This window comes from Mesoplodon densirostris, chromosome 20 (assembly GCF_025265405.1).
Source record: "Mesoplodon densirostris isolate mMesDen1 chromosome 20, mMesDen1 primary haplotype, whole genome shotgun sequence".
Lineage (NCBI taxonomy): Eukaryota > Metazoa > Chordata > Mammalia > Artiodactyla > Ziphiidae > Mesoplodon > Mesoplodon densirostris.
Genome location: NC_082680.1, coordinates 32,383,277 through 32,527,455, shown reverse-complemented (window position 1 = coordinate 32,527,455; position 144,179 = coordinate 32,383,277). Strand labels below are relative to the sequence as shown.

At 40.2% G+C, this 144,179-nt stretch overlaps 1 protein-coding gene across 1 annotated transcript; it reads left to right on the top strand.

Annotated features, from left to right (window-relative positions):
• The first annotated feature begins 27,810 nt into the window (after positions 1-27,810).
• On the top strand, positions 27,811-137,317 carry KAT6A (lysine acetyltransferase 6A). Its single transcript, XM_060085725.1, has 17 exons — positions 27,811-27,894; positions 30,439-31,355; positions 84,666-84,774; positions 88,723-88,838; positions 89,662-89,743; positions 92,490-92,625; positions 93,958-94,274; positions 96,711-96,829; positions 110,221-110,336; positions 120,679-120,820; positions 122,311-122,472; positions 123,483-123,576; positions 126,278-126,509; positions 127,222-127,477; positions 128,652-129,269; positions 132,172-132,484; positions 134,581-137,317. Exons 2-17 carry the CDS (start codon positions 30,756-30,758, stop codon positions 137,250-137,252), a joined length of 6,084 nt encoding a protein of 2,027 aa, XP_059941708.1. The 5' UTR covers positions 27,811-27,894; positions 30,439-30,755; the 3' UTR covers positions 137,253-137,317.
• The last annotated feature ends 6,862 nt before the right edge of the window (positions 137,318-144,179 follow it).

Sequence of the window (144,179 nt, the reverse complement as noted above, 5' to 3'; positions counted from 1 at the left end):
CTCACAGATCACGGCCCAGGCAGCTTGTACCTGGAAATAACACTGTGGCAGCAGCTTCCTGAGCCCCTGACTGAGGTTAGACTGCCGTGTGCTAGAGCCATGGTTGTCGACAAGGGACCATCCTGCACCCAGGGCAGTTAGCAGTCCGGAGACCTTTTTGATTGTCACGACTGAGGACGTGCTATCAGCATCCAGCGGGCAGAAGCCGGGGATGCTGTGAGACCTTGCTCAAGGCACAGGACAGCCTTGCAACAAAGAATCGTCTTGTTCCAAATGCCAACAGAGCCTGTCCTGAGCCTGGATTTCAGATGGTGGCGTCCTGATTCCTGAAGTTGTCCATCAAGGCAAAAGAGTCACTCCCTCATAGGGTCACTTTTTTTTTTGCTTGTACTTTAATTTTGTTCTGGATTTATTCCTGAGCCGTTAAGTGTTTGTTTCTTCAGTTTCTCCTGGGATATCTTTTTCTTCCGTGCAACAACCTCTTCGGGTTCAGGAACAATTTGTTCTTTCTCAGTAAGGACCACGGCAATGTGGCAGGAGGAGTTGGTACAGGGGCTGGTCCCACCCTGAGCTCTGTAAATCCAGAGGCCTCTTCAGGACTCCTTCACCGGGATGAGCTCAGTGCTCAGAGAATTGACATCTAAATCCTTAAGCATTACTGTCTGCATTTTTAAGTACGTACAACAAAATTTCAGTGCTCTTTGTGGGCCACCAATGTTGGATCCAGGGCCAGGCACCTGCCAGCTCTACCATCATAACCGTGAATGCCGTGCGACGCTTCAGTAAAGGGACATCTTTCTGAGATGCGGGGGCCTTTCGGGTATGCACACCCTTGAAGGCCTGTGCAAGTTCACAGGTGTCCTTGAAGTGAACATGAAGATTTGAACCTCTTGAATTGCACGGTTTTGTGGGGGTTTCTGGGTTAAGTGAGCAGCAAACCACTTTCAGAGATCATCCCGGACTGCTCTGGGAAGAAGACAGGGTCACTTCTGTAGAATCATTCTGAGACTCATTCCTCAAGTTTCAACCTAAAGCCTGCTTTTCTAACCCCTCACACAATTTCGTAAGCACCTAATTCCTTGGATTAAATTCCTTTTCTGTGTAAGGTACCCACAGCAGTTTTTAATCTGCCACTGAACTCTGATACACATACCATTGCCTGAACTGATCCCCAGATGATCTCTCCATTGAAAAACTGCATCAAAGGTAATTTTGTGCTAATAAACCATGAGGAATATTAAGCTCTTGCCTATTTGTTTGTCTCTCTCCTTTTCTTTTACCCACAGAGACGTCTGTTGATCTATCTGCAGAATCACATGTCACATGCTTGCTCCAAGGATTTTTAAGATACAACAAAGTGAAGATATGTAGAAGAAGAGGGTGGAACGGGTCTTTCCTGCTTTATCAGGATATAAAACCAGCAAGACATTCTTAAATATAACCCCCCACCCCCCACAAAAAAAAACAGGAATTCACTATGGGCTGGAGTGGGCATAAAAGGCTTTAATGGAGGCAGCATGGCATGGGGTTGAGAGCATGGACTCTGGTCCAGAGCAGGTGTTTGGGCTCAAATCCTGATACACACTACTGTATATAAAAGAGATAATCAACAAGGACCTACTGTATAGCACAGGAAACTCTACTTAATATCCTGCAATAACCCAAGTGGGAAAAGAATCTGAAAAAGAATGGATATATGTATATGTATAACTGAATCACTTAGCTGTACACCTGAAACTAACACAACATTGTAAATCAACCAGACTCCGATATAAAATAAAAATTAAGTTAAAAAAAAATCCTGGCCACACACCCTCAGGAAAATTGGTGAACTTCATCTGTAATTTGGCGATGGATAATAGTCCCTACGTCACGGGGATGTTGTGCAGACTGAGGTCATTAATATGAGGAAAGCAGTTAACAGTCCTTGCGCATAATGATGCTATTAAAGTGTCTGTCAAATAAAATTTAAATGGAGGTAGAATTTCACTTGGATGGGGTGAGTACTGTTAAGGGAGTGAAGAGCTTTCTGCGGTAGGCACCAGAATAGCCATGCTAGGGAACAGGAAGGAAGTGGTGTGTCTGCTGTACGCGCTGGGCGTCGAAGAGCGGTGACAGAAAATGTTGGCCCGGTAGGGTGAGGCCATGGGTGCAGGGTCTTGATCATCTTCCTAAATAGTCTGGGCTTTCACCTGTCAAACACTAGGAAGCTCTGGAAGGATGGTCAGCCAGCAAGTGACGTGGAGAAACGTGACATTTTAGGGAGAGCACTCTGAGGGCATCCTACACCTTTACACCCACCTGACACACCCATGAGCTACTTGTCAACTGGCCCATCAAAGGACCCTTTCCACACCTACAAGTATTCATGGCAACCAGCTGGCCCTTCTCAACTCTGAGATTTGTCTTGCCCTAGACAGCTTCTGTAGCCTCTGCAGTTGGGGGAGGGAAGCTTGGAAAGTCATTAACTTTAATAAACTTTAATTTTCTGGTCTTAAAAAATAGCATAGGGCTTCCCTGGTGGCGCAGTGGTTGAGAGTCCGCCTGCCGATGCAGGGGACACTGGTTCGTGCCCCGATCCGGGAAGATCCCACATGCCGCGGAGCGGCTGGGCCCGTGAGCGATGGCCGCTGAGCCTGTGCGTCCGGAGCCCGTACTCCGCAAGGGGAGAGGTCACAACCGTGAAGAGGCCCGCGTAACGCAAAAAAAAAAAAAAAAATAGCATAGTTATATGAAATTCTATTTCAGTTAAAAATTATTGGTGTCTCTTGGCTGACTGATTTCTGTTTCTTCCTTCCTTCCTTCTTCCCTTTCTTTCTTTCTTTCTTTCTTTCTTTCTTCCTTCCTTCCTTTCTTTTCTTCCTTCCTTCTTTCCTTCTTTCTTTTTTCTGTCTCAGCTAAATTCTTATAGGTCCTGAGTGCCCTCTGGTCACTGTTGGTCTTTTAGTCGTTCGTAAGTGTTCTTAGACCATACCTCCAATTGTCAACCAGCTGATGTCATTCCCACAAACACAGACACTACAAAGGATGAACTAAGCATAGCTGTTATTTTTTTCTTTCTCCGCTATCTGATGGGGGAAAAGCATCATAGGTAGCTTAATCAAAACCAGGATCATTCCAAATTTCTTTTACTTATCTGCACTAAGTCAGTGACATTTGGAAATGAAGATGCTAGAAATATCTAGAAAATAAACTATAGAGTTCTTTGTGGGGGCATAGGAGAGAGGGAAAAGTCAGGGATCATTCCCAGATTTCTGGCTTGGGAGATTGGAGTGGTGGCATCATTGATTGACATAAGGAAAGAGGAGGTGCAGGCAGGCCTGCTACATAATTTACAGGGTTTACTGGGAAATGAAAATAGAGGTCCCTAGTTCAAAATGCAGGGAGAACTCTTTCCTTTCTTCCATGGTGTCTCTCTCAACTTGTCATGGTGGTCTTTATTTCCTACTTAATGTCACACTCTCTTGGGTACAAGGGACACACGCAGAGCGAGTGCAGACCCTACAGATGAGGAGGCACAGAGCAGCCAGGTTACGCCTCCTGCCAACCAGGGACCAGCACCCGTGGAACTCAAGCCGGGCATCTCCCCTCCCCTAAGGCCGCAGTCCCAACCCAACTGTAGGCGGTGACCCCCAAGAATATCGTTACTTCTGTGCCAGGATGCACTAGGTACCTGGATAGGGGTGGGCAAGAGGCTTACACGACTGCCAAGTTGCCCGCTGAATGGGACCGTGTGCTGCCAGCCGGGACGGCCACTGCTTTGCCCTGTCCCGAGATACACACAGTGAGCATGTCCATCCCCCACCCCCCCTGCACCCGTGCCCAGGATCCCACCACTGGGGACAGAGGTGCAGCAGCATGGGAGATGGGGAGGTGAGGCCCTTGGTGCAAGAGGCCAGGAGCAGCAGGCTGAGAACCTCTCCCACGGGTGCCGGGTGGCGGAGGGAGAGAGGGTGGCGTGTGAACCGACACACGTGTTCCATTGTCTCGTAGGGCTTCACCTACAAAACATAAATTCAAGATAAAGTGATTAAGAATTTCAAGACAGCTAATGCAGAGCGCTAAACGCCAACTATGAGACCCTTCTGAGCTTGGGTCCCTGAGGGACTGCCTGGTTGCAGACCTGTTGTTATGGACTGAATGTCTGTGTCCCCCCAGAACTCACAGATGGACGCTCTCTATCCTCCAATGCGGCTCTATTTGGAGACAAGGCCTTTAGGGGGTGGTTAAAGTTAAATGAGGTCCTAAGGGTGGGGTCCTATCCAAGAGGATTGGTGGCCTTATATGAAGAGGGACACTGCACACACCAAGGAAAAGCCAGCCAGCAGCCAGCCAAGGAGAGGGCTCATACCAGAGCCCAACCAGGCCAGTACCCTGATCGCAGACTTCCAGCCTCCAGAACTGCAAGGAAACAAATTCCTGTTGTCTGAGCCGCCCACTCTGAGGTACTTTGTTAGGGTAGCCTGAGCTGACTAAGACACCCATGAAGCCAGACCTGGGAGCAGGTTTTTTGAGAAAGATCATGAATTCTTTCATGGATCTGTTGAGTTTTGGTTTTTTAAAAATAAATTTATTTTATTTATTTTTGGCTGCGTTGGGTCTTCGTTGCTGTGCGCGGGTTTTTCTCTAGTTGCGGAGAGCAGGGGCTACTCTTCATTGCGGTGTGCGGGGGCTTCTCATTGCGGTGGCTTCTCTTGTTGCGGAGCATGGGCTCCAGGTACGTGGGCTTCAGTAGTTGTGGAACGTGGGCTTCAGTAGTTGAGGCTTGTGGACTCTACAGTGCAGGCTCAGTAGTTGTGGCACACGGGCTTAGTTGCCCCACGGCACGTGGGATCTTCCCGGTCCAGGGGTTGAACCTGTGTCCCCTGCATTGGCAGGCGGATTCTTAACCACTGCGCCACCAGGGAAGCCCGGATCTGTTGAGTTTTAAGGTACCTAGTTATAGTCAACTGGCAATTTCTCACATACAGACTTACAGATCCATCAGCCGAGAGTGAGGCTGAGTGAGGCTGGAAATACCAGTTTGGGAGGAATTAATACATAAACAGCAATTAGATCCAGGGAAGGTGATGAGATCACTCAAGCACAATGTTTGGAGTGAGAAGAGCGTGAGGATAGAAACCAAGGTGAGGGTTGCCAACATTTAGGATGTGTCCAGATCACAGGGAAGACAGTGACAAGGAAGGAGAGGTCAGAAAGGAAGGGAGGAAATCCAAGAGCAGAGTGGTGTTCCAGAAGCTAAAGAAAGAAGTTGGACTCCTGGGCTGTTCATCAGATTATGGCTTGGCAGATCTGAGGTGGGACCCAAGAACTTGTGTTTTTGAATGGTCTTGGCATGATGCTGATGCCCTGCCAAGTTTGGGAACCACTGATAGAAAGCAAATAACATGACTTGTATTCAAATTGACCTGGCTCTAATCCTGATGCTGTCAGTTTAGTCGTTTGAGCTGAAACAGGATACTTAAATCTTTTTGAGCCTCGGGCACCTCATACATTAAAAAATGTGAGTGATGGCCCTACTTAGTGGTATTGATTTAAAGACTGGAGATAATGTATGTAAATCATCCAGGTCACAGTAAATGTTCAGCAAGCAAATAGCAGGCAATGCAATGAATGTAATGAACGTAGACCTTAATAAATAGCTGGACCTGGAGGGGCAGGAGAAAAGGGTCAACAGCTGCAGGTGTACAAGAGTCAAAGAGGGAAGGCGTTTTGTTTTGTCTTAATTTTGTAAGATGGCTGAAATTTGCGCATGTCAGTAAGCTGAGAAGCAAGAGTAGGAGATGCGGTGTGATGAGCTCAGATCCTGAGTTGATGAGAGGAATTGTCTCCACGGGTGTAATGATTAGCTTCAAAAGGGAGGAGAAACCCCCTGGAAAGAAGTTAGTTAGTACAGGAGCAGGACATCTGGAGGTTTTACTCTGAGTAATTCCAATTTTCTCCATGAAGCAGGAGGCAATATCATATGCCAACAGGGGTAGGGTTCTTGAGAAGAGGCACAATTTTGGAAAGAATATGAAAGAAGTTTGAGGAATAGCAGAGCCAGATGACAAAAGATACATAGAACGATTAAGAGGAAGTGCCAAGGTCTTAGCTTGCTTTCATGTCTTGGCTATTGTGAATAGTGCTGCTATGAGCACTGGGGTGCATGTATCTTTTTGAATTAGAGTTCTCTCTGGGTAGATGCCCAGGAGTGGGATCACTAGATCATGTGGTAGCTCCATTTTTAGTTTTTTAAGGAAGCTCCATACTGTTCTCCATAGTGGCTGCACCAATTTACATTCCGACCAACAGTGTAGGAGGGTTCCCTTTTCTCCACACCCTCTCCAGCATTTATTATTTGTAGACTTTTTGATGATGGCCATTCTGACTGGAGTGAGGTGATACCTCTTTGTAGTCTTGATTTGCATTTCTCTAATAATTAGTGATGTTGAGCATCTTTTCATGTGCCTGTTTGCCACCTGTACATCTTCGTCTGCCCATTTTTTGATTGGGTTGTTTTTTTGTTATTGAGTTGTATGTGCTATCTGTATATTTTGGAAATTAAGCCCTTGTCAGTCGCATCATTTGCAAATATTTTTTCCCAGTCCATAGGTTGTCTTTTCGTTTTGTTTAGGGTTTAAGATGCCCCTTCTTGAACAGAACATGGAACAGGGCGAGAACACCTTAACACTTATTGGACCACGCCCCTCTTAAGCTGAGCTCAGTTCCCCCAGCCACACTGCTGCTGGGGGGGAGGGGGTGGAGTGGATATTAGAGCATCAACCATAATGCTGTCTGTACTTTTGTTTTTTTCCAGAACATATAAATCAGAAGACATTTTTGTATTCAAGTTTTTTTTTAAATAAATTTATTTATTTTATTTTTGGCTGCATTTGGTCTTCGCTGCTGTGCGCTGGCTTTCTCCAGTTGCAGTGAGCAGGGGCTACTCTTCATTGTGGTGCATGGGCTTCTCATTGCGGTGGCTTCTACTCGTTGTGGAACATGGGCTCTAGGCATGCAGGCTTCAGTAGTTGCAGCACGTGGGGTCAGTAGTTGTGGCTCGCGGGCTCTAGGCACATGGGCTTCAGTAGTTGTGGTGCACGGGCTTGGTTGCTCTGCAGCACATGGGATTTTCCCGGACCAGGGCTTGAACCCATGTTCCCTGCATTGGCAGGCAGATTCTCAACCACTGCGCCACCAGGGAAGCCCTATATTCGTCTTATTATCACAAAATACAATGTATTACAATGCTTTTGACTAATGGTTGAAAATATTGTTGATTGCTTATGAATGGAATTATCTTGGAAATTTTAAAAATTAAGTTTGTTAAATAAGAAAATTGAAAGAAATGGAGGGAATGGAGCTACATAAATTCATAATTGTACTGTTATTTTGGGTAAGAGTTCCATTTTTTCCTGTATAGAAATATTGATATTTTCTAAGAAAATTTTGTGTAATTAGCTCTTACCCTTTATAGAATTTTGAATATTTTTGAATTCACATCTTACTATATATATATCATCAAAGGTGCAAGCAGTGAAAGAAAAAAATTGATAATTTGGACTACATGAGAATTAAAAACTTTTGTGCTGCAAATTATACCATAAAGAAAGTGAAGACTATTTGGAAGTTGCTAAATGAGAATCTCTTAAATATTCTCAGCGTGTACACACACACACATACACGAAAGATAACTATGTGCAGTGATGGATGTGTTGACTAACCTTATTGTGATGATCATTTCACAGTATGTACATATACCAAATCATCATGTTATACACCTTAAAGTTAAACATTGTTATATTTCATATATCTCAGTAAAGCTGGGGGCAAAATGATGGTGAGAAGACAACCCAAAAAATGAGAGAAAATATTTGCAAATCTTATGTCTGATAATGGGCTGTATCCAGAATACATAAAAATGCTTATAACTTAGTAATAACCCAAATTTTAAATGGGTAAGAGATTTGAATATACATTTCTTTCAAGAAGGTATACAAGTGGCCCTTAAGCACATGAAAAGATGCTCAGCATCATTACTCATTAGGGAAACCAAAACCACAGTAAGATTCTGCTAAAGCACCCAACCTATAGGGTGGTTATAATAAAAAATATGGACAATAACAAGTTTTGGTGAGGATGTGGAGAATTGTAAGCCTCATAGGTTGCCGGTGGGAATGTAAAATGGTATAGCCACTTTGAAAAACAGTTTGGCACTTCCTCAAAAATTTAAACGTAGAGTTACCACATGACTCAGTAATTTCACTCTTAGGTATACACCCAGAAGAAATGAAAGCATATGTCCACATAAGAACTTGTACACAAAAAAATGTTTCTAGAAGAATTATTCATGATAGCCAAAAAGTAGAAGCAATCTAAATGTCCATCAACTCATGAATGGATAAATAAAATGTGACATATTCATACAATGGCATATTACTCAGTCATAAAAAGAAACAAAGTACTGACACATGTTATAGCACAAACCAACCTTGAAAAAATTATGCTGTGTGAAAGAAGCCAGTCACAAAAGACCACATAGTGTATGCTTCCATTTATATGAAATGTCAAGAACAGGCAAATCTACAAAGTCGATTAGTAGTTATTAGGGCTGTTGGTGAAGTGGACGTGGGGTGGGGGGTGGGAAGGAGATGAGAGGTCACAGCTAATGGGTATGTTATTTTTTTTTTTTTTTTTTTTTTGCGGTATGCGGGCCTCTCACTGTTGTGGCCTCCCCCGTTGCGGAGCACAGGCTCCGGACGCGCAGGCTCCGGACGCGCAGGCTCAGCGGCCATGGCTCACGGGCCCAGCCGCTCCGCGGCATATGGGATCCTCCCAGACCGGGGCACGAACCCGTATCCCCTGCATCGGCAGGCGGACTCTCAACCACTTGCGCCACCAGGGAGGCCCTGGGTATGTTATTTTTAAGGGGGATGAAAATGTTCTAAAATTAGACTGTGGTGGAAATCACAAAACCCTGTGGACATAGTAAAAGCCATTGAATTATACACTTTTTAAATTGTGATTTCTGTGGTTATTGAATTGTATACTTTAAATGGGTGAATTTTATAGTATGTGAATTATATCTCAATAAAGTTGTTTTAAAAAATGAACTTCATCAGTGAGGGATAAGTGGAATTCACATACCTCCAGAGATGTTACCCTGAGAAGGATACATCACTTTTGGAGTATTCTGGCTGGGGATTAGTAATCGGAATTTAATCCTGAGCAAAAGAGGCAAGATACAAAATCAAACAGAAAAAAAAAAGTCCAAGTTAGAGAATCAGAGAGCACAGAAGGAGAAAAAACATGGGCAGGGGCTGGGGGGACTATTATTCACATCCTCAGAGAGATAAGATAGTGTCACATTCATGACATAAGAAGAGGATCCTATGACAAGGAACACTAGGAGAAGAAAAACACAGCCCTTAGAAATTAAATACATGTTAGCAGAAATGAGGAGCTCCTTGGAAAAACAGTTTTGGAAATTTCCGCAAAAGTGGAGAAAAAAGACAAAGAGATAGAAGATTAGAGAGAATAGGTGAGAAGGTAAGAGGATCTGTCCAGTGAGTCCAAAACCTAAGTAATAGGAAGTCCAGAAAGAGAGAAAATGGAGAGGCAGAAATCAGCAATTAAAGTAATTTAAGAAAAAAATCTCAGAGCTGAAGAACAAGTTGTTTGATCAAAAGCCCTGTTGAGTGAATTTCACAAATCTAGAAACCTGAATTTTTCTGTCATTGGTAGGTGAGGAGCAATTGCCCAGTGGTATAGAGTTTGGCAGGGGTGTAGAGTCTGGCACAATTGATTAAAAAGACTTACACTAAGGTACCTCACTGTGAAATTTCAGAACACTGGGAACAAAGAGAAGATTCTACAATCTTCTAGAGATGGTGGTGGGAGGGCTGGTTTTTAGAAAAGAGAGGGTAGAATTTGGAATATGAATGTTTTTGACTTTCCTTTAGAAACTCTGGAAGTAAAAAGACTACAGAGCATTGCCTTCAAGATTCTGAAAGAAAATTATTTTCTTGCATAATTTTATTTTATACCCAGCTCATTTATTATGTATGTATGAAGATAGATTTAAAATATTTTTAGACTTTCAAAATCCCTCCAAATTTGCCTCCCATGCACTCTTTCCTCAAGAAGCTCTCAAGCAGGAAAAAAAAAAAAAGATTTAGCTGAGAACCAGATAAGATATGAGGAAAAAGAAGATTCCACATAGGAGAGGGGTAAAGGGAATCCCATGAAGTACCATGAAAGAAGTACTAGGATCACAGCAACACCCTGGATGTGAGGGCAAGCTATCCAATGTACCCAAAAGACCAGTATACTGAAGATCATAATTTCCAAGATCTCTAATGCCATTGTACCATCTTTTTGAGGACAGAGTGAGCCTGGCACTGATTCTTATGTAAACTTGACTTAGCTTAACCATATGGTTATGAATGCCCACTCTTCTCTTTATGCCCAGAATGTTAGTTCACTCCACATAAGTGGTCGCTTTCATTTATTCATGAGCACTAGAGGTGGGTCATAAACATAGAAGCTGAAAATACAGGGCAACCCACTCTCTCTGACAGATTTCTGCTGTGCATCCAATACCTGGTCCATACATACTCCAACCCCGCCTGCTGTCCTGACCGTGGTGTGCCCTGTGATTCTTGGCCTCACTCACCCATGACCTTACCTTACCCACTGACTCCCCGGTCACAGTGGCCCTTCCTTTACACAACTAGGTTTCTATCTGATACTCAGTTTTTCAAAACAATGTATTGTTTGTTTAGGAATACAAACATAGGTGGAAAACTGTAAAAAAAAAAAAAAGCAAGGAAACTATTAACACAGAATAGTGGTTACTTGGAAGTTGGGGAGGGGGAAATGGAGGAAAAATATTAAAGGTACCAGTAAATATTCTATTTATTACCCTGAGTGTGTTTAGGTGTGTGTGTGTCTGTGAGTGAGAAAGAGAGACAGAGGGAGAGATGTGTATGTAGATGTTCACCATATCATTATTCTGTAAATGGTACAAGTGTTTTATATTATTTATCTGTGTATTATAGCTTCATGTTTGTTATATTTCAAAACAAAAATTTCTTTCAAAAGACAGTAAGCAAAATCACTGGCATTTTGCTCAGAACTTCCTTTTCCTTAATCAAGGATTCTTTTTTCAAAGTATGTGATTGTCCTGCCTGATGGAAATTTTTTTTTGATGTTGGGGGTAGGAGTTTATTAATTAATTTATTATTATTTTTGCTGTGTTGGGTCTTCGTTTCTGTGCGAGGGCTTTCTCTAGTTGTGGCAAGCGGAGGCCACTCTTCATCGCAGTGCACGGGCCTCTCACTATTGCGGCCTCTCTTGTTGCGGAGCACAGGCTCCAGATGCACAGGCTCAGTAGCTGTGGCTCACGGGCCCAGCTGCTCCGTGGCATGTGGGATCCTCCCAGACCAGGGCTCGAACCCGTGTCCCCTGCATTAGCAGGCAGATTCTCAACCACTGCGCCACCAGGGAAGCCCTTAATCAAGGATTTATAGACATTGGCAGACTAACTTAAAACAGTTTTTTCCTGAAGGAATTGCAATGGTCCTTCTAAAATCCAGGTTTATTTTATTTTATTTAAAAAAAAATTTTTGGCTACAACGCGAGTGGCATGCGGGATCTTAGTTCCCTGACCAAGGATCAAACCCACCCCCCACGCAGTGGAAGCGCAGAGTCTTAACCACTGGACCGCCAGGGAAGTCCCTAAGATCCGTTTTTAAGTGGTTAAAAGTTGGAGGAAGGATGAATGTAACAGAGTTCAGGAGATGAATTTCTAGAAACAGACAATGCCAGATCATGAAGGACCTTGAATGCTAGAATCATCCCGGCCTGCAGGGAGGTCTCTAACTACACCTGGACGAGGACCAGATATGTGTGGCTGGTGATTTCCCCCACCCTCAGCCTTTTTTCATCAGTGTGTTTGGGGCAGATCAGGAGGTTACAGAGCCCCAGTAACAAGTGATGTGCAAGCTCGCAGGAAATGTCTCAGGTTCTTAGAGGAGGCGAGGTGTTTTTTTGTTTGTTTGTTTTTTTAAGAAAGAGCTCTTGTATTTTTTATTTTATTATTATTATCATAAAATTTTTAAAGATTTTTTTTAAAAGAAAGAAAAAGAAACAGCTTTTGACTTGCAACTGGGCCGTCAGACACCATGTAACCTATGCTGCCTTACGTGGGCCAGGCGTTAGCTGGTCCAATTAGCTGTTATACTACTCTTGCCCAGAGGTGCTACATCAAAAAAAGGAATAAATATGTCCAATTAGGACTATGCCTGAACAGGTCCTGAAAGATAACTGTTTCAAGAGCAGATGGATTGGGACTTCCCTGGTGGTCCAGTGGTTAAGACTCCACGTTCCCAATGCAGGGGGCCTGGGTTCGATTCCCTGGTCTGGGAACTAGATCCCACATGCCGCAACTAAAGATCCCGCATGCCGCAACTAAAGATCCTGCACGCCACGATGAAGATCCCGCATGCCGCAACTAAGATCTGGTGCAGCCAAATTAGTTAATTAATTAATTAGGAAAAAAAAGAGCAGATGGATCATATTTGCTGTGTGTCTGCTCATGCTACACTCTGGCCCCTGTTTGACTGTGGACACTAATGTGTCATTGACTGAGGAGAAACTATCTTGAGCCTGATTTAGAGATGCTGCTTGTGATGTAGCCCCTCTCAGAAGTTGTCCTGAAGGACAGGGAAGCAGAAAAATCCTCCCAGTGGGATGAACATTAAGCAACACATCTCCTTGTCCTCTACATCCAGAAGAAGAGATTAGCCTGAACTAAGAAACTACATCGATTCCTGGGCAAAGGCTAGTGCCTTGACTGGATGACCAGTGACTTGGAATGACCACAATGGGGAGACTGGTAGTGAGGAGCTTTGGGCCAAGAGTGTGCGACTAATTTGTGCACAGGTAACTGTCCACCAAGAGTCCTCCGCTGCGGAGAAGGCTCAGCATAATCAGTTTGGCAAGACAACTCACTTTGCAGATGCCGGTCAACCTCCTTGTCTGACCATTTCAGTGCTTGCCTGTAAATAAAGTGGTAATGGTGTCAAGAAAGAAGCTGTGCAAAACCTCGTCAATCTGGACTTGCCCTCACCAGAGCCAGCCTTGTGAATCATAGGCTAACTGCCATTGCTGAGTGCCCGACATGCCAGCAGCAACAATCCTGTGCCCTTACTATGGTACCACCTCCCAGGGGAAACAGATGTCACATGGTAGTAGGTCGATTACGTACCACGGGACCTCCTCAGTTACAAAGTGGGCAGGAATCCACCCGCACAAGGATGTATACTTTTTCTGAATTTGGATTTGTTTTCTTTGTTGTCCTTCTAGCACCATCATCTGGGGGCTTACAGGACACTATACTGTCATATACACCCAAATAATATTACTTCTAACCTAGAAAATCAATCCACACTGAAAGAAGAAGGGTTTATCTTCTCAGGACTCGCTGATCTTACCATGTATTCAATCACCCAACAGCAGGCAGCTAGCTGCCCACATAGAATGGTAGGATGGCCTGTTAGCAACAGGGGGATCAACAGTGTAATTGCCCGCAGCCTCAGAGAGACAAACAAGAAGAGAACCTTCCAGCCAGAATGGAACTGCATATGTGGACTCATGTAGATAGGAGAAAACACAGCATATCTGATGTGTTACAAGTAATTCAGGAAGGCAGAGGATGGGGAGGACAAGAAAATGAGCTCAGCAGGTGAACTCTGCAGGTCTCACTGAGAAGCATGGCCTTTCTTCCATGGGTGATCGGGAGCCAAGGAAGGTTGCCGTGTGAGAGCGACAGGTACAATTTACAGCACAATTTGCAGTTTGGAGGGGTGCCCTTGCCACCACACATTCCTCCTTTGGAGGGCAAGTCATTGCTTGAATGCTTGGTGGTTCTTCAATCCCTCTCCAGGAGGTGAAGCTTCCCTTCCCGCGATGCAGGCAGGATCGCGGTGACTGGCTTCTAACAACAGGGTAGATAACAGAACAATTGTAACTTTACAGACAAGAAAACCCCTAAACTAAGCCATCAAGGGTAACATCAGCAGAAATGCATCACATTAATATAAGGCAGCCTCTGATGTGATGCCAGGAGAGGAACACACCATCTCTGTGATGTTCTTCCCAAAAGCTGGGTGAAGGTTATGGTGGAACTTTCTGGACTATCATTTCAACTCTTCTGTAAATGAGAATTATTTCAAAATAAAAGTATGGAAATTATTTTAAAGTAAAAAGAAAAAAAGGATAATACCTTGGCCGAAAGATCTTCACTAAAGATAATTTTAGAGAATATATTTCAAGCAGAGTGAAATGATTCTGCACGGAAGGTCTGAGATTCAAGAAGGAGCGATGAGCAGAGAAATTGTAAGTATTTGGTAATTGGAAACAAACGTCAACTATATAAACTATAGGGACTTCCCTGGAGGTCCAGTGGGTAAGCCTCCACGCTCCCAATGCAGGTGGTCCAGGTTCGATCCCTGGTCAGGGAACTAGATCTCGCATGCATGCTGCAGCCAAGAAGCCTGCATGCTGCAACGAAGATCCCGAGTGCCGCAACTAAGACCTGGCGCAGCCAAAAATTAATAAATAAATAATAAATACGGGCTTTCCTGGTGGTGCAGTGGTTAAGAATCTGCCTGCCAATGCAGGTGACACAGGTTCAAGCCTTGGTCCGGGGAGATCCCACATGCCGCGGAGCAGCTAAGGCCGTGAGCCACAACTACTCAGCCTGTGCTCTGGAGCCCACGAGCCACAACTACTGAAGCCCACATGCCTAGAGCCCATGCTCTGCAACAAGAGAAGCCACCACAATGAGAAGCCTGTGCACCACAACGAAGAGTAGACCCTGCTCGCTGAAACTAGAGAAAGCTGGCACGCAGCAACGAAGACCCAATGCAGCCAAAAATAAAATAAATGAAATAAATTTTTTTTAAAAATTAATTAATTAATTAAAATAAATATTAAAAAAACCATGTAAACAATAATATTTTGAGGACTTAAAAAAAGAGACAATACACATGAAAAAAATACCAAGTATACTAAGAACGGGGTATCACAGTTTAACTGTTCTAGGATTCTTGTGCCATTCAACAAGATGATAGAAATAATAACTTTAGACTTTGACAAGTATACGTATTAAAATGTCTGGCATTACAACTAAAAGAAGGATATTTATCATCCACTTCAGTCAATTTTTAAAAGATCTTTAAAAATTCAAAATAAGGCAAGAAAGTAACTACAAATAAATATAGAAAAGATAGGATAACTAAAAACCACAAAATAAAATAGTAGAAGTAAATACAAATAAAAAATAAATAGACAAAGTGCTCTAGTTAAAGAAAAAATATTAAACTATGGTTTTATAAATTTATTTGTTTTTTATTTATTTTTATTTTATTTTTGGCTGTGTTGGGTCTTCGTTGCTGCGTGCAGGCTTTCTCTAGTTGCGGCGAGCAGGGGCTACTCTTCCTTGCGGTGCACGGGCTTCTCATTGCAGTGGCTTCTCTTGTTGCGGACCACAGGCTCTAGGTGTGCGGCCTTCAGTAGTTGTGGCTCGCGGGCTCTAGAGTGCAGGCTCAGCAGTTGTGGCGCACGAGCTTAGTCGCTCCGCGGCATGTGGGATCTCCCCGGACCAGGGCTTGAATCCCTGTCCCCTACACTGGCAGGTGGATTCTTAACCACTGTGCCACCAGGAGAGCCCTAAACTATGTTTTTTAAAGTCAGGATATTAGTTGGCTTACAAGAGACATTTTTAAGACATAAGCATACAGAGAGTTGAAGGAAAAGAGTAGAAAAAGATATATCAGGCAAATACCAACCAAATGAAAGCTAGCATCAGACCAAATAAACTTTAAGGCAAAAAATACTTCTGGAGATTATTTACCACAGTATAATAATAAAAAAGTTCACTTCCCAAGAATGATATCACAATTATGTGTATGTGAACCTAATAACATAGCCTCAAAACACACTTGTATTTTTAAACTTGGAGAGAATTTCAAGGGAAAATAGGCAAATCCATCATCATTGTAGAGAATTTTATGTTACTCTTAATAATGGATAAATCAAGCAGGAGAAAAACAACATAAGGTAATAGAAGATTTAAACAACACAGTTAAGAAGCTTGATCCAATAGCCATATATAGAGTACTGTTTTCCAGTATCACTTTTTTTTTCAAGCACGGTGAAATACTTATGAAATTGATCATATGCACTAGGCCATAAAACAATTCTTAACAAATTTTCAAAGGATTAATATCATGCAAATTATGTTATTTAACCATAGCTTAGAATGAACAATAAAAAGATAACTAGAAAAGTTCCCTATATTTGAAAATTAACAAATACAATATTACGTAACTCAGAAAAATATTTTGATCTTGAAAATGATAAAAATACCACATACCATTGTTTAGCAGTGTTAAATTCTTATATTAGAAAAGAAAAGGTAAATGTGCTAAGTATCCCCTCAAGAAGTTAGATAAAAAACAAAAGAATAAATCTAAAGTAAATAGAAGAAAAGAAATATTGATAAAGATGAAAATTAAGGAAATTAAAAAATAAACACAAATAGAGATCAACAAATCCAGAAGCTGTTTCTTTGAAAAGGTTTATAGCATTTTCTGCCAATAATGTTCAAGGAAAAAAAGATGAGAAGGCAAAAATAAACAATAGTAAGAATAGTAAAGAAAACATAATTACAGATACTACAGAAATTACATGGATATTAAAGGATACTATAAACAACTTCCTGCAAATGAAAATGAAATAGACAAATTCTTAGAAAAATATGTTATCAAAACTGATTAAAGAAGATGGGAAACCATAATTATTTTACAACCATTATAAGAAATTGTATCAGTATGCAAACATTTTCCCACAGGGAAAACACTAGGTCTGGATGGTTTTACTGGTGAATTTTTCCAAATATTTAAAGAACAAATAATTTTACTTTATAAAACTATCAGGAGGGACTTCCCTGGTGGACCAGTGGGTAAGACTCTGTGCTCTCAGTGCAGAAGGCCTGCGTTCGATCCTTGGTCAGGGAACTAGATCCTGCATGCATGTGGCAACTAAGAGTCCGCATGCCACAACGAAGACCCTGCATGCCATAACTAAGACCCGGAGCAGCCAAAATAAATAAATAAATAAATAAATAAATAAAGATCTTAAAAAAACTATCTAGAGAATAGAAAAAGAAAGAACTCTCCTTTCTCATTTCATGAGGCAAGCATAACTCTGATAACAAAATAAGAAAGAATAATTCAAGACAGTAAAATTATAGACAAGATTCACTCAGGGACATAATCACACAAATCCTAAAAAATTTACCTATGCATGTAAATCCTGCTATTTTTAAAATATAATATATCATGACCAGGTTGGATCTGTCCAGGATGCAAAATGGATTTAACATTAGAAAAATAATCATTGCCCCTCATTGCCTTCAGAGGTTAAAGGAGAAAATTAACAATCATGTCATTAGTTGCAGGAAAAGCATTTGACAAAATTCAGTATTTGGTAATGTTAAAAACTCTTAGCAATGTGGAAATAGAAGGTAAGTTCCTCATTCTTATTAAGAGCATCCTCAAAAACTATAGCAAATATCACCCTCAGTTTGAAAGCATTTCTTTTGCAAGATTAGAAGCAAGACAAGGGTACAAACTATCACCACACAAATGATAAAAAGAAAGGATTGACACATTTATGTAAATTAATAATAGGAGCTTTTGTTCACCAAGAGACACCACTAAGAAAAGTGAAATGACAAGCTAAAAACTAGGGGAAATAATATACAACATATATAACTGACATGTATCAGGACCTGGAAAATATAAAGAATTAAGAAAGATGCAAGCAATGCAATAGAAAAATAGGCAAAAGATTAGAACAAGAACTTCACAGAAAAGAAAGCTGAAATGGCCAATAAATGTATAAAAAAAGGTCGATCTCACTAGTAACCAGGGAAATGCACATTAAGCTACCACAATAATAACAGTACTAAAAATTGCGCTTATTATATAATGCAGACTATTTTAGTGCTATACCTATAGCAACTTTAAACTCTCAACAGACCTATGTGACAGTATGGCCGCTATTACTACTGATGTGCCCTGCATGAGAAAACTTAGAAAGTCGTAAAGACAGGCAGTAAAAACTCCTTCAACTTTGTTCATTTTCAAAGTTGCATGGCACTTCTACATCTTTTGTATTTCCAAAAGAATTTTAGGATCTGCTTGTCAGTTTCTAGAAGTGAATCCTGCTGGGATTATGATTGCGAGTGCAATGAATCTATAAATCAATGTGGTGATAATTGACATCTTAACAATATTGAGTTTTCCAATCCAGAAGAAGGTATATCTTTCCATTTTCTTAGGCCTTCTTGAACATTCTCAGCAATATTTTGTACTCAATAAACATATCTTGCACATTATTTGTCAGATTAACCCCTAAATATTTCATATTTTTGATGTGATTATAAAATATATTGTTTTTTTACATTTTCAGCTCCAATTGTTTGTTGCTGGTATATAGAAATACAATTTTTTTTTTTTCCCAGTACGCAGGCCTCTCACTGTTGTGGCCTCTCCCATTGCGGAGCACAGGCTCCGGACGCACAGTCTCAGCGGCCATGGCTCACGGGCCTAGCCACTCCGCAGCATGTGGGATCTTCCCGTACTGGGGCATGAACCCATGTCCCCTGTATTGGCAGGTGGACTCTCAACCACTGTGCCACAGTGGGACATACACAATTTATTTTTTAACTCTGGTAAAATACACATAACATAAAATTCACCAACCTTTTTTTTTTTTCCTTTGGCCATGCTGCACAGCTTGTGAGATATTAGTTCCCTGACAAGGGATCGAACCCGGGCCCCCAGCAATGGAAGCATGGAGTCCTAACCACTGGACCACTAGGGAATTCCCCATCTTAACCATTTTTAATGTACAGTTCAGTGGTGTTAAGTACATCCATTATGTTATTGTGCAACCATCATTACCATCCATCTCCAGCACAAGACTGAAACTCTCCTTATTAAATAATAACTTCCCATTTCCCCTTCCCGCTATCTCCTGGAAACCACCATTCTACTTTATGTCTCTATACGCTTGGCTACTCTAGGACTTCATTATAAGTGGTATCATACAATTTTTGTCTTTTTGTGACTGGCTTATTTTGCTTCACATAATATTCTCAAGGTTCTTCCATGCTGTAGCAGAAGTCAGAATTTCCTTCCTTTTCAAAGGTGAATAATATTCCATTGTAAGTATAGACCATATTTCATTTATCCATTCATCCATCAATGGACATTTGGGTTGCTTCTACCTCTTAGCTACTGTGAATAATGCTGCTATGAACACGAATGTGCAACTATCTCTTCAAGAACTTGCTTTGAATTCTTTTAGATATACACCCAGATGTGAAATTGTTAGATCACATGGTATTTCTATTTCTAATTTCTGGAGGAACAACCATGCTATTTTCCACAGTGGTTGCAACATTTTACATTTTGAACAACACACAAGTGTTCCAATTTCTCCACATCTTCATCGACATTGTTATTTTCTGTTGTTTGTTATTTTTTATAGTAGACACCCTAATGGGTGTGAGGTGGTATTTCATTGTGGTTTTGATTTTGCATTTCCCTAATGATTAGTGATGTTGAGCATCTTTTGATGCACTTATTGACCATTTGTATATCCTCTCTGGAGAAAAGTCACTTCAAATCCTTTGCCCATTTTGAAATCAGATCATTAACACTTGCTTTTTGTATGTTGATCTTACGTGCTGCAACCTTGAAAAACATTAATTTTAGCAGTTGTTTGTAGATTCTGTATGATTTTCTAGATAGACAATCATGTCATCTATGAATAAAAGTTTAATTTCTTTCTTTCCAATCTAAATGCCCTTTCATTTTCCTGTCTTACTGATCTGGCTAGAATCTAGAGCATAATGTTGAATAGATGTGGTGACAGCAGGCATCTTTGCCTTGATCATGTCTCCGAAGGAAAGTATTGGTCTTTTATCATTAAATATCATGCTAGTTTTACATTTTTAAAAATACTCTTCATCGGGGGAGAAAAGATTCCCTTCTATCCCTAATTTGCTGAGAGATTTCTGTGTGGAATAGATGTTGGATTTTGTCAAATGCTTTTTCTGTATCTGTTGTGATGATCATATGATTTTTTGTTTTTTAGTCTTCTAGGATGGTGAATTACCTCAACTGATTTTCAAATGTTAAACCAGCCTTGCATTCCTGGATAAACCCAGTTGGCCATGATATATTATCTGTTTTATATACAGTCATATTCAATTTGCTAAAAATTTTGAAAGAATTTTGCATCTGTGCTTCCACATTCATGAAGGATACTCCTTTTCTAGTAACGCCTTTGTCTGGTGCTGCAATCAGAGTAATGCTGACCTCAGAAAATAAGTTGGGAAATATTCTCTCCCCTTCAATTTTCTGGAAGAATTTATGGAGAATTGGTTTTATTTATTTATTAAATGTTTGGTAGAACTTACCAGTGAGACCATATATCCCTGAAGTATCTTTGTGGAAGGTTTATAAATTCCATCCCTTTAATAGATGTAGGATTATTCAAATTATCTATTTCTTCTGGTATATCCTTTAGTAGATTGTCATTCAAGGAATGACATTAATCTAAGTTGTCAAATGTTTTGGCATAAGGTTGTTCATATTATTCCTTATTCTTTTAATGTGTGTAGTATCTAAGGTTATGTCTCTCTTTTCATTCTTTATATTGTTAATTCATGTTTTCTCTTTTTGTTTTCCTGGTCAGTCTCCTTAGAATTTAATTGATTTTTAAAATCTTTTCAACAAACCATCTTTTAGTTTCATTGATTTTTCTCTTTTGCTTTCCTGCTTTTCATTTCATTGATTGCAACTCTTTATTATTTCCTCCCTCTATTTACTATGGGGTTTTTGTTTGCTTTTCTTTTTTTAATTTCTTAATGTAGATGCTTCATTGATTTGTTCCCACTCTTCTAATATAACTGTTTAGTGCTCTAAATGTCCCTCTAAGCACTGATTTAGCTAGCCTCTACATATTTTGATATGCTTCATTTTCATTCAATAAAACACTTTCTAAGTTCTCTTGTAATTTCTTCTTTGACCCACGTGTTCCTTGCTTTGCAAACATTTCCTGATTTTCCAGATACATTTCTGTAATTAATATCAGCTTAATTTCATTTTTTGTCAGAGATCACAGTGTGTATAATTTCAATCTTCTTGAATATATTAAAATTTGTTTCATGATCCAGAATATAGTCTATTTTGGTGAATATTTTGTGTGCACTAGCAGAAAATGTGGATTCTTCTGTTGTCGGGTACAATGTTTTATAAATCTCAGTGGACAATGTTCTTCACATATTCTATATCATTACTCATTCTCTTTCTACTGATTTTTTAATCAATTATTGATACAGGAGTGTTGAAATTTTAACTGTAATTGTAGATTTGTCTATTTCTCTTCATTTCTATCAGTTTTTGCTTCAGTATTTTGAAGGTCTGTTATTAGTTCTATATACATTTATGATTGTTAAGTCCTTTTGATGAATTGACTCTTTTATCATTCTAAAATATCCACTTTTATTCCCGGTAATATTCCCTGATCTACAATCTACCTTTTTTTTTATATTAATACAGCCATTCCAGCATTCTCTTGATTAGTGTTTGCATGGTGTATCTTTTCTCATTCTTTTAATAGTAACTTATCTGTGTCTTTTCATTTAAAATTTGTTCCTTATAGACACTACATATTTGGCTCATGCTTTTATTCAATCTGATAATCTGTACCTTTTATTTGGATGTTTATACCATATATATTTAATATAATTGCCAATATGGTTGAGTTTAAATCTATCATTTTGCTATAGTTTTCTATTTATCTCATCTGTTCTTTGTTCCTTTTATTCTTCTTTTCCTGTCTTCTGGATTGAGTAATTTTGTGACTCCATTTTATTTCTAGTACTGGCCTATTAGCTATACCTCAGATTTATTATTATTGTTCCTTTCAGTGGTTGCTCTAGAGTTTACAATATGCATCTTTAGCTTACCCCAGTCTACCTGCAAATATTATACCACTGTATGTGCAGTGTAAAACCCTGTGACAGCTACTCCCATTTCCTTAGACAACCCCACCATCCACTTCATTCTACATAAGTTTTAAACTCCATGTGCATTGTCTTTAATTTGCCTTCAAATCAATCATCTTATAAAGGAGATTAATTTAAAAAATTATGCTTATCCACACATTTCTCATTTCCAGTACTCTTAATACCTTTCTACAAACCCACATTTCCATCTAATAAAGGATATATACTTTCCTCTTCTTTCTGAAGAAATGGTTTCCACATTTCTGGCAGTTTAGGTCAGCTAGGGATAAACTGTCTTAGCTTTTTGTGTGTCTGAAAAACTTGTTATTTTGCCCTCATTTCTAAAAGACATTCTTTTTTTTTGCTGACTAAGGAATTTCAGATGGAGTTTTTAATCTTTCAATAATCTAAAGTTATTGTTTCTCATTTTCTTCTTGGTTGTATAGTTTCTAAAGATAAGTCTAATGTAATTCTTACCTTTGTTGCTTTATATGTAATGTGTCTCTTGTAATCTGGCAAATGTTAAGATTTTTCTCTTTATCATTGATTTTCAGTAACTTTACTATCATGTGCCTTGGTGTTAATAAACAAAATTATAATTTTGTTTATTCTTCTTGGTGTTCATTAAACTCCCTTGAATTTGTGGATCTACAGTTTTTATTCAATTTGGGAATATTCCAGCCATTATTCTTCAAATCTCTCTGCTAATCCCCAATAGAGGGTAAATTCATCCTCAGTACTAAGATGATACCCTCCTGAGGACTCTACCCAAGGCCGACAGTGTTGAAAGCTCTTTCCATTCTGGCTTCTGGAAACAGGCACTATTTCCACCCACATGGGAGCTCTGGGAATTGTTTTACCTGTCATTTTTTGGTGGCTCTTTCCCCAATTAGTTTGTTCTCAAACATGTGCAAATTAATACCCATCCCCAGACCCTGCAGATACCTGGGATTCTATATATATATGCATCCTCCCCCTTTCTGGTTCTCTGTCCTGCAAATGTTAGCTATCTTGTTCTCCCTCAGTTGTCATCTTTGTATCCTCAACTCAGCATATTGCTGGGCTCTGGGCTGAGGCCTGGACACTGTCTCAATGCAGTAGGCTGGGGCAATTAGATGGTTCCACTTGTGTACCTCTCTTGTTTCAGTCATCACTGCCCTACACTGTCTATTGTCCAATGTCTAAAAACTGTTGTTTCATACAGCTTTTTTCAGGTTTTCTAGTCATTTAAGAGGGGAGGATAAATCCAGTCCCCATTACTCAATCATGGTTAGAGCAAAAGTTCTTACTTGGAGAGCTTTTTAAAACACAGAGTCAAAATTCATCTCACTCTCAGAAACTCAGATTCAGTAGGTTTGGCCTGGAATCCTGGAATGTTTACTTATTAAAAAGTACTCAGGTGATTCTGATACACAGGAAGTGTTGGAAACTATATCTTGATACATCAGGCAAAGCCTTGTTCAGACATTCTTCTAATCAGAAGGAAGGACAGAACTTTTCATTTTTAAAACTTTTCCTGGTTCTGAGTATGGTGGGGGTACTTCGAGCAGACCAATGATTCAGTGAAAACAATAAGTTAATTCAGTCTCTGATCTATTAAGGTGCTCAGTCCTCCTAAGAGCTCTGCAAAGGAGATAATACTATCTGGATAATATTATCCAGAGCCTCTATAGTGGTTTTTTTTTTTTTTTTTTTTTTTTTTTTTTTTTGCGGTACACGGGCCTCTCCCGTTGCGGAGCACAGGCTGCAGACGCGCAGGCTCGGTGGCCATGGCTCATGGGCCCAGCCGCTCCGCGGCATGTGGGATCTTCCTGGACCGGGGCACAAACCCATGTCCCCTGCATCGGCAGGCAGACTCTCAACCACTGCACCACCAGGGAAGTCCCCTCTATAGTTTTAATGTGTGGCATTCTATTAAAAATTACCAGGCAGGCCAAGAGCTAGTTTAAAAACAACAACAACAACAACAACAAATCCAAAAACCAATGGAAAGAAAATGTAATAGAAATAGACCCACAGAAGATCTAGATATTGTAATGATCAGAAAGAGATTTAAGATAGCTGGGACTGATGTTCAAGAAAGTATTGGCAAAAGTGGAGAAAAATAAAAAGATGGAAAATTTCTCCAAATGAATTAAATTTTATTTTTTTAAAAAATCACATGAACATCCTAGAACTTGAAAATACAATGATCAATATTAAGAACTCAATAAATAGATTTAAGATAAGATTTAAATTGTGCGTACAAAATGTACAGACTCATGCATAAAGAGGCAAAAAGTATAATAGGAAATACAGATGGTAAACAATGAAAAATTCTGACATAGGTGTACATGAAATCCTAAAAGGAAAAGAGAGGTAAGAAGAGATAGTGACCAAGATTTTTCTAAAACAGAGAAAAGATATCAAGCTACCAATTGAAGGGATTATATGAGTGGCACTCATCCCATGACCCAAGCGGGATGAGTACAAAGAAAACCATATTTAGACACATCACAGGAAAATGGCTGAAAACTAAGCAAAAAACAAAAAAAACTAAAAGAAGCCAGAGGAAAAATGATATTACTTTCCAAAGGAGTAACAAAGGAATGATGGAAACCAGAGATCTTCAAAGTGCTGGAAAAAACTTGCTAAATGAGACTGCTATTCCCAGCAAAAATATGAAGGATAAAATGAAGTTTTGAGGCAAACAGAAATGGAGAGAAATTGTCTCCAGCAGACCTGCTCTGAACAGAGGAATTATTCAAACAGAGGGAAAAAAATTCCAGTCATAAGCACATAAATGTATATTGGAACAAGAAGCAACATAAAGGGTAAATATGTAGGCAAATATAATGAGTATTGACTGTACGATGATTATAAAACCTTGTGTGGTTTAAAATATATGCACAATTAAAATCCATGACAATAAACACAAAAGGGGAAGGGGTAAGTGGAGGCACAATATTATTCTAAGCCCTTAGCATTTGGGGGAAAGTGGTAAAAGTAATCATTTATATTAGAGTGTAATAAGTCAATCAGGAATGCTGTAATCTCTAAGACTTCTTTAGAAATGTATAATTAATAAACTGATAGAGGAGGTTAATGGTATACTTAAATATTTAAATTAATTCAAAAGGCAAGAAATAAGAGAATAAGGGATATAAAGTAAATGGGCAAAGGAAATGAGTAATAAGATGGCAGATATAAATCTAAATACAGCAGTAATTATATTAAATGTAAATGGACTAAAAACTCCTGTTGAAACAAGGATAGAGCAGCCTTCCAATTTTACACTTAGCTGGACTCTGCATAAACTGTAGTTTATAACAGATACTACTGAAAGGGCAGGGATTCCTAGAGAGAAATGTGTAAGGGGGAAGAAGTTTTAGCTGCCAGCCCTGCATGGTTGAATTCTGAGTAAGCTTGAACCAAAGAGAAGCTGTCCTCTCAGTACTGTGGATTTTGTTTTTTAACATGCAAAAGATGAAGACCTTAATATGTCTTTGTTGCAAACCTTTTATTTTGAGAAGACCACCTGAATGTGCCATTAAGTTATGCAAATGTAAAGCAAGGAGTCTCTGTGGAAGCTGTTTGAAAAGCTAAACTGTGCTTTGTTGTTGCAAATTGTTTTAAATTCTTGCTACTGAGTGCTTAAACTCCAGTTTGGTCTTTTCACGGGAATGCCTGTGGCTAGTTTTCTAAATTAACCAAAAGCAAACACAACTCATCTCTGTATTATTTTTCTTCTGAAAACCACACACTAGTCTCACACGAAGAACTCATTTTTTCTATTAATATGACTTTATCTGTCCTCTTTGGGAAATAAAAACATTGCTTTATTCTTCGAAAAGAGAATTTCCCCCACTTCTTCCCCCCAGATGTATTTTCATTACAAATATCTCTCATTTTACCTGAGACTGCATCTGTCTGATTCATCTAGGATGGAAAATATTCTTTCTAATTATTTTCTATCCCCAAATTTCTCTCCTAATTTGGGGATGGGGCTTGGCAGTAGGTGATGAAGGGTGATTCAGTAAATCTCACCACATCACACTGACGTTAGCAGTTGTCAGTGGTAGGATAGTGAGTTGAAAATATAAGTTTTTATGTTATTATTGAATGGTCTAGACAGTCTATGGTATAGAAAAATAAAGCTAAGGATTAGAGTGGAGAAAAGCTATAGAGACAGGAAAGTATAGGTTGAGGTATAAACAAGGCAGGGCTTGATTTGGGGGGTGGAAATTCAATCTCTTAGTAACTGAAATAATGTTCATTCACTAGCAACATTTTTTGGAGTCTGTACTGCTTGCACAACTCTAGGCCACTAGAGATGCAAAGAGGCATCCTAGAAGAGAATATACCTGGGAATGCATTCATAAAATGTAGATGAGGCCACACAACCGGTGCCACACGAAAAACAGGGCAAGTGGTCAAACTACAAAAGTTCAGAAAAGGAAGTAGACGATAAGGTAGTAAGCAACAGGGTGCACTTCAAAAGGTAAAGCTGAGATAAAACGAGGAGGTGTTGGGGAGAACACAGTCTAGCAGATAAAAAGGTCCAGTGGCAGGAAAACGCTTCCACACAAGATTATCAATTATTTAGTATGTCTTTTTATTTGTCATTTACTGCCCTTCCAGGGAATGCAGGGTAATAAAAAGTATGACTCAGTCTCTGCCTCAGGAGTTTAAATTGGAAGAGAGACCAGACAAAGAAACATCCATGCAAGCCAGTAGAGGACAGCCAGGCCATAAAAAGTGCCAGTCCGCAGCTCGGCCATAAATTCGGACAAGAGCAGTGCTGCGTAGGGCACAGGTGCAAGACAGGCGTCGGCATTAGACAGATGGAGGCTCCAAACTCAGAAGTGTGCCACCAGACAGCTGTGTGACCTGTGCGGATCTCACCACCGAGCCTTCGCTGGTCCCTACAAAGATGGCTCTGGGGAGGTCCAACAAGTCTCCCGGGGTAGGGAGGATGAAGTCATTGTGGTGAAAGGGCTCGACACGGCGTCCAACTTTCTACCCTTCCCCTCCTCCTCGCACCTACTGATTTTCCCTCAAAGGGGTGGATGTGTGGGGAGAAGATGCACGCAGACAGGGAATGATGAAGCGAGGCGGCCTCCTCCCCGCCCTCCGCCCCAGCTCCCGACCCGGTTCCGGGGAGTCGCCGTGGGAGCTGGGCGCGGGCACCACGGTGAGGAGGGAGGCTCGGTGACGGTAAACACAGGCGCCATCAGAGTTCAGATCCTACCGGATTTCCGCGCCGCACTGATGCCTCCCCACCCCGGCGCGACCCTCCTCTTCCCCAGCTGTGCAATGGGGACACAGCACCTCCGGCCCCGGCTATCCGCCCGGCCCAACCGCACTAGAGGGGCGAGCAGGAGCCCCCGGCCGCCGGCCTCCTCCAGTCCTCCTCCTGCTTTGGCTTTGGCCTTTTGTACCGGCCCCACGTGATCCGCCCGGCCGGCTCTTCCCTCCTGCCCCGCCCCGCCCTCCGGCCTTTCCCGGCTCTCGGCCCAGCTCTTCCCGCTCCTCGGCCGTCCCCCTCCCGCGCTGCCCCTTCCTCCCCCTCCCGCTAGCCTCGCTCTCGGGCTGTTCCCGCGCCCTCCCCCAGGCAGCCGTTCCCTCGCGACGCTTCCCCTCCCCCCGCGGCTGTTCCGCCGCCTCGCCTCCCCTCCCCCCGGCCGGAGCTCACTGTCTCCAAGATGGCGGCCGTGTCAGTTTGGGGCATCTCCGCGGTCCGGCCCGGGGCCCCGCTTACCCGGCGCTCTTCATCCCCGGTAAGTAGTCGAGGGGCCGCCCCCGGCCGCCCCCGGCCGTCAAGCCCGAGGCCGAGCCGCTCCGGGACCCGCCTCGCTGCCTCGCGGGGCCGGTGGCCGCTGCAGGCCCCGCCGCGGCCTGCACCGCCTCCCGCTGCTCTGCGCCAGGCCTCGGGCTGGGGCGCCGCGGCCGCCCCCTCGCGCCCGGCCGGCGCCCGGCTCCCGGCTCCCCCGCCCCGCGGCCCGCGCGCCGCCGCCGGCGCCGCCGCCGCCGCCCCGGGCCGGGCTCGGCTGGGGAGCCGGGGAGCGGGCAGCCGGGAGGGGGCGGCGGCGGTGGCCCAGGCCGCGAAGCCGCGGGCGGGCCGTGCGGTCGGCCGGCTCTCCCTCGGGGCGCGCCCACTGGCCTGGCTCCTGCGCCCGCCGCCCGGCCCGCCCGGCCCCTGCGCCCGCGCTCCCGGCGCTCGCGCTCGGCCCCTGCGGTCGCGCGGCGCGGGGTGACAGGCGGCCGTGTTGTGGTGCGGAGGGCGCACGTGCGGCGGCGTGTGCGCCGGGCTGTCAGCCCCGGCGCCGGGGGCGGCGGGCGCCTGTCAGCGCGGAGCCGCCAGGCCCGTCTGCGCCCCGCCGCACGGGACCGGCCTCCGGGCGGCCGCGGCTTCGGCGAAGCTGGGAGCGCAGATGTGCGGCTCTCAACTCTTTCACGTGATTTCATTGTTAACTTCGTCCTCGGGTTCCGTTCCCGTCCGGTGGGAGCCGCCGACTCCCCGTCGGCAAGCCGCGGGCTGGTGCCGTTGCAAGTTTCTGAAGTTTCTCGCCCTTTAAAAATAGAGCGCGAAGAGGCGTTCGCGGGGAGGGGTGGGGGATGGAGGCCGGGGAAGGAGTGCTGGAGGCGAGCTGCACTTTCTCACCGGCCGCCGGGGTACTTTCCCGGAGTTAAAGCTCAGGTCTGCAGGCGCTTCGCTTGCTGAAGACCTGGAGACCCGTGCGCAGCCCGGCCCGAGAGACCGCGGGTGACTGTCCTTCGTTCTCTCACCTGCGAGGTTAAGCAGCCAGGACGGACCCAGCGTCTGCAACTCGGGCTGAAGCCTCTCATTTCATTGTAGCGTTAATGCCTCCGTAATGCACTGACTCCGAGTAATAATACCATGATTTCTGCCCTCTCGAGAGTCTCACCACGGTGAAGCTGAGTTCTTCTCTCGGGGGGCTGCTTTTCAGTCAGCTAATTTAAAAAGAAGTCTTGGCTCAGGTTTTGCGTGTTTCCTTCAGCCTTTTCTTTCTTATCAGAGTTAGTAGTACTATCAGTTTCTTCATATCTGTTAGTTTTCCTTTTGATTTTAGAGGCACTCGGAAGAACGATTACTGTGGGAGCCATTTTTCTAGGATGTTTATGTTGTAAGTGCTCCTCAGAGTACCAGGAGTTCTAAAAAAACATTTAGGTAAAGGTAAATTTATTTTTGGAAGCAAAGAAGTTATTAGATTCGGAATTCATTATTTTGGTGATTTTCAAAAAGATTTGTATCTGCCAGATTCTTTTGTCTGAAAGAATACTGACTTTGATCCTGGAGAGGCAATGTATGTGTGTGTGTGTGTGTGTGTGTGCATACATAGATGTGTGTGTGCATACGTATATATTGGTGTCTTATTCATTAATGTTCATTTCAGGACAGCAGTCTTGAATCTTTACGAGGTCATCTTCTCTTTAGACTACAAACAGGCAATACATTATTCTCCTGTGCTGTACATTTGATATATAGTGTGTACATTTGAACCCAGTGATTCTGGGCCATTCTCATTTCTAGCTGCTGTGTCTGTAGATTGGTTATGAACATTTTGACAGTTGTTGGACTCTCTCCAGTATATTGAAGGTTACTAGGAGAAGCTTATCAGCATGTGATTCCTAAAGTTTGAATGAAATTGGAATTTTAAAAAATTCTTTGAACACTTTTCGCACTTGACTATTTTCAGTGTTAATTTTGTTTCCACTTGGAATGTTGAAAGTAATATCGTACTTAAAATGTGCACTTGGTTTGTGGAAATTGTATTTGATTCTTTTACTATATGCAATAGTTAAAATGTTCTCAATGGTTTTCTGTCCATCTATGGACTGTTTTCATCCAGTCTGAATGTCTGGAATTTTGAAAGATGAAAGTTTCACTCTTACTTTTATTGCAGGATTCTTTCTGCTAATCTAGATACTTGTTGAAGTGCTGAATAGTTTCTTGGAGAAAGATGTCAAGGAAGAGTTTCAATTCATAGACTGGTGAGCAGAGATTGTGGAGGGCAGAGTAGCCAGCACCCCTCTGGTCAGTTGTAGCCTGAGGTCATTCACAGTGCATCTGTCTTGTTTCCTCATTGTATCCTCATTTTTTTATCTTTGTTTCCTTTTCTTCATTTTCCCAGTGCTTTACATACATGATCGTTTTGGAATGTTGATAGAAACATGATCAAACTCCTACCGGTGCTCAGTGAACACTGTTTGAGTGCTTTAAAGACTAGGATGTTTCAGTTCCAGTGTATTTATAAAATGGGCCTTGATAGGAAACTGACCTTGTTTTAATTGTTTTCCAGGCATAAGATGCACATTTTTCTGCTGGGAATGAGATGTTCTTGAGTTCTTACAACTTTATGAACAGACCCATGTGTGGTGCTATTGAGAAGTTTGTTGAGAAGTTTGAAGATATTTCAGATAACAGGTTGTTTTGGTTTCTAAAGTAAAAGTGGGGAGGCACTCTGTTTTGTGAAAGGAGGAAGGACTCAGGCCAGAAAACTTGTATGCTATGGTTAACTGGTTCCCAGCCTCCGGGAATGTTGTTTTCCATGGTGTAAAACTTACTCAGCATCAGGATAAGGGATAACGACTCTATGGATATACAGAATCCTTCACCATGGTAAAACTCGCCAACCCGCTGTATACGGAGTGGATTTTGGAGGCCATCAAAAAAGTGAAGAAGCAAAAACAGCGTCCTTCCGAAGAAAGGATATGCAATGCAGTGTCTTCATCCCATGGCTTGGATCGCAAAACTGTTTTAGAACAATTGGAGTTGAGCGTCAAAGATGGAACAATTTTGAAAGTCTCAAATAAAGGACTCAATTCCTATAAAGATCCTGATAATCCTGGGCGAATAGCACTTCCTAAACCTCGAAATCATGGAAAAGTGGATAATAAACAAAATGTAGATTGGAATAAACTGATCAAGCGGGCAGTCGAGGGCTTGGCAGAGTCCGGTGGCTCCACCTTGAAAAGCATTGAACGTTTTTTGAAAGGTCAGAAGGATGTGTCTGCCTTGTTTGGAGGCGGTGCTGCGTCTGGCTTTCACCAGCAGTTACGATTGGCTGTTAAACGCGCCGTTGGCCACGGCAGACTCCTGAAGGATGGACCTCTTTATCGGCTCAACACTAAGGCAACCCCTGTGGATGGGAAAGAGAGTTGTGAGTCTCTTTCTTCTTTACCTCCAGTGTCACTCCTTCCACATGAAAAGGATAAGGTAAGAATGGCCCATGCGTCAGTGTTCGCAGAGCTGATGATACAGCATGCTGCAAAGCCACATTGCTAGGAAGCTGAATAGAAGTTACCGTTGGTGTTTGGGGCCTTTTGTTGAATCATCACCTCCTGCTTTTTATTGGTGAATTCTAGGCGTGAGAACTCAGTGGATGCTCATTGTTCTGATACTTTGACATATTTGATGCCTAAGATTCAAAGTGTAGAGTATTGCTCTGCCTAAAAGGACATACCTAGATTAGAATTAAAAAGTAGCACACGACTTTAAACCTGTTACATAGAAGTTCTTCTAATACTTTACTGCTGAGGTTGATGAGCAGCCAAATGCTGGAGACTCTAAGAACCTGTCTTCTCTCTTTTTTCCGTTTTGTTGCCGATTACTAGACAGGAATGAGACCGATTATCCTGCCCATAGTAGTGGCTAAGCAGATTTAGCAATTCTTATTTCTGCTCTTTGTATTCTAAGTTTTGGTCATGCATTATTTTTTGCATATGATGAAGTCCTAAACGTTATTATTTACGACAGGTGTAACTGCATGCGTCAGGAATACAGTAGCCTATGTTCCTAAAGTTCTGGGGAGTCCGGCGTCTTGATACACAAATGGTATACTTTACTGTGCTGTGTGTTTTATGCCGTTATTTTGTACCGTTGAAAGTATGTCTTCTTAACAGCCAATCTTGGCCCTTAAATAGACATTCGAGGATGAGGAGAGTTTTGTTAGGAGCTCTTTTGTACGTTGACCTGGTGTCTTAGCTGTGAATTTATTTCCGGTGTTCTGCATTGTGGTTCTGTGGGGAGTGGCTGTACTTTAAGTTGTTGCACACCTTAGTGTACACCAGTAACATCATCTTCATTTTGCCTAAGATCATGGAGGCTACTTCTAGGGTGTTAAGATTCTAAAGTTAACATTGAATGTATTTTAAAATATTTGAGATTTGATCTAAATTCATTGCAGTTAGTGACCCACCAGTAGATTTTTGTTTAAATAGCAACTGAAAATGAACAGGTTTTTTTTTTGGGGGGGGATGAAGGTTTTAGAGATCTATTTTAAGGTTCAATTTTCCCTGTGAACTTTGAAATAGAAGCATTATCTTACTGTTACTACCCTTAAAATGATTCTGATGGAGTCGTGGATTAGTAGGCAATTCCATTCATAACATGGTTCTGTATCATTGGAGCATTTATTAAAGGTGTAGTATTGAAAATTCAAGGTGGACAGGTAACTGAAATACTTTATTCTGCAGTTCAGTGCTGTAAGGACTTATCTGTAAGAACTGTTTCTTGATCACATAGCTGAAATTAAATATAACGATTCCAACAACTTATCAGGTGTCTACAGGTTTAGTGCATGGAGACAGGAAATAATTTAAAGTTTAGAATGAATTCAGTGTCATATCTGTGAATTGGGTATTATAAATTTTTGTTAGAACACCTGGGTGCTTGTGTTTATTATAATTTTCCTTGCTTGAATAAGATATTTTAATTTTTAAAAATATTAGCCATACATAAAATGTCAGTAGTGCATATTTTTTTAAAGTTAGTCAGTATAGTACAGTGTAGGACTAAACTGAGTCCTGTCACCCTAGGATTTTACTTTTTTTTTTTTTAATTTTATTTATTTATTTTTGGCTGTGTTGGCTCTTCGTTGCTGCACATGGGCTTTCTCTAGTTGCGGCGAGCGGGGGCTACTCTTGGTTGCGGTGCACGGGCTTCTCATTGCGGTGGCTTCTCTTGTTGTGGAGCACTGGCTCTAGGCACGCATGCTTCAGTAATTGTGGCTCACCGGCTCAGTAGTTGTGGTTCGAGGGCTCTAGAGTGCAGGCTCAGTAGTTGTGGCGCACGGGTTTAGTTGCTCCGCGGCATGTGGCATCTTCCCGGACCAGGGCTCGAACCCGTGTCCGGGGAGGTCCCGCTAGGATTTTACTTTTGAAAGGGACCTTTAAGAACCATCTACTCCAGCAATCCTTATTTTGCAGCTGAGCCTGAGACCTTTGCATTAAAAAAATGTTTAATCCAGTAGAGATCTGCTGGTTTGCTTTGGTTAGAAACATCTCTTTGGTTTATATAACTTTAATATACAGTATTGTTAACCAAAGTAACTAAACTTGGAAAAATTGTGTTTCGCTGAGTAGACTTTTGTGTATTTGTACTGGTCTGATTGGGAAACAAACTTATGATAGTATCTACAAAATTAGAGTTGATGAGATCTGTTATATATTTTTGAATGGAGTCTTATTTTCAGTGGTTAAGTTTTGTGCATGACTTTCCCCAAAGATATGAAAAGCTCACATTAAAAATCATAATACAGTAAACTCTAGGGCAAGGAAGTATTCCTCCTATGAACAGATTATGTTTGTTCCTTTTGTTGTATTTAACTACTTTCCTCTTTTTTTAAAAAAAAAACTGTCCCATCATTTCCCATTTGGAATTGATTGATTTGCTGTTATGAAAACCTAGATATTCTTAAAAAAATTATCCAGATTATATTTGACAGGGGTGGAGAAAAGAAAGTGTAGGCTAGAAGTAGTTTCACTTTTAGGGCATTAATTAATTCAGCAAATAGTTACTGAGCACTTACTGTGGGCCAGGCGCTCTGCTTGGAGCTGCGGTGGCCTTACCTGCTCTGGAGTGCATGTGTACCTACTGGTCTGCTCAGCTGTGGGTGAGAGATGAAGTTCAGGGACTATGGAGCGGCCTGAGTACGTTCTTCTTTACTTTCTTCTATACGGTTCTAACTTTTATTGTGATATTAACCTTTGGAAGGAACTGTACGTTAACTTTTCAGCCACTGAGCGGTGTTTGTTTTGCTGTTTTTGGTGAGATAGCTGCACAGAAATATTTTTAAGAGTTTTTGTGAAGACACTTGAACTTAAGTGTGTTTTCACTTGATGGAGAATCTGGAGATACTGTGATATAAAAGTTTTTAACCATGTTATAAGGGAGATTTGCTGTACTAACTTCAGGGTGTTGTAGTTGATGGTGAGTTTCTTTAACTTGATGATGTATTTATACTGTATCAGCCAGGCATATATTAACTCGTTTAATCCTCATACAACTTAATGAGATAGGTACTGTTGTTTTACAGAGGGAGAAACTGAGGCATAAAAGAGGTTCAGTAACTTGTCCGAGTTACAGAGATATTAGGTGACAGCTAGGTTTTGGACTTGGGCATTCTGGCTCCAGAGTCTCTGTGACAGCGATACCTACTGCCTCTTGGGAGTTGTTGGGTATAATGCCTGTCACCGCGTTCAAGTACACAATTGTAAATGTTCTTGGTGTTCACTTCAAGGCACGTTCTCTGATTGTAAAAGGACGTTTCCCCCACCCCCACCCCCGTTCCCAGTTCACTGTCTGCGTCCCTTTTTTCTCTTTCTGTCATAGAATGAATTCTAAAATTGACTTTGAAGCAGGACTAAGAATGTATCAGAAACCAGAGATTATGAATAATCTAGTTTTCTATACCTGAGGTCCATAAATTAAAAAAAGTTTGGTCTACTTGACTTTTTTTTTTTTAAAGATATTTTCTGTGTTTCATTTTCCTTTCAGATGTCACTGAAGTCTTCTGATTAGTAGTTTGGGATTGGTTGCGTGGCTGTAATAGAGTGCTTTCATTTGGGACAAAATGTTGCTTTCCCTTGAATTATGGGATATAGGTGAGGGTGATAGTGTGTAACTAGCTTAAATAATAACGTCCTCCTTGCAAATTTCTTTTATTTTTGAAATACAGATATTACTGTAAGATAATTTGTTCATTTACTTCATTTATTCATTATTTATTCAGTAAGCATTTAGGTGTCTACCATGAACAGTGCATTTAGGGTTTAGGTCCTGTTGGGGATTAAGGCATAGAAATATGAAATAACTTTTTTGCAGTGTTTGTTTAGCTTATGAAATAAAACTTTTAGTTTTTTGCATTCACTATTTTTTTTTTTTGGTAACAATTAGGTATTGTGAATCTCTGAGAAAGAATGAGATGTTTCTTGGGTGAGGCTAATTATTATTTGAGATTCTAATGGTCCATTAAAAGAATTACTTTGGACACTGAGTCTTGGAAGGATCCATTTCCCTTTCAGGAGTAATTTTCACCTTCATTTCAAATTTCTGGGTTCATTTTACACACAATAATTTACTTGAACATCTAAAGCTTATGTTCCATATTACTAGTACAGAAAACTATACGCTTATGGTAATCAGCCACATCAGGAAAGTGTTGTTAGTCTGTGGAGTATTGTGGAACAGAATTATATTTTACTGAAGCATTCCACTTGGGAAAGGAAGAGAAGATATTGTCAGCTAATGTTATTGTTTAGCTTATTACCCATTAGGTTATTAATGTTATTATTTAGGTGACTTGGAGCAGAAAGATCAAGTGATAAATACTAGCCTTCTAATATAAGTTATATCACAATTCAGTAAACTCTTAGTGCAGTCCAGATTATTTTGTGTTACTGGAACTTGGCATTTTAAATTCATAGAATAAAAGGGGCTTTGACAGGAACTTTGGTATTTGATGTAGAGATGCTGATTAGAATGGAAATATGTTTTCAGGTTACGAGAGTTAAGAATGATAGTTTTGATTTAGCTATTTGGAAATGGCCTTTGTTGTAAAATTGTTTCACATATTATGTGTTAGAACAGTGATATGATAAAATTGTTTATAAATGTAAGCTTGGTAATGTCGTTTTCAGATATTTTGTTGCTATCATACTTTATAGTAATTGTCCATGCTATTAAATTCAGGGGTGTGTTGACTGCTTGGCAGAATGATTGTCTATTTAAAAAAAAAAGACACGCACACCAAAAAACTGCAAAGCAAAGGTGCTGCAAAAAAGTTGGGAAGAGATACATCAGTAGTAAAAAGTGGAAGAAGTTCTCAATTTAAAAATCCTTATGAGAGCATGCAAGGAAGTGTATTTCATAGTAAAATTATTGGGAAACTCTTTAAGTTGCAAGTTTTAATTCTTACATCATGGGGGAGGGAATGGAGGATAATGCCAACTGTATCAGTCTTTAAGTGAAGAAGGATTATTTTAGCGAAAATTATCCTAACCTCGCGTAGTTGACTTTATTTTTCAAGTAATGGCAAGGGTACAGCGACATGAATATTGTAGATTTTGTAATGTCACCGAGTTTGCAACTGATTGATCTCAATAGTTATATTTTCTTAAATTATAATTAATTACATTAATTATAATTACAATAATTGTACATTTCTTACATCATTGTTTATACCATTTTTTGGTGACTCTTAAATGTCCTGGTTTCTGAGGAGAAGCTGGCTAGAAATAAAAATTCGTTACTAACAAGTCATTGAGGTGGATTAAATATAAACGTGGTTAATATAAACTGACTTTGTCTCAGCAGACTTGTTCTATTTAAAAAAACCAAAACAAAACAGAAATTTAAAAATAACTCAGGCAGAGATATGTTTGTAATGCAATATTTATTTAAATACAATCAACTGTACAGATATTTTAAATAATTTTATTTTTGTTTGTGTTGGGTTTTCGTTCCTGGGTGCGGGCTCTAGTTGCGGCGAGTGGGGGCTACTCTTCGTTGTGGTGCGTGGGCTTCTCATTGTGGTGGCTTCTCTTGTTGCAGGGCACGGGCTTTAGGCACGCGGGCTCAGTAGTTGCGGTGCGTGGGCTTCAGTAGTTGTGGCGCACGGGCTTAGTTGCCCCGCGGCATGTGCGATCTTCCCGGACCAGGGCTCGAACCCATGTCCCCTGAATTGCAGGTGGATTCTTAACCACTGCGCCACCAGGGAAGTCCCTGTACAGATACTTTTTTGGTCTTCTAGTTAGCCTTTGAGCTTTGTGTGCTTTGGTAGTTTTCAGTCCATGACACACCCTGAAAGAAAACTTGAACTACTAAAGCAACCTTTGATTTAGCCATTGCTGATCAAACTTCTGTACCCAGCCAGTGCACACAACCTGAACATTTTTCTTACAGTTACAGTTGCTAACACTTTACTCATTCTTGGGCTAACGTCTTGTAAATTGATGAAATAAAGGGAAGAAATTAATGAAGGCATCAGATAGTACTACAAATGGCTTCTAACCTCTTTCTTTATCCTGTATCAAGAGGCCAAGGGAATGTAAGCAGTTGCTTGTAGAAACCTATTAATAGCTAACATTTGTTAAGGCCTAACAGTGTGTTGGGCACTGTTCTGAGTGCTTTAACATGTACTTTCTTATTGAAGTCTCAGAAGAACTTTACATGGTTAAGTTTTATAGGCATGATATATTTATATAACAGCTATTTAATAATACAAGCTTTTATTATGGTTTCTTATAAAATGCCAAATGGAAAATAAATATATGCAAAATACATTATTTTCTTATTCTGCCGCCTGTTTTTTATTCAGTTCATTCGGACACATGGGCCAGCACTTTTTTACATTGTACTTACTGTTAATACTATGAAAGCAAATAGATAACAGGAACTGTGCAACGAATCTGGGGAAAAAATATTGTATCATTCCAGGCCTCTTGAGGTTGTAAGAATCTCCTTCACAGATATATCTTCCCTTTCTATTTAGAATACTGGATAAAGTATATTTACACTGACATGTTTCTTAGATATGTGAGAGGACTGAATCTGGGTGCCAAGTTTGCTGGTTAAACTAGAGTTAAAAATTTTGTTTCTAGTGAACTGGGAAATGTTTTTTAAAATTATAATACTGAATACTTTTCATGCTCTGATTTGAAATTTTTTAAAGAACCAAGTAACTGTTACATATAGGGATTAACTAAGAGCCTCAGTCTGGTAAAGTTGTTTACCAGTTGGCTACTCAAGGGTGGAGTCAGTTCATAAAGAATCTGCAGCAGATGAATTAAGCCAGTAGCCACTTCACCCTTCTGCTTTTCCCAGCTGGAGTAGGATTAGGACTCATTCAGCTGCAGCTGGTTCCCAGGAAAATCTAGGCTGTTTCTTCTGGTTTTCTCCTTTTGACAGGAAAGTCAAAGTTCCCAACAGATGGCTTTCATCAGCACTGTACATAACTCTGTAAATTCAAGTCAAAAGAATTACTTTCAACTTTACTAGGGAACAGGTGAAGAAACAGTTCGTAGTGTGGCCCTATTTGGTTTAGGGTCGAAATTAAGCATAGAGATTATAGGAGTGTAGCATTTAGATTTGCAGAATGCCATTCTGGGTCAAAATAGTTTTTAACTGCTAGCAATTAAAGAAAAAGACCTGCTAAGAAAAAATAAGTCTGGCTATAGTGTTGAGTAAGGTATATTTTTTGATTACAGTACATTTTATACATTTATTTATATTTTGTATGTTTTATGTTAATATTTTATATTAAAGTATACATTTTTATTAAGGTATGTAATTTTTATTTTGGATTATGCTTACAAAGCATAGATACATTCTTAGAAAAAATAAAGAGTAGAATCATCTCCATTTTGTAGAACTTGAAGCCAGTAGCAATCTTGCATAAAAATGATTCTAATCTTATTGCACAAATAGAGAAACTGAGGGCCAGAGAGATTTGAGTGTCTTGCTTAATGACCCACAGCAAGTTAATTGCGTCTGGGAGAAGTGGTCGGGCCCTTCTCGGTTCTGTGCTTTTTTCGTTAGGCTGTAGTACTGTCTTACAGTTTTAGAGAGGAATGAGTATAAAATAACATTGTTAGAAATCTCTTCCTTAATGGAAACCATAGGATGAACCCTGGTGTAGAGAATTTTGGTGGTTTTTGTAAACCACAAATATGCAAATCTGCTTGTTTCGGTGTTTGAAGACTCCAGAAAGTCGAAACAGTTTTTTTTTTTTTTTTTTTTTTTTGGAAAAGACTGCTTTCTTATGACCCAAACTAGAGGAATTAGAAAGTTTTCTTCTGTTTTAGCTAAATATTAGGAGAACATGTTAAACTACCCTAATGCTGGGAGATAAAGTACTCCTTGAGTTTTGAAAAAAATGTCCACTTCCAGTTAAGTCTGATTTTCAGAAAGTCTACAACTCAGATGATGTCCGAGTGATTTGGGTAATTGGTTTGAACTTAAAATATTTAAGACGGAGATAGAAAGGTACAAGCCTTTCTATTAATTAATGAAGTAATTCTCATTAAAGGCATTAAATATGGGTGGCCTAGGAGTGTACAGTTTATCACTCATTGTTATGTATACATAGTATCTTGGTTCTGGGTGAGTTTGTAATACCAGTAAACAAACCTTACAGGGAAGGCAACAGACAACAGGTCATGTTTGTCTTTTTTGGTCTTTATGACTAACCGTTCATCTCTGCATTACTTTTTAACTTTTACTTTGTTGTAAAACTTAGCAAATAGACTAGGAAGTGGCAAATAAAGGTTAAGATTGGGGACAGTTACTTATAAAATAATTGGATAGAGTAGTATGGCACTATTTGGTTTAGGGTTAAATTAAACATAGAGATTATAGGAGTGTAGCATTTAGATTTGCAGTAGGTGGTTTTAAGATTATTGGTAAAACTTGTTAAGGAGAAAGTGACTGCTGTAGAAAGACAATCAGGCAGACTAAAAAACTTAAAACCTCTGTATATGTGAAAGAAGACAGCTGATTCCTTTACCTCTTGTGCAGAAGAGGTGGAGTCCATGTACATGAGATTATTATCATGCTTTTACTGTAGGCTGCCTTTTCCTCCAGGGAGTTGTGAACTGTAGTTGACCTAGAGAGCTGTTGTTCAGTGTTGGTTTTCAGTTCTTTCTGCTTAGTACAGTGCAGGTTTGTCTTTTTTCTTAGTCATTGGCTACAGCGAAGCATTTAACTCCTGAGCTTTGTAGAACCTATAGCAGAACTCTGGGAAACATTATTACATTTTTGGGTGTGTGTTGAGTATGATGCTGTGCTTTAATAGTTTCCTAACTTTTCTATTCAGGACATCTTTAAATATCTGACTGTAGGGTTTAGATCCTCTTTCACCATTTTCCTGCTTTAGTTATTTCATTTCTTCTCATGCCAGTCTGTTTTCCTTTAATTCTCTAACATAAAGCTAAAGACCTGTTCTTTCTAAAGCAATGGTTCTTGACACTAAATCCACTTTAGAATTACCTGAAGAGCTTTAAAAAATAACCGCGAAGCCAATTAGACTCCAACAGTGGGGCCCAGATTTCAGTTTGTTTGTTTGTTTGTTGAAGTCTCCACGTGCATCTGATATGCAGCTAGGGTTGAGAACCACTGCTCTAGCGAACCAACATGTCCTGTGGTGGGAACTGGCTGAGGGAGTCAGGGGACAGAATTGCCTAGTGATTGAAATTCAGATACAGGAAACAGCACATTTCACACCTACTCTCATGAGCGCACTTTGAACCCAGGACAGGGTACCTCTGAAAACCTGAATTTTGTTCTACTCCGTGACCATAACTGCCTTAATTTTCCACTTTTCTCTTTTTGCTCGCGCTGCACCTGCTCTTTGATCTCATCAAGGTTTCCCATAGGGAATGTAGTTCAAAGAAGGTTCCCTGTGTGATTCTGATACCCCTCCTATCCCCCCATGAATGCTTTTCTTCTAATTGCTTGGCCCTACGGTTTATCATTGCAGTTACTCACTTTACTCCTGCACCTAATTGGCAAACCCCAACCTTGAAATTAAGCCAGCCATCCTCTCCCTGCTCCTCTATGAGACTCGATCATTTTGAAGAAAATGGCACAAACCCACTGGTAGGGTGCCACTTGCAAGTTTGTGGCCTCTAATCTCAGCTCTGTCCTCTGCTTGGGGATGTACGTCTGTGTCTGTAGTCTGTTTTCTCTGCAGCAGTTCAATATTCCCCCCAACCCTTTTGCCTCTCTCATTTTCAGCAGATACTCCTGGATCCTACTTCATAGAGAGAAGAGAATCTCTCTGACCATATGAGCTCATCCAGCTTTACCCTTCCCACACTACCCTAAATACATCTGTACTTACTTTTACCCCCTTTACTACCCCTTCAGAGGACGTGAAAGAAGCGTCTAGAGGTAATACCTCTGTTTATGTGCAGGATCCTGCTCTTTCCTGCCTTAGGAACCTTGCTCCATCAAGTGTTCCAGTCTTTTCGCTCTTTGCCCCTTAGCGTGGAGGAGTCTCTGCCATCAAGTCAGAACAGAAGGAACACTGCTCCAGATTCTTCTCTCCATCTACACCCTGTCTCCTTCCCTTGGTTTTGAAACTTCTTGGAAAAAAGTCTACAGTTGTTCCAGATCTGTTGCAATCTGGCCTTTGGCCCTAACGCCGTCTGAAACAGCTCTTGTGGACAGTTTTCAGTCTTTATCTTAACCTGACCTCTCAGCAGCACTTAGCATTTGTTTACTCCTCTCTTCCCTTGACCTCTGGGATAATTCTTTTCTAGGTCTTCCCCCACTCCTCCCATCTTTCTGGTGATTCATTTTCCGTTTACTGACTTTTTATCTTTTGCCTGTAGCTTACATGTTGGATTCCCTAAGGTTCTGTTCTTTGTCTGCTTATTGTTTTAACCTTCCTGAGTTATCTCTAGACGTACCTTCTCTATACTGATGACTCTAAATTCATATCTTAAACCAAATCTCTCTTTTGAGCTCTGGACTTACATATCCCACTGTGTAGTGTAGTGTCTTAATCTCAGTCACTTCAAATTCATGATGACCCAGAAAGAGTTTATCACCCTCCTTCAGCTTGCTCTTTTGATTTTTTACTGTGGTGAGAGGCATTGCCATTGACTCTGATTCCTAAAACAGGAACTTTGGTGCCATCTTCTAACGCCTCACTTGCACCTCTTTTGGATTCAGTTCTAGTCCATCCCCAGTCTTTTCTACCGCTTTAACATCTCTATTAATGAGCCCTTTCTCCATTCTAGCTGCTACTCTCTTGGTGAAGGTCCTCATCGTTTCTCTCCTGACTTAGTGTAGTAGCTTCCTTACTGGTTTTCCTTCCTCCAGTATCATCTCCTAGTTCACATTATTGCCAAGAATGATCTTATCAAGAAGCAGTTAAGAACACAGGCTCAAAAACCAGACCATCCGGGTTTGCATCCCTTGTGGGTACTACTTGCCTTATGACCTTGGGTAATTTGCTTAATCTTTCTTTGCCACATTTCTTTTTATAGAATGGGGATAATACAGTACTTCTCTCATAATGAAGTAGTGAAGGTTTAACGAGTTAATGTAATGTACATCAGTGTTGTCTAATAGAGCTTTGTACGATGGTGGACTGTTTTATACCTGTACTCAAAGCAGTAACCACTAGCCGTATGTGGTTCTTGAGCTCATGAAGTATGGCTGGTTGACTGTAGAACTTAAATTAAAGTTTTATTTAATTGTAACAAGTGAAATAGCCACATATGACTAGCAGCTGCTGCATTGAAGTCTAGTGCTCTGTTAATGTTACGTATTACCATCTTTCTAAAATAAACTCTGCTTAAGATCCTTCGGTGCCAAATCCTGTGGCATCATATATATGATTTTTAACCCCCTACGTCACCTCCCATGTTGCTCCAAACTGTCTGCTGCTCCTGCTCCACGTGCCCTCTGTGTCTCACTATACCAGTGGTTCTCAAAGTGTGGTCCTAGGGCCAGGAGTAGCAGTGATGTCACTGGAAAACTTGTTTGAAGTGCATATTTTGGGGCCATATGCCATGCCTACTGAATCACAAACTGGGGGTGGGGTCCAGCAATTTGTATGTTAATAAGCCCCCCATTGATTCTGATGCGTGCTGAGGTTTGCACATTCCAGACTACTTGGAGTTCCTCAGGTCCACCTTGTCTTCTCTTGCTCCTTTGTTTTCGTCCCATCTGGAATCCTTTCTCTCTTCTTTACCAGTTAGCTCTTATTTAACCTTGAAGACTTAGCCTAGGCATATCCTTTATTTCTTCCTTGTCACTCATCCTGCTTCCAGGCTGACTTAGAGAGCTCTCTTCAAGCCCCTGATATCCTGAACACCCCTCCTTCATAGCCGTTTTACACTGTATTGATAGTGAACTCAGGATCTGGTTTTTCATCTTTATACCCTGTCTATCTAACGCGGTGTCTGGTGCTTTGTAAGTATTTATGGGACATCTTCCAGGTGCCAGCACAGTGATTACGTCCTGAGTGAAGAAGATACAGTCCCGTAATTAACACACACAGTGATAAATGCTCTGATGGGCTGAAACAGAGTGCTGTGGAAGCCCAGAAGAGGGGGTGGGGCAAGTTAGGGAAGCCTTCTCAGAGGAAGTCACATGTGAGAGGTTAGAAAATGGGGAAGCAGATGGGTGGGGTGGGAAAGAGAGCGGTTCCTGCAGAAGGAACAGCATGTACAAAGACCTAGAAGCAAAACATTGTGGGCCCATAATAAATGTTGAATTGAATATGAATAAAAAGTCACATGTTTAACTTTTAGGTTTTGGTTTTGAAGTCGCTACTCTCCCTAGGAAACTTTAGTTAGCATTTTATGTTTCTGCATTTTATAAGCAGCTTTTGTATTTGATATCGTGCCTTCTTTGAGCTGATGATTAAAGGTATGATAGGGTAACCTCCAAGCCAGCAGGATACATTTATCTTTTTTCTTTCTTCCTTCCTGGTTTTTATTTTTTGCCTTTTTATGGTAGAAGAAAGAATTTATCTGAAGAATTATCCTACTGGGTGAGTAACACATCAGTGGTAGCAGAGGTAAACAGCATTCCTTTCACTGCATAAGAATAGGCCAAGATTTTAAGCAGGCAACTTCAAATTTAGGGCATTGACAGAGCACATCATGAGGAAGGCTGAAAGGCAGCCAGCGTGACAGTCACCACTGGTCACTTCTGTAGCCCTGCTCTGTGTTGGCCCTTTTTGCCCTCGTTGCTGCCATCCTAGGCTTCTTGTTGCTCTCATTTACCCTCCATTGTAAGCGCGTCAAGGCCTTGGTTAATGTGCTATGTAAGCTCCCTTTTTCATAGCTGTTGAATACCCACTTTATCTATGTACTTTGTAGTAAAAACTCACCTTTTACTCTCTCTGAATGCTCTACAGGTGGGTTGGCTCCATCATCTGCTAACTTTGAAGAAAGTTAAAAATGCACAGTTCTGTTTCTGATAACTTCAGCTACGCGGAGAACTCAACTTCAGCCAAGAAAGCTAGAGAAGGAAAAAGGGAAATAGTCTTTTTCCCCAAAACTTTGTATGAGTGGTAATAACATACTCTGAAGTGTTTCACAGATTAAAAAGAATCTTGCTTTCATACATAGTTTCTTTTGACATAGTACCTGTAGTAACGTAGGCAGTCCAGGTGCTGTGGTGGCCAGGTTTTGCTTATGCAGAATTGTATGGTTAGTTAAGGGAGTAAATAGAACTAGAACCAGGTCCCTTTCCAGCGCAGTACTCTTTCAGCCACATTAGGCTGCCTCTTGTTCATGGAAATGACAAGCATTTAAAAAAGTGGGTGCTTCTTCAGCATTTATTACATACATCTGTGAAACCACTTATCAAGTCATACATGTTATTAATCCTGTATCCAGGCCTTGACAAATTGTAATATGCTCAGAAAATGTTTGTTGAATGGAAACTGTCAGGTTTAAGCTGGAAAGGGGAATGATAGAAATTAGGTTGATTTTTAAATTTTTTTTAAATATTAAGTCTCCTAGTAAACTTAGAAGCCGAACCATTTGTCCTCTCAAAATAATATAGATTGAAAGGAGAGAGAGAGTTCAGACGTTTTCTGCAAATGCTTGACACCTCAACTGAAAAGTACCATTTGCCACTTCCTTTGGGGTAATATTTGTTCTCTGTTACCCCTGTAGTATTTTTAAAAGTGTAAGCAATGGTGTTTTCCCAATAGGTGATACATTTACGGGTACATAACATTTCAAACGTACGGAAGAGTATCCCACGAGAAGTGTTCTTCTGACTCTGGTTCCCTAGCCGACCGGTTCCCTTCCTGGGCAGCGGTCAGTGGCTTTCGTTTCTTTTTTACCTTCCAAGGAGATTCTGTGTGTATGTAAGCAGTCACTTTATATATACATTTTTTTCTCACAGTTGGTAGCATATCTTAACATACTGTTGTGCACCCTCCTTTTTTCCCCCTCTACTTAACGACATATCTTAAGTGTGTTCCACATCAATACGTAAAGTTTGGTGGTATTCCCTTATGTGGGTGTGCCATAATTTATATAACCAGTCCCTTGCTGATGGACATTTGTTTCCAGTTTTTTTGTGACTACAAATAGCACTCAGTAACCTCCTTTGTGCATTATTTTACTTACAAATTCCTAGAAGTGGAATAATTGGGCAAAGAGTGTGTCTTGGTAATTTTGATATTTCTAAACTTCTCTCCATAGAGATTCACCCACAATGTATCAGAATAGTTGTTTCCCTGCACCCTTGGCAGCACAGTTTTATCAAACCTTTTGATCTTTGGCGGTCTGATAAATGATAATCATTATCCATTTTTGACTCTATTGTTTTGCTTTCATTGGAGTTAGCTCTTCCGCCCTAGTGACCAGAGACAACCTCGGATCTGTATTTCTACTGTTAGACTGTCTTAAGCCTGATTACTTGAAAATGTACAATTTTGGGGGTCATTGTAAATTTTTTTTAACTGCTGCTTTGTTGCTTTAAGAAGTGTCTAGGTCTTTTTGCTGGACCTTCCTTGTGAGCAGCAGCTTATACTGATAGGTTTCTGTCCCGTAGAGTCAGCTCCCACAACACCCCCAAGTAGAAATCTTAGCCTGTCGCTTTTCTCCTGATGGCAAGGAACAGATGATTTTTTTTTTTTTTTTTTTTTTGGAACAGATGATTTAGTATGACCTTCTTTGTCGATCTTTGTCAGTGCTTGTATTTGAACACTTATATAATTTTGAATAAATATTATATGCTTGATGTTACATTTAGGTCATAACAACATTTTAAGGAAGACTGTCCATTTTATAGAAGAAACAAAGGCTCATAGAGGTCTAGTGATATGCCCAAGGTTGTATAGTTTTAGTATACGTGCCAGAATGTAGAGGCTAGTGGAGTGTCAAAAGAAAAAAGCACTGTGAATTCAGAGTTGAGATAAACTGAAACTCTGGTAAATTGGTGCAGTGGTTTAAAGTATCCCTGAATTATTACAACATTATTTCTGATTAGTTTAGGGCTTATATTTAGGAGTACATTATCTTGACCTCATCAGTTACTTGTTGTTTGATCTTTAAATTACTTTGCCCTCCATGAGCTTCAGTTCCTTTTCTATAGAAGAGAAGTAACCACCCAGTGCAGGCAGCAGCTGCCTACTGAGGATTGTTTTAAGCCTGAGCAGGTCATGGCTCCAGGGATTTTTTTTTTTTTTTTTTGGCCTTCACTTTCAAAAATAAACAGCAGGAAATAGTGCTGATTTTCCTCTCCTTTCTCCGGTAAAACACCAAACATGAAACCAAACAAATCAATTTATTAACCCACAAAATCTTGCCATCATACTTTAAAGACTGAAGTTTTCATGAACACATGTCAATTTTAACAGGACATAGAAGCAGACTTATAAATAGCTTAAAAAGCATTTTTCACATGTCTGCAATCCATTTAAGTTAGGATGGATGTTCTCTGGTCATGTTCTTTTGGAATAGGCAGAATATTTGACAGTCCCTCATTTGGTCCTGTTTTTAAAATAATAGTAGCTCTCTTCCCTGAGTAAAAACAACAACCAAAACACCAACAACCCTCACCACCCCCTCCCCCCAGAGCACCCCCTTTGTTAAAGTTGTTAATGTAAGTCTGTATTTTGTATCTTGAATTTCAAGATTAGAGTAAGGATGAAGCCTTAGAGCTGTTGTTTCTCCCCATGCAAAGCAACCTGGCCCATATCGGAAATCAAACTAAGGACTTTAATATAATTGAGCACATGTTTTATTTTTATAGCACTGCTTCTCAAATTCTCATCTGGGAATCTTGTTAAAATGCAGTTTTACATCTTTGCTGAAGCCTGAGATTTTGCATTTCTAACAAGCTCCCAACAGTTCCGCTGCTGCACAGAACACATGTTAAGCAGCAAGTTTCTGTAGGACTGAATCTCTCCTTTACTCATTTTTAAAAATAAATAATTAATTTATTTATTTTTGGCAGTGTCGGGTCTTCGTTGCTGCACGCAGGCTTTCTCTAGTTGCGGCAAGCGGGGGCTACTCTTCATTGCGGTGTGCGGGCTTCTCATTGCAGTGGCTTCTCTTGTTGTGGAGCACAGGCTCTAGGTGTGTGGGCTTCAGTAGTTGTGGCATGCGGGCTCAGTAGTTGTGGCTCGCGGGCTCCAGAGCACAGGCTCAGTAGTTGTGGCGCATGGGCTTAGTTGCTCTGCGGCATGTGGGATCTTCCCGGACCAGGGCTTGAACCTGTGTCCCCTGCATTGGCAGGCGGATTCTAAACCAGTGCGCCACCAGGGAAGCCCCTTTACTCTTGACTGATTGTGTCTTAAATCATATGGTTATTTTCAGGTATTCATTTAGATTTCCACTGAACGTCTATGTCCCAGCCACTGTGCTAGGACTGGGATTATAATGGGGATGCTGGATAGATACTCTGCTCTCAGTCAGGGAAATAATAACAACCAAGTATATGAAATCGTGGTGAGTCCAGGGAGCTCTGAAAATCTAAGTACAAAACTACTTTTTTTTTTTTTTTTTTTTTTTAGCGGTACACGGGCCTCTCACTGTTGTGGCCTCTCCCGTTGCGGAGCACAGGCTCCGGACGCGCAGGCTCAGCGGCCATGGCTCACGGGCCCGGCCGCTCCGCGGCATGTGGGATCTTCCCGGACCGGGGCACGAACTCGTGTCCCCTGCATCGGCAGGCGGACTCTCAACCACTGCGCCACCAGGGAAGCCCCAAAACTACTTTTTAAACAGGTTTATGAAGATAGTGAAGCTAGGTTGTCTGGTATATTGACATCTAAGTTCCCAATAGGCATAAAGTGGAACTCTGATCAAAGTGTCAGTCTAAACCAGATGATGGCAAACTTTTTTTAGTAAAGGGCCAGAGAGTACATACTTTAGGCTTTGTAGGCTCTATAGCCTCTGACCTAACTACTCAGCTCTCAGCAAAGTAGCCATGGGCAATACGTAAATGAACACGTGTCTTCCCAAAAGACTTTACCTATGAAACAGATGGTGGGCTGGATTTGGTCTAAAGGCCATAGTTTGCCCACCCTGCTCTAGAACAGCAGTATATTACTCAGTTGTAAGATGTGTTGAAAATAATTGAAAATAAAATAATGATTTATTTAAAAAATTGAGGTGGTTACCTCTATAATAACATTACTGATTTGTTTGCATTCAAATATGCTATCTTGGAACATGAGTTCATATACCTAGGGATACCCCTGAGAATATGTCATGCATGTGATTGTCATTTGTCATGTGTATCATCGGGAAAGGAAGGGTAAAGAATTATAGTTAGTACTCCTAAAGAGTAGCAGAAATACTTATTTCCTCCTTTTCTTATATGGGGAAAGAAGCTGTGACAGGTTAGAGGGGTTAGGGAATTTCAGTACAGCTATATCATGAAACGTTGCCATAAGTTACTTTTTCTGGCCTGTATTGAAAAACATGTAATTTCTGGACCAGAAGAGGGTGACATTCTTGGGCACTCAAATAAGTTATCATTCCGGGTGGTGAATAGAACTTGGGCTTTGGAGTTTGCTTTCTGGTGTCACCACTTAACTAGTTGTGTCATCTTGGGCAAAGAATTTAACCTCTTTGCCCCTCAATTTCTTAATGGGATCTTGATACTGAATACAGTTTTTGGAGATGACAAGAAACACTGTTTGATAGCACTGGTAAATAGTAGGCCCTCAGTAGATGTTGCTTCCCCTCCCTTCTGACCTGCCTGAGGAAAATAAAGAAAAAATGTTTCTGTCATATAAGAACGTTAAAATTTTCTTGGAGGTAAAAAAGTAAAAGAGGAGCATGTTCAAAATAACACGCGAACAAATGTAAGGCCTCTTAATAGAGAGGTAAGTAGGTAAGAAATTATCATTTAATTGTGGCACTAAAAGTCTTAGGAATTCCTTCAGTTCAAATCCATATTTTTACAGATGAGAAGAGATTAAACGACTTCCCCTAAGTGTCTCTATGTTGTCTTTGTAAATAGGTAGAGAAGGACACTCGAACGTTGATGAATGCATGTTACTGGCTCTTGGTTAGGAATTTCTTTATCTCTAAGCTAAATTCATCTTGTTTCATTTTAAGCACCTAATAGCTTTCTTTGCTTATTTTGGAACCTTGGTAAACGTTGACTCAAATAATTTTCTGACTTCAACAGAGATAAAGAGTAACTATAGTCCTGACTATAAATTAAATAATCTTGATTTGTTTAATGTTGCCACTAGGAACAATTTTTAAATGACATTTTTGTAGCTCTTTTAACTTGGATTTTTTTTGCAGACCTAAGAATTTATAATGCTGTGAGTCTTTTTGAATTGCATTAGTAGAAGGGAAAGGAGATATTGAATACTGACAAGCCAGAAAAAATTATACATATATATAAAATAATTGCTGTTTAGCAGCTTTAGTCATCCTCCTATATCTGTCTCCTGTTGCCTTAACTCAGTTCTTTTCTATCTTGGTTTATTGCAGTTGTCTTTCAGCTGGCTTTCCTTCCCTCATTCAGTAAATGATACCTGACAATAAATGCTGCGGATTGAGCAGCGAACCGAATGGATAAAAATCCCTGCTCTCATGGGCTTATATTATCTAGCAGACTCCAGTCTAGACTTTTGGAGCTCACATCTATACTGTCTGATTATTCTCTCTAAAATATCTTGTCTTCTCCTTGTTTAGAATCCTCAAGCCTGTTGGATTTCTGTTAATGTCTGGATAAAATTCAGGCTCCTGAGCCTTTATGCAGCTTCATCTGTTGCCATACTCTTTTAACTTACTGTCTTTCGGCATATTGCAGTTCCCTGTAGGCACCACATTCTCTAGCTAAAAAGCCTCCTTGACCTACCCACTACCATTACTGATTTGGTGAGATGACTTTCTAGCAGACATATTCTCATGGTACGTTAGGCATGCTGATTTTTCTCCCCGTATTATGATAGTCTATTTAGCTGCCTCTGCTACTGGAATTAAAGGCAGAGTTGCTTTTTATTCTTTATTTTTCAGTTCAAGGGGCCTGGCTCATAGTTTGAAATTTTTATTGAACAGTGAATGAAATGCCTGTGAAATGAAACTTATACTATCTCAGCGCTATCAAGATGACTAAAGAGTGTTGGGGGTTCATTCAGTAAACCTTTGAATTTGTGGAGTGATTACTATGTGTCAGATAATAGATAAGTAGATAACCTGCTCTCAGATGAGTCAGTGATAAGACTGACAACTTCCTTTTATAACAGGCTATCTTTTTTATTATGCACGCGCACACACACACACACACACGTGTGTGCACACACATGTAAATAATAAATAGTCTCTACTGTCAAGTATCCAAACAGTGTTGATGTTATCTTTTTAGTAAAGCAGTGTTTTAAACTATTGAATGAGACTGTTGAAAATTTAGGGATCCACAAACCATTTTAGGGTCATATGAGGAAGGAATATGAGTCCTGGTTTGTCAGAAAACCTTCTGTGGACACCTTCTGGTAAGATTAAGAAAGTGTCAGCATCCAAACTTGGAGAATGGGTCAGTAGCTTGGAAGAAAATTCTGGAGACCACAGTGAAATAGTCTTTAAGAATTACTGTATCACTGACACCTGCATGGTTCAAAGAGTGATACTCTAAACAAACAAAAAACCACCACCAAAAAATGAGCACTGACAGCTCTGAATAGAAAAGTGTTCCAAAAGAGATGAACTCTGAATTCAGAGCAAGGTTTAAGGATACTTAATTAATTTTGCTTGCGTTTTTCCTTCTCGATTTCACAAGATTAGTAATGATAAAAATATGTCTAGGGCTTCCCTGGTGGCGCAGTGGTTGAGAGTCCACCTGCCGATGCAGGGGACATGGGTTCGTGCCCTGGTCCAGGAAGATCCCACATGCCGTGGAGCGGCTGGGCCCGTGAGCCATGGCCGCAGAGCCTGCGCGTCCGGAGCCTGTGCTCCGCAACGGGAGAGGCCACAACAGTGAGAGGCCCGCGTACAGCAAAAAAAAAAAAAAAAATGTCTAAATAAGAGCACTTTCAATAAGTTTACATTAAAAATTTAATAAGAGTTTGGAAAAAACTGGGGAAATGGAAGTATAGAAGTATATAAAATGCCAATATTTTTTGCACCCCTCAGCCATTTGCATGGTTTAGTAGCATACAAAATATATTTTAAACAACTGTGTTTGCTCATTAAATCATTGTATTTATTATCTTTAAAAATGTGAAGGCTTGTAAATGTTTTCTTCCACCAAATAAGAATAAAGTTTTGACCTTAAATGACCTTTGTAGTAGAGCTGTCTACTTGTATATCTCATATTTCACCAATATCCCTCCTTTTTTAAATTGTAGATTAGTTATTTTCATATTGCAGTTCTCTTTGACTTTTGTGTTTTGTAACCATTAATCTCTCAATCTGTTGTGTATTTTTAGAGATGTTAAAAGTGTTTGTATGCTCATGCTGGTGTTTTCAATTCAGGGATATGCATATGTAAATCTTCTGTTTTGAAAAGGATTGTTAAAAAGGATTGTTAATGTGCACACACAGTGTGTGTATATTTGTTATAAGGAAAAGGTTTAGTTAATCTTTGATGAGCCTTGATGTTAATTTTTATTGCTCACTTTTAATACTAATTTTAAAACAGTAAGCAGAAGAGAGTTGTGTTTCCCAAATTGCTTCCTTGGTTTACCAGTTCCTGAACTCGTGTTCGGAGAACAGAGGAATCCCGGTCAACAGTAAGTTTAGGAACAGTGCATATTCATAGTTCACATAAGCATATTAAAAGCACTGTGGAATCTCCACCCCTACACCTTTTTCACTTTACTTAACTAAACCTATTTGGATAAGGGGAGGCAACTCCCCCCTTTCCCACCTCTTAACTGCCCTTGAGACCTGTTCAGGAACCACGGCTGTCATGCTTTTTCTGGGGCTCTAATATTCTTTCAGAACCTGGCCTTTTGATTGTTAATGGCAGTTGGAGTCTTTGCTCTTGCCTGCTTTTGCAGTAAAATATCTAGGGGAGTTACTTAAAGGGGGAAAAAGGAGCCAGCCTTTTTCGGTTGGAAAAACCTGTGGCTAGGGCATTTGTGTATGTGCATGAGCAAACTTCTTTGCTGTCTTTTAGTTCTTATATGAACATCAGACTTGTTGGCTGTTTGGATTATTGGAGCAGGAATAAACTGACGTTCAACTCAATTTTTCATGGCATTGGAAGGGACAAAAAGATGTTTAAAACAAAATTGTGATTAAATCAATGCCTTTTTTTTCCTTTTTTTAAAGAAAAACTTTCAAATGAAGAAAAATACCCTTGAACATAACTGTTTGGCTCAGGCTTTTTAATTACCTGTTTCTCTGTTGAGAAGATAGGATAATACATATTCCAGGAATTGAAATGTGTCTAGAAAACTTACAGGAAATTGTGAACTGGCATTGCAGGCTTTTTAGATTTACTAAACTGTAAGCGCCTTGAAGATAAAGTGTTCATCTTTATGTTGCTTACGGGCAAATACTGTTTTATGCGCCACAGTAATTTGTGTCCTCAGTTAAGGCAAGAAGGGCTTTGTGTTCAGTTATCAGGTGCCTCCTGTGTGTCCTGACATTGTTCGTCACCTGGGATGGCCGTTCAATGTGACTGTGGCGTCTGGAAAGTTGTTTGTGTAGTTGCCTCCTGAGTCACCTGCCCTCCTTGCTTCCCAGCTCTGCTTTCCCCCAGCTCACAGGGGCTGAAGGGATCTGGCTGTAGATTGTAGTCCTGCTTACTGTAACACAGGCCTGTCAGCTTGAGTCAGGATTCTCTTTAGTACAGAAGGGACACAGGCATGGCCCTGACCTCAGTGGACAGATGATTTGCGGGTTTTGCTGTCAGTGATATATCAGGAGGTTTTGGTATGTCTTTGGGGATGACATTGGTGGAGCATCTCTCACTGTGACTTGACATTTTCTAGCTTACTCTATTCTCATTGCCTTAGTGTCTCCCCTCATGCAGTGGTTCAGCCATTTGAAAGAGTCTCTTGAGGCTTAAGGATGAGGGGTAGTTGAAGAATTATTAACAGTCTTTCCTCAGCTAATTAAAGAGACCTGAACCTATAATCTAACCTAACCTAATGTAATCCTGAACCTGTAGCTAAAATGAATCATTGCATGTAGCAAAGTTTGTTATTCTGCTTCAGTTTCTGTCTCCCTTGCACGTGAAGTTGCTCGCTCTAATTGAGTAACACATCTCCGAATTTCTTTGTGTGTGGGGGGTTGGCCAAAAAGTTCGTTCGGTTTTAAGTAAAAATAAGACATTTTTCATTTTCACCAAGAACTTTATTGAAAAACGGATTCATTAACCGAACGAACTTTTGGGCCAACCCAATATATATGCATATGGGGATCTGCTGTCCTCCCTGCCTCACTTTATCCTTTTCTTTTTTCTTACTTTGCTTCTCTTTTGTCTTCCTACCTATCCTTGTCTTATTGCTGTGACTTCGGCCCCACCCCAAAATAAAAACAGAAACCAAAACTGATCATGCTATGGATTGAAGGGCTATTTGTTGATTTAATCTTATATATTAAAAAAAAAAACAGACCCTGGTAGCTTGAGACTTCTCTGTGTGTGTCTTAAGAAAGAGTATAGCCCCTAAATCTTAAGCCAAAAATGTGGCTGTTTTTGCTGGTATATTTGCCTTCAGTTGATTTTTCTATGGGATTTGGCCCTGGATAGCTATACCATGGGTACAGTGACTGTGAACGGCCTGTAGTAGCTGATTACAGGAATTAAAAAGTTCTTACAGAAGTGCACTTGCTTTGTATTGTGTATGGGGCAGTGCGGTAGGAGTACTAACTATAGCAGAGAGACTGGTAGTGTGTCTGGCAGCTTTTTCTCACATGTCACCTGCAGTCCATTAGCAAACCCTTCTGGCTCTGCCCTCAAGCAGGGGTTGGTGATTTACGGCCCCAGCCAAATCTGGCCCCCACCTTTTTTTGTACAGCCTGTGAGCTAAGAATGTTTTTTAAAACATTTTTAAATGGTTGAAAAGGTCCAAGGAAGAATAGTATTTCATACGTGTGTAAAGTATATGTAATTCAAATTTCACATCTTTATAAGAGTTTTGTTAGAGCACAGCTACACTTGTTCGTGGCTTCTTTCACGCTTTACAGCAGAGTTGAGTAGTTGCAGCTAATATGGCCTGCAGAGGCTAAAATATTTACTTCCTGGCCCTTTACAGAAAGAGTCTGCCAAGCCCTGCTCTAGAGCAGGGGTCCCCATCATCGCCCCCCACCGCGGTCCATGGAAAAATTGTCTTCCATGAAACTGGTCCCTGGTGCCAAAAGGTTGGGGACCACTGCTCTAGAGTACACAGCAGGATCCATCCAGTTCTCACTTCCTCCTCTGCTACTATCTGGGTCAAACTTTTTTTGTTTTGACGTGGACAATTTTTAAAGTCTATATTCAGTTTTGTTACAGTATTGCTTATGTTTTATGCTTTGGTCTTTTGGTGGTGAGGCATGTGCGATCTCAGCTCCCCGACCAGGGATCAAACCTGCACACCCCCCACCGCGTTGGAAGGCGAAGTCCTAACCACTGGACTGCCAGGGAGGTCCCTGGGTCAAACTTTTTGAATAGACCATTGCTGTTGCTTCCTAATTATCTCCTTGCTTTTGTCCTTGTTCCCCTACTTCTGCATGGCCAGAGGACTTTTTTTTTTTTTAAGTAAACCAGATTTTGTGACTGCTTTGCTTTAAAACCATTTAATAGTTTACTATCTTTCTCAGAGTAAGTGTGAAAAGTGTGTAAAGTTTCTCTGATTGTAATGGAAAAGCAAACATAGCAGTATGAAAAGAGATGGACATGGCTGAGTTCCAATAAAACTTTATTTGCAGAAACAGGTGGTAAGTTAGATTTTCCCTGTGGGTTTTAGTGTTCTGACTTATGCTCTATATACTATGAAATCCTCCCAAACCCTTTCCTTCCACATAACACACACTTCCTGGTTTTACTTCCCGCTATTCTCCTCCCCTGCTGTCTACCAGCCACATGGACTTTCTTTTTGTCCCCAGGTACATCCCTGCCTAAGCACATTTTGCATTTGCTGATCCCTCTTCTTGGAACTCTCTCCGCCCGGTGGGTATTTATTGTGTACCTGCTATGTACCAGGTACTGCCCTCAACTCTTGGGATTTATCTGTGAGCAAAACCTGAAATCTTATCACCTTATGTAGCTCACATTGGGGGGTGTGTGTGTGTGTGTGTGTGTGTGTGTGTGTGTGTGTGTGTGTGTGTAGACAGTAAAAATAATAGCAAATATAAAAAGTAAAGGATACAGTTTGTCATAAGACACATGCAATGGGAAAAAAATAGACTGTGCTAAGAGAGGCCTTGTGGATAAAGTGATGTATGCAAAGATCTCTGGGAGTGGCAGTGCGGGGAGGGGGGAGTGGTCTCCAAAATAAATATTTGTGTACTTCACCTTCTTCCCTGACTGCCCGATAGAAAATTGCAGTCTCTCCACCACACTGGGGATTCATTAGTGCCATTTTTGTGTTGTTTTTGTATATAGTACTTACTGCCATTTGACATACTCTATTTTATTTTTGTTTGTCTCCTCCTCCTAGAATTAGAATGTAAGCTCCAAGAGAGCTTTCTTTTTGATTCCTGCTTTTTCCTTAGTGTCTGGCACATAGTGGGTGTTCAGTAAGTATTTCTGAAATGAATCAGTCTAGGTGAACTGTTAATCCCTAGACTTATTCTTTACCAGTGGTATTTATAGCATGCTTATCACTGCATGTATTTACTGCTTTTTAGTAAGAAATAGGTTATTGGGTGATAAATTTGGAAGCAAAGGAGGAAGTTCAGCACCACTAAGTACTCTTCAAGATGATTTTGTTTCTTTTCAGATCAAATAGCTACATATGTGTAGTGGAAAGATAGCCATTTAAAAAAAGTGATGTTGGATGGTGATGGAAGGGGGGAAAAAAAACAAGACTGTGCTTAGTGATACATCTAGATAGGCAGTGACCTGAATGTCCTACTTCTAAATAGGAAGGCCCGTAAGGAAGTCTACGCAAATGTTCCTCCCCATGTCCATCATTCTTCTCTTTCCTAATTCAAAATAGCCTCAAAACAATTGATATAGAGCAGGGGTCAGCAAACTAGACCCAGCCTGTGGGCCAAATCCTGTCCAAGACCTATTTTTATATGGCCCTTCAGCCAATTTTATATTTTTAAGGGTTATTTAAAAAAGAGAGACTCTAGATGACACAGACTTTGCATGGCCTGCAAAACCTAAATACACTTACTTTCTGATCTATAGAAACAGTTTGCCAACTTTTGACTTACAGGTAGGCACCTTTGTTGCTTCCAGGGTAGAAAGCTACTTCTCTCTGGTGGTCTTCATAAATAATAGAACTTCAGAATTGGAACATGTACTCCATCTCACTGGTTTTAAAGGTTGTGTTGAGATCTAGAAAGCTACGTTAACTTTTTGAGGTAATACAGCTTTCTAGGTATAGATCCTGAGTCTCTAGCCCATTATTTTTTATGTACCTTTTTTTCGTATCAGTAAGGAGTGGTATTCCTGCTTCTGTGATATCTTAGGCAAACTGTCTTCTTCTAAGCCTAATTTTTATCATCTGTAAAACTGAGAAATTGATACTGTAGGCGGACTGTAATAATTAAATGAAATAATGTTATAAGATACTAGTATATAGTTCTCAACAGATTATAGCTATTATATTTTGTCACGTTGTAGTTAACAGATTTCTGGTGCCTAGAAGTCACACCCTCTCCCTCCCCCCACACATTTTTTACGGGATAGGGCCAAGGAGGGAAGGTGTTTCTGTCATCTAGAGCTTTAATTCACACCTCCTTTGTGTATTGAAAAGTAGTTAGAGATCTAACCATTTCAGTAATACTGTATTTCATGAGTTTTGTGGGGCTTAATCAACTTTTAGAACACTGTTAAAAAATGGGACATTTTGTTCCAAGTTGTAAACACTGATTTACAAACAGACTTTTTGAAGTTGAATTGCTGATTGAAGATTACTTTTCTAAAAAGTTTAGGCAGACGGGATTTTGGAGGGAGCTGAAAGGAAAAGAATGAGGGAAGGGAGAGCAAGAAATAGAGCACCTGTGGGAATTCAGGACTGTGGTTTTACAGGCCAGGCTTATTTCTAGTGTGTGGTGATAGAAATGCTGGGAGGCTGTAAAGTGCTCAGAATGTCACTTATGCATGGATTAGTGCTATTCCAGAGTTTACCTCGTCTGTGAGGGGTATGAGATTAGAAGGCCATCACGTTGTTCGCCTATCTCCTCTCCTACTATACCCTCTGTCTAGATGAAATAGGGTTAGTAAATTAATATCAAGGACAGCTTTGAAAGAAAGTCATAAATGGACAAGCAACCTTGGTTAAGATAGGAGCAGGGAATCACATATTTGGTGTTTAAATGTTTATTGAATAAAAAGTGATTTTACATGTGTGCCTGTGAACTTTCTTTTAAAGTAGTAAATGGCAGAGTTCTTGTAACTCCTTCCTTCCTCCCTCCCTCCCTCCCTCCCTTTATGTACAGTAATGTATTCTTTTTGGTGTATAGTTCTTACAAGTGTTGACAAGTGCGTAGGGTTGTGTAACCACCACCACAATTAAGATACAGAAAAATTCCATCATCTTCTCCAAAAAACTTTCTCTGTGCTACCCTTTTGCAGTCAAACCCTGCTACCCTCTGACCAGGCACACTACTGAGCTGCCATTCTCCCTATAGTTTTGCATTTTCCAGACTATCATATAAATGAAATCATAGCCTTTTGAGTCTGGTTTCTTTCATTTAACATAATGCATTTGAGACTCATCCATGTTGTTTATGTCAGTATTTTGTTCCTTTTTATTGCTGAGTAGCATTCCATTGTATGGATGTACCGTAGTTTATCTTTTCCTTTATTGAGGGTTATTTGGGTTGGTTTCAGTGTTTATCAGTTATGAATAAGGCTGCTATAAACGTTCATATTCAGGTTTTTGTGTGGACATAGGTGGCTTGGTTTCCTGTGGCTACTGTAACACATTGCCAAGCTGGGTGCCTTAAAGACCATGGAAGTTTATTCCTGCACAGTCCTGGAGGCCAGAGTCTGAAATGGTATTTCCAGGCCAAAATCAAGGTGTTGGCAGGAGCACACTCCCTCTACGGGCTGTTCCAGCTCCTGGTGCTCCTGACGTTCCTGGGCTTGTGGCCGCATCGCTTCAGGCTCTGCCTCCACCTTGACATCAGCGTCCGCCCTGTGTGTCCAGTCTGCCTCTGTCCCTCTCTTATAAGGATAAATATGACGGCTCACATGGTAATCCGGGGTAGTTTCCAAGATCAAGATCCTTAATTTAATCACATCTGCAGAGATCCTTTTCCAAATAAATGAGCATTTACAGGTTCCTAGGTTTAAGACCTGATATCTTCCGGGACAGTCATTCAGCTTACTGTAGCAGGTTTTCATTTCAGTTAAGGAAACACCTAGGAGGGGGACTGTGGGGTTGAATGGTAAAGGTATGTTTAACTTTATAACACACTGCCAGGCTGTTTCCACAGTGGCTCTACTGTTTCGCAATTTTTTTTTCTTTTTTTTTTTGTCTGCATTGGATCTTCGTTGCTGCTCACAGGCCTTGTCTAGTTGCGGCGAGCAGGGGCTACTCTTTGTTGCGGTGCACAGGCTTCTCATGGCGGTGGCTTCTGTTGTTGTGGAGCACTGGCTTGGCGCGCGAGCTTCAGTAGTTGCAGCGCATGGGCTCAGTTGCTCTGCAGCATGTGGGATCTTCCCGGCATGTGGGATCTTCCTGGACCAGGGATCGAACCCGTGTCCCCGGCACTGGCAGGCGGATTCTTAACCACTGCACCTCCAGGGGAGTCCCTGTTTCACATTTTTACCAGCAATGTTTGAGTTTCATTTGCTCTGCATTCTCACTAGCACTTGGTATTGTCATTTAAAAAACTTATTCTAATAGGTTTATCATTGTGATTTAATTTACATTTCCATATTGTTTAGTCATGTTGAACATCTTTTCATGTGCTTATTTGTTTATTTATATCTTCTTTGGTGAAGTGTTCATATATTTTACCATTTTAAAAATTGGGTTATTTTCTCAGTTGAGTTTGTTCGTTTTTTGTTTGTTTTGTTTTGTTTGCGTGCTGTACGAGGGCCTCTCACTGTTGTGGCCTCTCCCGTTGTCGAGCACAGGCTCCCGACGTGCAGGCTCAGCGGCCATGGCTCACGGGCCCAGCCACTCCGCGGCATGTGGGATCTTCCCGGACCAGGGCACAAACCCGTGTCCCCTGCATCAGCAGGCGGACTCGCAACCACTGCGCCAGCAGGGAAGCCCGAGTTTGTTCGTTTTTTAACAACTCTGTTCTCCCCAAGTTAGTCCTGGGTCCCAGGGAATTAGGAAGCTGTTGGTGCTTTTGTAATCCTTGATGTTTCTTACATTTCCTTGCTGCAAACTTTCCTTTTTGAGTTTCTAAAGCTAAATAAATTAGACTTGAGTCCTTTACTAGCTCCTAATAGATCTACTATGTAAAAGAAATGAAGCTATATCAGCATGTGGTGGGTGTGTTAGTCAGGTCTGGGGTTGTAAAGAGAGTGATTTATTAGTGCATATGAACAAACTGCAAGGAAAGGTAGAGATGGAGCTGGCTTTAGGGACCGCTGGTCTAAGGACTGGATGATTGCGCATTCTCTCTTTCCTACTCTGCTTCTCTCTTTGAATTGGTTACATTGTCCCCTACCTCAGACGGGTTTTCTCTCACTGGTCTCACTTCTCTTAGGACTCAGACCCTAGAGGGAAAAAAAGATCTTCTTTGCAGAGTTTGTTCAGAAAACCCCTGGGGTTTTCAGCATGAAGGCACATGCAGATGAGTAAAAAGCAGTCACTGTGACCTACTTGAACATCTTAACTCAGATTTAATGGGAATAAAATAAACTCTTGTTTTCTTCTCTCTCTTTTCCCCCCCATAGTTTTCTTTCTGTCAGTAAATCCACCCCTATCAAAGCCAGAGAATAAGGAGTCCTACTCGATGTCCTTTAAGGAACAGCCCTCTTCTTCCATATGCAGACCATCACCCTTGCTTGCTGCTCTGTAACCACACTGCTATTTCCGCAGTTTCTCCATGTGCCAAGCTCCTTCTCTTCTCGAGACCTTGGCACATGTAGTTCGTTCCTTCTGCACGCACTGACTTACCCTCTAGGGTTATACTTTCTTCTCTACCATTAGACCTCTGCTGAACTGTCACCACCTCACAGGGGTTCTCTTTCTGAGGAGTTTAGCTCCTTCTTCATTCCCGTCTCTTTCCAAACTCCTTATTTATTTGCTTCATAGTACTACTTATAACAGCTGAGAGTCATCTGATCCATCTCTTTGCTTGGATTTTGTCTTTTTACCACTAGACTCTAAATTGCTTGCATTTAGGGACTATCTTGTTTACCTTTGTATTGCCAATTCTAGTGTAGTGAGGGGCATATGGTAGGATGTAAAGGTTTTTGAATGAATGAATCAGAATGCCTTTTTACAGTTGGCCCAACCTGGGTTTAGTACCCGTTTAGGCTGGGGGGTTGGTGGATAGACAGAAACACGGTAGCCACCACAGTAGGCTCCAAGTTAACCTATGATGAGATGCCACACTTCTTTTAGTTTTTTTTAGAAAAATAATAGTGATTAATTCTGGTATTAGTCATTGTATTTACTAGTATAATTATTTGAATAGACATAATCTCTAAGAGTTATCTGCAGGCATTGGTCTAAACTAAGTTTAAAATCTTGATTTAAAACAATAGCCAATAGAGTGATTAGCACTCTTTTTCTAGTACTTAGTGTGGTGTGGCCATGTTATGGGCCAACCAGATGTTTTAAAGCATCAGTAATGACATTCACCTTCATGTTGCTCCATTGTGCTTACCCTAGGAGGCTTCTGTTCAGCTGCTTGTATTGTCCCTTCCTGTCACTTTCCTTTTGACTGTCCATTTATTTGCTGCTCTCTTAACCAGTGCTGGGAAGTTCAAGACAGAGAAGGATCTGGTCAAGAATGTTTGGACATGCACTAGAGCACAAAAAGTTTATCCTGTCTGGGAATGACTGTTGAGTTACTGAGGGTTAAGGTGATTATACAGTTTGTCATTCAAATTAGGTGGTTTCTGAGCTGAAAGGGAGTGCTGGGAAAACAGGTGTAAACCTGGACTGTCTCGAAAATCCCAGTGATGGGGAGGTGATAATCAGTTGTTGCAGGATAGGGTGCTCTGAGCCTGAGAGCTTTGAATGGGAAAGCAGCTTGCCTAAAAGTGTGTTAGAGGAACCCAGGCGGAGCTCTGGGCTTTGTTGAATCTTTTTGAGGACTGAATGTAAACAGGGAGCCAAGGGTTCTGTCCCATTTAGTAGATGTAATTGCCTTATGGATAAGGTTGAAATCCTAGAATCTGAACCAAATTCTTTTTGTTTCCCATAGGAAACTAGTATTGTGTTTTGCTGAAATACTCAGAGAATACATGGGTTGTCTTGATCTGCAAGCGTCTGGCCCACTGTCAGTAGATTATTGTGTGTCTTTTGCACTAGTGTTTGAAGGATTTTCCCTTCACAGCCTCTTGCCAGTTTGTCCTATTGATAGTTGTAGTGCACATTTGAGAGTAGGTTGGAAAGATGGGCTTTAAGAGTAGTTTTTAAGTCTTATTTATATGAAGCAAACTTGAACTCTTAAATTAGAGGGAGGGCAGAATTTTATAGCCAAGTACATACCATAGAATTTTGTCTTTGCTTTTTAGATTCCAATCTGGGGATTGTTAATAGGAGCATGGTAATTGAGATTAATAGCTATGACAGTATGTAGCATGATGGATTCTATAAAGGTAAACTTATCACTCAAGAATTGGGTTTATCTTCTTAAATTAGGTAAAGGAGTGCTTTTTCTTTAATAAGATTTTTGTGCTTTTGACAGAGGATGCTAATATCGAATGTTTTGTGGGAAAACAGAAAAACACATTAAAAGTTTTGTGAGGAACGTAAAATACATACACACAGACAGTTGACTTAGGGCCACCTCATATGTAACTTTTTCAATGAAGACACTTTTGTTATGCCTTTTCTTATAGCTTTAAAAAAAAAACTCCCTTGTTAAGTTATATGTACCTAGATAGAATAAATAGTACTGTATATGGTTTTTCAGTGAGAATCACAGTTACTGTGAAGTTTCTTGAGATAACAGCATTAAAAATAGTATTTAAAATTTTATTCCTGTATAAAGTAGTGATAATGCCTTTTTATGTTTTAGTTCAGAGTACTTAATGGTTTCCATTTTATTTCATTTACTCAAGTCAGACAGAGCTGGTTACTGTTATCTCCATTTTATGGGGGATGAAAGAGAACCAGTATAGGTAGCTAGCTATATTTTCAGCAGCCGACTAAACCGAACCCTCAGAGCATTATATTAAAGGTGAGGGATGACACATGATGTGAAGCACTTGGTATTAAGAAGTGGCCTTGCACAGGGTGCTGTGCATGTAGTCATACACTGGTGAGTGTGTCAAAAATTGTTTTTCAGGGTAAAATATTGCTGTGTAGACATTGCTGTATTCACTTTTTATAATTGTTTTATGCATCAACTTTAAAACTTTTTATCAGTTTAAAAATGTGATTTCCCTCTATATGGATTTTCTAGAATGGTACCCATACAGATGCCATTAGCCACATGTAGCTATTTCAATTTAAATTAATTAAAGTTAAAAAAATTAATGTAGCCACATTTCAGGTACCTACTAGCCCACACGTGGGTACATCTAGAACATTTTCATCTTCACAGAAAGTTCAGTTAAGAACAGTATTAAAGAAAGTATCATGGGAGGACAGGGTTTGCTTCTGTTTATTAAGCTTTAGGGTTTTTTGGAGTTAAAAATCTGAGCTTTGAATTATTTATCCTAATGAGACAAGCTTTGTGATTTACTGTCTGTGGATCAAGCTTGTCATGTTCACACTCACTCTAATCTTTTTTTAGTCTCTCTGGCTCTGTATAAATCAGTCATACTAGGCTGAGGGTATTTTGGGCTAAGTAATATAAAATTTGCAAATGTGTTTTACGTTGAAAATGTTTAATATCTTTTAAGCCTTAACGCTTAATATCTTTTTCCTTATCGATAGAAGTAATGAGATAATGGCTACATGGAATTTGAATTAATTGATTGGGGTTATGAAGTTAACAATTCGAATCCCGATGAACCTCCTGGTCCCAGCAGAACTCTTTGCTCTATTTTGAAGTTATCTCAGCCTCAGCTTTCCTTCAGCCTCTAAAACCCTTACTTAAGGTCAGGACTCTCAGCTCAGTGCCTCGCTGAATGGTCTCACACTTGTGTCACTCCTCTGGACCACTCACTGTCTTACATTATTTGCTAATTCATTTATGATTACCCAATACGATTACCCTTAACTAGATTATGAGCTCCTTGAAAGTAGGAAACCCTATTTTGTATTTAACCTGTAATTTTAGAAATTAAGAACTGAAAGAGGCTTTAGAGATAATCGTGTCAAATATTTTCATTTTACAAATGAAGAACATGACAGGCTAAGTTGCCCATTATTGGAGAACTAGGACTAGAGAACTTGGATAGCTTCCTGTCAAGCTGTTTCCTTAATTAGCTGATTTTAAAATTTAAACTGAAGCAAGTCCTAAGCACAACTGTTGGTTGAATCTATTTTGTGTATAAACTATGTCAGTGTACAACAAAGTTATTTATAACTACTGATTTCAACACACGATATTTCCTGTTTGTTTCTTATGACACATTCTTAGGGGCAGATTGTATTCTATTTTTGGAGATACAGCATTTGATCTTGAAAAGGCATTTTTGGTTTTAGACTGAAATAGATTGGTTTCTCAGGTTAAATAAATACTCAGGGTTTTTATTTTCATGTACTGCGTTTGGTGGTAGTGACTCATGTATTGTGTCACGGGGTTGGAGTATCCATTTATTGAAACTAATAGTGTTGAGTTTCTATGAGCTATGAATTCTGATCTCTACTTTCATATTCCAGTTCCAATTTCAATATTATTATTGTGTACACACACATGCATGCCGGCACATACACACACACACACACACACACACACACACAGGAATACTAAGAACAGCAAACTTCCCTACATACAGACAAGACTTCCTAGGGTATCTGAATTGTTCCTTGAAATTCATTTTTATTCTCTGTAGTCATTGGCAAAGTGTACATTAGGTATTTATAAGGTAATTGTTATTAGACAGGATACTTTTGCTTCTCAGAAGTATTACTGGTTTATTTTGTGGTAGCATATGCTCATAGTGGGCATGGACCAGACCAGCTGAGGCTTTTTTGCGGACTGCGTTGTTTCCCCATGGGGTCAGAATACCTCCCCTCCTCCTTCCTTCTTCCAAGAACTGACATCAGTTTCAGAAGGGAGTCATTGCTTGTGAATCAAGACTTTTAAGTGTAGGCTTTCTTCTTTCCACAGGCAGCTCTGTCCTCTGCAGATGCTCTTGGGTGGAGCGCGCGTGTGTGCGTGCGCTCGTGCGTGTGCGTGTGCACGGTGTGTTTGCTTGCAGCGCTTGGATCTGTGCAGCGGCGGCACACTGGCTTTCTACACATCCTTTGTAGAGTGACAGCACGTGTGGAGGGGCTGGCAGCCTGTGAAACAGCTTTTTTCGTCTTCCTCCTCCTCTCAACCTCACTCCCTCCCTAGATCTGGTGACATTACAGAGATAAATGTGCTGGCTAGGAAAACAGCAGAAGGAATTGACTGTCTGCCAAAAATGTGCAGCATGAAGCCAAGCTGGCTGCTCAGGCTTGCTTCCCTGATCTCTTATTGTGTGTGCAGTCTGTGAGCCCAGGGCTTTCCTTGTGGAGCATTACGTCACTGTGTTCTCCACCCTCAGGACACTGCCTTTTCTTTTGACAAGCTACTGTCCTCAGGCTTCAAACTTGTTAAACACTTAAGGCTTTATTTATACCGTTACGGAGGTAATATTGGAGATGAAATATATTAGTGTCTGAAAGAGATTTTATTTTTTTAACATCTTTATTGGAGTATAATTGCTTTACAATTGTGTGTCAGTTTCTGCTTTATAACAAAGTGAATCAGCTGTACATATACATATATCCCGATATCTCCTCCCTCTTGTGTCTCCATCCCACCCGCCCTATCCCACCCCTCTAGGTGGTCACAAAGCACTGAGCTGATCTCCCTGTGCTATGCAGCTGCTTCCCACTAGCTATCTGTTTTACATTTGGTAGTGTATATATGTCCATGCCACTTGCTCACTTTGTCTCAGCTTACCCTTCCCCCTCCCCGTGTCCTCAAGTCCGTTCTCTACATCTGCGTCTTTATTCCTGTCCTGCCCCTAGGTTCTTCAGAACCTTTTTTTTTTTTAGATTCCATATATACGTGTTAGCATACGGTATTTGTTTTTCTCTTTCTGACTAACTTCACTCTGTATGACAGACTCTGGGTCCATCAACCTCACTACAAATAACTCAGTTTCGCTTCTTTTTATGGCTGAGTAATATTCCATTGTATATATGTGCCACATCTTCTTTATCCATTCATCTTTCAGTGGACACTTAGGTTGCTTTCATGTCCTGGCTATTGTAAATAGAGCTGCAGTGAACATTGTGGTACGTGACTCTTCTTGAATTATGGTTGAAAGAGAGATTTTAATTTGATGTAATATCCTCTTGGGCATGTGTGGGCATGTGCTCATGTGTTCTGACAACCTTAGGGTGATGTAGAGAAGTAAGGTCCTGGTAACTACCTGAAATTATTACATCGCTTTAAAAAATCTATTCTTCAGGGCTTCCCTTGGTGGCGCAGTGGTTGAGAATCCACCAGCCGATTCAGGGGACACGGGTTCGTGCCCCGGTCCAGGAGGATCCCACATGCTGCGAAGCGGCTGGGCCCGTGAGCCATGGTCGCTGAGCCAGCGTGTCCGGAGCCTGTGCTCCGCAACGGGAGAGGCCACAACAGTGAGATGCCCGCGTACCGCAAAAAAAAAAAAAATCTATTTTTCAGGAAGAGCGATATCATCTCAAATGACTTTGAAGACAGTTCAGAGATGTACTCATTTTAAACTGTTGATCTTCATTGCAGATAGACATTTCTAGGACAAGTGATTTCATTTACTTACTGTGTTGAATTAAAGAAGATAATATGAGATCTGGAAGTTTGGGGTTCTTATTTTCAAGACTGCTTATGAACTTGAGTATCTAGACTGTGTAAAATGTGTCAGTGATTTTAGAGAAAAAAATTAGCTTTTTGTTCTTTTCCATAGTTTGGTGAGACTGTTTAAATCAATGTCTAAAGAAAATGGTTTTAGCTATTAATTAAAGATTTATATAGTCCTTTAAAATAATAAGATGAGGTCCTACTTTTTTTTTTTTATCATTTTAGGAAAGCATTATTTTAAATAGGTTCATGGGCCTCCCTGGTGGCGCAAGTGGTTGAGAGTCCGCCTGCCGATGCAGGGGATACGGGTTCGTGCCCCGGTCTGGGAGGATCCCATGTGCCGCGGAGCGGCTGGGCCCGTGAGCCATGGCCGCTGAGCCTGCGCGTCCGGAGCCTGCGCGTCCGGAGCCTGTGCTCCGCAACGGGGGAGGCCACAGCAGTGAGAGGCCCGCATACAGCAAAAAAAAAAAAAAAAAAAAAAAAAAAAAAAAAATAAATAGGTTCATTTGGCTGCCTTTAACCATAGTATTTTCATTGTATTTGTTCCTTATCATGTGTTACCCTGTATTGTAATGTATTTTTAATGTGTATGTTCTGGTTTTACAACTAGATTGTGAGACCCAGAAGCAGGGAACTAGTTTTGTTACACCTTGTTTCTCCAGCATCGAATTTGGTGTCCTTATGCATAATAGATGGTACGGACAATAGTATGTAGAGGTAACATTGAAGATGAGAATTGTGTGAGGTGATTTTACTAGCTGACTGTCTAAGTCAGCTAAGGCTTCCGTTGTAGAATACCGTAGACTGGGTGGCTTAAAAAATAGAAATTTCTTTTCTCACAGTTCTGGAGGCTGAAGTCTGAGATCAAGGTGCCAGCAGGGTTGGTTTCACCTGAGGCCTCTCTCCCTGGCTTGCAGATGGCCACCTTCTTGCTGTGTCTCACATGGCCTTTCCTCTGGGCACACCCCCCTGGTGTCTCTTCCTGCTCTTACAACACACCAGACCTCTAAGATTAGGGACCTCTTGTAACCTCACTTAATTAACTTTACCTCCTTAAGAGTCCTATCTCCAGATACAGGTGTCCCATTGAGGGTTAGGGTTTAACATATGAATCCTGGAGGGATACAGTTCAGTCCAGAACACTGGCCTGAAGATAGATATGCCAAGTTATTAAGGTATGAGATAACACATTTTGCTGTACGCCTGTAACTAACACATCATTGTTAGTCAACTATACTCCAATATAAAATGAAAAACTAAAAAAAAAAGGTATGAGATAACATACCAGTCAAGATGTAGTCGGAAAAACAGAAACCCTGAGAGAATGCAGGATAGGGCATTGATGAAGCAGATGTTGGAGAACTGAAAAGCACAGTGGGAACACTGAAGATGATAACTTCCATAAGCAGCTACCACTCCTGGGGCTGGGACAACAAAAGGAGGAGATTTGGATTATTAGAACCTAGAAGCTTGGAGGAGGGGCCCCATGGAGCTGGAGTTCAGACCTATGAGGAGGGCCCACTGCCTGGTTTCTTTTAAAAGCTTGGACAGGGCTTCCTTGGTGGTGCAGTGGTTAAGAATCTGCCTGCCAATTCAGGGGACATGGGTTCGAGCCCTGGTCTGGGAAGATCCCACATGCCTCGGAGCAGCTAAGCCTGTGCGCCACAACTACTGAGCCTGCGCTCTAGACCTCGCGAGCCACAGCTCCTGAAGCCTGCATGCCTAGACCCCTGCAACAAAAGAAGCCACCACAATGAGAAGCCTGCACACCACAAGAAAGAGTAGCCCCTACTCGCCCCAACTAGAGAAAGCCCTCGCAGAGCAACGAAGACCCAACACAGCCAAAAATAAATAAATAAAATAAATTTATAAAAAATAAAAGCTTGGAGAGGTGCCCCACAGAGTTGGGGTGCGGACCTCCCAAGAGGATAGAGGGTACATTGTCCTGCTGCTGATGAGGCTGATTCTGAGAGGGCTGGAAGAAGCTGAAGACGGCAGATGACTGTTGCTGCTGGGAAAGGACCACTTCTACGATGGCACTGGCAGGAACAGGAGACAGACCAGAAGGAGCATGTCCACTCTTTTATCTTTACCTTCTGGTCTCCCTCTAGCACCCTGACTGGTGGATCCAAATGGGAAGGCAGCTGAGCAAGGAGCAACGAAGTGTGCGTTCTGAGCCCAGCATCACGAAGCAGCCTGAGGGTGAGATTGGACTTGAGAGACAGCAGCTGTCTAGCTGGCACAGGTACTTCTGGTGGGAGTCAGCCTCTCCCAGATTGCGTGGGCGACACGTGTCAGAAAGCTGAGAAATGCGCACCCCTGTGACCCGGCAATTCCAGTTCAGGAGATGTATCCTAAGGAAGTGATCCCCAAAGTGAGCCAAGATGTATGTACAAGGATATTCGATTACAGCATTGGATGTAATAAAACATGAGCAGCATTAAATGTTCATCGATATGGGATTGGTTAGATTATCTTGAAACGTAACGGATGTTACATAGGCATTAGAAAGATGATGTTGAGTTAGATTATCGTGGAGATGAATTGAACAGAAAGCAGATGGTACGTCGTGTAGTATGAGCCTATTTATGTCTTTTGTTTTAAAAACAAAACACTGTATATATAGGGAAAGCGGAGAACAATGTACATGAGAAGACGCAGCACAGTGCCAGGTTGCAGAGTGTGGCCCCTGAAGCCCGTACGCCTGGGGTTTGTGTAATACCTGGCTCTGCCCCTGTGTACGACCGAGGCTACAGTAATCTTTCTAGCGACCTGTTTTCTCATCTGGAGAATGGCGATAATAGTACCTACCCCATAGGGTGGTGGTTAGGTCTAACAGTGTTAATACCTGTAAAGTATATGTGACAGTGTTTCGGATGCTCAGTAAATGGCAGGTATTGTAGGGGAGGAAGAGAAAGACTAGGGAGAATTTAACTGTCTCTTCTCTCTTTCTTATCTAATTTTTTACACGAGAATATAATGATTTTATTATTAGGGCAAACACTAAAGTTTTCTATTAAAACTAAAAACGAGGCAGCTGACAAAGATATAATAAGTATTCTTGTTGACTTCTGGAAGTCCTAGAACCCCAGGGTGCTTTGTAGGTAGGAGAGCATTTCCCACTGCAGCCTCGATGCTGAGGCTGGTCTTCTAACAGCCTCCTTCCCCCTGAGGGGCAGGTTTACTCAGATACCCAGGGACAAGCTTCTGACTGGGCTCCTTGAGTGGGCTCTCTTACCTCTGCCCTGCTCTGTGAAGAACCAAACTGAAGTTCCCTCACTTTTTTTTTTTAAATTACTGAAAAATCGCTCACTTCTGTTTTTCACGTGGAGTGCAAGTTTCAACATCTTTATTGTAGCATGGAAACAGTCTTAGAACTGAGTGTTATACAGTTCTTCAAAGTACTTTTACCGGCCACCTCTTTATCCACATTCCAGCCTTCCTCCACATTTCTTTCTTTTTCTTTTTTTTTGCCGTACGCGGGCCTCTCACTCTTGTGGCCTCTCCCGTTGCGGAGCACAGGCTCCGGATGCGCAGGCTCAGCGGCCATGGCTCACGGGCCCAGCCGCTCCGCGGCATGTGGGATCTTCCCGGACGGGGGTACGAACCCGTGTCCCCTGCATCGCAGGCGGACTCTCAACCACTGCGCCACCAGGGAAGCCCCCTCCACATTTCTTGACCCTCTCTCAGTACCCTCTCTTGGTTTCTTAGGCAGACAGTTTGCCTTCCTTGTTTATCAAGACCCTAATGTGCTGTGCTGAAACAGAAGGGCTCTTTACCCTTTTAGTTACATTTAGGAACCTGCTGTGGCTTCTACATTTTTGTTTTCCTTACCCCCTCCTTAATCATCCCCTCAGAGTAGGAAAATGGGGTAAAAGATTGATTTTTTTTTTAAACTTAGTTATTTTTGGCCGCACCAGGTGGTTTGCGGGATCTTAGTTCCCTGACCAGGGATTGAACGCAGGCCCATGTCAGTGAAAGCGCCGTGTCTTAACCACTGGACTGCCAGGGAATTCCCAAAGATTGATTTCTTATTGCTGCGAATAATGCTTCTCTTTGAAGAAGGCAGGAGAGGATGACTGGTCAGCTTTAGTTTTAAGTGTGTAAGTGTAAATCCTGCCACACCGTATTAGTGGATGGTATCACTGTTTACCAATAATGGAAGCTCAGCCTTTCCCATCTGTAAGGTCTTTCTTTCTTTTAAAAAATTATTTTATCTTTAGGTTGTTTACTTGAGTGACTGAGTTGAAGCTGTTGACTAGAGTTAATACTCTAATTAATAGATTCGGACTATCTACTATCTACCTGACTGAATAACTTTAATTACTTTACTAGTCATGTATAGCCTTTGACAGTGTTTTTTATCTTTGGTAAAATTAGTATATAATGTTTTTTGAAGATCCCTTCCAATTCCGAACACCGTGATTCTGGTAGTAGCAGAACACTACCTGTTCTGCCAGATATGTGTCAGTTATTATTTTTGGTAGGACTTGAGGAAATGATGCTTTTTGCCAATTTGTTTAAGTGCTACTTGTTTTAGACTTTAGTTTGGCCAGAATAAATGCCTATAATTGCAGTCTCTTAAAAATGTAAGGGAACGCAAAGTCTTGTTGAACATCTTGCTTCGTGTAAACCATCACTTTTGTATGTTTTTAGCATAGAAAATATTCTTTTGCTAATACTGTTATACTCAGGTACCACTAAAGTTTTTTTTTTTAAGTGGTAAATGTGTGTGTGCAGAAAGACTTAAAAACTTAATGCAGTCTTGCAAATAAATAGCATATATAGAAAATCTATAAGTCCATGGAAAATTTTAATCACCATGCCTTTTTGGGGGTGTCAAAACAAAACAAACATTTGCCCTGACTTAAAAAGTGGTGGTCATTTAACAAAGGTAAACTTTGAAGGATAGATACAGTTTTGAAAAGGAATATAAGAAGTCAGAGTTTTTAGGTGCTTCTTATGTTTGAGTTACACACCCAATAACTTTATCTCATTTAATCTTCATGATAACTTGAAAGGTAGGTATGTTGTACCGTTTTACACCAAAATGTTAAGTAGCTTGGCCAAAGTGATGCCGTAGTAGGAGCCCAGTCTGTCCCTAAGCTCTACTGAGTTGATTCTTAGAGGCAGGGATACAAAGGACTTTGAGGGATGGGGTAAAATAACCTGGAGAAAGAGCATTAAGTATGATCTTTGAAGACAAGTGAGTAATTGGAAGTAGAGGAAGATAGTGTGAGAAAGGTAGTCTGGTGTATGGTGGAGGGAATGGAATACCAGCCAGCAGGAGTTGGTATGTGGGGATGTGTTGTGTAAGTTTTGAGCCAGGCGAGTAACTGGGTTAAAAAAAAAAGTATTTTAGGGGGATTAATCTGGTAGTAGTGTGCAGAAACAGAGTAGAGAGAATCAGTCCGTGTAGAAGATTGTATATGGTGATATGACTGTGAATTAGGGGAGAGCCATAGGTATAGAAAAGAAGCTGAAATAGGAAGGAAAGGCCCACAAAGGAAGGGAGAGGCAGTAATAACTTGGCAGTATCATATTTGGATGAATGAGGAAATTGATACATAGTGATGTATCTGACAAACTGAAAGTGGAGCTTTCAAATAACTGATGAATATGTGAAAGAAAGACAACTCTTTACAGTTTCTTAGCATAGAATTTAAATCCAGCAAATAAGCATATTATCATTTTTGATGTCACCTCTGATTAAGAAATAGAAAATTGTTATAGTATCTTGACAGATGATTGCTTTCTTATCTAAATGTACAGTAATCTGTATACATAGTAAAAGTGTAAATTGAAATCGATCGTTACTGATCTAATTATATCAGTAACATATTTTCTTTCACCAATGATCTTGTTATTGTATCTAATTGTAGAAGTTATTGAATGAACTCATCATAACAAAATAACTCAATTTAGTACCCCTATTAAAGCTTTGTAATAGCTAATGGGTTATGTTGGAACTGACTAAAATTATGCAAGGTTACCTTATTGTAGACTGTAAATAGTAGAAAATGGACTCTTTTCCAGGCCATTCATGTTGTTTTATTATTATATATCTTTTACAACTGTATGCTTTTGAGGAAAAGATTATCCTAAAAGAATGTTAATAAGCAGCCACAGAGTACTTAATAGCATATGTGGTGCTGAAGAATCAAAGAGATTAAATCCTACCCAAGTTATGTCTCCCCTGAAGGTTATTGATTCTTGGAGGAAAGGCTTTGAGGAAGTAGCTAATAAACCTATTTGGAGCTAAGCATGATTTTGTTGTTGTTGTTGTTTTCTGGTACACGGGCCCTCTCACTGTTGTGGCCTCTCCCGTTGCAGAGCACAGGCTCCGGACACGCAGGCTCAGCGGCCATGGCTCATGGTCCCAGCCGCTCTGCGGCATGTGGGATCTTCCCGGACTGGGGCACGAACCCGTGTCCCCTGCATCGGCAGGCAGACTCTCAACCACCGCGCCACCAGGGAAGCCCGATTTTGTTGTATTTTAATTTCAGCGAGTGCTTAGTACATACTGTGTACAGGCACTTAACGAGATGAATTAAGAGGTCTAGGGTGATTTCTGCTTACCTAGGGTTGTCTTTCTGGAAAAGATGAAGGCAGATTGGATTCTAAGCTGTTGGAAAGGATTTGGAAGGAGCATGAGTTCACCCAAGGCCGTTGGTAGTGAAGGAATGAAGAACTGGGTGAAACCGAGAGGAGGACTTGCCTGACTGGAAGAGGGACAGTGTATGTTAGAATGTCCAGCTTTTTCAACAGAGTATAAACGCCTTCCAAGAACGCATTCATTTCTTAAAGTGAATGTTATGGGCCAGTTTGCTTCTCTTCTAATATTGGAAAAAACGAATTGCGCAAACATCCTCTCAAAAGGCTTGCTTTTGAATTTTTATGTGTGTGTGTGTAAGTGGTTAATGTGAAAAGTGAAACCAGTTTAGTTGGTTTCTAATTATTTTGTGTGGATTTTGTTTTGTATTTACTGACATTTATAAGTGCTTTAAAAATGTGAGTCCTGATTCTTTTTTTGTCTTCTCAAATATTTATGTTACATTACAGTGCTTACCAAACAGTAATATTTACCAGACTTCTTATGCTTTGGATAGTATTTTGAAAAGGTAGCAATATATGCTTTCCGTGTGCTCTCAGTCACTGAGCAACATTCTGGTTTCCTTCACTATGCCATACCTAAGAATAGTTCAGTTTTCATCTTTTCTAAGCTAAGACTTACCTCCTCTTTATCCTTTGGGTACTTATTATATATAATAGAGCCATTCTTTTAGCTTTATTATACATAACAGTACTTCAGCAGTAGATATTATCAACTAATAAATGATATCTCTGCTGAAAATTATTTAAATTTCAAGTTGTGGGAAATAAATATCCATTGAAGAAAGTTAATTTGCAGTTAAATTTACTTTACTTGATTATAATTGCAGTAGAAGAAACAGGATAAACAAATAGATCTGAACCACTAGAAGAATTCAAAGAGGTAGGTGAGGCCGGTGGTTTCAGGAAAAGTTAAATGTAGAAAGAGAAGTTCATTGGGTAGATCTGAGAGGAGCTTATGGTGGTTCAGAAACTGGCTGGATCACACAGTGGTCAGAAAGAGGTTTCAGCTTGAGACTGGTGATTGATTGATAGACTTTTATTCTTAGACTTGTTTTACAAGAAAATTGTTAAGGCATAAGGGTGAACTATTTTTATGTAATTGGATTAAAAGGTAACCAACTTCGGTGTAGGTACAGTGAGAATAAAATGCCTAATGGTTAAATTTAATAACCATAATCTGTAATTAAAAACGTTTTCATTTTGGGGAGAGTTAAAACTATATTTCTAAGTCTTAACTACTGCACTCAAAGTTAACATAATAAGGGGTTCCACAGGAACAGTTAAAAGATACAGGTTTTCAAGATAAGGACAAATTATAGTAGTTGCTTCTCACCTTTATCGGTTTTGACCTTATTACTTCAATCATCTGACTTGTGAGAATATGAAAAATCATAGCACTTAATTTTTTTGTTCTTTTTTTATTGTAAAATTTACATAAAATTTATTTTAAACAGTACAATTGAGTATATTAAGTGTTTTATTTTAAAAATATTTATTTATTTGTTTATTTATTTATGGCTGCGTTGGGTCTTTGTTGCTGCGCTCGGGCTTTCTGTAGTTGCAGCAAGCGGGGGCTGCTCTTTGTTGCGTTGCGTGGGCTTCTCATTGCGGTGGCTTCTCTTGTGGAGCATGGGCTCTAGGCGTGTGGGCTTCAGTAGTTGTGGCATGCGGGCTCAGTAGTTGTGGCTCACGGGCTCTAGAGTGCAGGCTCAGTAGTTGTGGCGCATGGGCTTAGTTGCTGTGTGGCATGTGGGATCTTCCCGGACCGGGGATTGAACCTGTGTCCCCTGAATTGGCAGGCAGATTCTTAACCACTGCGCCACCAGTGAATTCCCTTCACAGTGTTTTAAAGCCATCACTACTATCCATTTCCAGAACTTTTTCATCATCTTAAGTATGTGCTCATTAAACAGTGACTCCCCATTCTCCCCTTCTTCCCAGCTTCTGGTAACCTCTATTCTACTTTCTGTCTGTATGAATTTAACCACTCTAGGTACCCCATATAAGTAGAATCATACAATATTTTTCCTTTTTGTGGTTTTCCACTTGATTTTTTAAAAAATAAGTTGCAACAATTATAGTTGAACATAAAGTTTTTTTTAAAGTTTTTTATATAATGTTTTTATAGTGCTTTATAGGTATTTCGTATTTAAGTCTAAGAACGATATGACCATTATTATTGCTTAGTGCATGTTTGAGTATTATAGGGCGTCTTATATGAATTATGTACTTCTTTCATACTCTTAACATTGGCTCTGCTAACTTGTCTCAGTCATTTCTAGTGGTCATAAAACGAGAATTTGTAACTTTTAAGAAGTCACAAATCTTTATTGCCTGATAGCCTGTGACAGGATCTCTTAGAGGTTTCTGAAATCATAAGTCTAAGTGCAGGGTTTTTTTTCTTGAAAATTCTGGTGGTCACAATTCCAGAATTTATCATTTAGGTCAGTCTTGAAAGAAATAATTGCAACAAAACAGATTCTTGATTATCTTTTATGTCAGTGTTCAAGAACAGAGACAACATAAAGGTGGATTTGAGGTCCTCAGAAGATATTAGAAAATGAAGACAGTGACAGGTATATAGTGGATTAAAAAATTAACATCAAGTCTGGGAAGAATTAAAATTGGACTTTAATAAAGATGGGAATATCTCAGATGATGTATCTCAGTATTTAGAAAATGTCATTATATTTAAGATTATCTAAATGATTGTGTCCAAAATTTATTTTCTTTCATGGTGTAACCTCGTGTAATAGAGATCATTGGGCAAAATTTTTGCTGTTCTTAATCAAAGTTATTTCCAAAAACTCAAGTCAGAATGCTACTCAATCATCTGTCTACTAATGGGAGCATCTACTGTGTATTTGGCTCCGTGCTGCCATCCAGTGATTATTGTGGAGATCTCAACGTGGTGCTTAAGGCAGCCTAGGGCAACCCATGACACAGGGTACAATTTAAGTGCCTCCTGCCACAAATCTCCCCCTACTTTTGAGAAATTGAATGGCAGTAGGTTGCTGTGACAGAAATCTTACTTAGTTATTGAGGCCGTGAAATCACTTGATGAGATTCCTTTGAAACAGTAGAGCATTTTTATATTATTAAGATTATTATTGAGCTGTGCGTAGCTTTATCAGGCTCATAACCAACTCTTAGTTCTTTCTAAGATACTGTTTTTCTTATTATTACAGTTTTTCAAGGTACTTTGATTAATGTATTGAACAGCACTTCTCAAATGCATATTACATGCTGGGCACTGTTCTTAGTACTAGGAATACAGTCCTCAACAAACAGAAATCAGAGCCTTCATGGAGTTTATATTTAGTGGGGGACAAATGATAAGATACACATACACACACAATATTTTTAATTAGTGAAAAGGGTTAAGGAGAAAAAATAAAGCAAGGCAGGGGATTATGAATTATTGTAGCTGGTGAGTTGCTTTGAAGTGTTGGAGTGGCCACAGAAAGCCTTACTGAGAAGGTGACTTTTGCGTAGAGATCCGAAGGATCTAGGGAAGAGCATTCCAGATAGAAGGAAAGCAAATGCAAAGGCCTGGAACAGTTGACTTGTAAAGAAAGAGCAAGCAAGGAGGCTGGAGTAGAAAGTGAGAGGGAGAGAGCAATAGGAGATTAGGTCAGAGAGGCCACTGTGGGCTTGTGTGCCCGGGTACAGGTCACATGGGGCCTTTAAGCTGGAAGTGCTTGGGCTGGATGGAGAGTTTGGTGCACCAAGCGACTGCTCTGATTTACCTTCTAACAGGCTCACTCTGGCTTCTGTGTTTAACGGTGTGTAAAGTCATTTGCTACAATTTTTTTTCTTGTTTTATTAGTTGTAGGAGTAGGTTTACTTTATATAGATATGAGAACAATCAGATATAAGGACTACGTTTGGACAGTTCTGGGAACAGTGATTATATTGCGTATCGTGTATCTCTGTGCATATTTTAAAAGACTTTACTTGTGGATTATCAGTTGTTCTTATTCTATCTTTGTGATACAGGATAATTGAAATCAGCTGGTAGAGTTTTACTTGGAAAATGTTATGAATATCACTACCCCAGTACATTTCAGGTTCAAATCTTACAGTTAACACAATGTAGTGTTAGCTTTTCTCACTGATTTTCATGCTCAGTGATATTTTGGGAATGAGAATGATCTGGAGTTGTAATTTTTTACGCACTTCACGATATGGTTAGGCATATGCTAAAACAGATCACACAGTTAACTGATAAGCAGTTCTGTTTGATCAACACAGAAAACCTCAGATTTATTTTGTAACCTAGATGATTTATTTAAACCACTTTTTTGCTTCTAGTTCATCAGCTAAAATGACTCATCCTCAGAGTACTGTTACTCTTTCCCAAATTGCACTTAAAAAATGCCCTGAAAATAATTTTTTTAAAAACCCCTGAAATTATCACTTAGTTAAAATATCACGATCACTGTTGGTAATAGTATTTCTTTATGGATTCAGTTTTGTTTTGGTAGCTGAAATATTTATTATTTTTATGCTTGGTCCTATGATGTCAAAGAATAAAATCTTCAGTATACAGTGTTTAGTTCAAGGAAATTATGGCTGTACTGCCATGTGTTACTGAAAAGTATCTGTCTGTATAAAATTTGAGTCTGTTTGGACCAATGTCTTTAATTGACTTAACAAATTGCTTTCCAGCCTGTCTTATTTTCACACTGTAAATACCAATACTGTTTACACTTTTTATTGCTGATAATAATCAAATTGTTTTGTGTAGGGAGTAGGCAAGGTCTAAGACTGTGGTCGTTTGATAAGTACCAGAATAACTGAGTAACACTGCCTGCACAGCTCCAGGTTAACCATGCAGCCAGTATGTCTAAATCACTGCTCACCCCTTTCCCCCGACTTTAATGAAAGACTTGAATGAACTCAGTTATTTTGTTTGAGGTAGACAAAATCTAGTAATATGGAGCAGTGATCATATATTAAAAATATTAACGGCAGAAATATTACAGGGAACATACAGGAAGATATGGGGATAGTTTTGGTAAAAATTTCTTAGGTATGATTTTAAGTAACATTTCTGCAATTAAGAACTGTTTATTGTCTGGTTCTAGATGACAAAGATATATGCTTGAAGACACAGATTACTGCATAGTTTTACTTTTTTAAGACTATATTTCCTATACTGAAGAATAACAATTTGTTTTTCAGACTTCCTCTTTTCTTCATCCTTGCAAGTTTGCTTCCTTAAGTATGATCTAATCTATCCCTCAGAAGTAGCAGCAGATTAACTTAATATCTGTTAATTAAGTTAACTAAATTTGAATTATGATACAGTTCCTGCTCTGCCCTGTAGCTTCTTATTGTAACATAGGTTTCTCCAGCTCCAAGATTGCAGGTTGATATACAGGATTCTTTATCTGAACCCAGCTTTGTTTCTTTTTTAGCCAGACTGCTGAAGTGATACACTGCACTTTATGTGAAAGTGGAACCACCAGTCTACCAGTGGCAGATCCTTACATTGGACTGTGTCCATATCTTCCTAGTGGAGCTACTTTTCCATACTCTTATCCCTATTTTAAAAAGAGGGTGGGTAGGGAGAGACCCAAGAAGACAAGTTGATACACAGTCCTTGATCTTTACCACTTCTCAGATGATTGTTGTTCTCTTATTGAACAAGTTCTGACATGAAGTTCTTCCCACCATGAGCTCTGATTGTGTGTGTGTGTGCGGGCAGGTGGTGGGGAGAGCTGTCATTTACCAATATTCTTTTCTCTAAAACTTAAAAAAGTTTTTGCAAAACTTTCCTGTCTAGGGCCTCCCTGGTGGCGCAGTGGTTAAGAGTCCGCCTGCCGATGCAGGGGATACGGGTTCGTGCCCCGGTCTGGGAGGATCCCATATGCCGCGGAGCGGCTGGGCCCGTGAGCCATGGCCGCTGGGCCTGCGCGTCCGGAGCCTGTGCTCCGCAACGGGAGAGGCCACAACAGTGAGAGGCCCGCATACCGCAAAAAGAAAAAAATAAAATAAAATAAAATAAAACTTTCCTGTCTTGGGCACAGCCATCATTTTTGCTGAGTTGAACACATGTATATGATTCTTCTAAGATCATGCTTTCCCAGCTTTTTGACTTCTTTTATTGTCTTCAATTTTACTTTCTTCTGCTTTCAACTGGAATGTAAAACTCTTTGAAAGTGGGAGCTTTGTCTTTCTCACCATTGTACCCTCAACTGTCTAGAATAGTGTTTACTAAATGTTAAAGAATTCATGCACATTTGCCATTTGGGGTTTTCTTTATTAGCAAGAACTTCATACGTAGGAAATCAGAAACTCTAACACTCTTCTGCTAACCACAATCTTTAGTCTTTCTACTTTTCTGTTTCTTTTACTTTCTACTGGACCTTTATTTCCATTTGATCAGGATTCCTATGGGTCCTTAACTCAGACTTTCAGTTTGTCAGGCCCTGTTCTGCTTATGATGTCCAGCCTTAACTTTGTGGCCCACTATTGTAGAAATATTTATATTTGCATTCTGGGGAATTCCCACCCTTTAGCTTATCTTGTCAATCTACAGTTCTCTGATTTTGTGAGTCCAAGGCTTCAGAGGTGTTAAGGAAAGTTGTACAACTGTCTTGATCGGAAATAACTACAAATTGATTCTCTCCTACCTTAGCTTTGTGGTTAGGGCCGATTGACAGTTTTATTTTCCATCACGAAGTGATTCCCTGTCACTTTCCACACAGATTTTCAGACTTTTCTGCTCTCTGTAAATGCCCAAACCCATACCTATCTACTTCTCTTTAAGCAAAAACATAGCCTCTATTTTAGTGAAAATATAGAGGCCACTTTGCAGGGATTCCATCAGCTTTTCTCTTCTGTATTTCAAGTTTATTCTATGTTAATACATACTTTGCTGATTCTGTCTTGCCTGAGGAATGTGTGTCCATTTCCATTTTTTTTTTTTTTTTTTCTTTTTGCGGTATGCGGGCCTCTCACTGTTGTGGCCTCTCCCGTTGCGTAGCACAGGCTCCGGATGCGCAGGCCCAGCGGCCATGGCTCACGGGCCCAGCCGCTCCGCGGCATATGGGATCCTCCCAGACCGGGGCACGAACCCGTATCCCCTGGATCGGCAGGCGGACTCTTAACCACTGCGCCACCAGGGAGGCCCTCCATTTCCATTTTATAGGAGGTTTTTCTGTTGTTATCTCTGTTCTTAAACCCAGCCAGTCTCACCTCTCAGTTTTCTCTGTCAGTTATCACTTTCTCATGGTCTGTCTAGCCAATCCCTGTCCCACTTGTAGCAGGTGATTTTATTTCCTATTTTCCAGAAATAATGAGGCTATTGAAAGTGAGCATCCTGGACTTTTCCCTGTTCCCACCATCCCACCTACAAGCAGTATGCATCTACACCATTCTGTCTGCGAAGGCCAGTCCCTTTACCTATGCTTCCAAATCCATCCTCTTTTCTAAGCCAGTGTTTTCCAGTAGAACTTTGTGTAATGATGAAATAGTTCTATATTTTTGCTGTCCAGAACTGTAGTCAGTAGCCACATGTGACTCTTGGGCAACTTAAATGTAGCTAGTATGACTGAGGGATTAAATTAGTTTAATTTTACGTTTAAATAGCCACATGTTGTAGTGCCTGCCATGTTGAACAGGGTAGCTCTAATCCTTACTACATAATATGTTCCTGTTATTTCTTGTTTCTTGAATCTCTTGGACCATGTGTGTCTTCTCTTCCACATTTAAATAGGTTTAGTCTTTCTCATTTGAAATAACTAGAACACACCAAAACCCTTTGTCATTTCCTTTTAGCTGTCTCCTGTCTACTCTCTGTCCCTGCATGGCAGCTTGTTGGTTCCGAGGACTTCAGTTCTTATCCTGTCTTAGTGAGGTCTCCAGCTATTTCTCAGTTGTAGAATGCAGTAGTTACTTTATCTTCCCAACACTGATTTTTGATTGCTCTCTGCTTCTTGAAATTCTTGTGTCATCACTTCTCTTGGTTCTGTTTTGTCTTGGTCCTTTCTGGCCTGCTTTTCCTCTGATGCTTCTAAATGTTGCTGCTCTTCTATCCCGACTTTGTCTCACTTACTGTCTACCCCTCCAACCCACTCCACTTACCTCCACCCTCTCACTGGGCATTGTCAGTTATCACCTGCACGCTCATGTCTTTTGAATCTATCTCTAGCCTCTTTTCTAAGTTCCAAACTTCACTGTCTAAATCACCATCGGTATTTCTTTCAGAATATTCCAGAGGTACCACGGTCCTCCTTAATAGATGTTCATAATTAAATTTTACTTTCTAATTAAAATATATATTCAGAAAAGTACACAGATTGTAAGTGTATGCCTTAATTCCTAATTAAGATCCATGAAACCATCATCCAGGTCAAGAAAAGTAACATTATTTATACCTCAGAAGTCCCTCTCCAATTCATTACCTCTTTCTTTCTCCCTAAAGGTAACCACAGTCACTATCCTGACTTATAATAATATAGAACTATTTTTGAACTTTATATAAACAAAATGATATATTATGTCTTCTTCTGAGTCTGTTCTTTCGTTCGCTGTTGTTTGTGATATGTTGTTGACTGTAATTTATTTTCATTACTGTCTAATGTTCTACTGTATGGATATAGCATAATTTATTTGCGTAACCATTCATTGATAGTCATTTGGGTAGTTTTTATTTGAGTAGATTTTGGTGTTATGAGTAATGGTGCCCTGCTCGCTTTTGTGTATGCTTTATTATATATGGTGTGTATGTACTTCGTTCGGGTATATAGCCAGGGGTGGAAGTGCAGGATCATATGGTGTGCTGTGTTTATTTTTAGTAGTTTTCAGAGTGGTTTTGTCAGTTTATATTCCTATCAGCAGTGTAAGAGAGTTTCTTTTGTTCCACTTTCTTACCAATACTTACTATTGCCAGTCTTCATAATTTTAGCCATCCTTGAAGATCTGCTTCCTTGATGGCTAGTGAGATTGAGCATCTTTTCTTATGTTTATTGGCCACTTGTATATTACATATGTATTTGCTGTTGTAAAGTACCTGTTGAAGTCTTCTGTCTGTCTTTTCCTTATTGACATGTAAGAGTTCTTTGTATATACAGTACTGGATATAAACATTTGTTGGTTAAATGTGAGTTAATATCTTCCATTCTGTGGCTTGCCTGTTCACTTCTTCAATGGTGTCTTTCTAGTCTTGCGTCCTTCTTACTGTGTTCCCTACCCCAAATCAATTAGCCAGCAGTTCCTGCCAGTTATACCTTTAAGTACCTCTTTTGTCTCTTCTCCAGTCCTTTCATCAGTGCCTTAATGCAGGCCCTTGTTACTCAGGGCCTGGATCATAGATCATATCCCTTCCCATCCACTTCCAATCACGTACAGAGTGACTTTTCTAAACTTCAAATCTTACTCATATCACTCCTCTGTTAAAATCTTCTTGTGGCACTTAGAGGCTACAGCATAAAGCTTAAGCCTCATGACCTTGCTTCTGCCTTCTTTAGAGGTTACTTCAAGTTTCTACTCCTGGATGAAGTCTTTCCCGACTTTAGTCCCTGGTTCCTTTTCATATTTCTTTTTAAAGAAAGGATGTGGTTGTCTTTACCACAGGCACAGTTGTTAAGACAGCTTCCTGCTGTTCATCTCTCATTTCATCTCTTGGCTGAGCAGTACTGTTAGTTTTGCTTGTGTTGGACATTTTTACGTTGATGTACCATCCAACTCTCTGACTAGTCTGTTTCCTTTTCAGGCTTTTTCCTCTGCCAGTCCCTTAAATTTTGATGTTCTGACCTTGGCTTTCTTCTTTCCACCTGTTCTCCATGGGAGAACTCATCAACTCTGATGGCCTTACTGCCATTTTGTATGTGCAGTCAGCCCTCAAGGTATCTGCAGGGTCCGGGTTCCAGATTCAACTGATTAGGATCCACAGTTGGTTGAATTCAAGGATGTGGAACCTGCAGATATGGAGGGCTGACTGTCTATGACTTCCAGATTTTTATTTCCAGACCACCTTTTCTCTTGAAGTCCAGATCCATGGGCATTGCCCCTTTGATGTTTCTTAGGCATTTTAACCTCATTATGTCCCAAACTAAGCTCATACCTCCCAACTCCCAACTCCCATATCCAATTCTGTATGATTCTATATTTTCTTTGAACATCCCCCTTCAGGTATGCCTGACTGTCAAATACCTCTGTGAAGCCTTTCCCTGATACCACTTTTCCCTACTTGATCACTTCTTCCCTTGTTTCCCTATCATGGTACCTGCAAACATCTGTTCTCCCCTGTAGCCTAAAAGCATCTTGAGGGGTTTGTATCACTGTCCTGCACAGTGCTTAGCGTAAGTAGTTGAGAGGTGAATGAGAGAGAGAACCTGCAACTAAACACACCTGAAAGCAGATTCATCATCCCTTTGCTTTCCTCCTGGTTTTCTTCTTTAAAATGACTCACCTTTCACAGTTGATGACATCACCATCTTTTCAGTTAAGTTAGTCATGTTTAATTCCTTTTCTATCACTTCCACAACTAGCTGGTTTCTGAGTCCATAGCTGTGTTTTCCTATTCCTTTCCCTTAGCTTTGGTTCAGGTTCTTATCCTGTCTTCACCAGACCATTGCAATCACTATTTAAATGTTCTACCTATCTTTAGGTTTTCCCCAGTTTGTCTTTGTTACTGCTACTGGAATTATTTTTGTCAAATACAGTTGATCATCTCTTGGTTCAGTAACCTGTTCGTCTTTTCTTCAGGATCAAGTCCAACTTCTTTATAAGACATTCAGTGGCAACCTTAAAGAACCGGCCTAGTCTTCCTCCCTCCGCTCATCACGGAAGCCATACCCTTTAAGCACTAGCCTTGGCGGACTGCAAACCGAAGTTCACCTTGTTTATACTACCTGTACTGCCTTTCTCTGCATCCAGCGTTGTGGAGGAACCTAGAGACCTAGGTTTAAACCTGCTTTTAACAATTACTATCTGTCGTCCTTGGACAAGCTTCTTAAGATGCCATAACACACATGTATTAAGTACTGGCACTTAATATGTGTCATCTTCCTCGTTCAGCCCTTCTCCTCCAAGCCACAGTCGGAATTTATCTTTCCCATTTGTACAGAGCTCTTACTGTTACCTTTCATTATGCTTATTAAACATCTTAATTTTCTCCTACATCACAATCACATGCCTTTTAAGGGCTGATACTGTGATTTCTTGTGCTTATTTAATTCAGTTGGATTTTTCAATCTTAGGTAATGGATTTGCTTTGCCTAATCCACACTGTATCATTTAGTTTCTAAGTGACCAACATGATTGGGATATGATTTTTTGGACCAAACTTGTCACTGTGGGGACCATTTGTAAAGGCCCAGCCAAAGCAGCTTGGTAAAAACTCACCTACTTTGTTGGAAATTTAGGAGGGGGATACATTTGTCCTAAAGTTATACGTAACTCTCGAAGGAATTTACAACTGTAATTGTAATGTCTTTATATTTATACTAAAAGAAAGCCCCAGTACCTGAGCGAATTGTGCTTTTCTTTACAGCCAGTTGCTGAACCAATCCCCATCTGTAGTTTCTGTCTTGGTACAAAAGACCAAAACCGAGAAAAGAAGCCAGAGGAACTAATCTCCTGTGCAGACTGCGGCAACAGTGGTATGTAGCCCTTGTGTCCTTGTGACAGGTGCCCTCAGGCGAGGGGATGTTTGACTGCGGTTTGTACCCTTGGTCCTTAAGAAAGGAACATTCTAATTTGATTCTGGTTTTAGGTACCTGAGATGAGCTTCTAGATGAGGGAGGGATTTAAAGGTACAGTTGAAATGTTTTATTCAGTTAAGTTAAATCAGGCCTCAGCTGTGATTGTTGTTTTTATAAAAAGCTTTCCATAGACTTACTTTTTTCTGTTGGTCTTTATCTTTCACTATCAAACATCTGTTCAAATCACAGCAATCAGTTAGAAGTTATTGCTGGTTTCTTTAATAATCACTACTTATCTTTCTTGATTTATGCCTCAGGCTTCATGAATAGAACCAGGATGATAACAGATTTGTTTTTCTTGATAGAAACTTACATATGTCACATGGGGAAATAGAGCATTGACACTGCAATTTAGTGAGCTGTGTGAAACTCTGGGCTCTAAAAAAGGTTTTGCAAAGAGTCTCCTAATTTGTCAATTCCAGAGATAGTCTTGGTCTGCATTTTAAGAACTTATGAGGCTTTGCAGTATCTTTAACCATGGGCTTAATAGTCAGTGTTTTATACCAGTGACAAATAGGATTTAGTCCAGAAAGCAGAAAACACACTACATACTTCAAGGGGAGAGGAATTTAATACCAGAATCAGGTTTTTGTGAGATCGTTGGAAGGGCTGAAGAGGCAAGCTCTGGACTGGGCCTCAAGGGCTGATTCCTGGGGCGTTGCAGAACCTGCCCACCAGGGAGCCACTGCATCTGCCTCCGTCTGGAAGAGGTGGAAGTGGGAAGTACTGCAGAACCGTTGAGTTCTGTAGCTGGTGCTGAAATGCTGAATTCGGCCAGCGTCACAACTGCTTCTGGATAGCCGTGAAGGTGGAGAGTAGACACTGGCGTTTTCATAACTTTTCATTAGAAAACAGTATCAGGAAGAAGATGGTCTTTGCTTCATTACTACCTTACAGAAATCACTCAAACACATCCCATTGGTAGAATTTAATTCATATCTAGAGCCTAATTGCAAGAGAGTCTGGGAAGTATAGTCTTCAGCTTTTCGGTTTTTATGTATAGAAGGCATTAGAAGGAGGTGGGAAGAGATCTTGAGTAGTGGTGACCATATCCAGCATAATACCACAAACCAAAATGAATTCTGGGTGGGTTTCACCCTTACATATAAACCATAAAATCATACAAGTTAGACAAAAATATAGTGACATGTCATACAATACAGTGATTTCCAAACTATTTTAGTAATGGAACCCTTAAGAAATCTTATGAGAACTCAAATACATAAAACAGATAAAAATGAATCTGGTTTAGGTGAGGTAGGAATGAAATGGGAGCAGGGAGAGGGTTGTGTTGTAGCCCTGCCTTCCAAGAAGCATTATATTTGAGGTGGTCTCGGAGTTTCTGTAAGATAGGGAAGAGCGTACTTTGAAAATCTTACTGTAGAGGGGACTTTTAAAGAACTAGTAAGATAAATAACTATTAGTTACCATTGCTATAGGAATAAATTACTACAAAACTTAGCAGCTAAAAACAACAACAAACATTGTTTATTTCATGTTGTTTCTTTGGGTCAGGAATTAGGGAGTGGCTTATCGAGGTGGTTTTGATTTGGGATCTTTCATGAGGTTGCAATTAAGATCTCAGGTCCTGTGCCTGTGTCATCTGAAGGCTTTCATGGTGACTCATTTACCTGGCTGGCAAGTTAATGCTGCCTATTGACAGGAAGCCTCAGCTTTTTGCCCTGTGGACCTTCCCATAGGGCTAAATGAGTGTCCACAGGTGGCGGCTGATTCCCCCAAGAAGGTATCTGGGAGAAAGAGCAAGGTGGGATTGGCAGCATCTCTTATACTGACCTTAGAAGTCATGCTGTCATTTCAGCAGTATCCTGTTTGGTGTGGGAGAGAACTACACAGGGGTGTGAACTGGAGTTATTGCCAGGAGGGCTGCTTGGAGCTTGGCTCTCAGAATAACCAAGGAAGAAAGTATGGACATGGTCAAGTATACGAAATTTGGTATTTTTCAACTTGAGAACTAAAATACCCCAAATTTTAAAAAGCAAGAATTGTTTGAGAAAAATAATTGCATTAAATATGGCAAGGGGCCAAAAGCTCTGAAGTATAGAGCGTGTGCTTACATTTCTAAACGTGAAGTCTGGGGGCAGAGCCTATGAATAGGCAGTTCACACGACAGGAAGTTAAGAGTTGAGCGTGTGAAAAACGTTCTACCCAAATAATAATAGGAGCACACACCAAAGCAGCAGCGAAGTGTTATTTTATAGCTTTTATAGAGCTCGAAAGATAAGAGAGCCCAAACTGGAGCTGATAAAATTGCGGTGAAATATTTGTGGTTTGCTGGTGGCACTGGGTATTATATCATAGGATTTGAAGCATATTTTGGCAGAGCAAGTCTACCTCTCAAGCTATAACAATGTTTATTTCATCTCACTCACCAACTCCTCTTTCAGGAATTTACTCTCAGGAATTAACTTAAAAGAAGGAAAGAATCTATCATCATGAAATAATTCACTTTAGTGATCTAATACTGTTATGGGTAAAATTGTCTAAATATTTGCAACAGGGAAATGGTCAGGTAGGTTATAGTGTGTCAAGTCAGTGGAATATAATCAGTTTAAGGAACGTAAATATAAAGTTTGCTTGAATAAAATAATGAAGAAAAGCAAAACAAAGCCATATATATTCTATAATTAAAACCATGCAAGGGCTTTAGTTAGTTTACAAAGGAAGAGTAGGACACGAAAGAGGCTGTTCTAGGACGATGAGATTATGGGTGAGGTTTTTTACACCTCTTCCATTTTCCTTGGATGTTAGTGATGTTTTGATGATAAATTTCTTATCATCTCTGAAAAGAGAAAATTATTTAGGGATAGAAGAGAGAGGGGAGAAGATAATTTAACCAACCCTTTCTCTCACTGAAAAAAATAAACATAACCAATTTTTAGAGGAAAGGGATAAATCTTTTCAGAGTTAAGAGCAAATTGGCTACCCTAAGTTTTTGAGAATCAAACTGATACTAACTTTTGGGAGAAGAAGCATTTTTTTCTGTTACTATTAATTTTAATCACAGTAGAAGTATTGCTTAGGTTTTAGTTTTAGCTTGAGTGCCTTAAATCATGAGCACATAACTCACATTTATTTATTTATTTATTCATGCATGCGTGCATGCATGCATGCAAACATGCATGCAAACAGTACGTGGGCCTCTCACTCTTGTGGCCTCTCCCGTTGCGGAGCACAGGCTCCGGACGCGCAGGCTCAGCGGCCATGGCTCAGGGGCCCAGCCTCTCTGCGGCATGTGGGATCTTCCCGGACCGGGGCACGAACCCGCGTCCCCTGCATCGGCAAGCTGACTCTCAGCCACTGCGCCACCAGGGAAGCCCCATAACTCACTTCTAAATGATGGCATTTTTAAAATATATTTTTTAGTTATAAAAGTAACTCATGTTATTGTTTTAAAAATGAGAGCACAGAAGGGTATAAAGTAAAATGTAAAATCCTTTTCCTGCCAAATATTCATAGCTCTATATCCTAGGATGTTACAGTTGTAAACAGTTTTTGTGTTACTCTTCCAGAAATGTCCCAGGCATGTTTTGTATTCATATGCATGGGAGCACGTGTACACACATAATGCTTTAATTAATGCAGGCTTAATAAAAGTTTGGAGTTTGTCAAGTTTTTTATAATCAAGTTGGGGAGGGTGATGTATTTAGCACGCATAAAACTGAATTGAGTGCACAGTCCTGATGAGGCGTGTGTGGCAAGCTTCCAGGGGCTTCTTGTTTTCCTTGATGTTTTGATTTAAGAAAATTGCCTTTTTCTACCTCATTCCTTTAATACAGTTACAAAATGATTCTTCATTGTTGCGTTTGCGAACTTTCCCCTTATTAGGTCATCCATCCTGTTTAAAGTTTTCCCCCGAGCTAACGGTTAGAGTGAAGGCCTTACGGTGGCAGTGCATCGAGTGTAAAACGTGCAGCTCCTGTCGAGATCAAGGCAAAAATGCAGTGAGTATCTTCATCTTCCAATGTGAATATTTCATTTAGAAGTAGAATGTACAACTGGCATTTTCCTCTAAGTATGGTTGGTTATTTTCAGTCACTTGGTCCAGCAGAATTTAGAACAGTAGCTCCTTCAAGTTACACATCATTAGTTTAGAATACTTGCTCATTGACACTTGGATGATTTCTAGGTAGTTTCTAAAGCACCTTAATTGTATGTTTGCAGAGAGACTAGCTACTTAAAAGAAATACTCGTGGGCTTCCCTGGTGGCCCAGTGGTTGAGAGTCCGCCTGCCTATGCAGGGGACACGGGTTCGTGCCCTGGTCTGGGAAGATCCCACATGCCATGGAGCGGCTGGGCCCGTGAGCCATGGCCGCTGAGCCTGCGCGTCCGGAGCCTGTGCTCCGCAACGGGAGAGGCCACGACAGTGAGAGGCCCGCGTAACGCAAAAAAAAAAAAAAAAAAAAACCTCGTGAAATTTGTTTGAGTAATATGGAGGTATTCATTTAGGGATGGTCAGTTATATTAATTACAGTCATCCGTTTCTCTTCTTTTATTAAAACAGACTAAAGTTAGCTTTTATCTGGCTACTGGATAAACTTAAAAGTAGTGAAACTTTAGTTCTTTATCAGAGATGGATGAAGCAAAACTTTTTTTGTTAGCAAAGCTAACTCAGGCTGTCCATTTACTCAACTAATACAAATTAAGGGAACTTGTATTATTATGGTAAGTCATCTTCTTTATGGAAAGGAGCTTCCTAGGTTTCATGAAGTCATGATCCTGACATGTTTCACAAGGTTGAACCGAACTGTTCTTTCTCTCCTTTAGGATAACATGCTCTTTTGTGATTCCTGTGACCGAGGTTTTCACATGGAGTGTTGTGATCCGCCACTCACCCGGATGCCAAAAGGTAAGAAATACTTTCTGAAATCAGTCTGGCAATATAAAGGGGCAGGTTAGTGAAAGCACTTTTTAATCTGATTTGTTAAGATGAGAGAATAGTTTGCATCTTTCTATTTGGTGTTGTATAAGTAGGAAGAGAACGAGCAGTCACCATAAAGGTGGGGATAGCCTTTCTGTTTAGGCATCCTAACATTCTTATGTGGTGTGGATTTATTGTTAGTTCCCTCTGTTTTCATTATTTAAGTGTCCATGGAGGGTGAAGGTGTTCATTTATAATTTTTTGCCAGCTCTATAGCTAGAGGGCAAAATACTTGCCTTGTGTAATAGTTTGAAATATCTATTTCTTGAAAGGAAGAAGTGAAGTTGTATTAGGTCATGTTGATTATATCACAGCTCATCACTTTTGAGGGGCCTAAAGCTATTAGGGCCTCTGATTTATTGAAAACCTTAAAATTTTTATAACATTTTGCAAACAAACAGGTGCCCAAATCAGAAGAATACAGCTTAATAATGTTATTCTATTCTTTTGACTCCTGTGTCTTGAAAGGTATTTAGTTAGGATACAGTTGCCTCTTGGTTGGATTTCCATCTTATCCTATGCTTATAGTTTCTTTAAAAAAAATCATTAGTCTTCCCTGCTTTGTCTTACCATAAATTCCATTTTCAACTTGGATTTTGTGATTTATAGGTTTCTTAAGTAAAATGCTTATGGGATACTTGATGTGTCTGTTTGAAGAAATTTTTCCTGTTGATGGAAAGGGACTCAACCTTAGTTACAGCCAAGTTATTCCACTTTAGGATTTTACTTGAGTCCCTCTGTGCCACTATTGATTGTCACCTTTTGAAGAGCCTACGTTTATATGTATTAGAAGAATAAGTATCCTACATTTCCTGCTTCTTCCATTTACTTGAAATGTGGGCAAAGGGCCTTCTGAGAATCCTTCAAGATAGTGAAGATTTTCTTAGGACTCCATTCCTGTGTATTTAATGCCTACAAAAGAAGTTTTATGGAAGCTTAAAGCAGGCAACATTTTATTTTGAAATAATTTCAGATTTACAGAAATGTAGTACAAATAGTACAGAGAGTTCTCATTGTACCCTTTACTCAGCTTCCCCTAATGTTAACATCTTACAGTTATTGAAACCAGGAAACTAACATTGATCTGATGTGATTAATCTACAGACCTTATTTGAATTTCTGGTCCTGAGAATCCAATCCAGGATGTCACATTACATTTAGTTGTCATATTTCCTTACTCTCTTCCAGTCAGTTCCTCAGATTTTGTCTTTCCTGACCTTGACACTTTTGAAGAACACTGGCCAAGTATTTTGTAGAAAGTCCTTCATCTGGGTTTGTCTCTTGCTTTATTGCGATTAGACTGAGGCTGTGCAGTTTGACAAGAATACTAGAGAAGTGATGTAGTGCCCTCTTCATGTTACCATAACAGGGGTATATTATACTGCTGTGTCTTATTACTAGTGGTGTGAACTTGGATCACTTGATTATAGTGGAGAAACTTGACAGACACCTTAAAGTTACGCTTTTTCTGCTTTGTATCTCCTTTAGCATCAGTCATTGATTCGTGCATGCACCACTTTTTACTGTGCTGTTTGTCTCCATAGTGATGATTTTTCTATTTCCATCATTCTTCTACATTTACTAACTGTAATTCTGCTATAAGAAAGAGTGATCCCCAGCTGTGGGATGATCCGAACTGATGCCTGTTTGGCAAACTTTGGTTTTTGCTGTCAGAGCTCCCATCCTGGCTTCTGAAGCCGATATGGATGCCCTGGGGTGGGCACCACCTGGCTCCCACGGGCTCCCTCCCAGGTTTGACTCTACCCATTTGGAATGGCTTGGGGACCCCAAAGCCTGTGCTCCTGTTGGCTTGTCCCCGTCAGCAGACAAAGCCTCATGCTGCCCTCAGTTTTCCCCCTTTATTTCTTTTGAAGAACCAGTTTTTCACGGTACTTGTCCTGATTGTCTTCATAGTGTTCAAATCTGTATTTTTGTATGTAGGGGGAAATAATTTTCTCAACACTAATCATTAATAAATACTGTATTAAATTGTCATGAAGGAGTTCTTGTTTAATAAATGGACATGTAAAAACCAAAAAAAAACACACCAAAAAAAAAAAGTAAGAGTGATCCCTTTCTCCCACTTATTTATTTATTCAGCCATTCAAATCATTATGGACTCATGGATATTTATTTTATTCTATGGCTTATAGTCCATTATTATTATGTGATTATTATTATGTGATTATTCCTTTTTTTCTGGATTGACCCAGATCTGGCTGTTGGGAGTTCCTTCACGTTGGCTTCTGGGTCCTTTTCACATGCCTTCATCATCTGTTGAGCACTTCTTTATTTCCTGGCACCACAAGCTGTTCCAGGTTATCTTGTATTTTCCCAGCTCCAGCCCTGGACTCAGCCATTCCTCTATGGGAACCTGGCTTCTTTTCTTGCAGAACAGTAATTAGAAGCCCGTATGTGGGTTCTGGGTATAAAGTGAGGATCAGTGGACTTCAGCCATGTGTGGCCTTCAGGATATTTGTGAGTCTCTTCTAGTTGTTTGTAGAATTTTGTGTGTGTATGTTTTCATGTTTATTTTTCTAGGGGGCTTTTATCAGATTTTCAAATGAGAGTCCTTGACCTGAAAGTGGTTAAGAACTCCTGGCTTAGAGTATCTGAACTCTTTCACTGTATTTATGTCCCTTGTGCTTTTATGTGGAATTTTCTTTCTTTATAGGCATGTGGATATGTCAGATATGTCGACCTAGGAAAAAAGGACGAAAACTTCTACAGAAGAAGGCGGCACAGATAAAACGGCGCTATGCTAATCCAATAGGACGTCCAAAAAACAGGTTAAAGAAACAAAACACGGTGTAAGTTGTACTTGTGGCAAGGTGAGGGGAGAAGAGCGGAGGCCTTCTCTGTAGCACAGGGTTCACTTGTTTGCTCTGTGGAAAGACACGCAGTTGTCACAGCTGTGCCACTTTTATATAACAATAATGGCTGACTCTTCCTGAGCCCTTAATAAAGTACCAAGGCACTCACTGTTCTAAGTGCTTGACGTGTGTTAAGTCATTTAATTCTCCCACCAGCCCAGTGAAGTAGGTACTGTTGGTACTCACCTTTTTCAAAGGAGGATACTGCAGTCTAGAACGATTAACGTGCATAGTTTATAGTAAGTGTTCAGCTGAGATTAAAACCCCAATAGGCTGGCCCCAAGGTCTGGCTCTAAACCGTTACCTTAGATTGCTTCTTTTACCTAAAAAACAAGGAAGAAAAAAGTACGTTATTGAAGCATTTCACAGATTCTTCTCTTGATGTAATCTCAGTAGTTTATTTCTGTTATATGTACAGATTGCTGGATAGCTTCTCCTGTTGAGGTCATAGCTAAGTCCCATTTCTGTGTCCTGAAGTAAAATAATGTGGATTTTCATCTGTTGGCAGAAATCAGGGATATAATTATCTCTTGTGGACTAGAAAACTGGGCTAGGTTTGGAGGAGGTGGGGCAAGATTAAGTAGCTAATTTTCTCTTTTCTTTGGAGTATCTTTACAGTAATTCACCTTTGATGATACGTAAACTATCTTTAGGCCTGTCAGCCTCTCACAAAATTTACCCACCCTTTGTACACTTAAGACGAAGGTGGTATAGCTGAAATGAGTGGGCATTAGCAGCTTGAAATACATAGAACCAGTATTGTAGTTCATATTTTAAATCTTAAATCAAGCTTTAACTTTCCTGTAAAAAGATCTTTTGATTCCTGACTTGCAGAGAGTAACCCATCCTTATGATTAGAGGTAAGAGTGTAACTCTGAGTTGGTGCATAGGTGCTTGGACTTCATACCTGGAAAGGTCTTAGTCTTTCTCTGGTACAACTCTCATTGTATAGATGAAGACACTGTTGTTAAAAGAGAATGTGATTTGTCCAAGATGTGCAGCTAGTAAGTGGCAGAATTATGACTCAGATATGCCCTCTGACTCCTGGCCTAGGATTCTTTTCTCTATAAAATGAATAGGCTTCCCAGAAATAGATGTTTCTAATAACATTACTTTTTAGTCATATAATTTTACAGTTTATGGAATATTCTTAACAATATAGATTTTTAAAATATAGTTGTAGGTTATTTAGTGTGTGTTATATATTAAATAGAAACCATATAAAGATTTCTTTTTAATAGTTTCCCTTTTCCCTGTTTGATTCTTTAGGTCAAAAGGTCCCTTCAGCAAAGTTCGAACAGGCCCTGGAAGGGGTCGGAAACGTAAAATCACTCTCTCCAGCCAGTCAGCATCGTCATCAGAAGATGGATATCTAGAGCAAATAGATGGCTTGGACTTCTGCAGAGATGGCAGCGTCCCCTTGAAGTTCAATAAGAAAACCAAAGGGCTCATCGATGGCCTTACCAAATTCTTTACCCCTTCCCCTGATGGGCGGAAACCTCGAGGGGAAGTGGTGGACTACTCTGAGCAATATAGAGTCAGGAAAAAGGGCAACAGAAAATCAAGCACTTCCGATTGGCCCACAGGTAAAAGTTGTTCACTTAGAAACAAAAAGTATGCCAGAGTGTGTTATTTGGAATAACAATAGTTATCTAGAGTAGATTTATATTTGATTATTAAAAATTGGTCTTGGACTATAAGAATGTGCTAAATATATGTATGTAGGTGATACTCAGGTGATAACTATGGCAGGAACTTAGAGGCTAGAGATGAAGTTGGAGAATGGACAAGTAGGAGTTTTAGACAAAAGAAGATGCTTCTGCCTACAGAAATTTGGTGTATAACCTTGACTCAAGGATAACTTTATGTAATATTTCATAAATTACAAAATAAATTATGTGATGAACATCAAGGTGCTTACTTTATTCCTGGAAGGAAATTGCAGAGTATAGGTAAATATTGGGTTGCCCAGAAGTTCGTTTGGGTTTTTCCGAGCCTGAACAAAGTTTTGGGCCAACCCAATAAAATGCTGTTGATATGAGTATAAGTGAAAGACCAAATTATATGCAAATACGATGAGGTCATTGATTTTTCTACTTCAGATCTTGGCAAATACAGTTGTAATTTTTCATGGATTATACTTAAAAAGAGAGAGAAAGAGAACCACAGCTTCACACCATTTGCTTATGTGTCAGGCTCAGGCCCCTAGTTTTCAAAGTAGAAAACATCTGTGGAGAAGAGTTAAAAGTATAGCAGATAATTCAAGTCAGAGGAGAACATTTTGATGAGCTGTCCAGTTAATTAGAGCCGGTCTTATCGCTGTTGAGTTGCGAGAGCCTAACCGTGTGAAGAAAGTTAGAAAGGGCTCTGAGGAAAGCAGAAGAAAAAGAATGGGCTCTAGGATCACAGGGCCGAATCTGTAGTGTCTCATGTGCTGCAAGGACTTCCTTAACTTTTATTTCCTTCCCCGCAGTGTCCCATTGGTGATTGTATTCACTGCTTCATCATTCCTGCTTATATCAATGATTCATTGGTCCACTGCAGGAGAGAAAAATCCTCATCCTTGTCAGGTCCCCCCTTTTATGCTGTATTGATTGGCTTTTCACCTGAGTGGCAGTCAACTAACTACAGTTTAAGCATTTAAGTACTTTTCATGTCTTTATCAGCCACGTAGACTGTAGATAAGCTCCACTCTGAGTACATTTATCTAAGAAAATATGCAAGCCATTTAGGTTGGATTTAGGAAGGAATCTCTTAAAGCAGATCATGATAAAAGGCATTTTTGAATTAACCATTTCACTGGCTCTGGATGATTAGAAGAATCTACTGGAAGGTGTTAGAAATTATTAGAGCAAATGTATAAAGTGTATGGAGAACCAATATTGAGCTTTAGGCATTGGTATGAGCTTTTGCTTTAATTGGCTCTGTCATTTTCTTTATGAATTGTAGAGTTTAAGAAGCAGTCTGCACCATCTCATACAATGCTACGGAATACTGTGCTAGATCTGTGCCTGCATCCGTCTGTGTCATGCACTAGGGGGCATTAAAGGCACAGAATATCTTCAGATTATATATGTATTTTTCAGTTTAGGAATATTGTCAAGAGTGAGTCCTTGTCCTCCTTCTTCTTACACTAAATGAGTAAATGTATGTGCAATTGATTTTTAAAAGAGAGCTGTCTGTCACTAATGGGTTTTTTTCAGCCATACTCATACAGAGAGGAAGTGAGACCACATCAGTGTCGTCTTCAAATGCAAAGGATAGTGATCTACTTAACCCCTCAATGCTCCTCTCACGCATTTCTTTACCCATTTGAGGAAGGTGCATCATTTAGTGTATGCTTATTATAATTTGTCACACTTAGCCGGAGGATTACCATCTGTGATACTCAGGCTTTGGAGTTTGTGCTTTAAAAGGGTACCAGAATGTGAGGGGAGTTGGTAGTACTTGGCATCAGTTAAAGTAGCTATTTGAAATACATCTTTTTGTTGAGATAAGAATGTATTGGCCTTATGAAGATTGCAGAATCATTGAGAATTTTAAAAGGAGCAAAATTTCCTTGTTTTGCTCTGAAGTGATAAAAATTATGTCTTGCTATAACATAAACTTCTTCCATACCACCAAAGAATGAAGAAGCAACATTTGCATGTTGACATGTTAAACTCATATTAAAAGTTTTATATTCATGTTATTTCAAAATAGACTTCATACTTCTTAGACCTTTTTCCTGTTCTACTTTTATATGTATGTATGTATATACTGAAATATAATCTCTTTTAATGAAGTTTAAATTTAGTTATTTAGCTAGTATTTTTAAGCAGCTTTTAAGTCAATTCACGGTTCTCATTATAAGGCAAGATATAATATGTACGTATTATTTATTGACTAGTATCTTTCTGGGAGTCAGTTATGTTATCCTCTTCTCTTTTATATAAATAATATTAAGACTTTGGAAATTTGTTCTAGTTCATGTACTAAACTGAAGGTAGCATTAATAACGTGAGCCCTTTCTTAATGTGCAGACAATCAGGATGGCTGGGACGGCAAACAAGAAAGTGAGGAACGGCTTTTTGGGAGCCAGGAAATCATGACTGAGAAAGATATGGAATTATTTCGTGATATCCAAGAACAAGCACTGCAGGTAAAGTTGAATATTCAGATGGGACAAACAGTTTGTTCATGGATGAGAAACAGAGGATTAATTATATTGTGGGTAAAGCAGTAATAGCAATTTATTTATCCATCTGATCTGCGGATAGATGTGGTTTGTGCGTGTGCATAGTTTGCTGGTGTTCTTTTCAAACCCATGATAACTGCTTTGGTTTTGCAGATAAACACATTGCTTTGACTACCAGTATCAAATGAGCTTGGTTTACTTATCAATATTTTCTGTCTTATGTATGAAGACGAGTTTAGGATTTTACCAAGAAACAAAAACCAAGCCTCTCTCAAGTGATAAAACACATATTCATTAATTCAGGAAATGTTTATTAAATGCTTCTGCCTTAATCCTCTGTTAACACGTAGCAAGATATAAATGTACAGACACAGAACCTACTTACATGCCAGATGCTAGAGATGCCAAGGTAAATGACAGGATTCCTTCTCTAGCCAGGAGAGACTTGTAAATAGATAATTTCCTTAATGTGAAAGTTTAATTATAGAATACATGGAATTGGGGGAGTGTGGGAGGCAAGTATGTACTTCTGTCTGTGGAGGTCAGAGGAGGAGTCGTTGAGGGGAAATACTACTTGAGGTGGTCTTAAGAATGTACAGGAGTGTATCAGGATGACAAGGAATGGGGTCCCGTATAATTAGAAGGAACGGAAGTGTGAAGATTTGAAAATGGGGGGCAATGTGAAGAACATAGGGTATAGATAATGGCAGGAGAACAGATGAGAAGAGTGCAGGGGTACATCATAAAGGCTCTTTTGGATTGTGTTTATTTATCTTTTGTCTTTTCCTTCTTTGCCACCAACTCACTGTGTAAGCCAAGTCGAGTTCTGTCTCTTTTCTTGAAATTAAGAATTTATAAGGCTGATGCTGGGGATTCCTGTTGCGTAGGTGAAACTGTTTGGATTAAGAGACCCGTTAGTGAATAGATTGTTTATGTAGAGTGTTTTTGAACAATAAAGACAACAGTATAAATATTCAGCAAACATTTACTCGGCATTTCACCGTCTTATGATTTAACCAGATACTGGCTTTGAGTCAGGTAGATCTGAGGTCAAGCCTTGGTCTGTCATTTACTAACTTCTACTTCAGGCAAGTTGCTTAACCTCTGAAGGCATATTCTTTTCCGGACAATAAGTAAAAAAAAAAAAAAGTGTTATAGGTACTGTAGTAGAAAGTTGCATGATGTTCAGTGGGAATTCAAAGGAGTTCTTCACTTTTTAAGAACCTTTTTTTCCCCTGAATAAGTTGCAGACATATGCTAATGCTTTTTATTCCTGCTTATTTGTGTGTATTTCCTAAAAACAAGGACGTTCTTATACGTGACCGCAGTACAGTCATCTCATCAGGAATTTAACACCAATGAAGCATGTTACCTAATCTGGAGATTTTAATCGTATTTCACCAGCTGTACCACTCATGTTCTTTATAGCAGAAGGAAAAAAAAGCCTTGTCCTGGTCCACTGTCCAGTCTAGGATCATGTGTTTCGTTTACTTGTTGTGTCTCCTTAGTCTCCTTTAACCTGGAACACTTTCTCAGTCTTTATCTTTCACGCCCTCGACATTTTTGACGTGTGCAGGTCATTTATTTTGTTGAATGTCTACAGAGGTGACGTGTCCTCGTCAGCGTGTCATACGAGGAGGCACGTAATAGGTGTTCGTCCTGTTACAAGGGATGTTAACTTGATCACTTGGGTACAGTGGTATCGTGCCTTGTTTCTTCTCTGTGAAATCATTTGCCCTCTGTAATTATTGATATGTATCTTGTGGGAATACACTTTATGTAAATATCCTGTTTCTTATCAAATTTTACCTGCTAGACTTTGCAGGTTGCTTTGATGGAATTAGATGATTTTCTAATTCCATCATTTATTTTACATTTATTAATTGGCATACTGCTGTTAGGAAGAGCTTTTCCTTCTTCCTATCAGTCTATCCATCCATCCATCCCTCCATCCATATGTCTATCTATCTATCTGTGACTTGTAGATTCTTATTTTATGAGTTATCTTATCATTTGTTGCTATTGATATTTATTTTGATACTCAGATTGTTCCAGATTTGGGCAGGGGGAACTTCAAGCCGGCCGCTGCATCATTCCGACGTGTCTCTGTCATTTTTCCCCCCACACAGATTGAGAACATTTATTGTGATTTTAATCTCTACCTCACCCTTAACTTTGGTTTTTTTGTGTGTGTTACTTTCTCCAATTTATTCTGTTCATTTGGTGATTTTTTAAATTGAGGTATAATTGACATATAACATTGTATTAGTTTCAGGTGTACAACAAAATGATTCGATATTTGTATAGTCCATATTCATATTTACTTTTGGCCACAGCAGTATATCCTAGGCTCTTGTTGTTCTAGTTGCAGATTCAGCCATTTCTCTAAGAATCCCTGGTTCCTTTTATTGGAGAATAGGAGTCAGTGGTAGTTCTGTTCTTTTACTTGCTCAGGCCCAAAGAGGTCCTTGATTTTTTTTCTGTCTCATGCTCTGTACATATTCAGTTCATCAGCAAATCCTGTTGGTTCTGCCTTCACAATATATCCAGAATATGACTACTTCTTTTCCCTTCCACCTCTGTCTTAGCCTGAGCTGCCGTCACCTCTTGCTTGGGCTGTTGTCATGTCTCCAGACTCATCATCTACTTGCTTCCACTCCTGTTCCTCACCCCAATCTTGAGTCTATATTCTTTATACAGGGCCCGGAGTAAATGCTTTGAAACATACCACGCCTCTGCCCAGAAGCCCTCCAGTGTCTGTCAGTCTTGCTTAGACTGTTTACAAAGGCCCACCGTGACCTTGTGCCTGCCCCCCTCTCCCACGCTGTCCTCCCACTCTTGCCCTTGTTGGCTCTGCTCCAGCCACGGGCCTCCTTCTCTTCCTCAGACACACCAGGCACCTTCTGCCTTGGAGCCTTTGCACTTACGGCTCCCCGTTTGGATTGCCCTTCCTCTGGCCCAGACGTCTAGTTGGCGCACTCTGTTTAGGTCTCTGCTCCTGTCACCCATCAGAGAGGCCCTTCCTACATCCCAAACTGAAATAGCATACATTTATCCCCACTGTATCACTCTGTGTCCCCCTACCTGCCTGCTTGTCCTGTATAGTACTTATCACTTCCTGAATGTAAATATTTATTTCTAGAATGTAAGTGCCTTGAGAACAGGCACTTTCTTTTTGGTCACTGCTTTATACCAAGTACCTGGAATATAGTAAAGGCTCAGTAAATATTTGTTTAATGAATGGATGTTTAAATGAACGTTTCTGCTGGGAGAAATGGGCCAGGAGTTGGAATAATAGGAGTGTGAAGCGAAAGATGACTAGGGAGAGTTAAAAGGGGTGCTGAGCCTTGCTGAGACCCAGTGGAGACAATATCAATTTGGATTGACAATAATCTGGCTAATTGTGTGTTTCTTCCAGCATTTTATTAAGCTTGTGATTGTCCATGTATGTATCTGGCACCAAAGAAATAACTAGATATTTGAATTCTAATCTGTGCTTATTTTCATTGGCAGTGCACTGAAATTCTGATGATGGTGGTATTTCTGCATGGGGTTCATTCATTTGGAATTCATGTGCCCGGCATGGAACTAGAGCTATAGGCTGAACAAAAAGTTGTAGCTTCTGCCTTCATGAAACTTTGCCTCATGAGTGAGACAGATAGTAAACAATCATACAAATAAATCTCTTATTACAAACTGATAAGTAATAGGAGGAAAATAAGAATGCAGTGAGAGGTTATAGTAGATAACTTCCTGGTCCAGGTGTCTGGGATTCCTCTTTTAGGGCAGTGATAATTTACACAGGGACCTAAAGGTTGAGTGGAAAGTCAGCAAGGCACAAAACTACTAAGAAGAATGTTCCAGACATAGGGGCTGCCTGTGTAAACGTCTTGAGGCATAAAGGAGCTTGGTAAATTTGAGAAACTGAAAGAAGGCCAGTATAGCTAGAGTACAGTGAATAAAAGTCACAAAAGATGAAGCTGAAGAGATAAGCTGAGGACAGACGTTAGGATTGGGGTTTTTATTGTAACTGTAGTGGGAAACCATTGAATGATTTTTTTCGAAAATTCTTTTCCATTATGGTTTATTATAAGATATTGAATATAGTTCCCTATGCTATACATAGGTCCTTGTTGTTTATCTCTTTTGTATATAGTAGTGTGTATCTGTTATCCTGAACTCCTAATTTATCCCTCCCTGTCCCTTTCCCCTTTGGTAACCATTAGTTTGTTTTCTGTGTTTGTGAGTCTGTTTCTGTTTTTTAAATAAGTTTCACTTGTATCATTTTTTTTAGATTCTGCATATAAGTGATGTCATATGATATTCGTCTTTCTCTGACTTACTTCACTTAGTATGATAATCTCTAGGTCCATCCATGTTGCTACAAATGGCATTACTTCATTCTTTTTTATGGCTGAGTAGTATTCCATTGTATATATCTACCACATCTTTTTTTTTTTTTTTTTTTAAATGGCTCACAGGCCCAGCCGCTCCACGGCATGCGGGTTCTTCCTGGAGCGGGGCACGAACCTGTGTCCCCTGCATTGGTAGGCAGACTCTCTACCACTGCGCCACCAGGGAAGCCCTACCACATCTTCTTTAATCATTGAATGATTGTAGAAAGGAAATAGAAAGATCAGATTTGCATTAATTTTTTTTTTTTTGGCCACTCTATGAGGAATGGATTGGAATTAGGCAAGAGTCAAAGCTGGGAAACCAATTTAGAGGCTTTTTCAGTGATCCAGATGGAAGAAGATGGTGACTTAGACTAGAGAGGTGGCAGTGGAAATGGGAGAGAAGTGGAGGGATTTAGAATGCACTTCAGAGATGGAGTCAGCAGAACTTGGTGGTAGATTCAGCATGCAGTGTAAAGGAGCGGGAGGTTGTCAAGGACAGCTCCCAGGCTCTCTGACCTAATGTAACAGAGAAAGTGGGTTGAAGCCACTGGGGAGAGTCACTATTGATTAGATTAGATGATGTTTTTAAATAATAGAAGCATTCATAAACATAACATACAAAGTCATTTTTGAGAGCCTAGATATTTAGTAGAAACTGCTTCAACCTTTGTTCCACAAATTTTGCAGGAAGATTTTATTACAGGGTCTTATGCTGTCTTCGTAACAAATAAATGATAAAGGAGTTAATATAGGAATCCATCCAACCAAAAACCCATCATTTATTAAGTACCTACTTTGTTCTAGAAACTATGCTAGGTGCAGGGGCTATGAATGAGACCTTGTTTTTATTTTCATAGAGCTTTTACCATTTAGTAGGAAACGTACTCACAAAAGCAAATCCAATAGTGATGGCTCATAGTGATGACCTTGAACAATTAAATTTTGTATGATACATTATCTCATTAAGTTGAGCATTATTGAAATGTTTAGCAAGTGCCACCCCCCCAAAAAAAGAGTCATCTATTAATTGTTTTTGTTTTGTTTTGTTTTTGTTTTTGTTTTAATTTCAGGAGAAGAATATAGTTTGCCTGGTACTATGTTCCATCATTACTAGCTAGTCAGTGAACACTTCATAAAAAAGAGCCACCTCTAAAAAGAAAAACAGAAGCATAAGAAATTAGTAGTATAGGCTTTTGTTTGGAATTATATTTCAACAGTGATCTTGTGAGCTTGTAAGGAATGGTTTTTCTTAAAAGATGCATCACCAGGGCCTCCCTGGTGGCGCAGTGGTTGAGAGTCCGCCTGCCGATGCAGGGGATACGGGTTCGTGCCCCGGTCTGGGAGGATCCCATATGCCGCGGAGCGGCTGGGCCCGTGAGCCATGGCCGCTGGGCCTGCGCATCCGGAGCCTGTGCTCTGCAACGGGAGAGTCCACAACAGTGAGAGGCCCACATAACGCAAAAAGGAAAAAAAAAAAAAGATGCATCACCAGAAAGAAGCATTTGTATTCAAGTCATTACACTGAAGAGCATAACAGCCTCCTCGAAATATATAGAATGATTTTTACATAAAATATCACCAAATAGCACATTATATTTCGATAGTAATTTTAGTGCTTTCTAATTTTGAAGGATTTGATTGTGTTTTTTTTGTGGTTCTAGAAAGTTAACAGCATTTTTGAAATCTGTGTGGGCCACTAAAATAATTTTCTTCTTTGCATAAAGAATTGAACAGTTAATTAGAAATGGAATAAACTAGGTTCAACAACTCTCTTCACCCTTTGAGGTAAGGATTGTTATCCCTATTTAATTTAATTAAGTAATTAATTTTTTTCCTAGAAAAGTGTTGATCTTAGAATTAACAAAACATGCATGTAAAAGTATTAACGTGATATGCTCAGTGTCGCAACTACCTAAACAGTCATTCTCAAGCCGGGATGTACTTCAAAACCACCTTAACCTGCCTAGGCTCTGTTCGAATATTCAGAAACTCCAGGGACTGAGGAGGAAAGGGGCCCAGGTACAGTATTTAGGAAACACTTTCCAGATGATCTTGTAATTGGGAACTGCTCTAAGATATATGAGCCTGTTGGCTACAACTAGAATAGGAAAGTCAAGATGCAAAGGCGGTTCTATAACTTTAAGCAGTTAGTTCTCATCCACGTTAACTGTCTGAGATTTTTGAAAGTGGTGACAGGTACATAGGTAACCAATGTATAGAGATTGTTTGGCGAATCTTCATCTTCGTTACGTTTTCTGGACAGCTGCACATGGATACGGTATGTGACATTCCTTATTCCTTTGGCCCAGCAGCTTTGTTGAGCCTGTTGTCAACGCGCACATCTGGAGTTCCCATCTCCTTCATGGCAAATTTCTGGATTTCTTTGAGTGCCCGAAGGGCATGCTTCTTGAAACCCACTCCATTTTACACAAGGAAACCGAGACTTTTAGTTGAGTGACTTTCCTGAAGTTATGTAACTAGTAATGGTAGAGGTGGATTAGAGCTGGGGCCTGTGTGACTTCCATTTTTGTGCCCCTGATCACAGTAACCTCCTGCATTACCCTGTAAAAGATGTTACAGAGGCATCAAAATCATAAAGCCTGTACTGAATGCAAGTAGAGAAAGGTAAGATAAACAGCAAACAGTGGCACAGAGTACCAATTGATGTAATTTGTTGCTGTATTAAATGATATGGACTGTTCCATATGTTCACAGTATATTCTACGATTAGTAAGAGTTGGTATGATCTGAGATGGTCACAGAAGAAGCAGGATTTAGGTAAATGAAGAGAATGAGGGCTTACCAGGTAGAGTAAACAACATTAACTTCAGCTTTGAGGAATACAGTGTATATATTGTATTAATACAAGAGACATTGTGATTATTGGTCCATCAGGTCAGCAAATATTTGAGGGCCTACTATGTGCAGGTCATACTGGGGCGATGATGTAGAAACACAGTAGCTGCCTGTGAAGGTGTCATAACACGGGCAGTCCTTGCTTTGTGTGGTGCTGTGCTGATGGAGACACATGCATATCAGAATTGTGTTTGTGCTTCATGCACTCTGTAGCGACTGAGACTGGATCTCAGTTTTGATATGCATAAGTTTCAGTTAACATGGTAGCATGCAAAGCAAGGACTGCCTGTAGTTTAGTCTGAGAGGTAAAACTGCATGGAACATTGTTGGGTAACGGTAAAAAATACTGAATTACTGGTATAGGGCTGGATTTTAGAGGGCTTTGAAAGCTAGTAAGAGGATGTTAGTTTTAGCGTGCTGGGGTTTTAAGGTATCCCCATGACTGCTTTTTTTTTTTTTTTTTTTTTTTTTGCCGTATGCGGGCCTCTCACTGTTGTGGCCTCCCGTTGCGGAGCACAGTCTCCGGACGCGCAGGCTCAGCGGCCATGGCTCACGGGCCCAGCCGCTCCGCGACATGTGGGATCTTCCCGGACCGGGGCACGAACCCGTGTCCCCTGCATCGGCAGGCGGACTCTCAACCACTGCGCCACCAGGGAAGCCCCATGACCGCTTTTTTGTTGCTGGAGTGGACTCCTTGGGACTGCTGAAACTAGGGGTGGGAGCAGAGGGTTGTTGTAGTGTCTGAAGGCGTTTACCCGTTAGTTATGAGTCACGTATTGAAGGCTGTTTAGATGTATTTTGAGTTCATTCATTTGATGATTTAGCAAAATTTTATTGAGTATTTATTAAGATAGTGGTTAAGAGCCTAGGTATTAGAGACAGTCTGCACAGGTTCAAATCCAGTCTCTGCTGAGTGCCCTTGGTCAACCAGGTTACTTAATAGGTTTCTTGAAAGGATTAAATGAATTGATACTTGCAAAGCGCTTAGTGTGTCATTCATGTCATTTGGGGCGTTGGCCTTAGGTAGGAGCCTAGACCATTCATCCATAGCCTTAAGGAAGGGCAGGGTGTATGGCCACAAGGGTAGACATACAGATGTGCCGTGGAAAGTGGAAAGCTGCGGAAGCTCTCTTGATTGCTTCTTAGAAAGCAAAGGCATTGCTTGAATGTGAAGATGGGGTACAAGGTATTGGAGGCTTGAGGAGAGACAGGAGAAAGTAATGAAATAATCTAGAAGAACAGGAGAGTGAATGGAGTAGGGAAGCATCAAGCACCCATTGAGGTTAGTGGGTATGAATTATAAGTTGAGACTAGTGAGCATGGTTCTGTGTTTTTCTCTAGTAGTGTTCAGATATGAGGGTAATAACTTGGATTGTGTTGGAATATTGAATTTAACCAGAGTTGGGATTTTGGTGAATCAGGAGAAAAGCAAGGAAGTTAAGGATATATGTAAAGATGAAGTACAGTAAAAGACCTTGGAATCTAAGCTGGATAAGGAGAAAAGGAAAGTCTAAGTCCCCATTTCTCCCTCCCCCAGCCCCTGGCAACCACCATTCTACTTTCTGTCTATGAATTTAACTACCCTAGGTAGACCTCACATGAGTGCAATCGTAAAATATTTGTCCTTTTGTGTTGGCTTTATTTTACTTAGCATATATGTCTTCAAGTTTCATCCATGTTGTAATATGTGTCAGGATTTTCTTCCTTTTTAAAGTCTAAATAGTATTCCATTGTGTGTTTGTACCACATCTTTTTTATCCCTTTATCCGTCAGTGGACACTTGGGTTGCTTCTGCCTTTTCGACTTATGAATAATGCTGCTATGAACATGGTGTACAAATAATTGTTTGAGTCCTAGCTTTCAATTCTTTTGGCTGTATTCCCAGAAGTGCAGTTGCTGGTTCATATGATAATTCTGTGTTTAATTTTTTGAGGAACTGCCATACTGTTTTTTCCCCGCAGTGGCTGTACCATTTTGCATTCCCACCAGCAATGCTCGAGGGTTTCCAGTTTCTCCAGATGCTCGCCAACACTTGTTATTTTCTGGTGTTTCGTTTTGTTTTTTATAGTAGCAATCCTAATGGGTGTGAAGTGGTATCTCATTGTGGTTTACATTTGCATTTCCCTGATGATTAGTGATGTCGAACATCTTTTCATGTACATATTGGCCATCTGTACGTATATCTTTTTTAGAGAATGAAAAAAAATTATAACTCATTTTTTAGTAAGATCTTAGTTACCCTAATTCAATTGTTGGCAAAACATGATCTGAACTGAGTTTAGACTATATATATATTCTTTACTTATCCCATTTAATGTGACTATTCATGTGCTTTGCTAAAGAAATATTAATGTATCTGATTATGGAGCATTGTCCCAAATCCTACTGAGGCTGTTGATTTAAGATACATATAGGTCCTGTAGTACTTCTCTAACATGAGAAAAATTCAGTATTCTGAGGTACATTCTGTTCCAAGGGTTTTGGATAAGAGACTGTGGACATGTAGTAACTTCATTTCTTTGGAAAACTAAGTTCCAGTTCAAAGAAACGTACAGACAAACTTTTGGAATTCAGAAATTAATTAGTTGAGGGCTACCCATACTTTCTATCTCACCTTGTACCCGGTTGGTTCTTTTCTGTCTTTGTGCTTCACTCTTAATATTCCTGTACTGGAGTTCTTTACCTCTTAACTTCTCTGATCCTTGGCTTCTCTCCACTCCCCCCATCTATAAAGCAGGCGTGTTGTTTCCTACTTTGAGGAATGGATTGTGGGGAATAAATGAGATGACAGTGCGAGGTGCAGAGACTGCACAGTAGGTGCCCCACACATGCTGAGTCTCTTTACTCCATAAGGTCATGCTCTCTCCACTTTGCAGCATGTGAACTCATTCTTATGTATCTCTTTCATCAGGTAACTTTTAATCCCTAAGGAACAGAATTATTTTTTATCATAGTTTTTATGGGAAAATGTTCAAATACCAGAAAGACATGTCCTCTCCCCACATTTCACGTTCTCATACTGATACGAAGGGTACAGTGCTACCCTCCACTCCCACCCCAAAATGTCACTTCGCACAGGGAATGGGAAAGGAAGGTCCGGCAGAGGGAGGGAGCAGGGCTCTATCTACATCAGTTGTAACTTTCGTTCTGTACCGGCTCTAGACTTGGGGGTCTCTGTGTGCAAGAGTGGTCTCTGTATTGGAAAACATATATTAGTCATTTGACAGAAGTGGAGTTTTTGCAGAAGAGTAGCAGCCTTTTCTCATAAATTGCTGGTAATAGAAGTTTCATTATCTAGAATAGGTATATTTAAAGTTACCTTTTGATTTAGCCCAATTACTAGTGCATTTAGTGCCCCCCTTACTTTCTTAGATTAAAAAGTCCATTCTGGCCCAGAATATATGTTATGTTTTAAAGATTTTGGCATATTCAAATGAGAAGGAGGGCACAGAGTGGCAGAACCTGAGTTAAAAGTTTAAAACAATGTTGTGCCCTTGATTATATTAGATATCTGCTACTTTGAAAGCTGCATGTTTAATGAAATTTTGACTGAAATTTAAAAATAAAATGATTTAGTAAAGATAACCTTGTAATTCAGATTTGACAATTTGAATTTGGCAAGGACTAGGTTAATGAGTGGTATGGATGCAGCTGTTTCTTCCTCACTGCACAGAGCCTTTGTTAATTTCCAGACCTTGGTAAAGGGAAACACACTGGCTCAGAGGCTTCTTTCCCAAGGGAGCTGGAGGTCGAGGAGCCCTGTGGCTGTGCGCATCTCACAGTGCAGGAAGGCGAGGGCTGCGAAGGCAGAGGAGGTCTGCTCTGACTCTGGTTTTACATAGACTCTCCTAGTGGCGGCGATGTGCAGACAGTTGTACTGGGGCTGAGTATCCACTGTTGCGTTGGGCATCCACCTGGAGGAGCGCTGGGCGGCGATGGGGAAGCTCTCACACAGCAGGCGGCGCCGCAGCAGGTGCACGGTCTCACTTTTCATGCTTCCTGCTTGATCCTTGGCTCAGGAAGTTAGATTTGGTTTCTGATATTGGTTATTCTGATATTTTCTATACTACTATTCTTGTTGTTTTGAGCTGTGAAGATAGGCTAAAAGATACTACTTTATGAATTAGAATACATGATTCTGGAATGTAGTTTAAAGAACAGTGTGTTTAAAACCTTTTGCAGAGTTCTATTTTGGTTTTCAGACATGAAAAAAATCTTATTTTAACCCTGTCTTGTGTTTTTCTTTTTGATTTTTGCCTTTGGAAGAGCCTCAGTACTCCTTGGTGTCATAACACAGTTTATCCAACTAATAGATGTTTGTCTTTTGTTTTGAGGTGTCTGAGGAAGAGGTGAGGTTTCACCTGGCTGTGTTCCAGCATGAAACCTGAGATAAGTCCCTTGGCCTTTTATAAAGGGAGTGGTTAGAAAGACCAGAGAGAGTTGTCAAATGAGTTGTGGTGAAAAGGCTTCTTCCTTAAATGAGTTTATATGAAAAGTGAATAAAAACCTCTGATTTTTTTTAGTTTTGTTAGAAGGGGTGTGTGTGTGTATGTGTGTGTGTGTGTGTGTTTGTCACAAGCTCCAACAAGAGACTTCAGTAATCTCTCAGTGGTTTTTAAAGCATAAAGCTGAAGGAGAATTTTGGTTGCTCGTTTGAAGAGTTATTAATACTCGTGTTTGATTAGGCTGAATTCTAGCTCCTTTTTTAAAAAAAAGTCAGTTAATGTTTATAGAATATCCATAATAAATATACATGCATATATATTATATGTTATATGCATAACACACAGGGGCATACCTTGTTTTATTGCACTTCACTTTATTGTGCTTCACAGATAGTTAGGTTTTTACAGATTGAAGGCTGTGGCAGCTCTGAGTTGAGCAAGTGTATCAGCACCACTTTTCCAGAGCATTTGTTCACTTTGTGGCTCTGTCACATTTTGGTAATTTTTGCAATATTTCAGACTTTCTCATTATTATTATATTTGTTCTCGTGATCTGTTATGGTGACTTGCTGAAGGCTCAGATAATGGTTAGCATTTTTTAGCAGTAAAGTATTTTTAATTAAGGTACGTCCATTGGTTTTTTTAGACATAATGCTATTGCAAACTTAATAGACTAGAGTGTAGTGTAAATAACTTTTATATGCACTGGGAGACCAAAAAATTCGTGTGACTTGCGATATTCACTTTGTGGCTGTGGTCTGGAGCCGAATCCACAGTATCTCCGAGGTATGCCTGTATACATGTATACATATATGAATCTTGCTATATTGGGTGCAGGGCAAATCAAATCCCCCTTGAATTTAAGGTTTTAAAACCTGATCCTTGTAGTCATTAGCAGTGGCTTATATTTGAGCTGCTGCTGTGGAAGTCCTCAACGCTTTACAAGTTATTCTTTATTTAAGATAGTGTAGTTCAGGTTATTGCAGGGATGGGGGTATAGAAATTATTTTAATTATAAACAGAAGATAGATAAAAAGGGATAAAAGTATGTGTTTAACAGAGTATTACTTTCTTTGGTTAAACCTATGAAAAGCCACTAAGAAGGGAATTTTAGGGGCAGTGTAAAATGAAGACTCTTACTTGTTTTGCCATGTTCCTTAATATCTGTTTTCACACACTGGAGGATGATTCCTTCCTGTACATGCTCACATGTTGAGTAGGTGGTTGCCGTTGCTGTCAGTTGGGACACTGTACATGTGATCTCGGCCAGTGGGCAGCAGGCACTCCTCCCCACCCCTGACTTTATATCCCCAAGTGCCGGCAGGGTCTGTTTAACAACTGAGTGATTAAGGAGTGAGTTTAGTTGAGGATATTCACAGTATTATTAAATGGGGAAACTTCAGTGTCACCAACTACATTTGGTTCTAAGAGATGTATTAGCATTTTTATTCTTCATTTGGATGCTCTATTTAAAGGATAATACAGCTTATTTCAAAACTTATTAGCTTGTTCCTGGCTTTTTAACTTTTCCTGTGGAATCCTGAGAAGGCGACACTTAGATTCAGATGGGTTTTTTCTGTTTTGTTGGTTTTGTTATCTGTCTCAGTGTATTTAATGTAGCTAACTTGTGTAATTAATGTATTTTCTCACTGCACAGAAGGTTGGAGTGACCGGTCCCCCTGACCCACAAGTCCGCTGTCCCTCTGTTATTGAGTTTGGGAAGTATGAGATCCACACCTGGTACTCTTCTCCATACCCTCAAGAATACTCAAGGTATGTCTTAAGAGACCGTTTACCTTCTGTTCTTAGATCCATAGAACTTCAGCACTAGAAGGGATCTTGGAGACACTGTGGTGCAGTTCATGTTTTTACATTTGAAAAAACTGGTTGGTTTTAAATGTCCATAAGAGCAGCATACTTTGGCAGCCACTTAATCTCAGTTGGCTGTATGTTTTCTTTGCTGTAACCTTTCCAAAAGCTGTTACTTAAGATTGGAAACCCGACACATAGTCAGAATGAAAGGGGAACATTTTTTGTTTATGAGAAATTTGCCTTCATACCTCACACTAAGAATTTTTTTTAAAGGGAGATTCTTATTTTTAACTATAAATAAAGTTTCACTGAGTAGCCTTTTATTTAAATTTTTATAATTTGACAAACTTAGTAAATAATTTGTTTTCCCAGGAGTAATTGGACAAATATTACATATAAATGGCTTGGGTTTCTAGATGTAAAAATTGGTCAGTCACCAGCTTTTTGGGGTAAGGCAGCATGCCAGATTTGTTTCATGACTCAACTCTGACATTTATAAGCTACGTAACCTTAGGAGTTACCCAGCTACTTGGTACCTCAGTTTCCTCATCCGTAAAATAGAGATAACAGTAGTTGTTACTTCATGAGGTTTCTTGTGAACATTAAATGAGTTGAAATATGTAAATCACTTCAAAATGGTGAGTGCCCAGTAATGTCAGTTATTATTACTTTTTTCTTTTAGGGTTGAAATGAAAAGAGTTAAAGTAAGATTTGGTCAAAAAATTAAATACTGGCCTACCATTTGAAGTACAGCAGTCATATTAATTCTTTCTTTAATCCATAAGCTACTATGCCTCAGTTTCCCATTTAGCAGAGTGTTGTAAGGAATAATAAATTACGGTGCTCTGTGGGTTAAACACGTATTCAGAGTACTCATTATATAACTTCTTACCTACCTAGTAACATGGTTTGTCTAAAATGTTAGCCAAAATAATTATACTGACAGTGATTTATTTAGTGCTTTATAGTATACACAGTGCTTTAATATGGGTTTCGAAGAAGCTGGGAATAGGCCAGTATAATTTGTTAAAAAACTAGAACTCAGTATTTTTTTAAACTTTTTCTTTCCATGTAACTTAATAACTTGCTTGTCTGGTTTCCAAGTCTAACAGAAATAGAAAAATAAGAATGAGAATGTTCTTACAGACCTAGACCTCAGTGACCAAAAGAAAAAGAGAGAGAGAGAGAGAAAGCAAAACTCCAGGAAACTAACATAAAGCTCATGAAACACAGCAAACTGAGACCCATTTATTGTAGGGTCAGTTAGCCCCAGACTCTGTGGTGGATCTTTAAGGCAGCATTCTGTTTATTTCATGGAAGAACAACAATCTGAGTTTGTTAAAAAGATTAAATTATATTTATATATTACTTTATGTATATATGTTAAAAGAGGGAAGGAAATTCCTCAACTACCTACAGAACACAGGTATTCAGTGCAATTTCCTCCTCAGGAGTTCTGGGTAGCCAGGATATTGTATGATCAAGAACAACAAAGTTGAGGAATTAATTCCTTCATTAAAATAAATTATTTTAATAAATAAATTATTATTTAAAGTAATAGTAATTTAAAATAAATTATTGCCATTTTTAAGTGAGCTGTCCAAATCACAAGAGTGCTTCACTTAGAAAAGAAAGCTTGTTCAACACATGTGTCACCTGTTCCAGGGATTGTAGTGCAGAGATTGGAACCACAGGCACCTTCTCTCTTCCCCTCAAGGGGAGGAGAGGAACTCCATGTACTAAGGAATGGAGATAGAGAGAAGATGAGAATGGACCCAACCATGAGGCTGTTGATTTTAAGATATTAAGCCTCATCAAAAATGTGCTTTTTGTTCTGATGAGGTTGTCACTAGAACGTGACTTCTTAATCAGCTTTGACAGGATTAGTTGTCAGTGAAAGAATGAACAAACATTGCCAGCAGAAAAATAAATAACCAAAAAAGTATAATAGGAATTGTAATAGAAAGCAGCAGTAGGGTAAGAACTGTAAAATTCATCAACTTTCTTAAGTAGAATTTTAGACATTTTCTATTCATTTCCTTATCCACCATTGTGGAGGGTTCCCTGAACTTTGCTTCAGAAAATATTCTGTAATTTAATAAGCTCTTTAGTATCTATAATTGTGATCTTTTTCTATCCATAATTTTAAGTACATTGTTAGAAAACCACATATATCTATTTAAAATGAGTTTAGGTTTGTTTCACTTCTGAGTTCTTTTAAACTTGAGTTGACTATAATGTTTAGAGATCTTATGTTTTCCAGATAATAAACCTGTATTTTTACTTTGTTAATGACTATTATTCTCTGCTAAATTACTTCAAATTATTTTCTTGTTAAATGTTTTAAACACTTAAAAAAAATTCCAAATCCTAAAGCATGCAAAATAGGACAATTGGAACAAAAACAAAAACGATCACAGGAGGAAAAATCTTTTGGGAAGTGGGATTATGCATTGTCTCCCATAATATTCAGATATTTGTGTGTGTAGTGTATGTTAAGTAATCTTGCATCCATGACTTAAAAAAAAAAACAAAGCAAAATGAAACAACAGCAATGAAGCAATAATGCTGCTTCATTTGGAGCAGTATGATTAAGTCTCAGATGTTGAAAAATAGAAACCAGAGTTTTAACCCTAGGTTTCTCCAACAGGGCCATGTTATGCACACACATGATAGACAGGTCCATAGAGGGCCCTGCTCTACCTTTAACAACATGACACTGATGGGCTAGAGGCAAGAGGAACTGTGATCATGGGATAACCTCTACTCCTGAGCTGCTTAGAGCCTAGCTTCTTAATGACCTCTTTGCTGCAAGATCATATTAAGATCCTAAGAAGGCAGATTCCCACATTATTGAGTAGCTTAAGAACCTTGCTCTACCTTTTGATCCTGTTCCTGACTTGATTTGATGCGTAGATTATGTACAGCCCCAGTTACTAAAGAACAGCATCCTTGAAGTCCTTGCATGACCATTAAATGATGATGTAAAATGGGTGAAAGGAGAATAAAAATATTCATAGTATTAGTTATAAATAATAGCAGCTATGGTTACCATTCACTGAGCTTGCTACTGGACTGAACATCTCTGGAATAATTCTGTGAGGTGGATATTGCTTTCTTCGTTTTACAGCCTAGGGCCCAGCAAACATATTCAAGACCATACAGTTTATAAGTGGCAGAACCAGGATTTAATCCCACTCTTCTCTTACCATATAGCCATAACCTTTAACCTCTGTGCTTCACTACTCCATATAGCATTGATATCTAGATTGATCTTAGATGACTTGTGCCGTAGTCTTTGACTTAAGTAGTAGTTGATACAATTTGTATTAAAATTTTACTACAAGTTGACCTGTTATAAAAGTCACACAAACTGCTACTATCTTGGGCAATGTTCAAAAGCCAAGAAGGTATTGTAGGAATTTCTAGGAAGAATATTTGCATCATCCTAGATGTAAGGGAAACAATAAGCTGCAGCCCAGTCCTGACTTCATAGACTGTGGTGTCCATGTAATGGGTGACTTGAAAATAAATGTCAAGTATGGGGGCTATACCCCATGATGCAGCTAATCACAGTGACCATACACCAACTTGATAGTCAAGGCCGAGGTGCTCTCAGGAAGAAGATGACAGAAAGCAGCACCCAGCAGTATTCTTTAGGGCAGGGAGTATTCATAATCTTAATAACTGCATTTCATTTCATGTGATCTAGTGTTTTTCCTATATGATAATATCTTTTCAATGAGAGAACTGCATCTGTTTGTACTATTACTAGAAGAAATATTTTGGGTTTTTCCTGGAGTTTTATTGGATGATTCCCTTTAGACTAACAGTGTCATCCCAGTAGGCTTGGTTTTAATAAAGTAAGAGGCTTTTAAAATACAAAGGATCATAAGAGACTATGACAAACAACTGTGCCAATCAAATGGACAACCTAGAAAAAATGGAAAAATTCCTAGAAATTTACACTCTCCCAAGGCTGAAGCAGGAAGAAATAGAAGATATGAACAAACCAATTCCCAGTAATGAAATTGAATCAGTAATAAAACAACTCCCAATAAACAAAACCCCAAGACCAGATGGCTTAATAGATGAATTCTACCAAACATTTAGTGAAGAGTTAACACCTGTCCTTCTCAAACTACTCCAAAAAACTGCAGAGGAAAGAATGGTTCTGAACTCATTCTATGAGGCCAGCATCACCCTGATACCAAAACCAGATAAAAATACCACAAGAAAAGAAAATTACAGGCCAATATCACTGATGAACATAGATACAAAAATCCTCAACAAAATACTAGCAAACCAAATACAACAATACATTAAAATGATCATAAACAATGATTGTAAGCAATAATGAAGTGAGATTTATCCCAGGGATTCAGAGATTTTTCAGTATCTGCAAATCAGTTGGTGTGATATATACCACATTAGCAAATTGAAGAAGAAAAACGATATAATCATCTCAGATGCAGAAAAAGCTTCTGACAAAATTCAACATCCATTTATGATAAAAACTCTCCAGAAAGTGGGCATAGAAGGAACATACCTCAACATAATAAAGGCCATATATGATAAGCCCACAGCTAATTTCATACTCAGTTATGGAAAGCCAAAGCATTTCCTCTCAGATCACAAGACAAGGGTGCCCACTCACCACTTTTATTCAACAGAGTGTTGGAAGTCCAAGCTGCAGCAGTCAGACAAGCAAAAGAAATAAAAGGAATCCCAATTGGAAAGGAAGAATTAAAACTGTCACTGTTTGCAGATAACATGATACTATACATAGAAAATCCTAAAGATGCCACAAAAAACTTCTAGAGCTCATCAATGAATTTGGTAAAGTTGCAGGATACAAAATTAATATACAGAAATTTGTTGCCTTTCTGTACACTAACAGTGAACTATCAGAAAGAGAAATTAAGGAAACAATCCCATTTACAGTCGCATCGAAAAGAATAAAATACCTAGGAATAAACCTACCTAAGGAGGTAAAAGACATGTACTCAGAAAACTATTAAGACATTGATGAAAGCAATTGAAGATGACACAAACAAATGGAAAGATATATACTGTGTTCATGGATTAGAAGAATTATTATTGTTAAAAATGACCATATTACGCCAGGCAATCTACCGATTCAGTGCAGTCCCTATCAAATTATGAACGGCATTCTTCATAGAACTGGAACAAAAATTTTAAAATTTGTGTAGAAACACAAAAGATCCTGAATAGCTAAAACAATCTTGAGAAAGTAAAACAGAGCTGGAGGCATCACGCTCCCTGACTTCAGACTATACTACAAAGCTACAGTAATCAAAACAGTATGGTACTGGCACAAAAACAGACACACAGATCAGTGGAACAGGATAGAAAGCCCAGAAATAAACCCACACACTTACGGTCAGTTAATCTATGACAAAGCAAGAATGTACAATGGGGAAAAGACAGTCTCTTCAGTAAATGATTGTGGGATGACTGGACAGCTACATGCAACAGAATGAAACTAGACAAATTTTCTTAAGCCAGGTACAAAAATAAACTCAAAATGGTTTAAAGACCTAAAGATAAGACCTGAAACTGTAAAACTTCCAGAGGAAAATATAGGTGGAACACTCTTTGACATAAATCACAGCAGTTTTGGGGGGGGATCTGTCTCCTAAAGCGAAGCAAAAGCAAAAATAAACAGATGAAACCTAATTAAACTTAAAAGCTTTTGCCCAGCAAAGGAAACCACTGACAAAATGAAAAGACAACCTACTGAATGGGAGAAAATACTTGCAAATGATATGACCAATAAGAGGTTAATATCCAAAATATATAAACAGCTCATACAACTCAACATCAAACAAACAAAAAACCCCCCAAAACCAAGCTGACTAAAAAATGGGCAGAAGACCTGAATAGGTATTTTTCCAAAGAAGACATGCAGATGGCCAACAGGCATGTGAAAAGATGCTTAACATTGTTAATCATTAGAGAAATGCAAATTAAAACCACAATGAGATATTACCTCATGCCTGCCAGAATGGCTATCGTCAAAAAATCTACAAATAACAAATGTTGGCGAGGATGTGGAGGATAGAGAACCATTGTACACTGTTGGTGGGAATTTAAATTGGTGCAGTTACTGTGCAGAACAGTATGGAGGTTCCTCAAAAAACTAAAAAGAGAACTACCATATGATCCAACAATTCCACTTCTGGGTATATATCCACAGAAAACAAAAACATTAAAGCGAAAAGATATATGCACCTCAATGTTCATAGCAGCATTGTTTACAATAGCGAAGACATAGAAGCAGCCTAAGTGTCCATCAACAAATGAATGGATAAAGAAGATGTTATGTATATATAACATTTTTTATGTATGTATGTGTGTGTGTATATGTATATATGTACATATAACAAAGGAATACCACTCAGCCATAAAAAAGAACGAAATGCCATTTGCAGCAACATGGATGGACTTGGAGGGTATTATGCTTAGTAAATAAGTCAGTCAAAGAAAAATACTATATGATATCACATATATGTGGAATCTAAAAAATAAACTAGTGGATGTAACAAAAAAGAAATAGACACACAGACACAGGGAACAAACTAGTGGTTACCAGTGGGGAGAGGGAAGGGGGAGGGGCAAGATAGTGGTGCAGATGAAGAGGTGCAAACTACTATGTATAAAATAAATAAGCTAATGACATATTTTATAGCACAGGGAACATAGCCAATATTTTAATAATAACTATAAATGGAGTATAACTTTTTTTTTTTTTTTTTTTTTTTTCTTTTTGCGGTATGCGGGCCTCTCACTGTTGTGGCCTCTCCCGTTGCAGAGCACAGGCTCCGGACGCGCAGGCCCAGCGGCCATGGCTCACGGGCCCAGCCGCTCCGCGGCATATGGGATCCTCCCAGACCGGGGCACGAACCCGTATCCCCTGCATCGGCAGGCGGACTCTCAACCACTGCGCCACCAGGGAGGCCCAGGAGTATAACTTTTAAAAATTGTGAATCACAATGTTGTACACCTGGGACTTATTGTACACCAACCATACCTCAATAAAAAAAAGAAAAATAAGTAGGAGGCTTTAAGAATGTTTTCAGCAGGAACTGATTTAGAATAAACTAGATCATATTATGCTTGCTTCTGTTTTATTAGTTTTCATGTAATAAGGCCCAGTGAAGTTTTTAAAAAAATAATCAGTAAAATGCCATACATCTTGCTATTCCAAGTAAACAGCTTGAAGTTGGCATTTGTCATTATTGTAACCTGGAAAAGTCACTGGTTCTTTCTCTCTTCCCTTCCCCTCCCTCCTCTCCCCCCTTCCTTTCCCCCTCCCCTCTCTTCTCTTCCCTCCCTCCCTCCATCTCTCTGTCTCTTACTTTCTTATTTCAAAAAGCTCAGAATTTTGTTTAGGTTTTTTAGATTCACATTTGTTGGAAATATTTATTTGTAATATTTAGCTGTCACACTGAACCTACACTCAAGGATTCTTTATCTTCATGTTGCAACAAGTTAAAATTGGTCATTGAGAATTTATTTATTTATTTTATTAAAGCATAGTTGATTTACAATATTGTATTAGTTTCAGGTGTACAACAAAGTGATTCTGTTATATATATTTATATATATTATAAATAATTTGATATATATTAGATTATTTTCCATTATATCAATAGGTTATTACAAGATAATGAATATAGTTCCCTGTGCTACAGAGTAGATTCTTGTTGCTTATCTATTTTATGTATAGTTTATATCTCTTAATCCCATATTCCTAATTTATCCCTTCCACCCTCCCTTTCCCCTTCGGTAACCATAAGTTTGTTTTCTGTGTTTGTGAATCTGTTTCTGTTTTGTATGTAGATTCATTTGTATTCATTTTTAGACTCCACATATAAGTGATACCATAATGTATTTGTCTTTCCCTGTCTGACTTCACTTAGTATGATATTCTCTAGGTCCATGCATGTTGCTGCAGATGACAATAGTTCGTTCTTCTTCATGGCTGAGTAATATTCTGTTGCATGTATATGGGTGTATATGTATATGTACCACATCTTCTGGTGATGTGCACTTGGGTTGCTTGCATGTCTGGGCTATTGTAAATAGTGCTGCTATGAACATTGAGGTTCATGTATCTTTTCAAAGAGCTTTTGTCTTCTCTAGATATAGCTCATTGAGAATTTAGAACAAGTAAAGAATAGGTAAGTAGGAGAGTAGTTGCAGGGAGGAGGATGCCATTAGGTACATTTATAGGGAGAACCTCATTCTTCCACCTTCCTTTGAAGAAGAAATTGTTCAAAATCCAAGATATTCAGGAAGACAGGCTGGCAGTTGTGGGTCAGCTTTGAGACTCAGTTAATACATTTAGTGCCCACATTAGATGATGAAGTATTCAACTGGGGCCATTTCATTTTGAGGTTTTTTCAGTTCTGGTGGGAAAGAAGGAAAAAGCTGTTTATCCTGCTGTCATTCCTTCTCTGAGTAGTTTGAGGCAACATGCAAGGGAAGTAAGCAGAGTGGCCTAGGAAGCCTTTCTTTTCTGTGCTCTTGGCTTCTGCTTTTATTTGTAATGTCATTCATTATTTGTTTCACTCAGTACTTTATTTTGGAATGGCTTATTTTTGTACTAATGATATAATTTCGGGTTGTTTGAGTTTGACTAATATTAGATATTATTTTTGTGTTACATATTGTAGACATTTAGAAATATTATATACCACAGCAGTTCCATGGAAGCTTTTAGTGTGCTGAATGGCAGTTTTAAAAATAAGATGTGGGATTGTAGAGAAGGAATTAATACACATTGTGAATCCCCAAGGGAGAAGAAAAAATTAATCACATGCCTTTTCCCACTTTACTTGAGCATGAAACACTTAAGTGTATACAGAACTAGTGTTCCATAATACACCTGGGAAAGGCTTTAGTTGAATGTTAGATGTTTTCAGATAAATATGCTTCAAAAGCTGCTTCTAAAGTAGAACTTGAAAAAATAGTTATGGTCTTCACACGTTAACAAAGCAAACATTTTTGTACATTAATCTACTTTTTCTTTAATTCCAGATTAATCTTTTTAAAGCATAGCTATCTAAACTGATGGCGACACTAAATTAATGAGGTTTTTTGGTTTTTTAAAAATTTCCTTCAGCCTCAGTACTTATTTATATGAGGGAAGATACCATATTTTATTTGGATTATATTTTTTGTCATATCATCCAGTATTTTCACATATGCAGTTTTCATTGTAGGATCAGATCTTAGCTTACCAAGGCGTGCTTACCAGTTTTGGACACAGTTCAGGATGCAGGGAAGCCTCTGTGCTGAGGATACATGGGGTGTATATTTTATAATAGAGAGCCATCAGGAGTCTTCTCAATTCAGACTAAAACACATATAAAAGCCACTGGGTTTTAGTTTAGGTTATGTTCCTTCTGTTACTTTATGAACTGATCTCATCACTTTGTTGCCTAGCTCCTCATAAAAGGGACATTATATGGAAGAAATCCTGTTAAACTACGGCTAAAATAGAAAGACTGTTGAATAAATATAAATGATATGACTATAACAGAGAATATGTGAATGAATAAATTGAAATTTTATTTCACCTTGAAAAATAGACTTTTGAGTTGCAGGATTTAATGTGATATTTAACTAGAGAGGAAGCCAGAATTTCAGGGGTGGAAGGAAGGAGGTAGTGTAGTATGTCCTAACTTGAAAAAAACATATTATAATTTTATACTTAAAAAGATATATAAAATCTGCTTTTATAATACCTACTATATGTCCATCTTACTCAGCACTGTGTACCTAGTATACCTAGCACAGGAGCCTGATAGTATTCAATAAATCATTTTCTGAAATTAATGAGTGAATGACCAAATAAAGGAAGAAAGAATATATAGCATAACAAAATCTTCTTCACTTACTGGTGTGTTCTCAAGGTAGACTTGACTTTTTACTTACTGGAGATTATCACGGAGTAGAGAAGGTGAGATGTTCACGTCTGTCTCGTGGATAACTTAAAAAGACTGCAAAGTATTTAGTCTAATAGGAGGAGCACTGAATTGGGTGAATTGATTCTCACCCCTGCCTTCTTGCCGTTAATTAGTTGGATCCTGTTATTCAACTTAGTTTTATCTTTAGTTTTAGTTTTTCCTTTTTTTCATTTGGTTAATGGGGATAATGATACATTCTTTACCTTTTTACCTGGGTAGTAATGAGAATCAGAAAAGAATAGTGATGAAAGTTTAAAGTCTTATAAAATATAAAGCCCTCTTATTTGTGTAATTATTTTTTACAGGCTGCCTAAGTTGTATCTCTGTGAATTCTGTCTAAAATATATGAAAAGTAGAACTATTCTACAGCAGCACATGAAGAAATGTGGTTGGTTCCATCCTCCTGCTAATGAGATTTATAGAAAGAATAACATTTCTGTCTTTGAGGTAAAGTAGAAGATGTTTAGTAGTTGTCTTCCTACCCATTTCAAGTACAGTGCCACCTGTACTTTAATTGCACAACTTGATTTTTTTTTTTTGGAAATGTTATTTTACTGTTGTTCATTCACTACTGAGTCAGTAGTTCAGCTGTATGAGGGAGAAGCAGAATTAGGCCAATCTAAGTGGTGCCCAGTTCACAAGCTTGATCTCTGAATAAACTATTCTGTATTTCATTGAATCAAAGACATCAGTTGTAATATATCTTATTTTATGTACCACTGAGAAGGTAAAGGTACTGCTAATTATGATCAAACTCCATTCGATTATTAAATGCCAACAGATTTTACTTATGTTTAGATGTGATAAGATTGTGTCTTAGAATCTATGAAATATGACACTTAAATGAAAAGATTTCTACTGCTCTATTTAAAGGAATATTGTGTAGAGGTATGTGTAATAGCTGTATATTGAATAAATCTTAATATATTTCCTGACTGCATCATGGTTGTATGACTCACGCTACATCTGTGATTCTGTGTTGTTAGTAGTGGTTTTTAATTTCTTGATCTCAGTTCTGTGGTTTAATTGCCAAGTATTAATTGAGTACCTGCCATGTGCTCAGTTCTGTTAATTACTATGATGATAGAATTTCAGATTGTCAGGAACTATTCCATCCCTCACTTTCCTCATCTTCCCAAAGCCTTTATTTTAGGTGAGGAATAGAGGAGCTCTTGACCTCGTGGGGAGGGAAAGGGTGTGGTGTACAATAAATACTTAAATTGCTAAAGAAATTGCAGTCTTGAAATGTCAGTGTCTTTGGGTCTGATGTAGGCAATTGTTGGCATTTTCATAAAAGAGCTGGCTCCAGCAATGCCAAGAATTACAGGGGTATTGGGAGCATATAGCCTGGTCCTCCTGATCTTGGCCAACTGGAGTCCAAGAAATACCTCACTTGCCAGGTTGCTGCCTAGGGAACCTGCTTGGTGCTTCTGACAATAGATAATAATCCCTTGAGTAGCTTTATTTGGGGGAAATCTCATCATGGCAGTCAGATTACATTGCTTCTAGCTGCTGGCACAGATTAAACTATAGTTTTACCTTGCTTATATGTATTTTAGAAGAGAGGTTGCATTTAGATCTTTTGTTGAATTAAATACTTTAAAAAATACATCAGATCAGCTTGCCATCTGAAGGATTCCTGTAGTCAATCTTGTTATAAAAGCAAAAAGTGCTATTTTTAAAACTGGCCATCACCTCCTTGTCTAGACTTTTCATGCTTTGTTGAAGTGCAGTGTTTTATATATTTAGTTGTCTTAAAATAGCAGGCACTGTACTCTGCCATTTCAAAGGACAGCTTCCAGGTCCATTTTGTTCTGATAGCTGCCAGCTCCTCTTAGGCTGGACTGTGGGTACCCACAGATGCTTGTTTCTGATGTGTGTTATTCTAGAACTAAAGAGACACCCTGCTGACCATTTTGTCTATTTTTTTCCTCTAGGTTGATGGGAATGTGAGTACCATTTATTGTCAGAACCTGTGTCTCTTGGCAAAATTGTTTCTTGACCACAAAACACTCTATTATGACGTGGAGCCATTTCTTTTTTATGTACTAACCCAGAATGATGTCAAGGGCTGCCACCTTGTTGGCTATTTTTCTAAAGTAAGTATATCAGCTTAAATTTTTTTTGAATTTGTATGGAAATCTGAAACGATCTTTGCTGGTTCTCACTAGGAGACACTACAGGATGCAGCACCTCTGGGTTCCATCTGGCTTTCTGGAAAGGGAAACAGAAGGAACATTGAGAAACTTACCTGGTACCAGCAGGTGCCTAGTAATGTTCAACAGACTGTACTCTGCTGGGAACATGAACTGCTTACCCAGAGGGAGAGCTTCTATGACTTCTACTCCCATGGTGATGATAGATAGAACTCGTGAAATAAACAGAGTCATTACCTCTCTGAGTTCTTTCTCATTTTAAATCTCTTCTTAATTTGCATTTTAGGCATAGACGTAAGAATTTTTAGGAAGCCATTTTTATTAAAGGGTATTTTCTCTCCTTCAGTTTTTCATTCTCTTGGGGAGAAAAAAAAGTTTATTTTGTAGTCAAACAATGTAAAAGATGTACTTTCATTTAAGCAAGCCCATGGTAAAATCTAAGTGTATAAAGATAGTTAAGTGAAAAGTCCTAGTTCTGTTATTAGGCTGTTTCAATAGTTAAATATAATTTTAAATATATTGCTTGATTTATAAAAGTGTATTTATACCCACCCTATGTAGCACCAAAAAGGGAAATAAAAGAAACTTTGGTGATGAATCATCCCACTTCTAGGGTGCCACACTGACACACCATTTGTAGCTTTGCAGATCCGCTGGGACTCGGATTCCTCTGCTCACCTCAGGCATTGACATACTGTTTTTGAGTTGCACTTGGTGTTGGGTGGCATCATTCCATTTTATATTTTTATTCTCCTGGTATGGTTGCTTTGTGGGTAATGGCAGTGACTTAACCGTGTCCTTTCTCCTCCCAGAGGGGTGTTTTTCTCTTGATGTGCATTGTTATTCCCAAAGGACCAGGGCTGTGGTTTTGACTATTGGTCTTTGTTTCTTAAAAATTAGCATCAGTGTTTAGTCTTACCAGCCAAAAACTTGGCTTTTGTTTTCTCCACCAGGAAAAGCACTGCCAACAGAAGTACAACGTTTCCTGTATAATGATTCTTCCCCAGTACCAACGCAAGGGCTATGGCAGGTTTCTCATCGATTTCAGTAAGGATTATAGTAACATAATTGCTCATTGTCTCTTCCTGTGGAGAGAGAGAGAGAGAGAGAGAGAGAGAGAGAGAGAGAGTGAGAGAGTGAGAGAGTGTGTGTGTGTGTGTGTGTGTGTGTTTAAAGATTTGCAGATGATTTATTGGTTGCTTGTATCTTTTGTCATATTGCTGAGTGGAACTTTTCTTTTTCTTTACTTTAATTAATTAATTAATTTATTTATTTTTGGCTGTGTTGGGTCTTCGTTTCTGTGCAAGGGCTTTCTCTAGTTGTGGCAAGTGGGGGCCACTCTTCATCGTGGTGCGCGAGCCTCTCACTATCGCCGCCTTTCTTGTTGCGGAGCACAGGCTCCAGACGCGCAGGCTCAGTAGTTGTGGCTCACGGGCCTAGTTGCTCCACGGCATGTGGGATCTTCCCAGACCAGGGCTCGAACCCGTGTCCCCTGCATTAGCAGGCAGATTCTCAACGACTGTGCCACCAGGGAAGCCCTGCTGAGTGGAACTTTAAAGCCTAAGGCCATGAACATTTTTTTTCTTTTGGTTGCATGTGAATATTTCAAAAATAGCTAATATTGGATATGAGCTTCTGTGTGATCTATAGCAAATAGTTTTAATTTGCAGCTATTAATTTACAACAGAACTTAGTTCTGTTTTATGCAGTTAATTCTCACAACAATATTAAAAACACTGTAGAACTACTTAAATTAGTACAAATAAAGAAGTGCAGCACCTGCCCTCTTTTTATTACCCAGTTATCTGAGAAAATGTGTGTCTGCATCGTTTTTTTAGTTACAGGCTCTACCTAGTGGTTAAAAATATGCTATGCACCTTTAAAAATTTTAGAAGTAAATGATACAGTGAAAAATTTGAGTTAAAATTGAAAGCTGACAGTTCTAAAAAAAGGTTATTGTGGAACTTGCAATTTGTTTTTTTAAAAAATATAAATTTATTTATTTATTTTTGGCTGTGTTTGTTGGGTCTTCGTCGTTGCGCGCAGGCTTTCTCCTAGTTGCAGTGAGCGGGGGCTAGTCTTCGTTGAGGTGCGCGGGCTTCTCATTGCGGTGGCTTCTCTTGTTGCGGAGCATGGGCTCTAGGCGCGTGGGCTTCAGTAGTTGTGGCACATGGGCTCAGTAGTTGTGGCGCATGGGCTTAGTTGCTCTGCGGCACGTGGGATCTTCCCGGACCAGGGCTCAAACCTGTGTCCCCTGCGTTGGCAGGTGGATTCTTAACCACTGCGCCACCAGGGAAGCCCTGCATTTTGTTTTATACATTGATAATCTTGCTTAGAAAGTAAATGTATGTTTGAGGTAAATTTTATATTGATTGTAAAATAGTGGTATTTGAGGGCATATTTTCCCTCAGATAATTGCTAAAAATAATATTTAAAGGAATAATATTTAAATAAATAATAATATTTAAATAATATTTAAAGAAGTAACGGTTAAACTAAGGATTTTGATACAGGAAATTCTTCTAAATATCAGATGATTACATCACTAGTATTAATTCTCATGCAGACCAATGAAGCTTATTCACTGTGCTCCTGACTATATTTTATTGGAAGTATGTGCCATTGGTTATTTTTTACATTTTCTTGGTGTTTTTTTTCCGACTAATAGTAGAGGGTAAAACTCAGATTATTTCCTTTAATATCAGTATATTGTTTTGAAATAGGACTCATGATTGGACATGTACGCCATTAAGTAGCAAAGTTAGGGGAAAATATTTTATTATGCATTAGTCATTTTTTTGAGATATACAAATAATTGTATGATTACAGTATTTATTTTAATGCAGTGTATTTTCCCACATTACCATTCTTAGAGTGATTTCCCTTAGAATTTATGCCTTTCTTTTCCTGTTCTTGTTTTTGTTTTTTTTTTGTTTTTTTTGCGTTACATGGGCCTCTCACTGTTGTGGCCTCCCCCGTTGTGGAGCACAGGCTCTGGACGCACAGGCTCAGCGGCCATGGCTCACGGGCCCAGCCGCTCCACGGCATGTGGGATTTCCCGGACCGGGGCATGAACCTGCGTCCCCTGCATCGGCAGGCGGACTCTCAACCACTGCGCCACCAGGGAAGCCCTCTTTTCCTGTTCTTGAGACTCACGCACTGGACAAGAGGACAAAGTAATACCACCACCATGCACAGTGACACTCGCACACTGACATTCTTGCTCACCAGGAATTAGGGTGATAGGTAATTGTGAGGAGAGCTTTGGTTGAAGTGAGAAATCGTCATCTAAATCACTCACAGAAGAACTGCAATCTTCATAGATAGGGTTATGTAAAAACTAAAGGCATTCTTTTGTATTGTGCAATTCGTGTAAATCTGTTGCCATCTAGCGGTCGAAATAAAACATGCAAGGGTGGTTTCCCCTCCTTGTACATTGAATTAAAAGCATTCGTGCCTATTAATGTGAAGTTCTGATTTTTAACAGTTTGAATATTCTAACAGTGTGATTTATATTAACTGTAGACAAAGTAATACTAACTTAATGTTCGGTGTATACAAATTATGTTATCTTCCTGCAAATTTGTTTTCAAGTGGTTTTGTAATTTTGTTCTTTTGCTTGAAGGAATTTACTTTTGAAATTGTAGCCTATGATACTTGGATTGATTGTGGAAGAGGGGCTTGTTATTTTTGTAAACTGCCCTCTTTTAGGCTCTCTGACATATCTGTGATTTGGGGGTTTCTTTAGGTTATTTGTTATCAAAGCGTGAAGGCCAAGCGGGGTCTCCAGAGAAACCGTTATCCGACCTCGGTCGTCTATCCTACATGGCTTATTGGAAAAGTGTCATATTGGAGTGCCTTTATCACCAAAATGACAAGCAGATCAGCATCAAGAAGTTAAGTAAGTTGACTGGAATCTGCCCTCAAGACATTACTTCCACACTCCACCACCTGCGAATGCTGGACTTCCGGAGTGACCAGTGAGTATCACATCCCTTTGTATAACCTTTGAAAGATAATTAGGTGGAAGGTTTTGGATCGGACAGCCAAATTATCAATTAAAGGACATAAACTAATACAAATGGTGTACTTGGTGATACTGAGACATCATTTTCCTTTCTGTATTTTATACTATTGACCATATTTTTTTTTAACTTCTTTTCTGGTCTTCCTTCTAACTTTTGGACCTAAGCTACTGAATCTTTTATTTTATTTATTGGGAGCTCCTTCACCATACAAGAAGTAACAACTGTGGAAATAGTGTCAAATAAAATACACCCTTGATTAATTTCCATACAAATGGGACAAAAGAAATACAGGTCAAAGGAAGGACAGCTTACCCTTTTCTAGTGTGGTTGAGAAAAGGTCACAAAGAAAGGAGGCATTTGGGCTAGAAAGATGGAGAGTAAAAGAGTACAGGAGAGTAAAAGATAGAGTACAGGAGAGTAGCAGAAGTTTCAGAGGTGGGAAGTGTGAGAATGGGATGTGGCTGAAACAACCTCATCCCTCGCTCTAGTTGAGTGTGAAGTGTTTGTCCAGTTCATATTCTGAGCCATCTCAGTGGTGGTGTCTTCCCAGGCAGGCTTTTTGTGAAGCATTTATCTCCAGGGCTTTCTCAGGGTGTAGCTCCGTATTCATTGTTTGGTACTCCTTGTGCGTCGTTGATTGCTATAAACTTTTCTCTGGTTTCAGATTTGTGATTATCCGCCGGGAAAAACTTATCCAAGATCACATGGCAAAGCTTCAGCTGAATCTGCGGCCCGTGGATGTAGATCCAGAGTGTTTGCGCTGGACTCCTGTCATAGTCTCCAATTCCGTCGTCTCGGAGGAGGAGGAGGAGGAGGAGGAGGAGGAAGAGGAGGAGGAGGAGGAAGAAGAGGAGGAGGAGGAGGAAGAGGAAGGAGAACAGGAAGAGCCTCAGAGCCAGGAAGGAGAATTAGAGCCGAGTGTAAGGGCACGAATGGTCCCTGTTGTTGGTGATACAAGAGCATATTTTGGTTTTCATGAGTGTTTGTGATGTACCTATAATGATATCTTAAACTGTTTAACACCATAAATTCACATTAGAGTTTCTGAGTTTATTTAAGTGATAGAAATTTCAGGAAGACTGGGTTTTGTTTACTTCTTTCTATATTTTTAAGCTTTGTATCATTAGGAAACCTTTAAATTTGTTATAATATGTTACTTATGAGTAAATATTTCTTATCACAGTGCCAATAAGCAGCTAAATTTGAAGCTGTATAGGAATTGAGGAATCTGAATTGAATCTAAATCTGACCATTGTTTAAAATAAAATGAAGATCCATTTTCCTTAAAACATTAAGGAAATAAACCGATGCAAGTTTTCTAATAGAGCACCAAATAGTTTGGTGTCTCTAGCCATTAAAGGGTTAATGAGGGACTGTACTACATCATTTTCAATATTTTTCTTCATGTGATGTGTACTTGTCTCTGTTCTATTCTTTAAAGCAGTGCTTTTCATCCTTTAAAAATCTGTGTCCTCCTTTGATAAACATAAAGTTTCATGCCCCTGTTTAGTGTAATTTTCAAAATAAAATAAAATATTCAGAATAAAATAAGTCAAAATAATTACAGAAATTTTCTTTCATTTTTTGAGCATCCTCTTTCTCTTGCCCATGCCCCAGAGTCCTTCTGTTTATAAATTTCTGTTTCTGAGAAATTTCATAAACTATCTCATTTAACATTTACTAGATTATAAGAATAATAATATTCACTTTGTTTATTGAATATGGTATTGTATAGCAGTTAAGAGCACTGACTCTTGGATCAGACTGTCTGGGTTTATATCCCAGCTTCTTCATTTGCCATTGCATGACCTGGGGCAAGTTACTTACATTTTTTGTGCCTCAGTTACGTCATTTGTAAAATGGGGATATAATAATAATAATACTTCATGTAATTGGTGTGAATTATACCCATATAGCATTTAAAACAGTGCCTAACACATAACAGATATTTATGTTAGCCATTAAGTAATTAATAACTTTCTCTTTAAAGCTCTGTTTTCTTTTTTTTTATCTCAGTATTTAAAAGGTCAGAATAGGAGATATAACCAAATAAGACTGAAAATTAACCACCATGGCTTTATTTTCTAAAATTAGGTGGGGAAGTCTGCATCTCGTGAGAACAAAGAACAAGATTCTTATGCTTCGGTAGAAAGTGAAAAGAAACCAGAAGTTACGGCACCAGCCAGTTCTGCGCGTTTGAACAAACAGCTCCTTCCCCGTGACAGTCTTCCTGCCAATAATCAGCCATCGCGGAGAGGCCGCTGGAGGAGGAAGAACAGAAAAGCCCAGGAGCGCTTTGGTGATGAGGATTCAAAACTGCTTTTGGAAGAGACATCAGCTCCTGCGGAGCAGTATGGAGACTGTGAGGACACATCAGAAACCTGCCAAGAACAGTACCCGGAAAGCCAGGAGCAGCCGGCAGCCTCGCAGGAGCAGCAGAGCCAGGACGGGAAGCCAGATGGTCCCAAAAGAAGACCGAGTGAGGGGCTCGAGCTCTGGCGAGGACCGCTCAAGAGAAGCCCCGAGCCTCTGAAGTGTGGGCCGCCAGAAAGCCACGACAGGCTGCCCCGTCGCTACAGCGAAGGTCGCTACAGCGATGGGGACAGGGCCCTCCTGCGGGGCTGCAGCGAGAGCAGTGAGGAGGAGGGGGAGCCCGAGAGCCCGCGGTCCAGCTCGCCCCCGGTCCTCACCAAGCCCACGCTGAAGCGGAAGGTGGGGCCCGTCTCTGTGCTGTCCTGGAGTTAATCCATAGTGTGTTAGCCTTTCCGCTTCAAGCCTCAGTATGTTGTAGCATATGATGTTCTCAGTGAACATTTGAAACGTGCACATGACTTCTTTGGTTCATGGGAGTTCACTTAGAAGTCATAAACTTATTTAAGGGCTGACAGACTGTTTTCAGCTTGCTGGTTTGATTTCAAAGTATGACTTTTCAGGGATTTAAAAAAAAACGTACAGGGACTTCCCTGGTGGTCCAGTGGTTAAGACACTGCGCTTCCACCGCAGGGGGCACGGGTTTGATGCGTGGTTGGGAAACTAAGATCCCGCATGCCACGTAGTGTGGCCAAACACAAACAAACAAAACGTACAGATTAGAAATGCTTCTGTTAGAAAAGGAGGGGAAACCACTACACAGGTCGATGGAAAGTGGGCGTAACGGTGCCCTGCATTGCATTGCGCTGCTCGGGGTGAAGCCGTTCTTCTCACCCCAGGCAGTACTGTCTCCCTGTCCTCGGTCCTCCCTTCTCGCTCTCCTCTCCAACCCTCCAGGGGTTTGACTTAACTTGGTTTTAAAAGTATTTTCTAAACTATATTTCATCATCTTGCAAAGGTTGAATGATAACCAGATCGTTAGTAAACACTGTGTGATGATGACAGTGAATTCTGTTCATCTGTATACCAGAAATCTCCCAGGCTATGGAGTGAACTCTGAACATCGCTGCACACCAGCCAGACAGAAGTGTGTCAGCTCTCTGGATGAGCCATTCTGTGCTAGTGAGGTGACAGCTTCCATCCAGAGCAATAAAACCATTCTTTTCCCTAGCAGAACCTTAAAAAAAAAGAAGATAGGGCTGTTTATTAAAGAATGAGCTTTCCATTTTAGAACAGTTTTAGATTTACAAATTTATTGCAAAGAAAGTACAAAGAGTTCCTATGTTCCCCAGTTTCCCCTGTTACTAACCTTTTACCTTGGTATGGTACATTTGTCACAAATAGTGAACCAGTACTGATGCATTTTTAGCTAGAGTCCATACTTCATTCAGCTTTCCTCTGTTTTCCCTAATGTCCTCTCCTGCCCCAGCACACCATCTTACGTTTAGTCGTCATGTCTCTTTAGGCCCCCTTATTGGTGACAGTTTCTCAGACTACTTGTTTTTGAAGGCCTTGCCAGGTTTGAGGAGTGCTGGCTAGATTTTGAAGAATGCCCCTTATGATAGTAAAATGGGGTGATGTGTTTTGGGGAAGAAGGCCCCAGAGGTAAAGTGCCGTTCTCATCACATCATGTAAGGGTATCTGCCGTCAGTCCGTACCGATTACCAAATACCAGGGTATCTGCTGTCAGTGTGACTTCTCACTGTTCACGTCCACGTTAACCCCGGTCGCCTGGCTCCAGGTATCAGGTTTGTCAGGTTTCTCTACTGTAAAGTTACTCCTTTTTTCAAACTCTTTTCCATACTGTATTCTTTGAAAGGAAGTTACTGCCTACAGCCCACACTTAAGATACAGGGAGTTAGGCTCTACTGCCTAAGAGCAGAATATCGTGTTAATTATTTGGAATTCTGCTTGGGAGATTTATCCATTTTTCCCCATCTATTTCTTGATTCAAGCATTTATTTATGTCAGTATGGACTCATAGATATTTACTTTATACTTCAAGTTATAATCCAGTTCTACCACCTTACTAATTTGATGCTCAAATTGTTCCAGCCTTGGCTGTGAGGAGTTCTTTCAGGTTTGCTCCTGTGTCTCTTCAACATACGTACCCTCAACATTGTGAAGGTTTTTTGGTTTGTTTTGTTTTGAGCACTTCGTTACATTCTGGTTCTACAAAATGTTCCAGGTTCATCTTGTGTATTTCATGCCCCAGTCCTAGGATCAGCCATTTCTCCTCAGAGCAAGTCCATGTTTAACCTAGTTTGAAAATTGTCTCCTCAACTAGAAAACTAGTAAATTTGAAGTGGAGAAAAAATGATTAACCTGCTGTTCGTTACGTGACCATGAAGAATATATCTTTGCCATCCTAGACTTATATTGCCTTTTTATAAAATAAAATTGTGCTATTTCCCTGTGTAAAAAGAGAATATTACAACAGGCAGTGAGATCATGTACAGGATACTTTTGAAGTTTTTGAAGAGATTCGCTTGACTAGGAGTCAGAAACTGTTTTACAGCCATTTCTGTACTGACTGGATATGACCTTAAAGCAAGTCCTGTAACTTCTCTGGCCTCTCTAGAATGAGGGGATTGAATTAGATCAGTTTTGGTGATACAGTGTTATTTTGTGATATCTTTCATGTGATTCAAGGTGTTAGATCAACCCTAGTACAAAACTGTACCTAATGTACCAGGTCCCAATAACAGAGTTCTTTTACTTCTGAATGCTCACGGCCACCAAGGAGACCTGTACGGATTTCCAGGCTCCACTGTAACTCTTTGTGGATAGCAGCCTTCCTGGTGGTTCTGCTGACCTGCGCAGTGGAGCTGTGAGACGAAGAGTGTTTTATTTCTTTTTTTCTTTTGAGGAAAAGAGAAGTTAAGGGACTAGCCACTGTGTCATTTCTGAAATAGGCAGCTTCCCTAGGGTGCTAAATTTAACTGAACTGTTAGTAAGGGAATGTTAATATCTACTCTCGAGGCATGCCTGTCTATTCTTTTACAAAGTTGTATTCAGTGATACTTTGTATCTGTGACACTTTATGTATGTATAGTATCTTACTATAGTATTTTTTATCTTTTACTATAGTATTTTGAAATAATATTCAAAATGTCTTTTGGCAAACGGCCTATTCATTTTGTATGTGCTAATTCTAGCAGGTTTAAAAACTATTAATCATGTTACTAATGGAAATGATAGCATTCTTTACTGTAAATAAAATGCTCCTTTCTCTTTTAAATAGAAACCAATTCTTCACCGAAGAAGGCGAGTCCGAAAGCGCAAACACCACAATAGCAGTGTGGTCACAGAAACCATTTCTGAGACCACGGAGGTCTTAGACGAGCCTTTTGAAGACTCTGACTCCGAGAGGCCGATGCCAAGATTAGAACCCACGTTTGAGATTGACCAGGAGGAAGAGGAAGAGGATGAGAACGAGCTCTTCTCTCAAGGGTACTTCCGTCACTTGTCCTCACAGGACGTTCTCAGGTGTCGACCCGCTTCTAAGAGGAAGTCTAAAGACGGGGACGAAGACGAAGATTCAGATGATGCCGACGGTATGTTTCGCAGAGCTGTTGCTTACTGTGGTTTTCTTGTTGTGAAAGATACAGCAGTGATAGTGGCAGACCTCCAACAGAGAGGGCTGAAAGGCAGACACGACCCACTGGGCAAGTGCAGAATGACTTGCAGCCTCTGAAGAGTTGTCTCAAGTGCACTCATCCTCATTTTCTCACTTAGTTTTCTGTCCTTTTATAAAAGTGCTTTTTCGTAGTTCCCCCTTCAACTCAAGACCTATTGTTGCCTCTGCAGAAAATATCTTGCTGGTAGGAAATTGTTCTTTTTGCCTCCTCCTTTCTTGGCCATTATCTGAATCTTTAGTCAATGGGTAGATTAGACTTAGCATCAGGAAGATAGTTAATTAATAACCCTTTACTGGAATGTGCAATCTATAGACCTGGCCTGTTTTGCTAATTGTGTATGCCGAGTGCTTAAAATAGGCACTCAGTAAATATTGTTAAATGACTAAGTGCTTAGAAGTGGTTCTCAAAGAAGGTCAGATTCATGTAAATTGGACTTGCTTCAGATCTGTTCCTGAATCATATCTCTAATATGTCTTACTCAACAAGTAGTTAAATTTCTAATAAAAATGGTAACAGTACCTCAAAATAAGTTAAATTTTATGGCATAGCTAAAAATCCACTGATTAGACTTGTTGTCATTTCCTTTTTAAAGATGAAAAAAATGGGCTTATATATGACTTGGGTCCCAAACTAGTTGTTCACGTCTAGCCTAAAGTTTCTGCCCGTGTGTCGTGCAGCAGGGCCTGCCTTGCTGGGGTCAGATTGAGCTGCTTTGCTTTGCTGGGCGAATTTGTAGGAATCTTTTTGTCCACGCTTGGTACATAAACCTATAGCTTTTATGTACTAACCAGTTGGGCTTTTATTCTCCTTTTAAAAATAAATTCACTCAATTTCAAATCTAGTAGACAACTTGCATTTTCTTCAGTCTCATACTTTTGTATAATAAATACTTTTAATATAGTAATAAGATGACTAAGTTTTTTGCTTTATCGTGCATGATTTTCCAGAATTTTATTATGTTATATTTTGAGATGTATAGGAAGCTAAAAATTTATTTTGTAAAACATGTGGCACTTTAGTAAAATTCTGTCTTGGATCATCATAGATTAAAATAGTATCCTATAAGTTCCTTTTGGACAAATTTTTCTCTAATGTAGACATTTCCTTTGTTTATTTTCAGGTGGTTACTGCTAACTACCTTTTCAGTCCCACCAGTACCCCTCCCCCCAATCCTATTAAAAAAATAGGATTTGCTGGCCTTCTCTTTAAAAATTAATGGGAAATGTGGATGTACTTAATACCACACCAAACTGTACACCTAAAAATGTTAAAATGGTAAATTTTATGCTGTGCATATTTATAGTTTTTAGAAATAGAAAAAATCAATGGGGAGAAAATAATGCTAATAATCAAATTTATTTCTAATAAACCGTTGTCATTGGTACATTAACTTTTGCTTCAGGTCAGTATTTGTCCGGGACTACATGCCTTGCGGCTCTTCCTATACAAACACAACATTGGCTGGGAACTGCTGGTGTAGGGTTGCTCAGACATGGCCTGGAGTAATTGGCTTGATTTTACCTGAAGTAATGATTTAGTAGAAACTAAGAAAACCAGAGCAATAATATAAATTGCAAACAGGGGTGGGGGGAAAGAAGGAGAAATGAGCTGATGTGTAATTTACACAATAAAGACAGCTTGTCTAAAGTAGCTGTAGGAACTACTTAGTATTTGCATCCTTATAAAGCGTATTTCCATTTTAAAGATGGTGAAACTGAATATTAAGAGTAACTCTCCAGAGCCATGCAGTTGGTGATGATGAACTTGAACCTAGTGGGTGGACCAGGATCCTTTGAACAACGGCCAGATCCGTTCTGCCAGTTCACTGTGTGACTTTAGAGGATATCATGAAGTGGGTATCTCCTTTAGATTCTTAACTTGAAAGTGAAGATAGTCCGGAGTTCAGGATGATTATTAAAATCATTTCTGTTGTACGTGTGGTCTCAGAAAGAGGCACTAAAAAATACAAGATCCTGTAAAATCTGTCTTTATTTTTTATCCCTCCTGTGCAGACACTCCTATCCTAAAGCCAGTATCTCTTTTGAGAAAATGTGATGTGAAGGATTCTCCACTTGAGCCAGATACGTCCACGCCCATGAAAAAGAAGAAGGGATGGCCCAAGGGCAAGAGCCGCAAACCAGTCCACTGGAAGAAAAGACCTGGTCGCAAGCCGGGACTTAAGCTGAATCGGGAGCTGGCGGCCGTTTCTACTCGAGAATGCGTTGTCGAGCCCGTTGTCCCCCTTCCTGAGCCGGGACGTGAACCCCAAGTTCAAGAGAACCAGGAAGCTGTGGGACCACGAGAAGACCTGCCTTTAAGGGAGGAAAGGAAGGAAGGGGAGGAGCTGCCCCTGGAAGCAGAGGAGGGGGAGGAGGGGGAGGAGGAGGAGGACACCACCAGCAGTGACGTCAGGGCGGCCTCTCCGGCGGACAGTGGCAGCCCCGAGACCGGAGCCAAGGGGCCCGAGGTGGGCGAGGAGGAGGAGGAGGAGCCCCGCGTCCCTGCCGGGCAGCAGCCGTCGGAGGAGGGGCCGCAGGAGCTGGCGCAGCGTGCACGTGAGGAGGAGGAGGAGGAGGAGGAGGAGGACGCCGCTGCGGAGACCCACCAGAGCGAAGACCACGACGCGGATGATGAGGACGACGGCCACCTGGAGTCCACAGAGAAGAAGGGGCCGGAGGAGCAGCCGGCTGGGGGCGACGTCAAGGAGGAGCACGGTGGCCAGGAGTCTTTTTTAGATCCTGACGTGCACAGCAGTCGGGAGCACGCGAAGGACAAGGAGGAGACGGAGCCGGATTCCGAAGAGGAGCAGACTTCCCACGAAGCGTCCGTGGTCTCGGAGCACATGCCGGGCTCTGAGGACGACCACGAGGAGGACTCCCACTCTAAGGAAGAGCTGCTGCAGCTGAAAGAGGAGGCGGAGATCGCGCACAGCGACCTGGATCTGGAAACCGTGCAGGCCGTGCAGTCTTTGACTCAGGAGGAGAGCAGCGAGCATGAGGGCGCCTACCAGGACTGCGAGGAAACCCTGGCGGCCTGTCAGACCCTGCAGAGCTACACCCAGGCCGACGAGGACCCGCAGCTGCCCCTGGTGGAGGACTGCCACGCCTCGGAGCACAACAGCCCGCTGTCTTCTGTCCAGTCCCACCCCAGCCAGTCGGTGCGCTCGGTCGGCAGTCCCAGCGTGCCTGCCCTCGAAGGGGGCTACACCCAGATCAGCCCGGAGCAAGGATCCCTGTCCGCGCCGTCTATGCAGAACATGGAGACCAGCCCCATGATGGACGTGCCTTCCGTATCGGACCACTCCCAGCAGGTGGTGGACAGCGGCTTCAGCGACCTGGGCAGCATCGAGAGCACCACGGAGAACTACGAGAACCCCAGCAGTTACGACTCCACGATGGGTGGCAGCATCTGCGGGAACAGCTCCTCCCAGAGCAGCTGCTCCTACGGCGGCCTGTCGTCCTCCAGCAGCCTCACCCAGAACAGCTGCGTGGTCACCCAGCAGATGGCCGGCGTGGGCGGCAGCTGCAGCCTGATGCCGCAGAGCAGCGTCCCGCCCGCCGCCGCCACCTGCAGCATCAAGTCCCCTCAGAGCTGCGCAGTGGAGCGGCCTCCCAGCACCCAGCAGCCGCCGCCGCCCCAGCCGCCCCCGCAAGCGCCGCCGGCCCCGCCGCCGGCCCCGCCCCCGCCGCCGCCCCCGCCGGCCCCGCAGCCGCCGCCGCCGCCCCCGCAGCCCCAGCCCCCGGCCCCGCCCCCGCAGCAGCAGCAGCCCCCGCTGTCCCAGTGCAGCATGAACAGCAGTTTCACCCCAGCGCCCATGATCATGGAGATCCCAGAATCTGGAAGCACGGGGAACATCAGCATCTACGAGAGGATCCCTGGGGACTTCGGGGCCGGCAGCTACTCCCAGCCGTCAGCCACCTTCAGTCTAGCCAAGTTGCAGCAGCTGACCAACACCATTATGGACCCTCATGCCATGCCTTATAGCCATTCTCCTGCTGTGACTTCCTATGCAACCAGTGTTTCTCTATCCAACACGGGACTGGCTCAGCTGGCTCCGTCTCACCCCTTGGCTGGGACCCCTCAAGCACAAGCCACCATGACGCCGCCCCCGAACTTGGCCTCCACTACCATGAACCTCACGTCCCCTCTGCTGCAGTGCAACATGTCTGCCACCAACATTGGCATTCCCCACACTCAGAGGCTGCAAGGGCAGATGCCAGTCAAGGGGCACATCTCCATCCGCTCCAAGTCCGCGCCCCTGCCCTCCGCGGCAGCTCACCAGCAGCAGCTGTATGGTCGCAGCCCACCTGCGGTCGCCATGCAGGCTGGCCCTCGTGCGTTGGCTGTTCAGCGTGGCATGAACATGGGGGTTAATTTGATGCCAACCCCCGCCTATAATGTCAATTCCATGAATATGAACACCTTGAACGCCATGAACAGCTATCGGATGACGCAGCCCATGATGAACAGCAGTTACCATAGTAACCCTGCCTACATGAACCAGACAGCACAGTATCCTATGCAGATGCAGATGGGGATGATGGGGAGCCAGGCCTATACCCAGCAGCCTATGCAGCCAAACCCTCATGGAAACATGATGTACACGGGCCCCTCCCATCACAGCTACATGAACGCTGCTGGCGTGCCCAAGCAGTCACTCAACGGACCTTACATGAGAAGATGAGCAAGACGAACTTGCAGTTAAAAACTTAAATATATATAAATAAAGGAACCTTTTATACTGACAAACCAGAGAAAAATGGACCTTTTTTCCAGTTAAAATATTGCTGTAGATTTAGAGGAATTTTTCTTTGGTTTATTTTATTTTTTAGAAAACCTGGTCTTTTTTGGGGGGTTCATTTTGTTCTGGGTTTTGGTTTTCTTCACAATCTTGAACATTTTACAATAGAACTCATCTAAAAATGGATTTGGGGATGGGGAAACATGCACAAAAATCTTTTCATAATTAAAAAGAGCCTTACTTTCTTTACACACCACATGGACAGACTTTGTGTAAGAGTGAATTATCTTTATTTTATTTTAAGATGTATGTTTTCCCCTCAGTGTTTGCAGCTCCCAATGTTGTCATTTTTAAATGTTATATATACATCTCGAGGGTTAGCCAGACCCTTTCCTCCACACCCAGCCTTTCATTCCCTACTTCATTCCAGCAGGAGGCACTTAGGGGAGACTCGGACGGGGACGTGGAGAACAACCCAAGCTCCTTAAACTTATTATTATTGTTAATATTATTATTATTATTAATAAAGTGAGGCAGGAAAATGCTTCTCCTCTTAAAATCCCCTCCACTCCCTACACACGCACACACACACGCACACGTGCAGGCACACACACACACACACACACCTCTTGAAACCTTTCCCCAAGAATGTTTCTTTATAGATGAAGTTTCATTGAAATGTTTGTTTTTCTTAAATCAAGTGTAATATAATTTTTTTTTAACTACTCCCACTCAGCACTCAGAGACACAAAAATACTGTAAGTCTCAGTTAACAGCGGAATCTCAGAGGAAAGCTGTTTGCAATCTAATCCAGCCTTGGAGGAATAGATGGTCAATTAACAATCAAAAAGAGGCAGTTAACCTCTTGTTTTTTACCACCTGGTGAATCAGCCATACGCACATATTCCACGCAGCCTCTTGTTTTTAGTATGTACTTTGAGATGCCAAGGGTCTTGATTCTTGAGCCTTTGACTCTGATTAAATTCAAACAGCAGTCCCCAGTGATTAGCCTCTTATATTCTCTCATAAAGGGTTGGTGGATGACTGTGCATGTCAATGATTTGAGAAATACCTGACTAACCTTTGACACTGTTTACTGTGTGTTGGAAGAGATGACGCAGAATGTGTGTCGTGAGGGAGATCGTGGTGTGAGTTTTATAGCTACTTCAGTGATACATACCTCTAGTTTTCCTTTGTCTTTTGAGATCCTGAGTTCCTCCCCTGTGAATCAGAGTGCGCCAGCCCCTCTCCTGTGAGTGGCTGAAGAGAAGAGGGATTAAACCAACCACCAGCATAGTAGGGCAAATCTGGACAGCAGGGTTTTAGCAGGCTCCTGTGTTGCTCCCAGCTTCATTCTCTTTTCTCTTGTACAGCCAGTTCGCCCATTCTCTTCTTGTTACTTGCTCCAGGGATAGGTAAAAAAAAAAAAAATATATATATATATATATATATGTATATGTATATATATATATATACATATATACGTTCCATCATTAGAAGATGGACATTATTATACCACTTGGTATGTGCAGTCAAATATCCAAAAGGGGGAAGTACTGCTTAAAGAAATACCTGTAAGCATTAAATTCTCTCCTTTATTTGTACATTTTATATAGATAAATTTTTGAAGTACGAATTAGGCATTAAATTTTTTCAAACGCACAGGTTTGTTGGGTTTTTTAATACACTTTAATTGACTTTCTCAATTAAACGTGTTAGGTAGAAAAAGGCAGAACTCCACATCTTACCGCTATCGATTCTGAGCATGTGCAAGGCTGTGTAGGACCCAGTTTCTCTGTATATACTGTGCCAGTTCCCAGTCCTCTGTGTAGAACGTGCACTGTGCTGCCTTCTGCCTACTCTTCGGCGCTGTCATTGCTTCCTGGTTGGGGTGGGGACAGGGTGGGTCGGGAGGGAGGGAGGTGTATTGGGAGGAGGGTGGGTCAAGGCAGAAGGAGAAGCTGTTGAAATGAGGGCCGTGAATTCAGTTTCTGTTGGTTTGCGGTTGTGTTTGGTTTTGTTTCTTTAAAAAAAAAAAAAAATTTCAATCAGGCAGCTCCCTTTTCCACAAGCCTTTTTGTGACTTTAGAACTATTGTAGAGAAAATGTTCTTTTCTATATTATAAAAGAAATTATCCAACACAGTAATATTGGTACCTGTCATTTTTTCACTTCTGTTTAAAAAAAATGTATTTTTAGCAAGATAACTTGGGTAATCTTCTAAAAAAAGAAATTTAAAAACTCACTGTTAGTGACTTTGATGCCTTTTAAAATAAGAGCTTTTTCATTTCATTCCATCTTTAAAATTTTTTATCTTTGTTGTAGAATATTAAAAACTATTTTAAGAAAGATAAAAATTCTCTTTAAAGAGATCTCTAGAGTGTGTGAATAGAGCTCCAGATGCCTCTAAAAGCCGCATGTACAAATGAAGCTAAGTCTATTCCTGTCTGTTTATATTTGCTTTTCCTGTTTTGTAACCTCTTTGTACTTTGTTCATGGTGACTCGTAAGCTAAGGGGAAGGGGTGCCTGGATGCCTTTGTACTTCTCCGTGTCACGCGCTCCTGGGCCAGCTGGTCTCCTTCCTCTCCTGTATGTAATATCACTTTTTTTTCCCCTTTCTAGCAAGTACTTTCAAAAGAACTCTGTACATTTTAACATAAAAAAAATAAATTATGTTGAGCCATTTTGGATGTCTGTCTTGCATGTGGAATTTTTCTCCCTTCCAAGTGTTTCAAATTCTCTGATTCTTTTTCTACACACAGACACTTAGAAATATAAGCCTTTTCATGTTCTTCTTTATGTAGCAAGTATAAGTTTATGACCTTTGCTTTGAAATTTGTTTTCACTCATAATGTGTTCAGTGCCAAGAATATAGATGGTTTTCCCTTTTCCAAAGAAAATGGTATTATGACCTCACTTCGGATTTTTTAGGGAAACCCATTTGAAAACCTTCTAGACGGGTTGTAATTCCTCCAACCAAAAAAAGGAAATACAGTTGGAGTAACAAGTAGCTCCCACTTGGAACAAAGTGTTTTTTTCTCATTTCAGTTGACCTGATTATGTAATCTAGGAAGATTTGCCAGAAACCTGGGCCCTAAATACTGATGATCTTTTCTGGTGTGTTCTGAGTTAATGTGCTCGCCTCTCATCATTAAGAATTTTGGATGTAAGGCAGATTCCAGAATTAGATTTAGCTTTGGGAAGCTAACAGCTTCCTGGGGTAGAGGGGTGAGGCAGACACAGGTTTTCATGCCCTCCTGACTTGATCTGCTGTTCCTTACCGCTGAGTTAGGAATTTAGGAAGTGGTGTGAACAGCGTCTGTAGCAGGCGTTTGTTTTAAACTTTGTGCCATTGAAGTTTTAAGCCATAGAGTCATGTCATCTCCAGAAGATAAATGGCTTGTCTCCCTTGATTGCTTGCTTCATAGTCAACAGTTTGAGCTCAAGACTGCCACTGCTCTATGCAGTTACTAGTGAATTGTCCCAAAGACATACTGCCTTTGCTACTGCAAACTACCTGCTTTTTTTTTTTTTTTTTTTTTTTTTTCTTTTTGCGGTATGCGGGCCTCTCACTGTTGTGGCCTCTCCCGTTGCGGAGCACAGGCTCCGGATGCGCAGGCCCAGCGGCCATGGCTCACGGGCCCAGCCGCTCCGCGGCATATGGGATTCTCCCAGACCGGGGCACGAACCCGTATCCCCTGCATCGGCAGGCGGACTCTCAACCACTGCGCCACCAGGGAGGCCCCAAACTACCTGCTTTTAAGTGAGTTCAGCATAACAACAATTATGATTTTTCTACAAGGAGGTAATGTGACCAAAGAATATACTACAGATTTCATTGAGGTGCTAACAACCCTCACTATGTATTACATGTAAACTGTAACTTGAGGAATCTCATGTGTAGCCAACGCTCTCCTTTACCGTCTACCATCCGGCCTTTTCACTCTCAGAAGGTATGTGTTGGGGGAAACGGCAACACGTTTGACTAACGTGTGCACTGCTGAGAGCCTTGGTCTACCGGTTTTCGAATCTACTGCCATGCCTTCAGTTACTAGGCTTCCAGGAATCATTTTCCTATACGGCCTCTCTAAGCATCTCAGGTGGTGCCAACTTTCTCTGTAGTGTGGTGAGAACCGTGTGTATTCCCTGAACACCGAGTGTCAGGTTGACAACTCTAGCTCTTTAGGTGAGAATTACTGTGTTAGGTTCTCCCTGGGACACCCTGCACGGTGTGTGGTTTTCGCCCTTCCTCTCGTCTTTTCATAATGTACAAGATAATGGGTCAGTGATGATGATGGAAAAGCATAGTGAAAAGAGAAGAAAATGACTGTCCTTGTTGATGGAACAAAGTAATCAGAGTTATGACAAATGGTGGGTGGGAGGGAGCTCCATATTCTTAAGGTAGCTTAAATCTAAAAATTCAAGTGACATATTCTATAAATGAACTCAAAACCATGAAAAGTGACATTTATTTGTGTTGTCAAATGTCTGGAATTCTTGAGCATGGTCATCCAATTAAAAGCTGAAAATCCCCACAACAAAACCCACCTCGTTTGTTTATATATTTCTGTTAAGGGGCAGGTTGGGTTTGTTATCTAAGTTGGTGTGGTTATATAATGCAGCACAGACCCATGGATTTTCTTTCCAGAATGACAGCTTTACAAATTGGGCTTAACTGCAATTCCTTGCTATATTAATAAGGAGCCTAAATATTGGTATACAGATTACATAAACCTCAGAAAGGTGGCAGGTGTAATTTTTGCCTGAAATAAGGACAGCCATGGAGTCTGATGGACTTTGGTTTTTTGAGTTCTTTTGAAACAGTAGACAGAGTCATAAGGAATTGTTTTCCTGTGACTATTGTGAATACTCTTTTTGAAGGTGAGAGATACATTCTTGTTAGCAAGAAAAAATATTCTAACATTTAACTCTATAATAACAGACATTTGTGAAAGCCACATTTAAGCAACATTCAAAAAAAAAAGCGTTCTCTGGGGTGATGTGTTGATTTTTTTTTTTTTTTTTTTTTTTGTGGTACGCGGGCCTCTCACTGTTGTGGCCTCTCCCATTGCGGAGCACAGGCTCCGGACGCACAGGCCCAGCGGCCATGGCTCACGGGCCCAGCCGCTCCGCGGCATGTGGGATCTTCCCGGACCGGGGCACGAAACCGTGTCCCCTGCATCGGCAGGCGGACTCTCAACCACTGCACCACCAGGGAAGCCTGATGTGTTGATTTTTAACCGTTTTTAGTTTATGCACACACAAAGAGGAGAAAGCAAAGGCAAGCAGGTGAACTGAGGTAAACTAATCACCTTTGCCTGCATTAGAGAGCTACCGTGCCGGGACTCACCGGGATGTCTATGAATATGCACTGAGAAACTGACATCCGGTTAATGCTGGGAGACCAGCCATTCAGATCACCTTTCAAGTTATTTACATTGGCCTTAAAGAGCTTTTTGAGCCTCAGAATCTTCTGTTTCTGAAAATGTCATTTAAAACCCTTCAACTCTTATCCTAAGTTCAAAGTCTCTTGTGAACAAAGTAAAGAAAAACATTCACACACAAAACCTCTTTGCTAGGACTGAGGCTCTGCCCCATGTACAAACAGCTCTAATTGTTTAATTGATGTATTACATTGAATAAAGTTGGTTGATTTCATTTTCTTTTTAAAAGAAGGTTAGAAAATCACTCAAAATGACTGAATTTGATCATAGTTTTCCAGAGACAGTGAGGACAGTTATATGTTGAATAGGACACAGTGGCAAAGGCTTTGCTGGAGGCAAGGACCTCTTGCAAAATGGAATAATTACACAATTTTTAAAAAGTTTGTCTAGCTCTTGTTTAAGGAAAAGAACTAGAATTGACTAGGACCCCTAACTTGACGTCCCCAAAGGGTTCTTGATGGAAAGAAAGTCGTGAATCTGAAAACTGAATAATATGGAATATAGTGAGACCAACTGTAGAGGCTGAGGAAGAAATTCTATTAAAATTACAAAGGAAAACAAAGAAAACAGGTTCCAACCAGCCACTACAGCCTACCTTAATTATTTCTTTGGGGGCTCCAAGGTATTTCTTTTAAAAAATATATATTTAATTTTTGGCTGCTTTGGGTCTTAGTTACAGCACGTGAGCTCTTTCATTGCAGTGCGTGGGCTCTCTAGTTGTGGTGCATGGGCTTATTTGCCCTGTGGCATGTGGAATCTTAGCTCCCTGACCAGGGATCGAACCCACATCCCCTGCATTGGAAGATGGATTCTTAATCACTGGACCACCAAGGAAGTCCTGGTATTTTATTCTTTTTGATGTGATTGTAAATGGGATTTTTTCCCTTAATTTATCTTTCTGATAGTTTGTTGTTAGTGTATAGAAATGCAACAGATTTCTGTGTATTGATTTTGTATCCTGCAACTTTACCGAATTCATTGATGAGCTCTAGTAGTTGTCTGGTGGTGTCTTTAGGATTTTCTGTGTATAGTATCATGTCATCTGCAAACAGTGACAATTTTACTTCTTCTTTTCCAATTTGGATTCTTTTATTTCTTTTTCTTGTCTGACTGCTTTGGCTAGGACTTCCAACACTATGTTGAATAAAAGTGGTGAGTGGGTACCCTTGTCTTTTTCCTGATCTTAGAGGGAATGCTTTCAGCTTTTCACTGTTGAGTATGATGTTAGCTGTGGGTTTGTCATATATGGCCTTTATTATGTTGAGATATGTTCCCTCTATGCCCACTTTCTGGAGAGTTTTTATCATGAATTTTATCAAAAACTTTTACTGCAGTTATTGAGATGATCATATATGGTTTTTATTCTTCAATTTGTTAATTTAGTGTATCAAACTGATTGAATTGTGGATATTGAAAAATCCTTGC

Bases quoted from the DNA above. Each gene is read 5' to 3' on its own strand.
- KAT6A (XM_060085725.1), top strand. From the start codon at position 30,756: ATGGTAAAACTCGCCAACCCGCTGTATACGGAGTGGATTTTGGAGGCC. The intron at 94,275-96,710 runs GTAAAAGTTGTT...CTTAATGTGCAG, and splicing joins CACTTCCGATTGGCCCACAG to ACAATCAGGATGGCTGGGAC. The intron at 122,473-123,482 runs GTAAGTATATCA...TTTCTCCACCAG, and splicing joins TTGTTGGCTATTTTTCTAAA to GAAAAGCACTGCCAACAGAA.